Here is a 144,179-nt window from a genome sequence, read left to right as displayed (position 1 = left end):
TCACTTTGTGCAAACGTACCAAATGCTCTATAAATAAAACTGACTTACAAGGTATTTTTTTTAAAAAAAATAGAGTTTATATTTGATAACTGTCACTCTGTGTAAACATACCAAATGCTCTATAAATAAAACTGACTTACAAGGTATTACAAGTTCTGGTTTTGCGTGATTATGTAGGAGTGGCAAATTTGGATTTGCCTATATGACTCCAACCCAATAAGAAATGCGCGGGTTTGAATCATCTTAAATACGTTCTAATTATAAGTGAGTTGCATAATTAATTTGTTTATTTAATTGTGTCGTTATAAGATTAAAGAGTTCAACTAGTGTAATCCGTTTATACTCATGTAACTCAACGTATCATAATCGCGAATATAATTTGTGTAATCTGTTAGTACTTGTACCCAATAACTTTGAACAGTTTCAACTTAAATCTTGACTACATCTTATAATTTTTACTTAAACATTTGTATTCAAATTACTTAGCTACGGGGTAATTGGTATTTTTTTCTTTGAATATTTAGATTAATTGTGACTCATGTTTTTTCAAGTATTTATTATTTAATTAACTATTAAATGTTCGTTTTGATAAACTAATATTAAATATGTTAATATGTATAACTTATTTAATAATCATGTCAGATTAGTGTTAAGGTCCGACATGAATTTTTCGCTAAGCAAGAGAATCTTCATTATGCATGTTTAGTAAAATATCCTTAGTTCCATACAGTATGATTACGCCCACAGACACTAATTCCCACCCCTAAATGATAGTGATAGAACACCTCCGAGTACTCTACTCCTTATTCTAGAAATTCAATCAAATCACATACCATCTCATCTTTTGTAGTAAATTATGTTGCATTTTAAACGGAAAAAAGAAAAGAAAAAAGAAGTGCAATTAAAACCTGTTCCATTCTACGAGACGCATGTGATTACACACAAAAAGCATTGCAGAATAAGTTAAATTTGCCACGTCATTTCAAATAAGAAGTAGGGTATAAAAATTTTGTTTCTATTACCCATCTTCCTCAAATGTTGAAACTCAATTCATTGTACGCAACTTTCCATTAACTCAATTCATTGTACACAACTTTTAATTCAAGTTAATGTTGTCGAGGAAGTTCATTTCTGTTGCTTTAACCTCATGTGGGAACTCAATTTCTGTTTTTTTAAAAGTAAATTTGTTATTATATTTTCATATATTGATGAGATTGTCCTGTATTCACACTTTTCATTAAAGGCTTGCAATAATTGCAAATAATAGTCTCACACACACTCACACAAAAATCCTCAAAGCTAAAGTATCAAAAAAAATTCCTTATCAAGGAGGAATTTTTTTTTTTTTTTTGCTTATATAAAACCAAAACTTAACCATAGAAGCTTAATCATGATATTTAGAGAAACAATTTAAATCAAAAAAAGAAAAAGAAAAAAAGAATTGTCCTCTATTCACACTTTTGTGGCGTCCAATGCCGTGCAAGAATGAGCTGTATGTCCTTCACCATTTTGTGTCAAAAAGGCCACCACCAAAAATATATTCAGATTATCGTGAAACATATTTCCTACAAAGAACAATAATTGTAGATAAAGAGACAATTGACACACACTCGTACCAAAAATTTGAAGAAAAAACAATAAGACAAGGCCTGTTTGGTATGCTTTTTATTTCTGTTGTTTTTGTTTTTGGACTGCTACAGTGTCGATTTTGACAACAAAAACATATTTGGTACAGCCTTATTTTATTTTACAAAGTACTAAAATATTTCGTGAACAGGGGCCCAAAACCAAAACACCAAAATTTTTGTTTTGACAACTATTCAAGGCCCAAAACTATAAAGTAACTTAACATGGGCCAAAAACGAAACGCCTAAAATATCGGGCCCTAAGCATCTTGAACCTGTGTATATAATGGAGGCTAGAACCCCAATCATGTGCTATGGGACTCATGGCTTTCCATCCACTTTTTTTGCAGTGGCTTCCTCTACTTTTGTTGCTGCTTCCAATTCTCTGCCTCTTCCTTCTTAAGCAGAAAAACACACAGAAGAAAATACCTAATCTTCCTCCGAGACCTCCAACTCTTCCCATCATAGGCAATCTTCACCAAATTGGCGGTAAAGCACCTCATCACTCTCTGTGGAAACTGTCCCAAAAATATGGCCCTATCATGCTCTTAAAACTTGGCCAAGTCCCAACTCTTGTCATCTCTTCCTCTGAAATGGCCAAAGAGGTCTTAAAAACTCACGATCATCAATGTTGCTCTAGGCCTCCCACGGAAGGCTCGAGGAGACTTTCTTACAATTTCTTAGACGTTACCTTCTCTCCCTATAGTGATTACTGGAGTAAAATGCGTAAGATTTGTGTCAGTGAGCTCTTAAGCTCCGCGAGGGTGAGGTCTTATAGGTTGCTGAGGAAACAAGAAATGACTCGGTTCATAAACTTGGTCTCCGAGGCTTCACCAAATGCTATCAATCTCAGCGAAAATGTGTGTTCTTTGATAGGTACAATAGTACGTAGGATTGGTTGTGGCGGGACACAATTTGAATGTGGTAAGCCTGAAGATGCAATTAAAGAAGCCATGACAATGCTGGGGAGTTTCTCAGCCGCGGATTTCTTTCCATCTTTTGGTTGGATTGTGGATGTTCTGACGGGGTTTCATGCGAGGAGGGAGAAGTGCTTCCGTGATTTTGATCAGTTTTTCCAAAGGGTGCTTGACGAGCATCTTGATCCTTCCCGGCCCATTCCCGAGCATGAAGATATTATTGATGTCATGATTCAATTGTCGGAGGATCAAAGCATTGCTGGAGGTCTCACTAAAGACCATATCAAGGCTGTCCTCATGGTAAGGGGCTAATTTCTTCTTCATATATGCATATATATATATATATATCATTCATAAAGACAGTCTGCAGATGCCTCGATTTTGGAGGGCCAGACTTCGACTTCTGCATCTACTAATCTAACTAACCCTTCTTGCCTCGTAGATAGTTTGTCTAGTGGTTCATCGTATAGCATATTAACCTCACACTCTTTTAAGTATTATGTTTTGTGAAATAACTCATCCTTCTCGACATGTTTGTCCATATTTCAGAATGTATTTTTGGGCGGAATAAACACGAGTGCTATTACCATTGTGTGGGCGATGACAGAGCTATCCAGAAACCCGCCAGTGATGAAGAAACTACAAGCTGAAATAAGAACATGCGTCGGAAAGAAGGCAATGGTAGAAGAAAGCGACATTGAAAACCTTCACTACTTGAAATTGGTGGTCAAGGAGACACTGAGGCTACACCCTCCGGCTGTGCTGCTACTACCGCACGAAACAATGGTGCAGTGCAAGATTGGTGGCTACGATGTTCACCCGAAAACAAGGATCCATGTGAATGCGTGGGCAATCAATAGAGACCCCCGAAATTGGAAGGAGCCTGAAGAGTTCATCCCGGAGAGGTTTGAGAATGGTTGCATTGATTTTAAAGGTCAGCATTTCGAGTTTTTGACATTTGGAGCTGGTAGAAGGATCTGCCCAGGCTTGGTAATGGGAACCACAAATGTAGAGTTTGTGCTTGCAAATCTTCTCTACTGCTTTGATTGGGGACTGCCCAGTGGGATGAAGATTGAAGATATTAGCTTGGAAGAGGAAGGCACTTTTACTGTTTATAGAAAATTACCTCTCTACCTTGTGCCCATCAAGCTAGCTGGCTTGGAGGGGTAGCAAGCAGGGTGTTTAGAAAGTGTCATTGCAGTTATTAATTAATAATGGGTATCTGAGCAATCTATATAAATAAGAATTGACTAGATCTAAGCTCTGTTTGTTTGGATGATATATATATATATATATATATATTGGTGTTTGATTGTCATAAAATATTTACGAACAAAAAAATATTAAACTTTAACAAAAATAATTTATCCATCAATTTTCGGTAAGTTATTTTACATGTGTCCGAACTGAAAAAGTAAAAATAAAAGAATATTTTACCTAAAAAAAGAAAACATTTATCAAAAAAATATTTTACATCGAAACAAATAGAGCCCTAATGTGAAAGTTATTCTCTGTGAATTCTTTGCATTCATGGCAACCAAAGGTACCAAATTGATCTAATTATTGACATATCTCTTGAATTAAACCAAGATAATAATTATAACACCTCTTCCAAGACATACAATAACATGAATAGCACATATGATTGAGAAACACAGCAGGATAATCAGCAACAAACATTATACAGATTCAAATATTGAAGAATTCAATTAAAAGAAATACTTTACATAAAAGATGGAAACCCTAGAAAGCTAATTACATCAAAATAACAAGAAGAGTCCATTTCATAGGAATTCAACAAGTAACAACAATCTCTGGTCTATTCTTTGTTGCAACCATCTCTGATTCTCCATTTTGTGCCTTCTCTCCTAACAATTCCAGTACAAAATACAGCAGCAGAACTAGAATGGTTCTTCGAAGACTTCGACCAGTAAACGGCAAGCAGCTTCTGACAGAGACAATTTCTACATTTTCAGTCGGTAGATTCATGGCCTGGACTATCTGTATGCATGTCCATGGAAGAGTCATTGGAATTGAGGAGATTAACATCCCTGTTCTGGTGTTGAGGAAAGTTGGATTCATTGTTCCGGACTCCATTTGAACAGGGTTGAACACCATTATCGTAGTAGCTTCCCTGAGAAATATGATAGTTCTGCAGGCTCCGACGAACAGGGCTCGACAGGGCGTTTGAAAAAACATTATTCTTGGACTGTTGATCACCGTGCTCGGACCGAATCCCTTGCCCATAAGTCGGTGTGCCAGAGGATCCTGATGAGACCAGGAGGCCTGAGTTTAAATGTTGATTCTGGAGTTGCGCTCTGGGTGACGATGATTGCTCCCCTCCATGATAGTCCAGCTCAGCCTGAATAGAGATTAGTAACTTAAAAGAATTCACAAACAGGGAAAAACCGAAGGATTGAACCAACAACAGATGATGCAATGTATACAAAGGCCTTATCAACAAAGGACTTTTGATATTAGAAACCTGCTCCAAACCCTACCTAAATACATGAAATGTGACACTTAAAAATTGGAAATACAATCGGGGAAGAATTAAAGATTTATCATCAAAAAATATCTCAATTAAGAAACATGTTAATAAAATACGCATGATCAAAATTTAGATTTTGAGATGTATGTCTGGAATACAAAGAAATAAAAAAGTATAAATTATTATATTTGTGAAACGATTAAATTTTAGCCCTCATTGGGATAAAATGATTTAAGATCAAAACTGTACGAATAAAAAACAGTTATTCGGTCAATTTCAGATAATGCAAGAATAACAGGTGGAGTAAGATGAAATAGTAAAGAAACATATATGATAGCGTGAGCACGACTTAAATATGCCATTAGGTATAGATGATAAGGGTCAACCTAGGTTGGGACATGTCTTTATTAAGTAGATTATGAGTTACAAAGTTGTGTGATTCCAACAGGAAGCAGAATTAACATGAAAACCAAAAGAAACAAAGACAAAGCCCTCATAGGTGAGGAGAAATCAAGAAATTTTTCATTTGACCCACACCATGGAGGCGGTAAATTCTTTTCATAATGGTGAATGCCCATTCATCAGTACATCTCAACAAAGCCAAGTTCAAACATGCTAGAGTTAACACCACAAAACTTTAGTCAACAGCTCTATAAAAGGCCAGATCTAATAAATCACCGATTACAGGATTCATTTCCTAAGGGGTCTTTTGGTGAAAGGTTATACACTCGCGGTCAACCTTTCTATCTCCAGGCCTGGGTCCTGCTCTACAGGGAATGAGTGAATAGCCCAATTATATAATTTACATAACTTTCACATCTTCCGTGAAGCAAGATCTCCAGAATCAAGATTGTTGCAGATTATAAAGAGATCAAAAACCATAGAAGAGACTAGAGAAATAGGTCAAAAGTATTATGTACAAGTCAAAATCAATTTAAATCTCCAACCTGAGATAGGCCAGAGTTTTAAAATATAATCCCCAATCATTACAATGAAAATTTGGTTCCACAACAATTAGTCTATGGAGACCAAACTGAGTCCCCCCTTCCCAAATCAGCTGCAAAGGTAAAACAACATTTTCATTTGCCAACCTTGAAAGTGTCTCTCCAACCATAGATGTATCCTGATAGGATTACAAGATGGGTAATGTGTACAAGCTCCACTTGACATTTAAAACTTGCTAATTCTCTAATTATCTAAGGCGTATCTACACTCTACGTTTAGGTGAACTATTCAGTAATCTTTTGTAACTAGCAACTTCTTGTAAATAGTTATAAGACCTCTTTAACTAGTTTTCAGTGACGTAAACATAAATGAAACACCTTTATTTCTTTTCGGCAACATAATCCTGCTAGCGAATCCTATAAAGATTGACAGTAACTTGCAGGGCAAACTTAAGAAGAGCATATCTTAAAAGGCTGTCAAATGCATATTAGACTCTAACGCATATCATTCCCAAGGGGAGTCAAAAACATATTGTATTATATATCAAAGAGGACGAAAGTCATGGAGTAAAATGAGGCACAAATCACTATTAGTCGGCAGTAAGAATTACTTACCTAGTCCAAAATATCTACAAATCAGACATCGCCCAAGAAAGATTTGATGCTAAGATTTCAAATTAGCACTTACTGTGACTTAATCAAATCTTGGGTAAAATGCAATTAGTTCAAAAGTATATAAATCAAGACAAACTGGCAGCAAGCCATATCATCAGAAATATGTCAGAGGTGTCTGCTTAGGTACTCGCAGGTAAATAAAAAGAATTACATATCATAAAAAACAGGCTAAGCTATCACGGAGAAAACTGAAACCTGCAGGTAGTTGATCAAGTCAACTGTGGTCACTCTTGATCCTCCTTCTTGTTGTCTCAAAATCCACTGATAAAATTTGTCCTGCATGAGAAATAAACAAATTAATAAATGTAATGATACAGTCCAAACTCGGAGGTCTTAAATTAAATAAGATCATAATGAATAAAATCAAGGTCAAATTCCTGAATATGACAAACTCAAAAGCACCTTCACCTTCTTAGGAAAACCTTTTGGACCACATTAAAATATCTTAGGCCCATTCACACACACACACAAAAGACTCCATAAAACAATAGTATATTCAATATTTCAATGCAATCTGCAAGAGTCCGAACTAGTAGTTAAAACACTGTTAGACGGTAGTTTACATGCAGATTTACCATGCAGCAGTGGAAAAATACAATATGTAACCCCAGCATGCATGGCAAAGCATTCCTAAAATATTGCAGGACAGACACTCTTCCCCACCTGACAACTTGACACCCTCATCATGCCTTATGTTACTCGAAACATGTATCCAAGATCTTAATTATGTTAGCTATGTTGATGCCTTTGTGGACTTGAAGATGCTGAGCGAAATGCATCACCCTGCAATCTTATGTACTAGCGGAAACGGCACATAGCCTCCCATCATCATGATCTTTATGTAAGAACATCACATTGAAATCAAGCACCATCCATTGCCATCATGTCAATGTCTATAAGGTAGCCCTTGCATTTCCAAACTCTCATGAATCCAAGCCCTTACCAACCCATGAATGGTCTCTCATCTGAGTTGGCCTTGAGCCCATATCATCCTCGATTTTCTTGGGGCCCGAATGTCTCACCTCCTCAAAGCTGACAACATTGTAGGTAGCCCCCCACCAAGGCCTGCATAATCGTTCGTATCGTGAACTCTCCAATCTTCATGAACCTCCTTCTACTCATCTATTATCAGATCTTTACATTGAATTAGTATCTTTTAAGGTATTATACTCATTTAATTCATTGTGTAAATAAAAAAATGGTCCTTGCCCACTTGTATCTAAAATTCAAATATTAATATACAATCGCATCAAAATTTGCTACGTAGAGAATGAATTGTCTTCACTTTCTATGCATTAGCCATGCCTGCAATTCTTTTTGATATATATATATATATATATATATGGTCACTACTTATTGATTGACCCTAAACCTAAGGTGCTCGACGGAATGGACTACAATCATGCCCGATATTTTTTGTCTTATTGTAACCGCCCTTACTCTCAACCTCTCATTCTCACACTTTATAGTTCCAGCTTTTACAATTGTATCACGAAAACAACTCCCAATACTGAAACAATTCCTTTGAAATAAATTGTCTCTCTTCAGATTACTTCATTCCACTTTTTTCGTACCCTACTGCAAAGTGAAAATTTTAGAACTTCAAAAACTAATGCCACTTCTATCAACATTGTTAGGTTAAAATTTTCAAATATTCATTCACTCATTTCTTCAGAATGCAACAAAACATATTCAGTTTCAACACAAGTTTTATTCAAACATCTAGTATATGGTTCAAAACAAAGGGCAAAGGTTATATTGAAATTTCTAGTGAATTTGGAAGTAGTATAGGCATTTTACCAACTGAAAAATACGTTATGACAAGAGAAACACACTCCATGTTTCAAAGGATAAGATACCCCAGACCATTCCGACCTTAAGACACAATCCTCGCAATATCCATATAATGGGCAAAAGAATATGCTTGTCTGCATTCTAAGATAAACAATGTTTACGCTTATCCAAAACCTAAGCTCTCTACCACAAAACTGCAATCACTCTATTCTGAAGCACCCAATAAGAGATAGAACCCTTTGAAGTACTTGATACCAAACCTTCTTAGCATCCCAACACTTCCAACATGACATGCCCCAAAGTCTCTATGAGTAAAATGACCCCAAAAAAAAAAATTTGTTTGGTCCAATAAAACCCCAAAAATAAAATTATTATTTAACCAGCAAGTAATTCACTCTGTTTAGAATTTACCCTAACACTAAAAAGCAATAAATAAATAACAATGAACAATATAAATCAGATATCAAGAAATAATATGAATCCTGTAATAATAAATACATAAATAAACAATTAAATAAACAAATCCATTCAAAAGATACGCAATTGATGTCCTTCACTCAAACAAAATGATATATTTCATATCCAAGCGTTCGTGCGTTCGTGCGGGTGGGTGTATTTATATATATATATATATATTGGAAGAAAATAATACCAAACCATGTCGTTCACCGGCTTGAAAGGAGAGTTTTTGCTGGTTCATGGCCTGCGAGTAGAGCTGAGACAGCGAATTCGCGGCGCTGCAAAACGTGGAGTACATCGTTCGATCGACCTCGTCGAGGCTCGTCGCCGCAGATTTCCTCTTCTTCGCCATTCCAGAATTTCCTGCAATTCTCTCCCTCACTCCCCTTAAATCTCTGCCGGAAAGTTAACAACTCAAACTATTCCCCCGCAATTTGTGGGTGATATTTGGGCGAAAAACTGACGCCGACGGTTGACTTGGAATCGGAAGTTGTGATGAATCAGATTTTGCGATGAAGATATGTTGAGAAGAATCAATGAGGGTTTTATATAGTTTTGTAAAACCGAAACTCACTTGGATTTGATGAAATTGAAAGAAGAAGAAAGGAAAACTTGCGTTTGGTTTCAGAGAAAACAGTGGAAAGAAAGGAAACGATTAGGAGGGAAAGGCCGAGTTCGTTGACGTGTACACAACACGTAACGTAAAGTTCGCTCACAAAATTACACGTAAGGTTATTTTGCTATTTTTGTTTTTTTGACAAATTACACTAGCCGCCTCCGCGAAGGTTTGATCAAATTATACAACATTTATCCTTTATTATTTTGACTTCTTGAAATATCTTTCAATCTAATTTAATACGGAGTAATATAAGTCACATAATCCTTTTCAGGTGTTGCTCTCACATTCTACATTTTCGCTCTCATACTTTGCGGGCACTCTGGTTAAAATTATGACTTAATTCTACTGCTCTGACCCGTCCGCTCTCAAATTCGCTCTCACTTTCACTTTATGTGACTTAAAATAATAGTTTAATAAAAAAATTAATCCAAAAGACTCTATTATCCTTTTTTTTTTTTCCCATTTCGTAAACACTACATTACCCTCCCTATATATATATTTATATATATATATAATACACCTAATTAAATGTTATTAACAAAAAAAAATATTTGATTTAATAAAATTTAATAGTATAAAATTGATTTTAAAAAAAAAATTAATACTTTGCATTTTAATGGCATTTCATTTCAAAATATAAGGTCAAACGACAACTTAATTATTTTTTGAATTTTCACTAGCGACAGGGAATGTCATTTAGTACATGCGTTAATTCTCATGAGATTAATAAAGACTAAACGTTTTATTTATGTATAATTTGCCCAAACCTTAAAGAAAATCAGTGTAATTTATCTTCTCTTTTTTTATCTAACATATTATTATTATTATTTGGGATTTGGAATTAGAAAAGGAAAAAAAAAAATGAAAATTAGATTTGAAATAAAATTCCATTTTTGTTTGTGAAATAAGTTAAAATTTAATTACAAATAATTTTTTTATATGATTTTATTCTTTATTAATTATAATTGGAATGTAATGTTTCACTAACATTACATTCCAATTACAAAATCCCATCAAATTCCACTATTTTTTCATGGGATTTGAAAACACAATACTTTGGGATTTCAATTTTACGAGAATAAATTCTATTTTTTAATTCCTTTGATTTCGAACACTAAGAATTCTACTTTTTTCAGCCAAAACTCTTTTTAAAAAATTGTGCAAAATAGCCCTTGCTGTCGAACAGCGTTTAGGTATTCGTTAACTGATGAGGTAAAATTACTAAACTGTTTCTAGCTTGAAAAAATAAGATCCCGGTTCAACTAATAACAGTCAATATGATATTGTTTTGTTGGAAGTTGTTATTGATATTTTATATATTAAATTTATTTCATTCTCTTCAAGTCAATTACTAAAGACACCTTGGCAATTTCACATTGGCAGGAGTACTTTGCACCATTTTAAAAGATGAGGGAGTATTTTGGCTCAAAAAATTGTTTAGGGAGGCTTGTTGAAAAAAAATTAAGAGCTTGGCTGTGTTTGTTAACTTGTGATAAATTACACCGACTTCTCTTAAGGTTTTGACAAACCTCATATAAATAGAGCGTTTAAGATTTATTGTTTTAACCTAAGTTTAAGTGTATGCTCAACAACCCTCTCTCCATTACAATTTGTAAAAAAAAAAAAAAAAAAATTATAAAATGACTAAATTGCCCTTACACTTATTAATTAATTTATTTTTATTTACAAGTTTTTTTTAGTGGAGGGTAACAGTGTTAGAGATGACAGAGAAAGTAACAAAAGAGATGAGATAGAATGATTGATTTTTTTTAGATTTTATAATATTTTTTGTATTATAAAAATATATTACATATAAGAAATTAATTTTTTATAGTCTTAAAGGAGGTCAGAATTCTCGTATAATTTACCCCACCCCACGTCTATGTTGGCCACAGCGACAAAGATGAACAATCTTCAACTTTCAAACCTCAAGAAGATGAGAGATGCCATTAGGAGAGGGGGAGGCAGACACAATTCACCAGCTATATATATAAATATTAGATATATAGAGAGAGAACATCCCAAAGTCCTAACGAAGATCTGGCCGGCGGCAATTGGCTGTCGCGGAGGTGGTCTTGTCAACTTGAGGCTTGCTTTCCTTAATGTCACTTCCGCCAAGCAAGCAAATGTGACTGATGGAGACGGGAAAAAAAAAAAAAAAAATGAATAAAGTACATATTTGAATGCATGATATCTTATGATTGACTGGACTATGTTATACCGAGCAATTTTTTTTTTTTTTTGGTTTTGGGAGGTTGTGGCACAGCAACACAAAAGACTACATATATTATGAAGTATATAAAGAGTTGAAAGTTATTAGTTTTGAGAGATTTTAGCTAAGAGACATGCCGAGTTTAAAGAATATTATGAAAGATAAGAGAGTTTTGTAGATATTTAAGTTTGAGAATTCTATAGCATAACTTCGTAAACATTGATCATTCATGGTAATGCCTATAAATAAGTTAGTATGCAATTTTTACCTTCAAGGTGAGGGCGAGAAGTAATTAGTAGAGCACTCCCCCACCAAGCAATTTATGTTGGTGCATTGGGCTCTATAATTTATAACCGAGTGAAGGAAATAGAATGGTATAATTTATGTTGGTGCATTGGGCTCTATACTCTTCAACCAAATGACAGTCTTCAACCAATAATAGTCTAAGAGTTTATGGGGCAGATTGTAGAGTGTTCTTTCTAAGCATGTGTAACTTTCATTTATTTTTTTATTGGGCTACATAGAATTTTCTTTCACAACAATATGAAAACTGATCAGTAAAGTAGAGGAACACCTCCAAAAGGACACACAGATCTAAGCTACCCTATTTTTGGACAATGACATTCCGTATGAAATTTGCAAGCCCAACACAGCCTAAATCATGTGAAAAGTCTACTTTACCCTACACCGTTTAATTAACTTTAATTATAAAATATCAAAATAATTAAATAACTAAATTACACTTGCCTCCCTCTAAATTACCCTTGCCTCTCTCTTACCACTCTCTCTCTCTCTCTCTCTAAATATATATATATATACAACCACAATAGCCGCAACAACACCCACCACCACAACCGCCGCCACACAATACCCACTACAAACACCGCCGCACCCACAGACCTATATATATATATAGACCATCACCGAATCACCACCACTCTCTTTCAACACCATCCCACCTGAAAATTAACACCCAAAAGCCATACCCAGTTATCAAATTAATTGATTAATTGAAGAAATTCTGTATAGATGTGTGTGTGTGTGTATTTGTAGAGAGAGAGGTTCATAAGTTCCACAATTGTCACACAAGTACACCCTTTCTCTCTCTTATATTCTCGTGGAAATGATATTTGGTGGTGCTGGTGGTGGGCCGAAGAAAAGACAACGAGTCGAAAGAAACAACCGCCTCTCCTCCACCGTCAGCGTTATCAACTCCGCCCGTGCCGACGGAACCCTAATAGAGGCATCCAAAGACCAAAAACCGTCATCCTCCGCCTCTTACATCAACAAACCTTCCTCCTTCGAATTCAACAAGGCCGACTGGCCGAGTCTAGATCCACCTTCGATTCCGTCGACCAGTCCGACGTCCAGATCTACTTCCACTCGGATGTCCTCCAACGATCAAACTACTTCACCGCACTGTTATCGAATCGATGCAGAGAGACTCCGACGACATCGACTCCGAGAGTGGCTGATACTATTGTGAAAGAATGAAGTGATACTGCGGCGGCGACGGGGGTTCAAGGTTTAGTTTTCTGACAAATATTGCTATTGGTGAGGTGATGAATTTGAGTATGGGGGAGATCAGGTTTTCTAGGTTTGCTTTGATTTTTCGGCGAAGATTGCACCCACACACCTATATATATATATACACACACCACCACCACCACCAACCACCACTCTCTTTCAACACCATCCCACCCGAAAATTAACACCCAAAAGCCGTACCCAGTTTTCTTTCTCTATTGGTCTCTGCCAAGAAGAAATTTTTGTTTCTCTGTCGGTGTGTGGTTATGGCTGTGGTTGTGTGTGTAGAGAGAGAGAGAGGGAGGGGGGGGGGGGGGGGGGGGGGGGGGGGGGGAGGCAGAGTTTACTTTAGAGAGAGAGAGAGGCAAGGGTAATTTAGTCATTTAATTATTTTGATATTTTATAATTAAAATTAATTAAACAGGGTAAAGTAGACTTTTCACATGATTTTAGGTTATGTTTGGATTTCAAATCTCATAAGGGGGTCTTATTGTCCAAAAATAAAGTAACTTGTATCTGTGTATCCTTTTGACAAATCTAAAGTGGTATTGTTGTACTTTACCCTAAAGTATATCAGGCCAAAAAAAAAAAAAATCACTTATCATAAAAAATAATCACGAAAGAGAACATGATACTTCTTGGGGAAACTAAATCCTATGCAAAAGAACCTTTTCCCTTAAAAGGGATTTAACATCAAGAATATAAATAGAAGAATACAAATATAGGTGGGAAACTAAAAAGAAACCTGTAAAAAATCCCTGAAATTGCTACCTCATATGCTTAAGATAGTTCTTAGACCTTCTCATCAAGTTCGGAGGATTCTGATAGCTTTTGCTGCTTGCTGCTAGAAAATGAATGGCTCCGACGTTCCTTTCCACCAGGTTTAGAGGAAGCATTTCCATACCAGATCATTCCAACTATAGCTACGACCATGCCTAGGACCACTTGCAGATTAAGACCCTCTTTTCCAAAAAATAAGAACCCCAGAATCAAAACGAGAATTGTTTTCATATGGCCAAGCACTTGGAAGGAAACGGCAGTGAATCTGCCGATGCAAATGAACTGGCTGAGGTTGGTCCCTACTGCTATAGTGCATGAAAGTACTATTAACATCTGCATAGATCAGGAAGTAGACAGAATAGTGAGCAATTTTTTAAAAAAACTGTAGAGGGGGTCAAAAGATCCGCATTTATCCAATGTTAGAAATTAATAATTGCTAAATTTGTTGGTCACACAAGTTCTCAAAAATTATAAGAATGAGCATACATGATTGCTCTTATGGGTTTCTAATCAGGCAAAATTGCAAGATCGCACTAGGCTAATGTAATCTAAGTGAGCAAATTAAGCATAAATTTTATATCAACTCATAGTTTCCTTTGGGATAAGCAGATAACAGAGTGAAAACGGCCCCAAAATCTGGTCAAGCAATGATACTGATTTGTGTTGGTTAGCATCCAAAATAAACACTACTTTATAGGAACAGAACAGGCATATTCAGCATTTCTTGTAGACAATCTCTGAATCAGTTTCATTTACGCTGCTGACAACCTAAGATTTTCTAAATACTTGGCTGACATACCATATGGGTTTTCAACAGGCATATAATTTAGTAACTAAAAGTTGCCAACAAATGCGACAAACGTGTATATGTATGCTCGAGTCCAAAGAAAAATTCTAAACACACCCAGCAAAAGATGGGAGTAGACTGGATCTAAATAAAACTCTTGTGGAATGAATTCCCCCTCCCCCCTCTTCATTTGATGTAGTTAGCTCATACTTAAGAAAGGAAATATACCCCTTTCTTAGCGTCCATCCCAGGGTGAATAAAGCATAATACAACCATTTGCAATAAATTTAAGGTCATTTAAAATAACACATCTGAAGATGCTTGAGGTTTCAAAAGGTGATGTCTCAAAAGGCACTTTGTAGCCATCCATCTAATCATCATCTCAAAGGAGACAACTGGGTTTTAAGAATAAGAAAATCTACCTCCACAAAATTTTTATCAATTGTACATGATTTCCTTTCAAGGATCAAAAAAAAAAAAAAAAAAAAAAAAGAAGGTTCCATCTTCACCATTCTTCCCTTGAGCTTCATTTGTTTAAGTAAGAGGGAAAGAAAGGAGAGAACGATATTAGTTAAGAAGGAAAGGAATGATAGTTTTTACTTATTAAAAAAGAAAAATGATAGTTTGACAACTCTTTATATTTGGATAACTTAAGAAAGAAAATAAAAAGATAGTAATAACCTTTCTTGTGTTTGGAAAAAAGCTTGGAGAGAAAAGAAAAGAAATGCTTGTTTTATCTAGTGAATTATAAAGGGTAAAATGGGAATTCACCTGTTATAAAAAAATAGGGATAAAACGGGTAATTACTAACTCTCCTATCCTTTCATTTCACTTCCTATCCCTCCTCCTTCCAAATTCTTCCCTATCCCTCTACTTTTTAAAAACAAACAAGTTTAGATTTCCCTCCAAATCATTCCCTTTCTTCCTCCCGTTTCCATCAATCCAAACAGGCCCTTAGAGTAACGTACACAACTAAATGATGAAAAAAATAAATAGTTGGTGTTCATGCATAAAGAGCTATGTTTATACGGATGCTGAAATTTTAATTCTCCAGGGGTTTACATTAAGGTGGTAAGAGACTTGGACATGCTAAAAATAACTAATGTACAGAGTTCAATAAAAATATGAAATTAACAAATATTTCATGTGATCATAAAGTTTACTTCCCCAATGTGCAAGGCCCATAAGAGATGCCAGTTGAAACTTCATAGTGAGAAGGGTGGGTGTGTGTGTTGGGGGGGGGGGGGGGGGGGGGGGGGGGGGGGGGGGTACTCCGTTGTCATAATAAGTTCAAATTATTTTTTCCTGCATGGGATACAGAACCCTTAAAATGTCCAGTCACAGCTGATACAAAAATATCGCACATAAGAACAATGGGTAGTCCATACAATAAATTGTATTGTCTAAAGCATAAAAGCAGTGCACATTCTTCATAATCCAATGGCTCATTTTTCTTTCTTCTTTTCTTTTACTTTCAAACATAAAGAAGACGGGGAAATATACCATTCATAATATAAAATCTGAATATCATAAAATCAGACCACTGTAGAGGACACCGAACAATGCATGTTAGCAAATTGACTTAAATTCAATTCAAAGCTTGACTGCATTATCATAGGATGTAGACAAAACAACAACAAACAGTAAAAAAGGAACATGCTATATGAAGGGATGATGCATATGATGCATGCTTTTGAGCAGCGTGGATGTATAAATGTGAAGAAAAATTATAGTCATGTATAAAACAAGAAGCATAGGTCATAAGAGTGAAAAGAACCGTATGCAGAACTATGTAAAGATCCAGGTGGTCACATTTGCATGCTTGAAATACAAACGATTGGAGAAAGAGAATTCATGTGGCCAACCCAATTCATATTATGGGATTAAGGCAACGATGATGATGATGATGATGAGAATGAAGATGACGATGATGATGAGTAATTATGTGATCAGATTACTGTTTTATCCATCTCAACACATGACAGTTAAGGATAGGACAACACAACAATGGTAAAACAATGATGACTGTAGGTTCCAGCAATGCTCACCACAGATGCTATATGGTAGTCAAAGGTGTCAACTCTTTTATTCATCAGCCAATAATCCAGAAAGGGGCCTATCAACAGCAAGGACGCAGCCTGGGCTGGTGCAGTATGTCCCAAAAGATTGAAAGAACTAAGTGAGTACTTCCGTTGAAGGAAACTTACATACTGCACACACAAAAATAACAGCATTACAAGAGTAAGACCCTTCAGACTATTAAGATACAATTCGAGAGAATTATGTAAATTAAGAAATCCATAAAAGTTGAACAAATAAAGCATTATAGAGAAGAAAATATAGCAACTACCAATATAAGTTATAGAAAAACTTCTTTTGAGTTAAAAGTTTAACTAAGATATATGTAATGTGTCTGGTGTAGAGGAGCAATCCAGACAGTTCATACAAACTCGGGTAAGATGATAATAAAATAATAACCTACACTTGGGGGAAGGCATAACATATTGTAGATAGGAATAGACAACTTACATACTGCTGCATAGAAGTGCTCCAAACTGCAATAAAGGCGGCAATGAACCCTCTACCATTAACACTCACATCAGTAACAGTGCAAACTGCAACACCCAGAAGAACAACTGCTATGCTAAGCTTTGTGTCTCTGGAATACCGAATCTTGTCTAGAACAACTTCCAAAAAGCAGGATACAGGGATCATACTCAGCTTTGCAATCTGATAGTTAAGAAAATATTAACTTCTAATTATAATTTATAACAATGAATGAAATCTAAAACTCAAAGGACATATTTACCTGGTAGAATCCCACTGAGTTCCACATTAAACTAACATTCATCCCAACAATAGAGAAATTTGCAAAGAGGACAAATTTCAGAAGCTCTGGAAAGGGTAGATGAGAAGCTTGGATGTATCCCAGCCACTTAAGAACAAGTGTCATCAAGGTGGTTGTAGCAAAATGCAAGCCAGTTAAAGTAGTAGCTGCAAGAAATTGAATTAACATAACGTTAAAACAATATGATGATGAAAAGATACTCCAAAATGTATAATTAAATAGAACTCCTTGCAGGTAGCAAAAGAAGTTCATCTTCATCATCCAATCCATTTTCCAACTTTACTGCATCAACAACACAAATCCTATGATAGATATATTCCTAAATTATTTGTATTCCTCTTTGGAAAAAACATTGGCAGCAAAAGTCTTTAGTTGTGCTTCTTTACAAAAAAATAAAAAAATTAGATACCGTCATATAATATGCATAAAGCACTAACCACCAAAAAAAATGCATAATGCACAGTGCCTGTAGTCTATCAAGCTCCAATTCATTTGTAGTCTATCTTCATCTGTTATAAATTCTCAAGTCTTTCTTTCCCTTTTTTTAATAATAAAGCCAGTATAATCAGGGAAGAAAAACAATTGCTTTGGTTGTTAATTTGTAAAAAGATTTTAGATGCCATGCATCATATGCATAAAGGACACTGCCTGAACCTATCATGCTCTAACTCATGTGGAGATGCTCAGAATCTATCTTCATCTTTTACCATATGTCATCCATCATTGCTTTATCATCTTCAGATAATATAAAGCACAAAATCAATCTTCCATATGATTTGTAAATATTATAGAATTAGACGAGGACTTTAAGGAATAAATTGACTATAAACACATTCCTAACCCAAAGTTTTATTCTATTAACGTACCAGGCACCTTGCTGAGGAAAAAAAGATATAACAAACACGAGAAAATAGAATTTTAGGACATTCACCATAATAGAATCAAAACCTGATAAAATGCTATAATAGACATTTCCAATATTGTAGTTGGAAACTTTATGATAAAAGAAATAGATACCCGAAGGAAAAAGGATAATTTCATTTAAAGGACAAAACAGTCAATTTCTATTTGTTGAAGGAAAAACAAAAGTTGAAGAGAGAAATTAAAACATGAGGAACACAAAGATATTTGTGGTTCAGCCACTGGGGCTTACATCCACGGCACACAAAGCCCAAAGGGCTACATATCTTTATTATACACTCTTAAATTTGTTCACAATAACCACCTCTATTTATAGGTGAATTGGGGAAGACTAGGGCTCCATTTGTTTAGATGGAAATAAGCAAGAAAAGAAAAGAAATGAAAAATGAAAAAAAAAAAAAAAAAAAAGTGAAGTGGATGAAAAGAAAAATTATTATCTAGCATGGCATTTGGTTAGCATGAAAATTTATTCGGAAAATATTGGCTTGTTAATTTCGATAGCATGAAAGTGAAAAGAAAGTGATTGAACATACCAAAATTACCCTTATGATTTCAAATACTAAAAAACAAATGAATTTGTATTTTATAATGCCTATTTTTAGCAAAGAATTAGTAAAATGATGGATTATTAAATTTAATAATAAAATTGTTTATATTTTATTTATATTTAAAATCAGATCTTAGGTAGAAGTAGAACTAATTATTAGTTAAGAGAAACGAAACTTTAAAAAAAAGATAACAACAGAGATGAAGAAACTGATGGCAATACTAATTTTTGAGAGAGATTTGATTGTATGTTGTTGTTGCCAATTATATCTGAATTTTTGGAGAAACAAAGAAAGAGTTGTTTTGTAGAGAACTTGTCTCTTTGAAACCCAGTAAAAAAATAAAGTTTGCACGATTAAGTTAATGCGTAAATTAGGAATGTCAAAATTCTCATTTCACTGCTATAATTAAAAATTATCTCTTTACTTTCCTTTCCTTTCTAGTTGATTCCACCTAACCATACTAAGCCTAGTAGCTAGAGAGTAGGAATTTCTTGCTCTACAAGTATTTTATTTAAGGCCTTAAATCACTGCTATAATTATTCTCCAACACTATTAATATTTAGAATTTAATTCAATGTGAGAATGTTACAATCTAAGACACATGAGCATGGACACAATACAACATGGATATGCCGACACATCAAATTCAAAAAAAATAGGACGCACACACAACGTGAACACGGCTAATAATTATAAATTTTCATTTATATATCTATTGAATAAGACAATTATAGAACTTTAATTCATTTATAATTTTTATACTAAAGTTATCTAAGTTAGAAGATGAAACTATTTGAATAACAAAAAGAATATATATTATAATATATAAGATATTACTCTCCTATCTTGTCACTAACATGACAAATATATATGAATGAAGACTTGATCAAAATTGGTCCAACAATCATACTCATTAGGTTTACTCGGTACATACATGTTTTTAGGTCCAAGTGTAAATCACGCGCGGGGCCCCCGGGGGGGGGGGGGGGGGGGGGGGTGTTGGTCGTTGGCGGATATTTATATAATTTAAGCAAAGTAAAAGGCAGGGTGAGACTAATAATTTAAACTAGGGCGGTAGGGGCATTTTATATAAGCTAGAGGACCATGAAAATCCAACACTTGAACTCCTCCAGGATACCACTTGGCTAGAAGGCAATTCGAGTAAAGCCTTTTCTCAGGAGAAGAAAGAAGATCGAGATGCCATGGATAACAAAAGCGAAAGCAGACAACCAAAGAAGAGAAACAATAACACACTCTACTTTATTCCAGTTTAGTCACATTGTAACCACTCTCACTCTTGCACATTGTGTATACATTCTTTTCATTCAAATGATATTATCTTCATAAGAAACAATGAAAGAACTGCAATTATTTCCCTAGCCAATTCAAATACATATTACCATAATGAATTAATGTGATGTTTATTCCAAGCCTGAACTCTGGTCAGTCAACTACAATCATTCCAAAAGTTAAAGAATAGGCCTTTAAGAATGCAGACTCTCGCATAAAAGAATTAATTTATTTTCTATGTAAAAAGACGTACACCACAAGTAATCAAAGCAAATGAAGGAGATATTGATCAAGAATTTACCAAAACTGAAGCCATATGTGGCCATTAATGCTTTATTGACGATGATGACTCCAACGGAAGTTGTAACATTGAACATCCACGCGGCTGCATCTAATGCAGCCTTTTTATCAGCCTTGCTAGCTGGAGCCATTTTCATTTTTCTCTAATTGATCACGGGAGAATTTTATGATCCATAAAACTGTCCTTGCACTTCCACACGAAAATCCAACGGTTGTGCTTGCTCTAGTGACCAAATGCTCTAAAGGAGAGACATAATTGAAACAACTAAGAATTATTGCACAATTGTCATTCATTCGAAATTATAAAAGTCAAAATCCTGATGGTGTATGATTTCAGAAATTTTCATTATCCGTATCCATTGCACACAATCTTTAAAAAACATATATAAAAAATAGTTGTTCTTCAACAACTAGAAAACATTATTGAAGTTCAAATATAAAATCAAATTAATCTCAATCAGGAAAAAAAAAAATCAAATTAATCTCAATCAGGAAAAAAAAAAATCAAATTAATCTCAGATTAAAAATGAGAAGAATTTGGCGAATCAAATTAGCAGTGACAAAATCAAACCTGTGCTAGCTCAATTTGCAAACAGTTCAATTAAAAAATTAGTGAATTTAGTAATAAATGTACAATGCGTATAATTATAAATTATAAGTATCAAGGGACCTAATTATTTAACACACATAGCCCATCAAAAAGGAGCTGTAAACTAATGAAACAAATCACAGCTTTAAATTTGCAACTTCCCAAATTCCTGATCTCTTTATTTCTCATAAGAACCATAAAAGAAAGTTGGTTTCTAGGTTACAAAGCAAAAACAGATGGTGGTTTTGTAGTTAATCTCTACAAATTTTAGACTATTAAAACCACTGTTTTCTTGACCTAGTAATAACCTTTGGTCACTTTAAATTGGACACCAAATTCCAGAACCTATCGCCAACCAGGAAAAAAATGTTCTGCATTCAGTTTCCTCAACATTTTTGGGTAGAAAAAGTAGGCTTTAAAGATTAAACTCTACAGGAAAATTCTTACTGTTCAAATGAACATTTTATCGCAAAGATATCCCATTGAAGGGCCTATTAGATGGTGAGTCCAACTTAGTGGATTATTTAAGTCGTGTGTGCTGAGAAATGGATCAATATATAATCATGCAGGCACACTTTTGCAATGTAGAAGGTTTAAGCTCTTATGTCCAATGAGTTTAATAACCACTCATTTCTATCATCTGCATGGTACACTAAGTATTACAATAATATTTTATACTCAAGATGGCAAGCATTTGATTTCAATCATTTTCTTTACATCATGCAATACTATTGAGAATTGGATGGCATTAATGAATCTTTTACATGGTTGCTAAACCTGTGTTTAAATTTGGTACTTTACCCTCCAATTTTAATTTCCAATTTTTAGCCAAAACACTGGCTTGATGTGTTTCATTAGTTTATAACTTAATATGTAATACAGTTTCATAGTTTTTATTTAAATTTTCAATGATCAGCTCAAACATGCTTCCCTGTGATGTCTCTTGATTCTGTTTTACTATTTATTAATTTCTCCAAAAAACATAATATAAGCAGTTATTTGTTCACGTCTAGATTTTTGTATTTTATCAATTCAATCCATTTGATTTATTTCAAATTGCTTGAGTTTTCTAACTGCTTAGAATAGAAGATCATGTGGATGCATGATTTTACATTATTTTAAATTTTTGGGAGGTGGTGGAAAGGAGTTAGGGGAGGAGAGGGTTCTTATTTCAACAAGTTTGATATATACTCATACAATTTAAAGTACATAATAAAATTAAATTGCACAATATATATTATATTCGCTGTGATCACAAAACAGATCCAAAAAATTATATTCACCAATGTTGGCATATCAAATTCACAGTGATCACGAAACAGATCCAAAAAAATTAAGAACAAACACACAAAACACACTTCGACTCCCCAAAACCAATCACAATTGTACCATTCCATATCAGATCTATGGACCATGACCTCATTGCAACAATTCAAAAAAGCTATTAAATTGAAGCAAAATTGCGAAAAAAAAAAAATGAATCGATTAGTAGATTATTAACAGATCTATAATCGGAATCATTTCAACTTTATATAAATCCGTAATAGTAACAATCAGTTGATACACAGTTCTAAAATTTGGTTGATAATGGCATACCGTTGGAAGGTGACAAGAAGAATGACGACGATTTTGTGACTAATCGTCACACACTGAGCTCTCAAACTTGGATTTGATGAAATCAGAAGGAATTTTAGGGTTTGGAAGTTTCTTCTTCTCGGCACGTCTTGTTTTTCACTTATCTTATGCTTTGAGTTCGAGTTTCAGTTTCGCAAGGATTTTTAGAGAGGAGAGAGAGAGAGAGAGAGAAATTCTGTTGGGGAATGGAGCCCTCGTGGTGGTGGAAATGTTTTGCAGCCAGCGAATCACAAGGAGGATGGGTTGTATTACATGTGATAAGTACCCATCGAAAATTTGGTCCATGTGATAGAGTTATCACTTTGTCACTTATGATCAAATTACAAGCACGAATATTAAGGAACTTAAGATAGCTATTAATTCTTTTCAAGGGCATAGCATAGTTAGTAAAATACGACACGGGAAAAATATAAATACGATAATGTACGAATATAATTTGATATTTTTTTAAAAATATGTTTAAAAAATTCGGCAAAAAAATATAAAAACGTAAAAATACGAATAGGTACGTATATAATACATTATATACACTAGAAATTCGGAATAAAAAATTCGGCTATACACATCTTATTATTTTCTTATATATTATATATTTGTAAGAAAAATAAATAATATGTAACAAATAATAAAATAAATATATTACAATTAACACTATCACAATAATCATAAAAAATAAATAAATAAACTATCTAAATATAATGAAACAATAACCATATGTCCATAACATGATCAATTTCATCACAAAATTAATGAAAAAAATTCTAATTCAAATAATCAACTATGTTACCCAAAATAAAAATAAAAAATTGTTCTAAATTTAGATAACACCATCTAACCAAGAAAGATTTTCATTATTGGTGACTATATCATTAGAAATGTCATCTGTTGGCTCTAAAGAATAATCCTCCAATTCTTCATGATCAACATATTCAAGATTGTCAATAAGTTTGTCAAGATTAATTGGCTCCAAATCTTGTGCTTCGAGTGTCTTGAATTTTTCCATCATCATTGTGTTCATTCTTACGTATACAAGATTATTCAACATTGTAGGTGCCAACCTATTCCTTTTCTTTCTTTGCGCAGCTTCCCAAGCACTCCAATTTCTCTCACATGAAGAAGAACTGCAAGGCTGACTCAATATACAAATGGCATACTTTTGTAGCACAGGAAGACAATCCCCACAATAATCCCACCAAACTCCTACACATAATAAATAATAATAATAATAATAATAAAACTAAATATATAAAGCTTATTATAATTTTAACAAGATATTTTAAAAAATAAAAATAAAAACTTACGAGGATGAGATGTTTTCAACATTGTCTTTGCTGTATTTGTGAATAAAGTTGTGGTCTTCATACGGTAAAATTGCAGTTCTCGAATAAAATCTTCCTTTCCTTCTTCAATAATAAAATTTCCTAACATAAAATCTATACCGTCTTTCATTTCACGATTTTCTCTGAAGTCCTCGCTACACATGAAGGCAGGATTTAAAAATGCAGCAGCTGCATGTATTGGGTGGATTATATTTTCAATTCTCCGTTTTTCAAATAACACCTATATCTGCATGTAATTAGCTTGATTAATACAACAACGTTGTTTAATAGTTTCTTTTGCCTATTCCATCGCCTCATACAAATATCCTGCAGTTGAACCATCTCCATCAACTAAACGAAGAACTCTAACTAAAGGCTCCAGAGTTTGTATTACTTCTTTCCCTTTACTCCAAAACTCAACACTTTGAATAATACTAGTAACCTTTAGTCCCATCCCTCTTTTGTTGTAATCCAACCCCCTCCATTCAGAAGATGCCACAAGTAATCGCAATCCATCTTCAACTTCTAAAATTGATTGAACCATCAAAAAATTGGAGGCAAATCTAGTCGCACAAGGATGTTTGAGTTCTTTATGATTTGTGTGCTCTCTCATTAATGACGAAATAATAGTGTGCTTGTACAAATATATCACAATTAATTTTGCATCATCAATAATATCATGTATCCACAAAACTTCAGAACAAATATCTTTCAATAGTAGCTGAATCCCATGAGCAACACATCGTGTTTTATACATACGAGGGTACTTACCAATAAGCATGTCACCAGCTGACTCAAAATTTGATGCATTATCAGTAATGAACTGCACAACGTGATTAGGTCCAATATCTTCAATTACTGATGACATAATATCTTTTAGATAAACACCTGTTTTTTTATCCTTTGAAATTTCAAATGAATTCATAAATAGTGCCCCACCAGGTGAATATGCAATTATGTTGATAAAGGCACGTTGCTTCATATCACTCCATATATCTGACATTAGTGTGCAACCTGTAGCAACCCAAGTTTTCTTCACATTCCCAATGTATGCCTCTACTTCTGTCCTAGAATCTGGTATTAGCTTTGTGCGTAAAGTTGAGTAACTAGGTAATTTGTATGTTGACCCAAATTCAGCAACACTTTTCACGAAATCAATAAAAGATTGAGTCTGAACCACATTAAATGAAATATTATTCAAAATAATGTGCTTGGCAAGTTTTTTATCCACCTCACTCTTATCCATCTTTTTAATTCTTTCTGGCATGGTAGATTGTTGTAAGCCCTTTGAAGATGAAGAGGAAAAATTAATAGACACACCTTGCTCAACATCAATTGGAGTAACTGTAGTTTTAATTTTTTTGTTCGGACCACCAATTGCTAAAAATGCAGCTGCTTGAACCTCTTGAGGTACTTTTGAACAATTTCAATGTCTCTACCTTTTACCCCAGATAAGTGTGATTTGACTTTTGAAATACCTCCAGGATAGTTTAAGTTACAATACTTACACATGAAACGACCTTATAATTGTTCAACGTGATCCCAAAATGCATCCCTCTTTTTTCCCATCTTTCCTTAATAGCCTATATATTTATAATAAATTCATAAGTATATAATGTGATACTCTACTAAAACATCTAGGGAGTGTGGTGATTTACAAACTTCTAAAATAATAACAATAAAGATACAAACAAAATTTAAAAGATCTCACAACAAAATAAAAAATCTATAAATATCTACAAACATCAATAAAAACTTATAATTCTTCAAGATTATAGTATTCCACAAGTGTGTGTGTGTATATATATATATATATATATATATATATATATATATCTTTCATTTTTTTGATTAAAGATCATACAATGGAGTGACAACAATAAGAGATTAAAAAAAAAGAAAAAAGAAAAAGAAAGTGATACCTTGAATGTAGAACAACTGAGTGAGAGAATGGTCACAACCTTCCCCAAGATTGCACAACAAATAATATTATTTTGATAGCGCGAAAGATAATGGTTATAGAAGCAAAAAAGGGTAGTAATTTGTATTTCAGAAAAATAGGTTATTAGAAACGTGAAGTTTGTGAACGAAAAGAAAAGAAAATAATTAGGTTACGAATTAAACATAGCGACTAAAACGAATAAACGAATAAACGCGTTAGATACAGGGTAATGGAAAAAAACGCGTATTTTACCGAATCTTTCAACTCTAATCGGCAAACGGAAGTATTTTCCCAAAATTCGTACGTACGCGTTTAATTCGCGTATCATACGCGAATTAACTAACTAGGTAGCAGAGTTGATTCAAAAAATTTGGTCTTATTTTTTTTTATTGTATTATTGACTTGAATGGTGTGTTGTAAGGCCGTTGCTTTAAAAAAAAAAAAAAAAAAAAAAAAAACTATTAATTACAGCTTTAAGTACACTTTAATGAAAACTTTTTAAAAAATCCTAGTAATGAAAACTTAAACTAAATTTAATTACACAAACCTACATATTGGATAATAAATAAATAATGCACAAAATTATATCAAGTACCTATATTAAAGTGCTATCATTATAAATAAATTAGCTTAAAATAATATAAAATAAAATTGTACAATACTGCCAAAGATATGACAGCTTAATTTGGTTAAATGAAGTAAATAAATAAGGGAGGCAATATTGGCACTTCATTTATTTTTTCACTTGCATTCTATTTATTTTTTTCTTTAAGAAATTTTAAAAATAACAAAAAGGTCCTTAAAATCATTAATGCATTATCCTTATTTTATATGTCATAACTACCCTTTATACAACTTTAAATTTTTTTTTACCTTCTTTAGTTTATTTACTTCTTTTTTTTTGGCTGGAGGTCCTATCAAAAAAGATAATTTATTCTATACTATTAATTTTATTTTTGGTAGTCAAAAGAAATAATTTATTCAATAGTATTTTTTTTTTTTTTTGGATATAATCGAATAGGGGTGCACACGGTTCGGTTTAAACCGGTTTGAGAGTATTTAGGAACCAAACCAATTCTAACGGTTCCAGAAAATCTAGAATCAAATCAAACCATTTGACCAAAAGGAGCCAAACCAAACAAAAACCGATTTGGTTCGATTGGTTCCACGGTTCCTTTTTTTTTTTTTGCCCTCCTGCAGAAGTATTCATATTTCAAAATCGCAAATACATAACAATCAACCAAGTTAATCGGTACATTCAAAACTGGTAATATATTCCGAACTTTTAATTAATTATTCTCTATCATTTTTGGAACTAAAGTGAATACATTTAGAATTGCTAATAACCTAATACATTCAGAATTACTAATTCAACAACAAACATTAAGTCACAATTCAGAAAATTAACAAAATTTAGCCATTGTAAATCAATAAGATATACTCTGTAAGAACCATTTAATGAATTGATAAGACCAAAGGGAATTAAGAGTAGGCCGTATGATTAATAGTTGCTACAAACTTTTAAGTGATTTGGATTGTATGATTATATTATATTATATATATAATTTAACATATATATATATATATATATAACTAAACGGTTCGGTTAGGTCAAGTTTGGTCTTAAAGGACCTCAAACCATGACCAAACCGTATCTTTACGTTTTCACAAATTTAAAACAGTAACCGAACCAAATTGTCCAGTCCGATCTGGTCCGGTTTGTATTTTCGGTTTGACCAAATTTTGTGCACCACTACAATCGAAACAAATAATTTATTCAACAAAGTAAACTTTTTTTCATGTATATTTTTTTCAATCCTATCAAAAGAGTTAACTTTTTTTTGGGGGGGATATTTTTAATGGTCCAGTCAAAAGAAATAATTTATTTTTTAGGTTTTTTTTTTTTTTTTTTTTTCCTATTAAGAGAGAAAAAAATTTTAATGGTTATTATTAATTTTTTTTATGATCATGTCAAAAGAGGCAATTTACTCAACATAATTTTTTTTTTTTCAGATACTTTTTTTTTTTATGCTGTAAAAAAAATTATTCAACATTTTTTTTTAATTGTCAAAATATACCTGCAATATTAAAGAATATTAGAGATAAAAGATAAAATCTAAAAGGGCAATTGTGTCATTTAAAAAATAATCATCATTTACTTGTAGATTTAGGGTAGGAATTGCCATTTCATTTAAGGTTGGAGTGCAAATGTAAAAAAGTATAGTGCAAATATGACTTCCATAAATAAATAATATAAGAGTGTGACTGATTTGTATAATTTACTACTCGATAGTACAATAGTCTCTTTAAAACTGTTAGATGGCCGTCTTAATATTTATATGATCACGATAAAAAGAAAATCAAATAATGACAAATGTCACGAGGTTAACCTCATAGTAGCATTACTCATTTTGTTATTCAAATATCACTATAAAGAAGGGTTCTTAGATGCCACAACCTTCCATTTAATAGTATTTGTCATATAACTTGCATGAACTCATTTATGGAGACTTTATTCAATATTTTTCTAAAATCCATATACTTTTGCATTAGAATTTCTGATATAAAATTCTTAAAGTTTTCATTATTCTTTGTTAAACATGTTTAATTCCATGTCTTGAATTGAAATTATTTTGTGCCCATCAAAATATGGTTTGAAGTGCTTGTTAGTTCAGTGCACGAGACTATGACGGCCCGAATTTCAAAGAATCCGGTGCATCAACGAGTAACCCGAAAACTGATCCGATAACGAATCCCAAACGCGGAAGCAAGAAAAAGAGAAGGGGTCTCTAGAGATGGACACCACCTCTAAGACTCCAAAGTGACCTTTTAAGAAGTTACAAAACTAAAAAAGAAACCAATGCGGAAACTAAGGTTTAAAATGGACAAGGTATTGTACTCGGGGTAAAATGGTCATTTCAAATAGAAATTGATGCTACCATGTATACCACTGGATAGACAACGAAAAATTAATAAATTTAGACTCAAAAATCACTTGATTTGGGTTAGAATGAAGAATATATGAATTTATGAAGTTTTACAAAAAAACTGCCAAAGTGAGCTCAGGTGCGATTGATTGTAAATGGTTAGGATCGATCGTAAAATTTCGAATGATGAAGGCAAAAAAAATAGTTCTAGATGCGATCAATCGTAAATGGTTAGGATCGATCGAAATTGGCTAGGCTGCAAGTTGTGATTTTTCGAAAATGATTGAATTTCAATGCAAAAATAGGACTTTTTGGAAAAAAGTTCGTGAAGGAAACCCCCTAAAAATGAGTCCTCTGGTCAACCATAGTCCAAATCAAGAATAAAAAGCAACGTAAAATGACCTAAATGCCCCCAAGATTATGCTATGTCAGAGAGATAAAAACATGTTGTAAAATGACATACATTCCATACATAAAAAATGTTTGGCCCTTGGCCTCATTACATACAAGTTAAAGTAGCATCAAAATAGAATACTTAAGTACATATTACACATCCAAAATAAAGCAAGGCATGCTTCTAAATACATTACACATTGTTAACCTCAAAAGATAACTATATCATGCTAACACTTGCATGTCAAAATATACAAAAGATGTCCAATTGAAATACAAGCCAAGCTAGGGATGTTGTGCATCCAAAAAGAGTGTCTCCTTACCTGAAAAACAAATATCAACTAGGGTGAGTAATCAAGTTACTCCGTTGGATGATACGTATGTGTATAACCTAAAGTTTTAAACGTCTTGAAAGTGTAATATAAACGAATACACGTGGATCATGCTCTCTAACGTCTAAGTTCAAGGTGAAGCTAAGGGATCATCCTAAAGTTACCTTTGAAACATTTTAAACACAATCCACAATAAGCAAAGAACTTAAACAACACTGGAACCTCTAATGCCAACAACAAGTTATAACTATCTAGTATTGTTAACTTGAAATAAAATGTGAAATCAAACAATACGAATATACTTGCAAGAACAACTACCACGAAGCTAGGAAGATAACAAGGTTTACACCATTCCAAGAACTATAACTTAACCTACACATAAACTCCACTATTATGTAACTCATGCATGCGACTCTACGATGTAATGTGATGTTATGCCGGAAATCACATCTGATTAAAATGATTGGTGCACTCCCTCACCCCACTGGTCAAGTGTGACTAGGGATTTTTAGCCCTTGAACTCGATATCCACTTCTCAAGTTCTGATAGCTTCTATCTTTCAATCATGTCAGGTATGTCTTACACACACAACTTATAATACTATGAACCTCATGAACAAAATGATGACCACTATGCTCCTAAGGCCAAAGTGGCACACTCAAACCATGATTCCCTCACATTGAAAATATATCAATAATGTCATAATACTAAAACAATATAGACTACTCAATAGCCACACAATCAAGTCCTTAATTTGTACACACTTATACTAACATTATATTATTGACATAAAGAATTAAATCATACTAACAATGTAAGCCTTAAACATGGAACTACGCAATCCCTACTTTAAATCGTCAAAACTACAATGGCATTTACAATGACAAGTTCCCAATGTGAATGAAAATACACTAATACAATGTTATCAATTTAGGGAATTCATTCATGCTAATACAAAGTGAGTTTCAAGTCCTTAATTTCATAACCACATAGTGTCAATTTCACAACAAAATCATTGGCAAGAATTATATAAAAAGTGTATAGTTACACAAAAATAAATTACTAGATTTCAATTCTCCGCCAAATAAGGTAATATAAATACAAGAAGTAAATCACATTCAAGACTTTAACAATATGAAACCCTAGGTTAGTTACATACAATATTCATTTATATGCAACCCTAGAATTTAAATAACATGCATATAATGTATATTAACCTCAAAGAACACATTAAAACACCAGGAGTATAAACATAAAACATCCCCTACCTCACTAGAGAATTGTATCTCTAGAAACCTCAAAGAAATGGAAGCAAAATGGAAATCCAAGCTAAGGTGTGGTGGACAAGAGTGTAAGGAACCTTTTGTCTTCCAAGTGCAAGACCCAAAGGTGAAAGGAAGAGGATTGAAATCAAGGTATGGAGGCTAGGTTTCTAATGCTTCAATGGTGGTTTTAGGTGAGAGGTGAGAAAGACTAACACTTTCTCTAGATTTTCCAGTAAGGAAAATAAATGGTTAGTTACATAAACTAACCTAACATACAAGGTTAACCTAACACACCACACCCCTCCACTTATCATGATCTTAGGCCTTCCCACAAGGTTAAATCTATACCCTACACTTGTTAAAATCCTAAACTTCTAAGTGTTCTACCCAAAAGTCAACATATGGTCCAACGAAATTGTGACACTTGTCACACTTTTCAAAAATTACAAATTGGTCCCTCTTCTAAATATCTTACAAAATAATTGCAAAAAGATCTCTAAGACAAAATATCTCAAAAAGTTAATTACGCAAAGACCCCCCAAAAACGAAAATGTTTCCGAAGAAAAAATGCAATCATACCCCTAACTTTTCTACACAATTTAATTAGGCATTTACAATAAATTAAATTGAAGTGGATGCATGCGATGTCAGAAAACATTTTCGAACACAAAACTAAGGCAACGAGAAAAGAAATGAACAAATAAACAAATAAAATAATTAAATAGTTAAATAATTAAATAAAAAATTTATGTCGGAAAAAGGACAAAGATGACACGGTCATCACAGAGACCCCGTCAATGTTGGGTGTGAAGAGGGTTAGATGAACACAACGTTACCTCTGCATACCGAAAAATTGTGTGTGATTCAAACTCGTGACGTGCAGGTAGGGCCGGCCCTAGGACCAGGCGGTCACCTAATCCAATTTGGAAGGGCCTCAAATTTATGACACGGGCCTCGCATTTGGAAAAGGTTTATGTATAAAAGGTCTCGCATTTGAAAGTTTGCATAGAGCCTTTGAAAATTTTGAAAATCTCAAGGCCGACCCTGTCTGCAGGTGTCACAATGAAACAACCTTAATGTGGTACTAAGGCTCACCCTAAAAAATAGTTTGAAGTAGCTTGAATAAGCAAATGTCTTTGTAGCATAGCGGTTGCGTTGCTCTCCATTATTCTTGGGAGCCTAACTTCGAGCCTTCACTCCCCTTACTTGGTTGAATAATCATCTTTTTATGGTTATTTTTAAATTCTCGATAGTAATTGAGGTTTCAAATTGCAGTTTTTGGGACCTCTCGTTCAATCATCTTGTTAGCCTACTCAAAGGTCTCATTACATTCCAAATTTAATGCGGCTGATAAGATTCTCCTAGAGTTGCTTGATTATCAAATATGGATACGATTTTTACATTACTCAAGCCATTACCGAAAAGGGCTTTCCTAGTTTCCTTTATTGCCTTCCGGACAATGTTAGGAAGGTTTGAAACTCTGACGAATTTTTGTTACTTGTGTAATTTTTTAAACTATTCCCCCTTCAATAATTGGTTCATCTGGAAATTTATTCCAATATCTTGATTTTTCAGTAGATAATCGTAACATTTAATAATATTGTACATCCCACATTCCCACCTCAATGCATCTAATGGAACAGCACCTTCAGCCCCTCTATTCGGAGCCACATTTTCGAACAGAAAATGATTATTCTTTTACATAAACTAACTGCTCTCTAGACCTGCATTATCACACTTATTAATACCATTCTACCAAACAATGACCCTTACAAATATCACATCCTATACACAATAATATATTGTTTGCAAGTTTTTATCATGCCATACTCTGGATTTGGGAATTCTTGCCATTTGGGTATGAGACTGTTTTCTGCTTCCCATGTAATGAACTATTCAAGTAGGAAAATGAAAGCTTCTTATTATCCACATATAGATACAGATGAAGTTTATGCTTCTGGGCATGGTGAGATAACCCCCCAAACATTGGGTTCGCAACCCGTAAACTAATATAACTAGATCACAGAAATGGGATATTATATAGGTGACTGAGCTAAAATAAAAGATTAGGCCTCTTGCTATCAAAATAATCCTTTTTTGTCACAAGAATCCACATTATCGGGGTGATTTTCTGCCTCTAACAAACACGACTTACTTGAGCTGAACAAAAATTAACAGCACATAAAGTGTAATCATCCGTAGTTGAAGTTCTTTCTACCGCCTCACAGTACACCATCTTCAGTGGTTGAAAGATTTTAATGCATTTCTGTGGCTATGTACCTGGAAAATAACATAAATTGAGTTACTTCTCAGGCCGACTTGCATCCTTCTAGTGAATTTTATTCTTTTTTTCCTTTTCTTTTTTTCGTATTTGTAAATCCTTACTCGTAATGAATACAGGAGTGAACATAAAACAGCTGCCAAATGCTACGTTAATGTCAAATGGATATGGCACAGCCTAATTCCTTAGAGGCAGTATCAAGAAACTCAAGAGACATTCCACTTGAAAGTCGGCTATGAGCTTCCCATGTTAGGCACTTTACGATATCTGTTTGCCAGTCAATGACGCCTGCATTTAGGTGCTGATATGTGGGACTATGGATGGCTTTTGAATCCATTTGTTTATGACTGGATTTTATTGAACCAGTATGAAGAATATCACGAAGAACTGATGTGCTAAGAGCACGGACAAGAGCACTTGGATGAGAAAGGCATCGGGTCATAGCTGGTAGGCGACACTGTACACATTTGTCCAGGTAAATCATATCAGTATAGGTTTTTGCATGGACATTAAAGAAATTAAACTTTGGAATAGACCCTAATATTGGATCTTTTATGCCAACAATGGTTTTAACTCCTATCAGAGGACATCAGAGTAAATATTTCAAAAGAATCAGAGTAACATTTTCTCTTTTTCTTTTCCAATCTCATTGGAACATGTCCTCAGATGGGAGACTGACTTGTCATGTATACAGCATATTTTCTGATAACATGGAACAACTCCACTAAAGGTGTTTACTTACCTTCAACAAGTTTGAAAGGCCCTCTGCGACTGCCAACCCAGATTCTGCCCCCCACTCGAGCACTGGTTGGACTGCTCTAGCTGTTGCTTCCAGGAGCTGCTCATTTTTATGTTTGTGAAAATATTAATGTTGTGATGAATCACGACAAAGCACAAAAACAATAAAAAAAATATGCAATGAAATTAAATACTTATTAAAACCACACACCACACTGATTTAACGTGTTTCGGCTTATCGCCTACATCCACCGGTGAAGACAGCGAAACAATTTACTATGCAAAGAAGAAATGAGATGTACAAGTCTCTCAACAATTAATACAAATATGGGATAACATATATGGTACAAAGACTAGTTCTTTCAATATTATACCACAATTATTTCAAGGGAATAGAAAATTATAAACTCGATATACCACAGGTTGCTTAGGAACAGTAAGTTGGCAAAAAGACATGTTTATTAAAGTAAGAAATGAGGATACTGCATATTTACTAAAAGATCATAAATTTACCTCCAGCTGCGGTAGAGTGCATGCTTCTCCATCAACGAACATCCCATCTGTGGCACGCAAAAGAAGATCTGAAGCACTAGCCAAAATTATCAATGATTCCGGAGTATCATGATTTCTCAGCAGCTCCACAATCAGTTTCAAAATTCTCTGGTTGATTCTCCACATCTTCTGACCCCGATCGTCGTCTTTAGCAATCCAAGGCTGCAATTCCCTCTCAGACTGACAAGCATAGAAGGGTATGAAGGTGAGGAAACAAATGATTTGGTTATATAAAATAAATAAGAATATGGGGCTGCTATTGAACAACTGCTAGTGGCACCTCTGTCAAAATCAGGTAATGAAAAGAAATCGTTCATTTTAGCCATTTTGGAACGTATAAAATGTAATTTCAACTTTTCAATGCCTTTTTGTGTCCCTGTATTAGAACAGGTGGTGTGAAGGCAGTGACCGATAGAAAAAAAGAGCTGAATTTTATTTCAGTGAATAATTTAGAAAGGAAAAAATCTAGACCTGTAGAACAATAGCTGTAGCAGCTTTTCTTGGTGATGCTGATACGACATTGCATAGTGCATCAACCACCTGTTTACATATAGGTAACATGGTAAAAAAACCTTAGTTTTGAATAGAAGCAGAAATGGATTTAATGTCATATAACCTCACATCATTCCATGTACCAAATCTAAATATTTCTGAACTAAAATTGTGACTGTTCCGTTACATGTTCGCATTTCATATATATATATATATATATGCAATGACTTGTAAAGGAGAAGTGAAGATGATTATTAAATAAACAGAGTAGAATATGATCCTAAACCTGCATCATAACAGTGAAAACTTCAAGTCCACAATGTACACACAAATAAGTTAGTTGGGGTAAAATTTAATTAAGTGATCCCTCCACCAAATATAAAGAAGAATTCATAATCAGCATGGTTTCTTTTGGTTAACCTTACGAGCTAAAACTATGCTCCCTTGAACCACAAAATGTTTGATAACCTGCTTAATCTTTTTGGGTCCTACCAGATTAAATGCCACAAGGAACAACCCCCCCCCCCCCCCCCCCCCCCCCCCCCCCAAAAAAGTTATTAAAGAACCAAAAAGGAAAAGCCCTAATATATGTTCTTACTTTATAGGTGCACAATCATCCTAAAGAGGCTATTACCTACTGCTAGTCCCACCAATGCGAGGCACTAGGAAGGGTAGACTGCATACAAGCGCAACTCTGAAGTGCCAAATTTGTAAATGGTGGCCTAGAGATAAAACACAATTGAGTTTCTGTATTCATCTTTCCGTAAAGATATTTTTTAGAATTCATCAATGAAAAGAACATCATAAGCTATTAATTATTTTGTTTCTCATCGTCAATCATTTTTTATATGAATAAGAAACAAAAAGTTATTAATGTATGATAACAGAGATGTAAAAGATTACCATCCTCCATCCTTGCTGTGCAGAAGTGCTCTCTGCACTAGGTTGTGTTTCTGGGACTGCAATCAGCTTGTGCCAGAGCAGTGAAACAACTGAGAAACATAATTCTTGCTTCTCTGCCAGTACAGACCTTAGAAGAAATTGCGGACTGCAATTAAATCCTACTTGCCTGTCCATTGTGAGGAAGCTGGCCAAATCCAAAGCGTCTAATGGGAAACTTGTGATCTCTTTACCAGTTCTATTTCCTGTTCCTTCATTTGGATATGAAGCTTTCTCACGCTTAAGTGACGTTCTTAAATCAGCTGAATATTCATTCTTCAGTGCCAACAGTTGCACTGGTTCAAAGCAGCCAGTGCTTAAATATTTATCTTGTTTACTGCCATCAAGAGATACAGGGGTATCCTTCCAAACTGGTGCATGCATTAAGTGTGCTTCCAGTGGTTCTGCCTTGTTGACTATGGATGCAACAGTTTTGCTGTGAATATCAATAAGATCATAAAGTGAAGATGCCCTGGAGTGAATTTCATTATCCCATTTGCACCGCATGAAGACAGAAAGTGCATTCATGCAAGCCTTCGACTGTCTGAACAGTTCAGAAATATGAGCCGCAACCATAGCAGCAGCAACTATCTCATTTGAACTGTAACTCCACGAGGTTCCAACAGAGGATGGTTTCAGAGAAAAAAGTGCCTCCAGAATCGCCAATATCCTGTGAATATGATGAACTGCAGAACCAATACTATTTTGGAACTCACTGGAAGATCCATTTATTTTTGAAGTCTTGTTTGCATCCAGCACATTTTTGGGATCTACATGATTACCGCCTCTTGCAATCAATGGGAACAACTGAAGTTCACATGCAAGAGCACAAACAGCAGCTAGAACATAAGAATCAAATGCCGCTACAGGCCCCTGTTTTTTTGTTTTTCTACTTCCCATGTGTGTCTGTTTTCCGGACACTGCTTGCAAATCCTCACAGATTCCATCAGGAGGATGACAATTCTCATCTACTGGTCTCTTGCTACCGTTACCCTGAGCTTCATGGTTGACACACACAGTTAAAAAAATGAAAAGTAGGCGTGAAGCAAGCTCTACAGAGGCACATGATTCTAAAAATAGTGAATGAACCATTGAACGAAGCTCTGCCACAACAAGATTTTTGGAAGTAGACCCAACACCAGAAAGATTTCTTGTTTTTCTGCTTTCTTCTCCAGAGTACTCGGATCGAAATGTTCTCTGAAGTACTGCTTCAACAGTAGCAACAAATATTTTCATGAGACATGCTTCAGATGGACTTCCGCGAGGAAGATACTCCAGAACTTTAAGGAGGGGTATGTATAGGTTCCACGATAAAATGGGAGGTTGAAGTGGAGTTGCAACAATGATTTCAGGAAGGTCAACAGCTGACGAATTTAATGGAATAAGGCCATAAGCCGCTTCCCATATGGTGCATATTCTCCATTCAACCTCTGGTCCATGGACACAAAGCATTGATGCAATCCCTTGGGCGGTGGCCTCAATTGTTGATTCAGTTGCATGTGCTTCTATCTGGTCAACATACTTTACAGAAGGCAGTTGGATTCAGTACTAAACATCTTATATGAAAGAACTTCAAATTTAAATATATTGCTGAAGGACATGAGAAATCAATGCAAATAGTAACATCCAAACAATAGTTGCTGATGACTTGTACCTGCTTTCCGTAGGATGAAATATTGCCACCCCGAGGTTCATGTTGAACTTCAACTCCTTCAACTTGTCTCAGTGGAGGAAAAAGCAGTGCAGGCTGTGAAAGTATGCGAAAAAGAAGAGCAGCTGCAGCATCAGCAGCAATGCCTGCCCTCATGGACATTGCAATTCCAATTGGATGCAAGAAATGCAAATGCATCCAGTTCCTGGGAAGCTACACCATCAATGAAACAATCAAGACATGCATTTCGGGAAAGCTAAATCCATAAGTTGATTAATTCACTCCCATAACATTCCATCAGCTAAATCTCCTTTGATTGAATAATTGATCCAGCCTCTTGTTTGAAGAAACCCTCCAAGAAAGGTTGATCAATTTCAAAGGAAGTTTTCGTATCTAATTTCCGTTGATGAAAATTAACCTTAACCGAGACTCGAGCATTACATTTTATTGCAAACTTGAACCCCATACTCCCATAGTGCATATGCTGTGTACAATTTTGTTGTATAATTATATTAAATTGCTCAAATATAAATAGGATGCCCCTCAACCACCTTCCTCAAGAATAACTAGTTGAATATTATTAATGAATTGAAGTTTAGCTGCTCAGTTAATACTTTAAATTTATGATATTTTGGTGCTTTTCTGAAGAGCATGCATCAATGTACACTGAACAGTGTGTACTACCAGTTTAGGAACGACAATTTGATTTTAAGTAGATTAAAGCATGCATAATACATATGTATAACATCTTATGTTACAAATGATTTTGAGATGAAAAGTAGGATACTATCAGGTTAGTGACAAAAACAGAGAACATGGTTAGATAATGCCATCTCAGATGGTTTAGCAGCGGAACAAAGGCCAATAATCTCACCAGAAAATGGACGTAAATTGATGAAGTCGAAGATGCCGCAAGCACAGGAAGAAGGCTAGACTGTGATTTGAGGCTTCGATTCAATGAATTAATTGATTCTCTCTTACAAATTACCAATATCAATACAACAAAGGAACTTCCAATAATGTTCACATAGACCAAAGCCTGAGAATATTGCTTTCTATATCTCACTTCCACGTTTACCAATATCAATACAAACAACGTAATTTCCGATAATGTTCATATAGAGAAACACTTAACACTGTTGTTTTCTGTATATGGATCATTTGTTGAAGAAACCATAATTATATATTGCTAAATTCCTCATACTAAGTAGACTCTGTTTTTTGAAGTGTGAAACTTGATGCATCTCAAGCAACTATGTGGGAACTGACTAGCCATATTGCATCCCCAACCATGCTTGTAGGAACATACTAGAATACAAACTACTGTTAGGAATAATATCGCGGAAAACCCACTGCATCATGTGCTAGTGTAGAGAATGAGTCACAACCAACATACCCTCATGCCAGATGCATAATCCTCAGCTGCTCTAAGTAGTTCCACAAGTTGCACAGCAGCATCAAGTGCATCTGGAGCCCACGATGGCGGTGCTTCTAAAAGTCCAACCAGAAGTCTTTGGGTTGCACCTGGACTGGCAATTGCATAATACCTAAGAAGAATAAATGAAAAACTTAGAGTACCAGTTTTAGCTAGTTACACTACAATGAAGTGAGAGGTCCAGAAATTTACCGATGAAATAAACGAGCATAGGGCTCAAGAGCTGGTAGACCCGCAACAAGATGTTCGTCCATAGGTGTTGTTGGAGGAGGAAGTAGAAGTGCAGGAACAGCAGCTGCTGTTAAAGTAGCAGTCTCATAGCGAGCAACCTCCTCATCACAGACACTTAAGATAACACCAGCGCCATTAGCAACAGCCCACCTTGGAGTTGATGGCATGAGCTGGGGATGCTTTCCAGGTCCACGAGGAGCAGCTAACAGAAAATATATCCAAGTTAATTGAAGGTTTTCCTTGTCTCAATGTATATATCCTTGTCACTTTTGCATTAAGAACATAACAATAAGAGATTCCCTTTTAAGGCATAAATTCATGGTTTACATTCAAATTGAAATCAAGCTATACAAATAAAAAAGAATAAGTAGCAACATGACGAGATCCATGTTTAAACATAGAGAGCATTGAAATTTGACTAGTTTTGTTCTGGCAGATTAGAAAGAAATTGGTAAAATAAACAGCACCCGAAATATTCACAATAAAACTGGAAATGTTATTGTCTAACTGCCTGTGCTCATAACCTAGAAACACCAAGACAGCAAAGGAACCAACAGCCTTAGACTAAGCAAGTTTAAGTTGATTGTTCAGCGTAAATTCCATCAATAGAAAACAGAGAGTAGTTTAACTGGGTGCACATAGTACATAATACACTCCAGCTGAATTTTGATGATCTGAGAAGTGCTTAGGTATATGAATATCCAAACTGGCATTCTTGAGTCTCTTGTTTCGGTGTTCAAGATCATACTAAAGAGCTTAACAGATTTCTGGAAGCTCCTCTCTGATTGTAGCAAATGTCTACTTCTCAAGCATACAAGCAGCTAAAGCTGTTTCTATGAGGAATCTAATGGTGCTATGAAGATAAAGACAAGTGCTGTACACATAAAATTAAATAAGGATGTTCTTCTTTTATAACATATTTTTCCCTTCAGGCTGCATTTGGAGCTACAGGAAAATGGGCCTCATCAAAATCTTTTATAATACATACTTTAGTGACTATAAAATACCAACAGTGCCATAATATTAACAGAAAAGAGATAAAAAAAACATTCTCCGGTTTCTTTTTTTACATTAAATTTTTCATTTCAACAATTTAAGCCAGAAACTTCAGTTTTCTGCACTTCCACAATTAAGGGGTCTTTGCAACAGGAATGCTGAAATATGGGAGTAATGTTGTCAATGCTATCAACTTCAGCAGTCGTAGATAACCCACTAAGGGGGTACCAGAGATACCCAATCCACAAAGGAAATAAACCATAGCATCAAAGATAAAGATATCCTTCGATAATAATCTTTTTGGGGAGATAAAAGATGGATGCATAACTTATCGAGAAGATGACAATTTCCACTGAAAATAACCCACTTGCTAAGGTGAATAATACTGTTAGAGAGAAATATCTGTTGCAAGGATCTCGCTGAAGATGATAATCCTCAAGCCAGTTAAATAATTTATCACCGATAAATCATTAGACATATCAAAAGCGATAACAATAATAAAACTAATGGTGTGTGGGTAAGAAGGTCCAATTTGGTTCCTTCTTTTCACAATACCACCTCGAGCATAACTGTTAATAAGTTCAACTCTCCTCTGTGGAAGGTGTCACATGTCAACAAGCATGATGCAACAAACGTGAAGACGTATATCATGACATGTTGGGGTCACGTGTAGTGAGAGAATCATGTACCAACACCTTCCATAACCAAAGCACTCTTTTAAGGCTCTTATAGTGTAGAAGTCCAAAGGATGTCAAGAATGGTTCTGCAACACAGTTCCCACTGATAATGCTTTTCTGCAATGATTCTAGCATTCCTTTCAGTCCAATTCACACAAATCATAGCCAAAAACGCATCCCGATGAAGGATTCTAGAACTTTGCCTTGTCACATACCACAAGTCTGCATCAGACCTATAGCAGAACGTCTCACAAGAACACTAACTGATTCTGGCACTACTCCCAAGTCCCAACCAAATCATAGTCTAAACCATTTCAACTCTCCTCAAATGTGTTCAACCCTCGAAAAACCTCCACAAAAAAAAAAAAAAAAATCACTCATTGCTTGAAACAAAGCCGAAAACTACAGAAAGGGTAAACCCATGATTGCAACTCTCTGCAACTACAAAGTGCAGAGCATGCTAATAAGATGGTAATTATGGAGATGTGTCCAATATCACATCTTGGACAGTGTGTCATTCAATTAATGCATAAGGAATTCTGCAGACCTAAGTTTAGTTAGAAGACAAGTATTCAATCAAAACACTTGCTGATTAACTACATGGAATTTCAGCTCAAGCATTCTCATTCAACATTTTTGTCAACAGAGACTACACAACTATGGTAAATAATAAATAAATAAATAAAATAAAAATAAAATAACTCAATCTTAAACTGTGATACGCAATTCAAAGAACTAAAAAAACATACATAAAACAACAAAATTCACAAATTACGTTAATATACTCCAGAACAGAAACTCCACTTACCAATTGAAGGTGGCTTGAGTTCTCCTGCTGCATATTTTCCTAAAACACCACCACACCTGTTAATGCAGGATAAGTTCATGAGCTTCAGTAAGAAGGCCTCGTAGCACCAACTAGAAACATTAAAATATTCTGATTCCTCTTCAGCTTTGTTTTAGCAACAAAACATTAAATTACAATTTTAATCAAAACCACTCAAGTTTTTTTTTGTTAAAAAAAATCCCATTCCAAATCTCTTCTACCAGATCATGCTCATCTAAAATATTCAGTCAATAAACCCTAATCCAGATCCTAAAAAACTGATGACCCTCAAAGACCCAAGATCAATTCAGTATCAGAACAAATGGGAGAGTGCTTTACTCTCATTTTATACAACCACCATTCAAAATAGACCTTACAAATCTTCCTCATCTACATAAACTAATTAGAAGTCTACGCATAAAATATTAGCCATGTTTTTGAGGTTAATATGTTACCACTATCCTTCAATAATTCAGGTATCAAAAAAAAAAAAAAAAAAAAAAGGAAGAAAGCAAGCTTAGGTCATCATATTTGCAAATCGAGGCCTATACTCAAATTTTAGATGTAAAGAGAACATCTATAATAATCAGTTTTAAATTTTTTGATATGTATGACAGACATCCACATCCTAACCGGTGTTTGAACCCTCCAACTCCCACTATGGGGCGGTAGGGATCCCGCGCAAGCGAAGAGCTGAATAATTGTCTATTATCATCAATAAAACACAACATAATCCTCTGGACCTTTCTCTTAAATAAAAAATTGCATTTTATTTCCAAATTACTATCCTATCATACTGATGGTCATAGTCCTATTGCTCTCATCCAAGGTTTGTTACTAGACATGAAATGACATATGAGTCCACCAATGACAAGCACAACTGCTCATAGTTAGTAAGATAAGCGGTGCTAAGCTTTCAACAAGTGGCAAGCATGAATATAAGATGGAAGGTAACATCTATCAGGTTTGCAGTATCTATTATAACAAAACATTCTATCCCTTTCACTTTGAATCATGAACCCATTCAATTTTTCAGAGCTATCTTACGATACCAGCATGACTATTCAAGCTGGTCCAGTGTCCTATATATAAATAAAGTTTTAACCTGTGTAAATACAAAAAACATGTGATTCAACATATAACAAATAGTCAAAAAAAAAATTAAAAAATTTGCCTATCCGCAAGGATTACCAATGAAATAGTGTAACCTTTCTTACTAGCAAAACACCAAGCAATAAAAGAATACACTCACCAACGGAAGTAATCACTTCTAATACCCAAAGGTGAAGCAAGCAATATATCAGTAATCCAGGGAGACAATGGCCTTAACAGTTTCCTCTCGTGTAGTACAGGAGGTGAATGATAGGATTCCTTATCTACAGATTTGCTTGTGGTGGTCTGGCTCCCACTGCAGCTTCTATCTGCTTTACTGCACTGATGCTCAAACTTATAAATTGGGCGATTGTAAAGAGTTAAGATTCTTAAGATCTCTCCACATGCCATAGCCCACTGCTCAGAATACTCATTCTGTAGATCAAAAACATATTGTCAATATTAACTGTCCAATATTATTCATGGAGCAGATCACATGCTCCATTAAAAAATGGGAAATGTAAGAGAGATGTCAACCGTGGAAAAATAAGCATGGAATCCAAAAAAGTTAAATGTCAAATGCAGTTAAAGGAAAGTAAATGATGGAAATACAGTTCAGGTGTTTCCGTACCTCTCCACTTGGACGGACTAAGGAGATGAAAGAAGCAAATGGAGGAATACTCGGATCGTACTCCAGTGTACCGTCAATGATACAGGAAATAATAGGAAGAATGACAGCATGCCCATGCTCTGGATGGTGAAGAACAAACATTGCTGTAATTTAAAGATACATACAGAAGTCATTGTGCTGCTCCAACCAAGAAAAGAAGTATAATCTTTGAAATTAGGATTTAGAAGGGTGATTGAATTAATCAAAAAGGTGTGAAACACCATTACCCAAAACATCATCAAAAAGGCGTGTTTCCCTGGATGGATAATGGTTCCGGATCAGCTGTCAAAAAATATATATATCAATTAGCAGCATTTATTACAAGCATTTAAGTAGCCTCAACAAAATTAATACATAATTATTGTTGAAAGTGAGATTAGTTCAGCATCTATTCTGAATTCTACACAAAAAGAAAAACCAATTTAGATATAAACGCAAAATAAAATACCTCATCTAAATATTCTGGAAATTGTTCTGATGTGAACTGACCAAAATACTCAACATAGGCAGTAATTTGAGCCTAAAATGAGAGAAAAAGAAAGAAACTTCTGCATCATTAATAGCATGAATTTGGAAAGAGGTAGAAAGCTAAAAACAGGAAGAAAAAAAAAATATCAACTGAAAGAATAAGAAGATTCAAAACATCATGAGAGCTAACTACTTTGCCTCAAGGCAGAAACTATTGAATGTCATTGCCTTCATGCTATTAAGTATCATCTTAATAGAATGATTGAATGCCTGAAAGTGGGATTGGTTACTAAAGACTATATATACTTGAACACTTAAAGTGGACTACTTCTACACCTTTTTCCTGTATAACTCAACTCAATTCAATCCTTGAACTGCTCACCATGGCAGTTTTGGGAGGTTTTCTCTTTACCAACTTGATATCAAAAATACTTTAGAACACTGATCTTTGAGAAAAGGTATATACAAAACCAACTCTTGGCTATGTTGCTCAGGAGAGTTATACATGTAATTAGGTATTTAAACTGAATATATATATATATATATATGGACTTAAACACTCTCCTAAAGATTTATTTGAAATATATATGATGATCACATATATATATATATATATATATATGATGACATTGGTGACTGGAAATGTGTGGCAGGTATCAATTATCATAAAGTTCGCTTGAGCCAACGATTTTTATATGAAATTGTTAATGATACATCAACGAAGATTATTCTGATAATCAAAATGCTATAAATGTAGCATTTAGTCTCTCATAACAGAACCAAGCTGGCATATAGGGGTAGATTGCCATCTTTTTCCAGTTATGAGGAAATAAAATTATTTCAAACTATGATAAGTCCAATGGCCATTTAGATGACTCGTTTATTGAAATCTTTAGGAAAAGCAACTTCTATAAGTTATGTAACTACGCGAGCATGCTCGATATTTATGCTCCAACTTTGAGGGGTGCTGAGAGTTATACTTATAGTAGGGGCGAAATTTTAATTTCCTATTTATAAGTAAAGAGATTTAATAGAAGTTCCACATACAAACATTCAGACAACAGTTTGCAGAAACATGCATGTGTTGACATATATTACAGAAAGTTACACTAAAAACAGTTTCAGAGGCCATTACAGGTGTGATGGGTACCTCATACATTTTGAAGAACTTTTTTGAAAAAAAAAAAAAAATGTCAAGAAATTACCAGACCTTTCGTTGCTTTGCATCTTGCGGTGGGGGCCAGAATACAGAGGAGAATTGAAGACGGTCAATCCACCTTTCACATGAACTAGCCATATAAAAATCTTTGGGGCAAACCCTTTAGTTAAGCATGATGGCACCGGCAAGAAAAGGCATGAGCTTCCACTTTGACGGCTACCAATCAAGGATAAGAAGATTGTAATTCAACATCTTAAGTCCAAACAGAGCACTAGCCGAGCTTTCTCAACAAGGCACTTAACAAAAATGCATTGTTGTTATGACTCAGAAATAGACTTTTGCACCTCTCAGTCGCAAACTTTCCGAACTCAATAATTTTCCAGATAACATTTACTCTCCGTCGCACTGTGAAGTCACTGAAATAATCAATTTTATTAAAATTATGAATTCATTAAAAAAATGAATTCATAAAATGATAAATTAAATTACACTACTTTAATATTTTTTTTAAAGATTCCTAATTGGCTATAGTCCAAATTTGAATTCTATCAATTTGTAACTCCATTTTTTTGTCACAGAAATATAGGAAGTGAAGTTTCTAAGCAAACCATATGAAAACGTTCAAATAAAAGAAAGAAAAGTGCTTTAAAGCAAAATATTATCAAAATAGTACTGCTTTGTTGCCTATAAAACAAAAGGGGGAAAAAAAATCCAATTCTTGATTCTTAAAAAATATAAAAATTCACGAGAGACTAGCCCACTTCAAACAATTCACTGGAAAATCCAAAATTGGCTTGGAATCAATACAAATTACAAAACCAATGCTTGTCTGTTTAATTAAAGATGTTTATCAAAAAGTTTGAAACTACTTCAAAATGATAAAAAAATGGAATCACTAAAACTTCTGTTTGGTTCTTGAGAATATATACAAGAAGATAAACAACCAAGTTGCACTTATAATACCAACAAAAGGCAGAAAAAATAAATTAAAGTTGATGGTCTCAGTTGAATGTTATTGTATGCCTTCTTAGCTCTCACCAATGAGAATTCAAATGATTCATTTTCTTTTCTATATGAAAATTCACCATGAATCATCGACTCAGACGAAAAAAAAAAACACACACACACACACACACACACACCATAGATATATTGTAAAAAATATCTTAAAAAGAAAAAGTACCTGTTGGTTTATATGCCTCTGAAGCTATTAGAGATGGAACTTTTTCTGTGAAATTGCAAGATTGTGATAATAGGTTCGGTACTGTGATTGGAGAAGAGAATATTTTTCCGTTTGTAAAGATTATGAGTAGTAGTATGTATGATTTTGGGTGGAGAGAGGTTAGAGAGAGAGAGAGAGAGTCGAGAGGAAGAAAGTGAGAGAGAGAGAGAGATGTTTAGCTGCTCACGTGGCGATGATATTTTTCTGGTGAATGTCAAATTTATGTCAGATCTGTGATCATCATGCCATGTGCTATATATATATATATAGTATGTCCATCATATATTCATTCATATGCATCAAATAGTGAAGCATGGGAGGCAAGTACACTGTTAAAGTAGGTAAATTACCAAAATGGGCCTCAACACGTTGGATTAAAATATCTACCTTTTCCACCCTTGGCATTACTTAGATATTTTTGCAATACTAGGCGATTTGGTTCAGTTTGATTCGATCAAGTAAAACAAATTAATCATACTCAACAAGTGTAATATGGATGCGCCTTTTTCCCATACTCAATAAGTGGGAGGGAATGGAGCTATTTTTTGAGATTCTTCGGATATAAATTTTCAAGTTGTGATTTTTTGTCCGTTCCCAATTTTTAGTGTGACTATAGTTGAGGCTTTCTATTTTCGTAAAATAGTTTTGTGGGCGTTATCTGTCCCTTTTGCTCATGTTTGATTTGAATCAGACTTCTTAGTTGTGGTTAAGGCTGTTTTGGATATTGATCCAGGGCATGTAGACATTCATGTCATTTCCTTTGATATTTAGATGGCTCTTCGTTGGTTTGCCTCGACTCATCTTAGCCATATTCATAGGCATGGTAATGAGGTGACCAATGCTCTTGTAGCGCTTTCACGAAGTCATTTGCATCAGGATGTTGCTCTTGAATGCATTCCTCATGATATTCTTCTTTTAGCAGTTATGGATTGTATTTCTTAGGTTGTGCTGCTTGTTTTTGTTGTTTTGACGATGTTTGCCACGATAAAAAAAAAAATTAAATTAAATAAATAAAATAAATAAATTAATCATAATGAAGCAAGTTGATTTGTCGAAATCACTTAAGTCAAACTAATCACAATTGTATAAGATCAATTTGGATTGATTCAATTTCACAAATATTGAGTTTTATTATCCAACTAGTAGTTTTAATAATAGTTAGGTTTACTAAATTCAAGCTTAAGTTAAGGCCAATTTTGATGACCTTCATAAATTTTTGGCTCTAGTTCCTACTCAACAGTGCATTTCTAGTTTCTAAAATCAATATATATATATATATATATATATATATATATATATATATAACTTTTGTTGAATGTCTAATAAAAAGTTACTAAAAAAACAAATAGAGCTTTTTGACCACGACTAGATAAACTATATGAATCATATTCTTTTATTTTGTTATATCTAAAGTCATAGTCTCAGTCACATATTATCACATCATTTCTTGCTAACTCTACTCTGATTAATTTAAGAAAAGTTTTCATCTAATTAATTAAAAATAAATATATTTATTATGGTTCAATTTGGATTGATGTGTTTTTGTTTCATTCTCTCTGTTTTTTACCGCTAAATCGTGACTTAAATCGATCTTAACTGTTACACTACTTCTTAAATCAATATTGTGTTGTTGATCCACTTAACCAATGGGTTTAGTTTTACGTAAACCATAACTATGTGATGATTCGAAACTTTTAGGTATAAAACGACAATTATTTATTGACAAATAAGTAAGAGCAAATATTTCGACCAATGGCACCATGTGAATATTGTATATTTTGCACTCTCTTTTCGAAGTTCACGATTTTTTTCAAAATGTGTCTACAAAGTTAAGATACTCGTCCATACATATAAATGTCAGAAACTTCTCCCCCAGGTGATATAAAACGGGCAATGTAGGATGTGGGATCCAGTGTCCTCGCTACCCTAATCCACATGGCTTGTGCACGTTCCCCCATTTCTAGATGAGGATCGTTTTGAATACCATCTGTTAGGACCCTCCTCGCATAATGTACATATTGTTCGCTTTGCACATTCTCCTCTTGGTACTCATGATTTTTTTCAAAATGTATCTACAGAGCTTAAGTTAATGAGTCCCCATATATAAATGTCACGAGCTTCTTCTCCGGAGAACGTGGAAAGTCACAGCAAATATAACATCAAGCTCCTTTAATTGTCTCTCGCCCCTGTAGTAATTACATCAATATTTGTCATGATGTCTCTTAATCCATCCAATACAAAGAAACTTAACTTTTAGAGTGGTTAAGAATTTTTTTCTTTTAGGCTCCGTCTAATTGGATATAAAATATTTTTTAAAAAATATTTTTTTATTTTTTATTTTTTGGTGTTTGGTTGTCATAAAATATTTACAAAGAAAAAAAATATTAAAATTTAACGAAAATAATTTATCTAACAATTTTCGAGAAGTTATTTTACATGCCCCTCAACCTCAACCTCGATATAGACCTTTTTCAAACACCGACAAAGTAAAAATAAAAGAATATTTTACCTGAAAAAAAAAAAAAAAAAAATTCAAAAAGAATATTTTACGTTGAAAAAAATGGAGCCTAGCCCAACCCAATTTTGTTACCAGCTTTTAACTCGTTTTAAAGATTAAGGTTAGGCAAGGATTGAAAATTCCCAATATGAACATAATTGGAGTTGGGTTTCATCAATTGAAGTGTAAGACCCAAAAACAGGAATGTATTTCAAATATTTATCGATATATTTATAATTTTACACATTATATACATTTATAATCTTGACCATTTTCTTTTTTCCTTTTCTTTTAATATTGATTTCTTGTATCATAAATTTTTGGGAAAAAAATTCTTGTTAGTTTGTTATAATTTTTCACACACACACACACACATATATATTATTAAAGAGGAGTAAACCATCCAAGGACGGATTTTTTATTTTTATTTCTACATTAATATACCTTATTATTTTATTCATTTTGATATATATATATATAATTACACTATTACCCCCTCACACACAATTTTCTGAGTCAATCCCTGAAACCATCACAATGTTAATTAGAGATCAAGTCAATTTCTTCCCAACTATAACCCAATCTCAACCCATGTTACAAACATTTGAATATGGATTGAACTCTAGTCGATGAGTTTGTGTTATAAAATTGGGTAAATCACACTGACCTCCCTTGAAGTTTGAACAAATTACACAAGGATATAATGTTAGGCCTTTATTACTTGACCTCCTCTAAAAGTAGGGGTGAAAAATTATGACATGACACGACAACACGACATGAATATGGCACGAGTTAAAAAAGTTTGGGTTTGGCATAAACAGGTTTGGGTCATAAAAAGGTTGACACGATTAACCCGTTTACTTAATCGTGTCAGGTTAGGGTTGAGGGGTACAACCCGTTTATGACTCATTTAACTCAACAAATTATAATCGTGAATATGACCTATGTAATATATTACATATTTAAACCTAATATATTACATGATAGTTAAGTCATTTCAACATAAATCTTGTCTATACCTTATACTTTTTCTTTTTCTTTTGAATATTTGGGTTAATTATGACAATATTTTTCTATTATTTAGTATTTGATTAAATATTAAATGTCTCGTTTTGATAAATAGATCATTAAACGGGTTAACACATTTACATATTTAATAAACGGGTTAGGTTAGTGCCCAAGATTCTTGACACGATTAATAAATGAGTTGGGTTTGAGTTTATCTATTTAGTATAATACCCTTACATTGACATGACACGAGCACGACCCACGAATACGAATTGCTACCCTTATCTAAAAGTGTGAAATGTCTTTCACATGCTTATCTAATTTAATAATAGTTTCATAAATATATATAGGGCAAATTTCATGAAACCCCTAATACTATCAGGTTTTTTATCAAATACCCCCAACCTACTTTAGAAAACCCCCAGCACTATGAAAATTGATCATATTGCACCATGTTTGTGATAAAAGGACGAAACTACCCTTCTGATATACCAAATCAATTTCAAAAGTCAGAATATGTATTTAGCCAATTACTAAAATACCCTTGGCAACATTTAAGTCACCACAGCACAAAACAATGGTGTTTTTGCCATCATCCTCCTTCTAACACTCCTCCCTTCGTCTGTTGCCCTCAATTTCCTCTTCAATTCCTTCAATGCCACCGCCGACCTCAACCTCTACCTCACCGACGATGCTTGGCTCGAGTCCTCCACCATCAAACTCACCAACGACTCCAACCAGTTCTCAATCGGTCGAGTTTTCCACCGATCTCAAATCCCAATGAAACCCACTTCCAATTCCACCACCATCTCTTCCTTCTCCACCTTCTTCGTCTTCTCCATCTTACCGGAGATCAATTCCAGTCTCAGCTTCGGCCTTACCTTCGTCCTCTCCAACTCCACCTCACCCCCCGGTACCATCTCCGGCCAATACTTCGGCCTCTTCTCCAAAGCCACCGTCCTCACCGTCGCCCCCCTCCTCGTCGTAGAATTCGACATCGGCCAAAACCCGAAATTCAACGACCCATATGACAATCACAATCGGAATTGACCTGAACAAAATCGAATCGGAGGTCACAATTAGAGCTGGGTACTATAACTCCACCAATAGTAGTGATCCCATCCCTGTAGATATGCGAAATGGGCAGAACATACATACCCGGATTGAATTCGATGGATCAAATTTTGAAATCAACATCACAATCGCTCCAACTGGGATGGCTCGGCCTTCCCGGCCATTGCTTACCTATAGAGATCCAATTATAGCAAACTATGTCTACTTACCTACAGAGATCCAATTATAGCAAACTATGTCTTTGCAGATATGTTTGTTGAGTTCTCTGCTTCGAAAACCACTTTGATTGAAGCATAGAGGCTCCTAGCTTGGAGTCTCAGCGACACTGGTCTTGCCACAAACATCAACACTACCAATTTGTCCATTTTTGAGCTTCAATCATCATCCTCTTCGCTCTCTCCCAGAGCTATATTATATACACATATACATATAATATATACACACAAAATGCGGTCGTTTTGTGCTTTGATGACTTAAATGTCACCAAAAGTATTTTAGTAATTGGTAAAATACCTATTCCGACTTTTTTAATTGATTTAGTATATCAGAAGGGTAGTTTCATCCTTTTATCACAGACATGGTGCAATGTAATCAATTTTCATAGTGTTGGGGATTTTGTAAAGTAGGTTGAGGGTATTTGATAAAAAAAAAACCTGATAGTATTGGGGGTTTTATGAAATTTGCCCACACACACACACACACACACGAGTATATGTTAAACCAAAAGACTCTTTTACTTTTCTTTTTTTTTTTCCATCTTGTAAAGACATCTTTTTAGGGTTTGATTAGGGTTAAATAATCTTATATTTGTAAATGACAAATATATATATTACTTTGTGAAATTTAATAATATAAAATTGGTATGAAAAATGATTTTTTGCACTTCAATGGCATTTTGTGGTATATTTGTCATTTGGTGACAAAATATAAGATTATTGAGGTCTTTTAACACAAGAAATGACAACTTAGTAATTTTTTGAATTTTCATTGCCGACATGGGGTAAATCCGAGAGAATGTCAAAATAATAAAAGTCAAATTATTTATAATGCATAATTTGCCAAACTTTAAGAGAGGAAGATCAATGAAATTTATTCTAAAAATTTTGATCCCTGCTAATGCAACTCCAACCTTTACTACTCTCTCTCTCTCTCTCTCTCTCTCACTACGTGGAATGACACCACTGATCATCAAATTACAAAAAATAAACGGCCCTCCCTCTCTCTCTCTCTCTCTCTCTACGTGGAATGACACCACTGATCATCAAATTACAAAAAATCAAACGGCCCTACACATGTGATGAACAGAATTACCTGCTTTAAGAAATGGGAATGTTATATTCGATCACTGTATATATATATATATATATATATATAATTGTGTGTATATGAAACTTTAATTAATGGAAGAGGGACCCACACACATGGTTATAAGGTTAGTTGATCTAATCTGATTGGCTCATGAATATAAGCCTCCAAAGAGTCTAGTTGGGAACCCTTAAAACCCTAATCAATAGAGTATTGGAACTGAAAAAAAAAAAAAAGAGAGAGAAAGAAACCGGTGAGAAAAAAGAACTAGAGGGTAAATTTGTCTAATTATAAAAAAAAGATGTTTATTATAAGACTGATACATTTGTAACTAATCATTAAATGGTCACTATATAACATTTAAGTATTAGATTTGGTTTATCGTTTTTAGATTTTGAGAACACTAAAGAGTAATTTTGTTTGACTTTGATAGTTAAAAACTAATTTTCTCAAAAAAATAAAATAAAATAAAATAAAAAACTAATTTCGTAGTTCCATTTTCACAAATCTCACATTTATTTTGCTCAAAGTTGACAATCATAATTGATACAATTAGTACTTAGTACATTTAAGGAAACACAAACTATATTACTGTCATATCAGCTGAAAAGAAAAATATAAGCGCATCCCCCTTATTGAATGTAGATATATAATGTACTGTAGTTTATATATAGATAGATGTCTGTGAAAGTTATTATGAAGATGCCAACTCAATGAGAATGTTTCAATGAATATGGCAGTTGCTATATTCAATGAACACAGACTAGTGGGTATGTCCAAATGTCTGGGGTCCACAAGTTGATTATGTGTGTGTGTGTGTGTGTGTGTGAGAGAGAGAGAGAGAGTGATATTTCCTTGGGCACGAAGGTATATAAGCAAAAAAAAATTCCCATACATTTGTAACACTAATACTTGAAGGATCACCTATTTTTTTTTTTTTTTTTTTGGGTAATTTCGTTTTAGTGAGTGAATTTTGCTATTACAGCTAATAAAATGTTAAGGCTCTGTTTATTTGGGCGTAAAATAATTTTAAAAAAATATTTTTTTATTTTATGATATTTGGTTGTAATAAAATATTTATGAAAAAAAAAATATATTAAAATTTAACAAAAATAATTTATGCATCAATTTTCGGCAAGTTATTTTACATGCCCCACCCGATGGACTCAACTTCAATCTCGACGTAGACATTTGCCAAACACCGACAAAGTAAAAATAAAAAAAAATATTTTTCAAAAAAAATATTTTACGTCAAAACAAACGGAGCCTAAGTTTCGCTACCATCTTCTCACCGGTGGAATTACACTAAAATTCACCATTAATGGTAATGAAATTCACTCACTAGAGTGAACAATGAAAAAAAACCGTAACTTAGAAAAGATTTTCTTGCAAAAGCTAATATTTTGGAATGGTGCTAATACTCATTATTTTGAATGTGCGGGGCAATTATTTTGAGTTGACGGCACCGATAACCAAACCTAGTTTAACACAACTTGAGAGTCGAGACTTAAGGCGGATTTTTTAGTACTCCTATGGTCTGTTTGGCAACTACTTTTGCTTCGTGTTTTTTATTTTTACTAATGTACTGTAGCGAAGTAAAAACACAAAGCATATTTGGTAACGTTTGATATAATTTGAATCGAAACACTTTTGAAAAAAATTTTAAAATCGAAAGCACAAAAATTATACTTTTGGTTGCTTCCACACCGTAGTAAAACACTGTTCAAAAAAAAAAAAAAAAAAATGTTACAACAAATTTACATTATTTAACAAGTTTCGAAATAGTATTGAACACATTCTAAAGCAAAAATACTACTTCTACTTTAAGTCAAAGCAAAAGCTATTACCAAATAGGCAATTTCAAAAAGAGCAATACTATGCATCACGAATTATAATTCAAGATTTAATCTTGAATCTGATATAACGATTACTAAAAAAACATTTATGTCTTATATTTTAATGTATTTTACATTTTATTCTTTTATGCATTTGTGTTTTATATTTTAGCAAAATAAACAAATTAAGGAAAAGAAAAGAACTAACAATTACATTAGCTAGGTTTCTTTCTCTATCTCTAATTTGTTTTTCTCTACTAATATTTTTTTATTATATATACAATTGTATTCTTTTATGCACCTTCTATATTTTTCAATTACTCTATATGTGTTGGGTATCTCTTTTAAATTTAATCTTAATTGAAAAATGCTAAATCAAAATACAATCATAAAAAACTTTAAGTGAATTATGTAAATTATAGTTTTTATTCACGAGAAATAGATCATTCATTCGTGGTAAAAAATTATAACTTCTAGTTTAAATTATTTGATGATCTAATAGAAGGGAGTTTTTCTTATTCACGAGAAAGAGATCACTCAGTCATGGTAAAAAAAATTGTAAATTTTAGTTTTAATTATTTAAAAATTTAATAAAAAAAGGTCTCCCGAACGAAGATATATATTGGGATAATTGAATTAAAGTTATTAAGTTATATGAGTGTTTGGATTCTATAATTGTAAGGTCTTTTTTTTTTTTTTTTCCCTATATTAAGATATTTTGTATATTAAAAATTTTACTTTTAAAATATGCAAAGTAGCCAAATAAAACTGACAAATAAGCAACCACATAATTAAAGATAAAATCACAAATCAAAATTGATGAAGTATAACAAGTTTGTTTGGTTTGTAATTATGAAAACAATTTTATATTCTCATAAAACAGAGCAAAAATTTGTGTTTGGTTCAGTTTTCATAAAATTGTTTTCTGAAAATTCAGTTATAAAAATGTATATGTTTTCAGAGAACTATAAAAGATTATTCTTTGAATTTTTGAGAACTATTTTCAGATTTACAAACCAAGCAAACATACATTTTTCTTTCAAAAATCACCCTCTAAATTCTTATAAAATTTTTAGTCAAACAATCATAGACTTTAAAATCCAACGATAGGTGTTAGGGCTTATTTGATTTTGTAACTCTGAAAATAATTCTCAAGAATTCAAAAAATATAAAACAGTTTTTAAAGAATAATAAATGACAACATTCACTAAAAAAAACTTATTGTGACTTCAAAGAAAACTCAAATAAGTTTAACTAAAAATTCTCATTTTCTTTCAAAGATTCAATCTTGATATATTAAAAAGTTCTAGTAATATAATAGGTACCTTGATTGAGGTATTTTTATTTAAATATTTAATTTTTATTCATTAAAACACTCTTAGTGACATCAAAGGGAATTCGAATAAATTGAACTCAAAACTCTCATTTTCTTTCAAAGATTCAATCTTTATACATTAAAAAGGTCTAGTGATATGATAGGTACCTTGATTGAGGTATTTTCTTTCAAAGATTCAATCTTTAATCACTAAATAACTCACTTCAAAGAAAACTCGAATAAGTTTAATTAAAAACTCTCATATTCCTTCAAAGATTCAATCTTTTTACATTAAAAAGGTTTAGTAAATTAAAAGGTACTTTGATTGAGGTATTTTCATTCAAATATTCAATCTTTACTCATTAAAACACTTTTCGTGACATTAAAGGAAACTCTAATAAGTTTAACTCAAAATCCTCATTTTCTTAAAAAAAATTCAAACTTTATATATTAAAAAGGGTTAGTGACTTAAAAGGTACCTTGATTGTGGCATTTTAATGCAAATATTCAATCTTTACTCATTAAAACATTTTTCGTGACTTTATAGGGAATTCGAATAAGTTTAACTCAAAACTCTCATTTTCTTTCAAAGATTTAATCTTTATACATTAAAAAGGTTTAATGACCTAATAGGTACCTTGACTGAGGTATTTTAATTCAAAGATTCAATCTTTATTCATTAAAACACTCTTTGTGGCGTCAAAGAGAACTATAATAAGTTTAACTCAGAACTCTCATTTTCTTTCAAAGATTCAGTCTATATACATTAAAAAGGTCTAGTGACATAATAGGTACCTTGATTGAGATATTTTCATTCAAAGATTCAATATATACTTATTAAAACACTTTTCGTGACGATAAAGGAAACTCGAATAAGTTTAATTCAAAACTCTCATTTTCTTTCAAATATTTAATCGTTATACATTAAAAAGGTCTAGTGACATAATAGGTACCTTGATTGAGGTATATTCATTCGAAAATTAAATCTTTACTCATTAAAACACTCTTCGCGATTTTATAGGGAATTCGAATAAGTTTAACTCAAAATTCTCATTTTCTTTCAAAGATTCAATCTTTATACATTAAAAAGGTCTAGTGATATAATAGGTATCTGGATTGAGGTATTTCTATTCAAAGATTCAATCTTTACTCATTAAAACACCCTTCATGACTTCATAAGGAATTCGAATAAGTTTAATTTAAAACTCTCATATTCTTTCAAAAACTCAATATTTATACATTAAAAAGGTCTAGTGACATAATAGGCACCTTGATTGAGGTTATTTCATTCAAAGATTCAATCTTTACTTATTAAAACATTCTTCGCAACTTTATAAGGGAATTCGAATAAGTTTAACTCAAAATTCTCATTTTCTATTTTAATGAGTAAAGATTGAATCTTTGAATGAAAGTCAGTAAACCTTTTTAATGTATAAAGATTGAATCTTCGAAAGAAAATGAGAATTTTGAGTTAAATTTATTCGAATTTTTTTGACATCATGAATAATATTTTAATAAATAAAAATTAAATCTTTAAATAAAAATATCTCAATTAGAATATTATTACGTCACTGGACATTTTTAATATAAAAAGATTCAAAATATGAATCTCTCTCCAATGCAAAACGCGACTCGTGCCGAGTGGGTTTTGCAGACACAAACAATTGCGAGGCCCGCAAGCTCGTGTCATGGTCGGCAAATCGTACTCGGCACAACTAGCCTTATTTAAATTTTATTAAAAAAATAAAAAAATAAATAACAAATAGTAAATAAATAGGGCTACTGTTTGCACTAAAACAATGATTCCATTAAGCACTCGACACGTTAATTGATTAAGTGGCTGAGAATGAAGCAGAGGGTAAAAGGGCAGGACAAAAATATCTGGTGGACACTGTTAGATGTCTTAATATCTAAAGACGCCAGTGGGGACCACCCACTAGTATCATATATTATTATATGGAGTTGGACCCAAATCAACCAATAGCAAAAAAGCTATAGATATTCATTCATATTTTTAGTCACAATCCCGATTCGCAAATCTCCACCTAAGTTGCTAGATACACATACTTGGTGCTGAATCAGTCTATATCTTTTCCTTGCGTTTCTGATCTGATCACTCGACCATGACCCATGTGGGTTCTTCTCAATGGGTTGTACAAATCATATATCTATCTATATATGTATATGTGTGTATATATGCATGCATGTGTGAAGAATCATTTGGTTATGGGCATACATGCATGTTATGTGGTTGTTATGAATGTATACTCCAACTGGATAAGGAGCAATCATTTTTACTTCTTTTGTGGACTGTAATTTACTCTCTATTTTAAACTCCTTTGGGTAGCATTGTCCTTGAATGTTGCAGGAACATGACAATAATACCCTTTGGAATTGGTTTTTGATTCTCCTAAGAATTAGTAGGCTTTTCCTTTTTTTTTTTTTTTCTTTTTCTTTTTAAGCATCTGTTGACGGAACACACCAAGTTAATTTGGTTGTTCATATTATAAAATTTTAGAACAGATGATTCTTATCTAGCCTTTTTTTCATATGATTAGTTTTAAACTTCTTAGGGATTGAATATCTCTACCAAACATTTTTTTTTTTCAAGGTACACATTTTAATGGTTTTATTGTAACATTATCTGATAACAAAACGCACGAAAAGGGGTTGAAATTGTTTTTGTGAATTGAAAAAATATTTTATATATTAAAATTTTCACCAAATTTCATAAAATGGGGTTGCTTTACCAATGGACTTGATACCACTCAGTCTAATTTATATATTTAATGAAATTTTATCCTAATAAGTCTCCTTTTAGTTCTTTTTTCAATGTTTTATCATAGGGAAGAACGAAATGAGTGGATCTTTCGCCAAAAAAAAAGTGAAAGTTGTTTTTGTTAGAATTTGCTCCGCAATCATCTCAATCTTCAGGTTGGGATTCTTCAAAGATTACTCAATTTCAAGACAAATTTTAAGTAATTGGAATCTGTCTCCGTCTTGTTGCCGTCCACCATCTGAGCTCAGCCGCTGTTATCGCCGTCACCGTGCCGCCGGGATTCATCCCTGGAAAGTTGCACAAATAACCACCATTAACTGTTAATCATATCGTTAATTGCGATTATTGGTTTTGTCAATTGTAATAGGCTTGTCTCTTGTTTGTCCTTGTTGAGCTTCTTTGTTCCAGTAAAGGGTTGTCTGGCCAAAGGGCCTACACTGTAATTACTATTTATTTATGTTAATTCAGCATTATTGGAAGGATGTATCATTTTTCATACAGTATTACAATTCATCTAGATTTGAATATTTATCAATGACATGTATAATACTCGAACGATCCTAATTTCACTTGAGATATTTTTGAAAAAAATAAAATAAAATTTCACTGAAGATATTTATTTTTATCGATTGTATAAAAACCTAAATGGAAGAATCTAGACTTATGGAACAATGAAAGTCCCACAATGAGGTGATTGTCGGCTACGCACTCTCACATTATTTAAAAACTAGAAACAACTAGGCCACTTTCGGTGCCAACCGAGTTACCAATTATTTTTCTTATGACCTTTAATATCAACTTCATATAAAGCTCCAAATTTAGGAAAACTAAATTATGATCAAAATGAGTGGAAAGTCTTCAGAAACATCTGACCGTACACGTGCCTTTTATGGGCCAATTTTCAAATTAGTGGGCCCTTAGATCATAGTCTGTTTCTGAGGGCCAATCATACACCCAATTCACAAGCATTGGACGGTCTAGTGATAGCTACGTTCAAGCATTAACTAATACTTCTATCATTCATTCTATCAACGTCTCGAGTTACAGCCTAACTTCTACTAATTTTTTTTTAAACGGATGTCGTTTTCATGTTAAAATCATGTTCTCAACCATATGTTCTGTATGTATTCTCATTCTAACCCTACACTGTGTGACTTAGATTTGGTAGTTTTACTTTCTCCGATTTTATGTGACTTAGGCCAAGAGACTAGGAGAGTTGGATAACAAGTTGACGGGCTTGTAAGCCCAGAAAGAATAATCTTGGGCTGATGTGTTGCATATTTCTCACATTAAGGCCCAAGATTTTTGGTCAAAAGCAGATGGGGTTACTGACCCATAACGATATTCATCATGGGCTGACTTGTTGCATATTTCACCCATCCAGGACCATGTTATATGTTCTCTTCTCTTTCTCCCTTCTAGTATTTTGCACCCATGTAGGAAATAAATTTGGATCCTCTTCCGTAGTTTTTCTCAAATAGCTAGGACTACAAATAAACCGAGTCAAGTTAAGCTTCAGCTTGTCCAGGCTCGAGCTCAATTGTTTGTGGTTTAGCTCAGGATCATGACGAGCGTGAAAAGTTTAGTTAAGGATAGAAAACTCGAGCTCAGTTGGCTCGTTTAATAGAAAAAAGAAGAAGTGAAAAGATAACCTCGATATCATATATGTCTGTTCAAGATGACTCTGACTCGTTCATAAATTTATACGAGCCTACAAAAGCTTATGTTTATGGATGTGTTTCTGAGCTTATGCTCATGAACGCATACATGAGCTTGTACAAGTCAAGCCTAACATTGGAATTGGCTTGTTTATCAAAGGAGGTTAAAAAATGAAATTAAATTTGGTTCTTTTGCTTAATGAACGAGTCTGAATTGAAAATTAAAAACAAACATAAACAATTCGTTTCATTTGCAGCTTTAGAATTCGTGAAGAGGCTTCAATTATCAGAAGAAAATGTGCATCACATGCTGTCATACTCGGTTAAATGCTGACTCACAAATTCAAAATAAATAAATAAAAATAAAAAAGTGAACAGATTTTTGCAGAAACTTGCAACATTATGCTTGTACAATAAATTTACAGGTGAGGATAATTAGATATGGTTCTTGAGAGTTCAATGTAACATGAACTCTTCTTATGATATCGATAATCATTACACTGGCTAAAATATGACTACATAATCTTAGTTATAATCAACAGACGATTGATTATAACAACCTTCACATAGTTTCAATTCCATCATCTTCTTCAGAGACTAGTTTGTTTATCCAATGCAGCAGTAACTCAAAGTCGTCGTTGCTCTTGAGGAGGCTGAGACGTGCATACCGATTTTCTGCAGTAAACATGCCACCTTCGAAGCTAATTATGTTAGCTGCTCGGAGAACTGCAGTGCAATCTTTATCTTCTTCACCCTCACATTTCAACCATACATAGGCTGCAACGAAAATGAATAATGTTAGCATTGAAATGTTGGCCTATTAATAGTATCTTACTTTTTAATAGCTTCTTTGTCACTATATTTTGGAACTTACTGCTCTATTTGGATTTTAGAAAATGAAACATAACAATAAAATTTCATAGTTAGAAGTGAATGAGCATTAAAATGAGAATCACCCGGAGAAGGTTTTCGGACTTTTTGGAAAAAGTTGCAGTATTGAGGTTCAAGATCTTGGATGGAAAAATGTTTCAACATTGATAAGGTCTGGTTCAATCTTAACGGTCCCTCATTGTTTTGTATGCAAAATCAAATATTTCCCGTCCATCTCCTTCTGAAATTACTTTCAGAAGTTTCAGAGCTCTTAACTGAGTATCGCGTGAGATGCCCAATTCCGACATCATTATATAAGTTACCATTCTTTGGTATACAGCCTCATCCTTTACCAATGCCCACCTGGAGAAGGAACAACAATGTGATGACTTGAAAAATATACTAGAATTATTATTATTATTTTTTTTTAAAAAATTTGAACACATTGAAGAACATCAATAACTAAACATAGCACCAACTGTGTGTTTTGATAATCAAATATTGCATAAGCATGTGATGAAAAATTTCTTACCCGAATCTACTGCCAGCATGACCGGTAAGCTTAGAAATTGTAAAAATCATCAGATCTTCATCTGCCGGAGCCGGGATTGGTGTAAAATGTGGCCAGTAATAAGCATGATCATGAATTGCCTTAACAGAAGGGCCTTGAAGAACCGCCTTCTTCAAATGACCATCAGGATTGTTCGGTGAAGTTATGAATTCAATTACATTTGTGGGGTTATGTGAAGTGTTCTTCCACAATGATGTATCTCCAAAAAACTCAAAATCGACTGATCTGAAGAAGTCTGTTTGCATTTTGTAAACCTGTGAAAAATTTAGTTTCAAACTTGTACATTTATATCTGATTATAAATTTGAAGAAAAAAAACAAAAATTAGATACTAGGACTAGCTGGATAATACGGGATTGATGTAACAACTCTTGCAGGTGACGATGAATTTTCCAGGGAAAGGGCATGAACTGCAGCATTAAGGAGATGGGTTGAGCCAGCACCAAAAACAATGTATCTTCCAGCAGTAACTGCATTTTTGGCTATGGCGTGTACTTTGCGTATATGCTTCTCGAGCTCTTGTGAGATGAGAGATTTGTCACTAAATCTGTAGCTCATTCGATGCCACCCTGCAACTACGAGTGCACTACTAGCTGCATGTTGCATCCAGAAGGGCTCCAAGAATAATGGATCTCCGCTGCATTTGATAAACAATATATGAATAACACTTGGTAGTGACAATGAAGCAAATTGTGATAATTAATTAAATTGACATTACTGATGATCTGATGATAATTAAATTAAACATACTACTCCGACTTTGAAAAAACTGTTTTCATCTCTTGATTAGTCCCAATTGTTCATCCCAATTCCAAGAACACTTGTATGCCCGATACAATTATGGTTGCATATCAATGGGAGAAAAGTAATTGAGTGCCAAAAGGGAGTAGTTGTTTACTCAAACTTGCAGAGGGGATGACATCTTGTACCATGTAGAAATAGATTAAAACAAGTGTCTAACTTTAGGTTGTTTGAGATCAAGGTTATTCGGAAAAACATTAAAAATTAGGCAAAGACAATTTTTAATAGTCGAAAAAATATATACAAAAAAATGACCATTGAACTTCGACAGTTCAAAACATCACTGTTTTTATTTATTTATTTTTAATTTGTCGAACAATGTGATTTGGTAGAAACATGATGCCCGAGTTCAAACTTGAAAAGTTTAATATTCATGATCTCCATACTAATAATTATGTTTTGGAAAGTAGTCTTGAGATAAACATGCTTTTATGTTTCCTTCACCTACTATTTTCCAGGTCTACAAATGACACCTCGGAGAATTCAAGTTCTAATATTTTTTAGTGAACCCCAAATTTTTATTTTTATTTTTCCCTCTCTCGTGTGTTGAACTGGACAAATTAATTATAATTTCATACTATCTTGTGTTTTGAACAGATTAATTAATAATAAGCGCACCATCTCCCATGTTGTGGACCGACTAATTAATTATAATTTCGCAAGTTGGTGCTGGTCCTACACATAGAAGTGGATGTCACATAAATAATTAACAATTGAAAACCTATACTCAATCAACAATTCAAGATCTAGTTAGTGCATTAGGTTTAGCAGTTGTGTGAACTTATGCATCCATTCAATATGGTTCAAATTGCTTGCTTACATCTATTGTTATGCATACTTATCAATAACAATTGTTTAAATACAGGTGTTTTTGCGTCACTTGAGAGTCAGAACAAAAAAGTCCGAGTTTAGTGTTTGTTTTAAAAAATTGATCAAACAACTATACAAATATTAGTGGCATTTCGGAACTATATATACTAAATTCGAAGTATCTAGTAATACCCTTGAGATCTTGCTTGCTGACCTCTAAATTGGACCCACTTTCACAATCTTTACCTACCAAATGAAAAAAAAAAAATAAAAAAACCTCTAAACTTTATGCAAATTACCAATACTTGAGTTTCACAAATTGGGATTCACTTCAGCAATGCAATTTTGCCGTATTTTTGGGATCAAATGAAATGAAAGTTCTTAAATGGAATCCCCAGTCTTGGGTTGTCTGTGTGTGTGTGTGTGAGAGAGAGAGGGGCAAACCTATCTGCATCAGCAGGACATCCATGTGAGAATTGAGAGCAGTCAGGACCACCATAGCAGGTGTTGCACTCACAAACTGGTGTTCCATCAAGAACCAAACCATCCAAGTAGGCTCTTCCATGACCTAAGCATGACACTGATGCCACTGCCTCAGCTTCTGCTGCAGCTCCTTGGCTCCAACTCAGTCGCTGCTTCCACTTGCCACCCACAAACAGATTTATGATGAACAACACATTCAGAATCACAGAAAACACCAGAAACACCCAATTTTTGGAGCTTTGGGTTTTAACCATTTTAGACTCTCTCTCTCTCATCTCTATTACTCGAAATTATAACCTCCCTTTTAAGTACACAAGGTATATAAAAACAAAACATATCATAAAGCTTAAGGTATCAGGAGATGTTTACGAGCAATGCTTGGATCCTGCCCTATCAGGACAAGCTTTGTCCTTCATATGATGTGATCCTATAAAAACTTGACACCTGTTTAAATATTGTATAATATTAAAAAATGAAAGTATTTGGATCAACCCGTTACAAACGGGTTTTTTTGCTAAAGCTTTGGCTTATCCTCACTAACCAACACGCAAAGTCCTCTCCATGTACCATCCTTCTCCTCTGCCACAAGTGGTGCCGCCTCTCCACCCTCCACCCCAAAATCACAAATTTGTCACCGCCGTCAAAGTATTTCCTTCATCGCGCTTCACCACCGGAAAATCGCTGTCAACCGTGCTCTCCGTTCGTTGTAGCCGGCAAATTCAGTGCACTGACAACCTTGCTTCCGCCGGTGTTTTACTGAGTTTGACTCTATTTAGCTTCAACGAAACATTTTAGGAACCTGGGTCTATGTTTTTGGGTTCAAAGCCTTTATTATGATTATGATGAAGAAGAAGAGTAATTACAGACCTGCACAGTGCATATCACATGGATTTCGGCTCAATTTACAAATTGGCAAAGAAGTAATGACAAATTCCTCTAGTTCTTCCATTTGTGGAAGAGAAAAAAAACAAATTGCTAAAAAAAAAAAAAGACCCAGTTGTAGCTCTGCGTTGGGGGATATATATATATATTGTATACGTATATGTATACGTATCTGTACTTTCATGGGTTCTGTAATTGTTGTATAAAAATCGAGAATGAATTTGTCACGACCTAGCTGATGCCAAAATTTAAAAAAAAAATTCGGCATAACCTCCCTTAAAACTGGTCCTTCAACAACCTGTCCTAATACACAAAACACATAGTATAATCCAGCATCCCATTCATCCGTTCATTATACCTCAACATAGTTCCTTTCATGGTGGAACATCCACACACCAATTAATCTAACTTATCATAATTACAGTCCCAAAATACATGGTTAAGATCTAAAGTCCCTGTCTTAAAACGTTACATGATACAATTGCATGAAAATATATACCACAATTCCATTAGTTTCATTTACATCAAACAAAAGATAAATTCGTTCTTAAGTTACAAGGCCATGAATACTAACTTAGTTACATTTCCACAACTATGACTATACATAGGATGGTCAAAATACAAAATAGCAAACAACCTTCTAACAACTTTCAAGCTTGAGGTGGATTGTCGTCCACCGGTTCATTTCCAAGACCTGAAAAAAATAATATAAATAGTAGGGTGAGCAAATATGCTCAGTAGGTAATGCCTAAGACGCACCTCTTGAAGCCCCGTGAATCCAAACAAAGCATAGACCAATGGGGATAGGGATCATACAACGTAGGGGAAGGATACAACATGGTTACCAATCTCAACACAAATGACATGTGCAATGGAGATGCAAATGCATGCCGATGTTGCTCCCCATTTTCAAATTCAAGATCATCACTTTCAAACTGTTAATACAGCCCGCCCTTTGGTGACCCCACAGCGACACGAGAGGAGGATTGGCTAGTGTCCCTGACCCTTGGTAACCCCGCAGCGTCATTATGGGGTCCAGCTAGCTCAACCACATTAGGGCTACTCCCTAGTCCCCTCTAGGCTATATTAACCTTCGGCCCGTTGGTAACCTCGCAGTGACCAGGTTTGCATAAAACCATTTCATAAAAAACACATCCCCAAAATTCCCCGTTTCCATTTCAAAACATTTTTCCATCATGCAACCCCATGATTCACATGTATAGCTCATGCCTTTAATGTTAAATCAATGAGGGATTATCATAAAACACACTAGAAGATGCTTTCCTACATCATTTATAGCATAAGAACAATACAATACACAAAAACTCATGGTACAACATGTTTCTCATATAACAACATTAAAACAAGCTTCCACATATTCACATAGGTACTAATCATGGCATTCAAAACAACAACTAACACAATTAAGCATGCTATATCACATATAAAGTAGAAAACTCACAAGGGTGCAAGAAAAATGTGAATTAGGAAGCCCCTACCTCAAGATTGCACAAAACCCTTGAAATGGGTTTTGAATTTCGAAATCCAAAGGGTGCATAAAAACTGAAATTGATGGTATGGATGCGTAGAGCTTGTCGTGGGCTTCGTTTTACCTCAAACAGCACCTTAATCCGATAAGAGATGAGGGATTAATCAAGACTTGAATTTATAAACTAAAAAAAAAACAAAAAGTCGAGAGAGATACAGACAGAGACGGGAGAAGAGAGAATGAGATTACAGAGCTTTCAAAAACGTGGTCTTATGACCACTTAAACATTAGTGGGTCCCACCTATTTTTTTCTTTTCTTTTCTCTCTTTTTTTTTTTGGTGGGATTTGTGGGTATGTTTGGATTGATGGAATCGTGAGGTTTGAAGTTGGGTTCACTGCAATTATTGTTTACATATTAGTACTTTTGCTGCAGTTGGAGCTTTTGTGTAATACCCCTAATTTCAAAATGATAGTCCTGGTATTTAATTTATGTTTTAATTGACTTTTTAATTATTTGACTTACTTGACTTATTTGTATTATTTGAATTGTATTTAATTTATATTTTAATTGACTTTTTAATTATTTGACTTACTTGACTTATTTGTATTATTTGAATTAATTATTTGGTTTATTTACATTAATTGTGATTATTTGTGTTAATTGTTTTAATTATTTATTTGGCTTTAATTTTCTTTAAATTGTATTATTTGATTTAATTACCTGATAGAATTGTTATTAATTAATTGTTTTGATTTTTTTGAATTTACTTGCTTATCGTAAGTTAGGTTTATAAGTTAGGTTTAAATTTACATGGGTAGCCGACGTTGATTATAACCTAGGTTTATCTATGGGCCGAGTTATATCTTTATGGACTTCGGGTTTCTGTAGTGTCTATATATATGTTGTTATACGTTGGTTTAGAGTTACAAATAAAACCCTATTCACCATATTCACTTATACAGTGAGATAGGGGGAATACAGAGAGAAAGATTTAAGGGAAACACAGAGTGAACTTGGGTGATTAGCAAAGCAACTCAAGGAGGAAGGAGCGTGGTAGTGGGGAACTACAGTGTAGGACACAAACATATCACACAGAGACGGTGAATTAGAATTTCAAATCTGAAATTCAAAGGCAAGTCTCTGTTCCACTCTATCTCTTTAATCTGTGTTCTGTACATGCTTAGAAAGACTCCAGGGATTAAACCAACATTAAAACGGATTAAATAAATGTTAAAATATATTTTGAATGCATGTTTAAACTATAATAAATCTCGTGAACCAAACTGGTGCAAGTTCTTAAAGTTTCTGTGTTTTGTTGCATGCCGTTCTTAAGTTTAAGCTTGGTTTAATTGGGATTATTGTTGCATGTTGGGGGGCTTTCAAATAAATCTGGGACATTAAATGAACACCAGAATAGGAGTTTAAAATACTATAGAGACTCTGGACTTCGTCGGAGGCGAAGAAGACGAACAGGTTAGGGGATGCGGCTCTCAAAAGAGGAGAGCCGGCTCACCAAAAAGGGTAGAGCCGGCTCTAGGACTTGTAGAGCCGGCTCTACATGGGGTAGAGCCGGCTCCACATGAAGTGGAGGCGGCTCCACTAAGGGGGGAGCCGCCTCCAACTTTCTGGAGACGGCTCCAACCCCTTTTCTTGAGGTTTTGCGTGGTTCTGGGTCCGATTTGGCCTGTAGGAAGGTTTCTGGGTTGGTTCAGGGAATGTGGATGATCTGTATAATTATTTCAGAGATGTATAAACTGTTGGGAAACATGTTAATGTTATTATGTTGAAGCATGCACAAAGATAAGGTTCAACACTAAACCTGTTTGGGAAACAGTGGATGAAAGGATTGAAATTAGTATATTGTTCTTACTATTTTCTGAAACAATTGGGGTTCTTTGTCTAAATTAAAGACATTAAACATGTCTTAACTGTGTACAAGTATATAGTTATTTATCCGGAAACATAAATCTATTTAGCTGGAATTAATTGATGATTACCTTTTCCGTTGATTGCATTAATTATGGTTCTGTTTGGAGGAATTAAATGTGCAGTTTTATTTCATGTATTTAAATGACTGGAATTGGGATTCTAAAGTTGTTATTGGATGCATAATTTAGTTATACACATGTTAAACTGTAATTATGCAAATTTTGGAGTATGGTTGATTAGTATCTGATACTGTTTTCATCAACTGTGTTATCTGGAGGAGCTAAATGTACAGTCTTTTCATTTATATCAAGAACTGTAATGGGATATCTAAATGTTATATTGGATGCATATATTGGTTGTGTACATGCTAAACTATATTTATGTTTATTCTGGGATGTTGGTTAATAAGTAATTATACTGTGTTATTAACTACGGAAATTGGAGGATGGTATGCGCCGGTATGGGACGGTGTCATACTAGGTACGGATTAGTTCAGACACTAAGCCCTACCTAAATTTGAATTAAGGTATGGATTAATCATAAAGATTAAGTCCATCACCAACATATGTCATATCAATTGTGAATTGAATGATCCACTATGGTTTTAGGATGGATTTGTTATACATATATCAGACCACTACACAGATGGATGGTATTATGTATTAGGAGGAGTACGGACTTTATATATATATTATATGGTGCCGAGGTATGAGCTTGAGTCTCATGACCATGGTTAGGGCGCGTATATCGCCTAGGATGGATAACTGGACATAGGTGTTGTTCCCTGGTAGGTCTAGGTACTCATGCCCACCCTAGGGTGCGTATTCGCATGTTGCCTTCTATTCAGGCTGAGACAAACTTACTGGACTAGCGAGCGTCCTATAGTGTGTACTATATACATATATAGACTACTCTAGATATTGTTGAGTCTTCCTAAGATGTATCTGTTTATCGGATTACTGTTTGGATTGCAGTAGATCAGGATTTGCATGTGGGCCGGATCCACTTCTTTATGTTTCAGGTGCTCGTTAGTTCCAGGGTTAGAGTTTGGATGTGCAGAGCGGATACAGCTAATCACTCCTCCGATTATGTAGGAATTTTCTCTATGATAACTTTGGATTTTATTTTTATTTTTCAGTATCGTTTGGAGAATTTAAATAAGGGGTCCAATGGATGGATTCCCGAGTTGTAAACTTATAGAGTGTTGGATTATCAGGTTTTAAGTATTTAATTATAAAGGATTGTATTTCTAGATTCTTTCAGCTTATTATTATTTTTATTTCGTATTTCATCTTGTATTCTGTGTTCGGTTACATATTAATTGTTTGACATCCCTCGGGTTTGGGCCTGGGCCTGATCAATCCGTGTCTTGGATCCGAGGGGTATCACATTTTGGCACCTGCAATTTAAGGTTTGGTGTTGGATGCTGAACAACAGCGAGCATGGATGACTGCGATTTTCCGGTAGTGATGAGCGATGAAGGAAATACTTTGACGGCAGTGACATGATGTTGTGTTTGGTTTCAATGTTTCTCTTTTTGGCCTTAGAAGTAAGTAGCGAAGAAGAGAGAGGAAGAACTGAAGGAGAGAGAAAATGGGTTTGTCTGATGGATTTCTACCCGGTAACAAATTTGATCCAATATTGAAGAAGAGACAGGTGTCAAGTTTTTATAGGGCCACATCAAGATGGAGGACAAAACTTGTCCTGATAGGGCAGGATCCAAGCATTGCTCCATGTTTATTATGGTGTGATTCCACTAATATAATAATTTATAATTATTGTTTCCACCTTGGGATGTCACCACTCAGGCACTCACCAGTGACATCAACAATGCTATTGCAGGATGGTTGTCAAGGCCTTAATCCACCTATTAAAGGGGTCCTAAACATAAATTAGTAAATGGCCCACCTTGAATTATTTATTAATTTTATCTATAAATTAAAAATCCAAGTACAATAGTTTAGTTAAGGGCTTTTTATTTTATTTTATTTTTATTTTCCTTTCCTATCAAATAAATAAATTGTATTGATTCAAGAAATTTATCAGCAGCAGCCATGACAGAAATAAGTGCATACTCTTGTCTTTATATTATATAATCAAATGGAGAGAATGCAACTCTCAATAAATTGCTGAGATCACAATAAATAAAATGAGATTATTTGGTCTATTCTCTTCCTTCAAATATACCACAGTATGGTTTTTCTCAATTTTATGACCTATGCTAATATATATATATATATATATATATATATATATATATATATATATATATATATTACACAAATTTGCAGAAACTTCCAGCAGTATGCTGTCTAAGCTGTTTACAGCTGAGGATAATTAAGCATGGGACCTTATAGGTACAAGTAATGAATCCAGTGACAGTTCTTTACTACTTGAGAGGTTAATATATATTAACCCTTCTTAGGATGTTTACAATTATTACATTGGTTAAAGAATGTCTTCATGCCCATCTTAGTAATGATCAGCAGATGATTGATTATAATCTTCACGTAGTTTCAATTCCAGTATCTTCTTCAGAGACTAACTTGTTTATCCAATGCAGCAATAAGTCGAAGTCGTCATTGCTCTTGAGAAGGCTGAGACGTGCATAGCGATTTTCTGCTGTAAACATGCTACCTTCGCGGCTAATTATGTTAGCTGCTCGGAGAACTGCAGTGCAATCTTTGTCTTCTTCACGCTCACATTTCAACCATACATAGGCTGCAATGAAAATGAATAATGTTAGCATATAAATTTTGGCCTATGAATAGAATCTTACTTTTTAATAGCTTCTTGTCACTATATTTTGGAACTTCCTAGTCTGTTTGAATTTTAGAAATAGAAACATAACAAGAATTAAAAGTTTGAAATTTTACAATTTTTTCCTACTCCAGATAGTTATTAAAAATGGAGAAATTAAGCATTTTAGTCATTTAGCATCGACGTAGATAGCTATTTTTTTCTTGAATTAATCATTAATAACAAAACTTAATGTTTCTTCTTAACATTGCCAGTGCTAATTAGAGACCCCACAATAGCTTCTTGTCAATTAAACTAGTAGTTTTAGTAGCTCCACACTTCCTACCAACTTATAATTTTGTGATGTAGACTCATAATACTATTTAAGGTAAAGAATCTAGTACTCTGAAATGACTATAACTTTGTTGTTTGAAATAGTGACCATATTGTCCATTTAGGTGTTATCAGTTGTACAAATAAAACCATTTGAATATCTGGTATGAGGACGGAAAATTAACGAATTAAGAGTAAGAACGTGAATTTAAGAGGACAAATCATGCCTTCTTCAAGTGATAAAATTGAAGGAACAACATATGACCTACGCATTAAGGTTTTGTGAAAGTATGTGTTTTTTTTAGTAATCTACAGAAATATATATAATACTGAGAAATTAATCTGGTGCACCAGAAGAGATGTGATGGAAGGAGTCCTTTGATTCAAGGAATGGAGACATGAAGAAGCTACTAATGGACGTTTAGTTATATGCCAGAGAGGGAGGGACCAAAACACCGAACCATAAATGGAATTTGAGTAAAGGGGATTTTATCATTCCCAAAGGGGTTCAAAACAAATTAGACACATTACTGAATAGAGGCAGCATCTATGGACAGTCGCGATTATCCAAAGCATTCCTCATGGGAATAATTAATCAACAATGATGACGATGATGGTGAAAATTGTCAGTACTAATCAACAAATGATGGTTCTTTATACTTCTTATGTATCTATAATTTCAACTATAATGCAAATTTTGTTTTCAATAGTATCATTCAGCTACTATACTTGATTGACTATTAATACCATAATCAAATCATGAAAAGAAGCATAAATTTCATATTTAGAAATGAATGAGCATTAAAAATGAGGATCACCTGGAGAAGGTTTTCTGACTTTTTCGAAAAAGTTGCAGTATTGAGGTGCAAGATCTTGGATGGAAAAACGTTTCGACATTGATAAGGTCTGGCCCAATCTTTCCCAATGGTCCCTCATTGTTTCATATGCAAAATCAAATATTTCCCTTCCATCTCCTGATGAAATTACTTTCAGAAGTTTCAGAGCTCTTAACTGAGTATCACGTGAGATGCCCATTTCTGAGAAGATCATATAAGTTATCATTCTTTGGTATACAGCCTCATCCTTTACCAATGCCCACCTGGAGAAGGAACAACAATGTGATGACTTGAAAAAAATACTTAAATTTTATTTTATTTATTATTAATTTTTAAAATTTGAACACATTGAAGAACATCAATCACTATACATAGCACCAAGTTAAATTCTTGAAAAATATACTAGAAAATCTATGTTTTGATAGTTAAAGATGGCATAAGCATGTGATGAATAGTTAAATATGGCATAAGCATGTGATGAATTTTTTCTTACCCGAATCTACTGCCAGCATGACCGGTAAGCTTAGAAATTGTAAAAATCATCAGATCTTCATCTGCTGGAGCTGGGATTGGTGTAAAATGTGGCCAGTAATAAGCATGATCATGAATTGCCTTAACAGAAGGGCCTTGAAGAACTGCCTTCTTCAATTGACCATCAGGATTGTTCGGTGAAGTTACGAATTCAATTACATTTGTGTGGTTATCTGAGGTGTTCTTCCACAATGATGTATCTCCAATAAACTCAAAATCGACTGATCTGAAGAAGTCTGTTTGCATTTTATAAACCTGTCAAAAATTTAGTATCAAACTTCTACCTCTAGATACAGATAAATTTGAACAAAAACCAAAAACTAGGTACTAGGACTAACTGGGTAATAAGGGATTGAAGCAACAACTCTTGCAGGTGAGGATGAATTTTCCGAAGAAAGGGCATGAACTGCAGCATTAAGGAGTTGGGTTGAGCCAGCACCAAAAACAATGTATTTTCCAGCAGTAACTGCATTTTTGGTTATGGCGTGTACTTTGCGTATATGCTTCTCGAGCTCTTGTGAGATGAAAGATTTGTCACCAAATATATAGCTCATTCGATGCCACCCTGCTACTACGATTGCACTACTAGCTGCATGTTGCATCCAGAAGGGCTCCAAGAATAATGGATCCCCACTGCATGTGATAAACAATATATAACACTTGGTAGTGTTAATGAAGCAAATTGTGATAATTAAATTGACATTATTGATGATCTGATGATGGAGTACGGATTGAGGAGAGTTATGTGTTTATACTTCAGATTGATTTTAGTTACAAGTGTCACGTCCCACCTATTTGCAGAGAGGCTACGCCACGCAGGCGAGCGCTCAGAAGGACTGCATATATGGCATGAGTAGTGTGAAATTCTAAAGTCTTCCAGATTGATGTGGAGATTGTGGAGTATGGCATAGAGTTATAAGATTCTAGAATGTTGGAAAGGTTTTAGATCTGTGTAGAGAGTGGAGATATTTTTAGAAGATTAGTAGGTTTTATAGAATTGTTGATAGAGAGTTTGAGAGTGTAGATATGATGCCTATAAATAAAGTGAGGGTGTCATTTGCATCCAACAAGGTACTAGAGTGAGAAGCAAGTTGTGTAATCTCTAACTCATTTGTGAAGTGTTATTTTCTTACCAAGCAAGTGGCTAAGTGTGTGTGAGTGTGCAGACTGAGTGAGAGAGGGACACTACAACCCTAGCAGACTACTCGAATATTGAAATTACTGCTTTTCTATCTAGATAGTCGCCAATTATTTCAATACAGTTATGGTGAAGGAATAGATGATTTGTAACTGTTATTCGAGTAACATTTTATAAAGCTAATTAACAAGTGCTCGTTGTTTACCTTTGATTTGAAATTAGGTTTTGAATTGAAAATTTGGCAAATAAAATTTTAAAATCATGAAAGAAATAATGAATATTTATATTTAATTCAAAATATAACTGTTAAGTGGTGAAATATATATAATTTTCGAATTTGTCAAACAATGTGTTTTGGAAGGAACATTATGTTCAAGTTCAAAGTTGAAAATCTTGATATTTATGATTTATTCTAATGATTTTGTTGAGATAACATAGTTTTACTTTTCCAGGTCTACAAACAACTTACAAATCATGAAAGAAATATATTTTTTTTTAAAGAAACAAAAAAAATGACTATTAAACTTTGACAATTCAAGACATCTTCATCTTTAATTCAAAACATCAAGTGCAGTTAAATGTTAATTGGTGAAATATATGTAAGTTTTTTGTTTTTTCCTTCAATAATTCAAATATATGTAAGCTTTAAATTTGTCAAACAATCTGATTTAGTAGTAGCATGATGTCAAATTTCAAACTTCACAACTTTATATTCAAGATCTCTATACTAATAATTTTGTCTTGAAAAATTAGTCTTGAAATAACTTTCTTTAACTTTTCCTTCACCCACTCCTTTCCAAAGACCACAATTTTTTTTCCTATCTCGTTGTTTTGAAAAGTAGTTTTGGAGATAACTTACTTGTTTTTTTTCTTCACCCACTCTTTTCCAAGTCTACAAATAACACTGTTCTGGGAAATTAAGTTCCAATACCTTTCAGTTAACTCTAATTTTTTTTTTTTTCCTTCCTATCTTGTGTTTTGAACTGACTAGTAGTTACTTATGGTTTCACAAGTTGGTGCTGGTCCTACAAGGAAAAGTCGATGGTATATATCCTGGATTTTTCTCTGATAGTGATTCTCAAGAATGGGATGTAAGATTATACTAAAAACAAGGTGCCCAACTGAAAGAAAATATCTTTGGCAGCTCCATATTTGGAAATATTATAAATGTTTGGCTAGGAACTTTTGTGGGTACTTGATAGATATTCAAAACTATTATCTATTATCGATCAAGATTTAGTTTGTACATTAAATTTATCAATTGTGTGGACAGTGACGGACCCAAAAAATTTCGTAAGGGGACGACATTTTAATTTGTGGGGGCAAACTTATATAGTGCGGTCTTTTGTAATTTTAGTGGGTCATCTTCATAAATTCTCAAAATTTTGAAGTATAAAGTGCAAAACAAATAAAATCCAATGGGGGCGAACTGTAATTTTAGTGGGGGCAAACTTATATAGTGGGTCTATTTTTGTAATTTTAGTGGGTCATCTTTTTAAATTCTCAAAATTTTAAAGTATAAAGTGTAAAACAAATAAAATCCAGTGAGAGCAAATTGTAATTTTAGTGGGGGCATCTTCATAAATTTTTTGTGTGAAACTTACGCACCCATTCAATATGATGCAAATTGATGGTCTACAACTACATCTCATGTGATGAGCATTCATCAACGATGCACTTTTATAAAATATTCTTGAAGACGGTCGAGGTTAAGTCATCTTTGTAACAATAAAATGAGTGTGTGAGTTTCTTTCCAAGTAAAAAATAAATAGAATATTATCATAACAATAATAAAAACAACTTTCCCTAATAGCACACCAATCGGCATCTCTCATACCAAAGGGGAGGTTGAATGTTGGAGCCCTACTAAGACAATATTGAAGGTGTGTGTTTGCTTGAAATTTTGACAAAAAAATAAAAATAAAAATAAAACTTTCCCCAATAGCACAGACAACTCATAGTGATTATACAGTTATATAAAAATCAATGGCATTTGGGAACTATATATACTAAATTTAAAGTATCTAGTAATGCCTTTGTCATCATCATGCTTGGTGACCTCTAAATTGGACCCACTCTCACAATCTTTACCTACCAATGAAAAAAAAGAAAAAAAAAAAAGAAAAAAAAACAGAAAGAAGCAGCTCTAAACTTTATGCAAATTGCCAATTCCAGAGTTTCACAAATGGGATTGACTTCAGCAGTGCAATTTTTCTTAAATGGAATCCCTAGTCTGGGATTGTGTGTGTGTGTGTGAGAGAGAGAGAGAGGGGGGCAAACCTGTCTGCATCAGCAGGACATCCATGTGAGAATTCAGAGCAGTCAGGACCACCATAGCAGGTGTTGCACTCACAAACTGGTTTTCCATCAACAACCAAGCCATCCAAGTAGGCTCTTCCATGGCCTGAGCATGACACTGATGCCACTGCCTCAGCTTCTGCTGCAGCTCCTTGGCTCCAACTCAGCTGCTGCTTCCACTTGCCACCCACATACAGATTTGTGATGAACAACACATTCAGAATCACAGAAAACACTAGAAACACAGAATTTTTGGAGCTTTGGGTTTTATCCATTTTAGATTCTCTCTATTACCTACCAGAAACAGCCTTTGTTTTTAGTACTTGAAGATACATAAAACAGAGCATAGGCTAATGGGTATGAGGAGATGTATTTTATGTTGGCTGCCACTGACACGTGTCATTTGATGATTTGCCAGCCAGAATTGCACCCTTTTTATTTTATTTTATTTTATTTTATTATTTATTTTTTTCTAGCTTGTGGATGTTTGCTTTGTTTTGTTAATTTGTCAGCAGTTACATCAATGACTGGTTGTTTGGTCAATCAGTGCTGTGGTAGGATAGTTGTAAAGGTCTTAATCCACATATTAAAGGGCTATGGATTCAGTATTAAACAATGTTTAGTTGAGAGCCCACCTTGAATTAATGGTCACTTTTATCTATGTTAATAAAGTCCATGTCCTTCTTTTTTTTTTTTTGGTGGAGTTGAACAAGTCTAGTTGATAGCCCACCTTGAAGAAGTTCAATGGCTCATTCATGACACATAATAGAAGAAAATGTTACATAAAACAAGAAAAACTAGAGATTTCTTTACAAGGAAAATAAATAAAATGATTAAAAATAAAGAAAGATGATTCTCCAAAGACATAAAGTAATGACAAGAAAAATACAGAAAATGATTGAAAATAGGTTCCTCCTGTCCTCCATATGAGTATCTCAAAATAATTTCCATATCCACACCATCTTTTTTTTTTTTTTGTTACATGAGGAGATTTGAAAGTTGTTATATTGAATTTTGAGGATGGATAACATGAAATATGGAGAGAAGAATCTTAAATTTCATGGAGATCATGTGATTTCATATAATATCATGGAATTACATTTTTTATTATATTACACTTTTTTTTTTCCTTCTCTTTTAAAGTAAAACACACTCAACTCACAGAGTGTGTATATATGTATATATTTTACATCGACAAGAAATACACCCATTTGCTCCTGTGTAGACTTGAACCCTCAACGTTGTACATTAAAAAAGCAAACTTTTGATACACCACGAGTTAAATAATCAACCTTTTCGTGTGTCCATTGTGTGCTCTGTACATGCTCGCTTGAGAGTATTTTCTTATGATTAGTCAATAATTGCACTTAGTAGCAATCTAAACATGTGTGTAATATCTCAATTTATTAATATCCACATGCCTTTATGGAAAGGTTTTGCTTTCTTCTGCACGTCACAACATTTTGCTAACTGAAACAACATACAAGTTTAGATAATTAGACATGAGATGAGACCTTGTAGCTACAATAAACCAGGTTAACAAACAACTTATTACATCAATTAAATCATAATTGTATGATCAACATATAATCAACATATGTTGATTATCATCATATTACATGATCTTCACACAATTTTAATATTGTCACCTTCCTGTCTATAACAAATATAATCAACACAATGTTGATTATATGATCTTCACATAATTTTAGTACCTCCTTCCTGCATTACTAGTTCTTTGATCCGCTGCAACAGTAAGCCGAAGTCATCTTGTCTCTTGATGAGGCTGAGGCGCACATACCGACTCTCAGCACCATATTGCTTACCATTGCGGCCAATTATACCGGCTGCTCTGAGGACTGAAGCACAATCTTCATCCTCTGGCCTCTCACATTTCAACCATGCATAAGCTGCAATGAGTATAAAGTTGTTAAAATCGAAATTTTGGCATATATATAAATAAATAAATAACTAGATAGAAAATATTCAACATTTTATGTTATTTTTATATATAAACTAAAATAATTTGATTCCAAATGAAAAAAGGAAATAACAACTCCAAATGTAAGTGAGATTACAAGTTACTTCCTCTCCTTCATTTTTGGATAGAGAATGAAAAGTAAGAGATTATAAAACTTCAATTTATGATTTTTTATTTTTTGAGTTTTAATATGTTACTGAAATTAATGTTACTTGATCATTCTAATACTAATTTAATTTTGAATTTTGTCACTGTGAAATCCAATGCCAATCCTCTGTTTTAGTCCTGTCTGCCTTTCACCATAAACTATAAAGTTGTTCAAATTGGAAGTTTGGCATATAAAAGACTAGCTTGCTTATTATATATAGCATGGTTCTTTCAAGTAGTAAGTATTCAATTTCTCTAACACACACACACATATATATACACACACACACATACATATATCAACTAAATCTTATTTGGTTTCAAAAGAAAGAAAGAACCAGAAGAGAAAAAGGAATGCAAATTTCAAAGCCACCCCAACTCCAAATGGTAGCAAGATTACAAATTCATTCCTTTGTTCTCTTGACTACAAAAATGAATTGACTTGCTACACCCACGGATTCGTAACGAATTCAAAAAAATCAAATTCGTAACTCACGAATTGAGCGATTAAAAATCATCCGATTCAATCCGTGAAATATATATGTATATATATATATTCAAAGAATATATTAGTTAATTTATTTAGTTAATGATAATTTAATAAACTCTCAAGATGTATTAGTTAATAATTATTTAAATATATGAATTAATATTAATAAATTAAAATTTTATTTATTGAGTTGTGGTTAAAAGATAAATAAATAATAAATAATATTAACAATAATGGATAATTTAGATAAAACTCAATCTGCGGATCCTATCCGATTAGTAGCGGATTAAGATTCGTCTAATCCGTTAGGAGCTAATCGAATTAAGATTGATACCTAATTTGATTCGATCTGTGACCACCCCTAATATCTCAATTTATTAACATCCACATGCCTTTATGGCAAGGTTTTGCTTTCTTTTGCACATGTCACAACACAACAATTTGCCAACTGAAACAATATACAAGTGTAGATAATTAGACACGAGATGAGACCTTGTAGCTACAATAAACCAGGTTAACAGACAACTTATTACGTCAATTAAATCATAATTGTATGATCAACATATAATCAACATATGTTGATTATCATCATATTACATGATCTTCACATAATTTTAATGTTGTCACCTTCCTGTATATGACTAATATAATCAACACAATGTTGATTATATGATCTTCACATAATTTTAGTACCCCCTTCCTGCATTACTAGTTCTTTGATCCGCTGCAACAGCAAGTCGAAGTCATCTTGTCTCTTGATGAGGCTGAGGCGCACATACCGACTCTCAGCACCATATTGCTTACCATTGCGGCCAATTATACCGGCTGCTCGGAGGACTGAAACACAATCTTCATCCTCTGGCCTCTCACATTTCAACCATGCATAAGCTGCAATGAGTATAAAGTTGTTAAAATCGAAATTTTGGCATATATATAACTATATATATATATAGATAGATAGAAAATATTCAACATTTTATCTTATGTTTATATATAAACTAAAATAATTTGATTCCAAATGAAAAAAAGGAAATAGTAACTCCAAATGTAAGTGAGATTACAAGTTACTTCCTCTCCATTTTTGGATAGATAATGAAAAGTAAGAGATTATAAAACTTCAATTTATGATTTATTTTTTTATTTTTTTATTTTGAGTTTTAATATGTTACTGGAATTGAATGTTACTTGGATCATTCTAATACTAATTTCATTTTGAATTTGTCACTATGAAACCCAATGCCAATCCTCTGTTTAGTCCTGTCTGCCTTTCACTATAAAGTTGTTCAAATTGGAAGTTTGGCATATAAAAGACTAGTTTGCTTATAAATAGCATGCTTCTTTCAAGTAGTAAGTATTCAATTTCTCATATATATATATATATATACATGTATCGACTGAATCTTATTTGGTTGCAAAAGAAAGAAAGAACCAGAAAAGAAAAAGGAATGCAAATTTCACAGCCATCCCAAATCCAAATAGTAGCAAAGATAACAAATTCATTCCTTTATTCTCTTGACCACGAAACTGAGGAGTTACTGTAATACTCCTAATTTTTAAAAGATAGTCTCGGTATTTTAATTATTGTTTTCTTGTATTTTGTGTGCCTGTTTGTTTATTTGATTAAGTGTTTAATTGTTTTACTTTTTTGAATTGAGTTAATTGTGATTTAATTGTTTAATTGTGGAAGTTAAATTGCATTAATTGTTTCTTGTGTTCTTTAATTGAATTGTTTTGTTTTATTTAAAATGTCTTTGGTATTTTCTTTAATTGGATTAAGTTATTTATTATTAATTTTAATGTAACTAAGTTAATTGAGTTTTAGGTTAGGTTAATAAATTATTTAGGATTTCTGTTAGAAGTCCAGTAGGTGGAAGCAGACAAGGGTTATAATGTGGGTTTTATCCTATGGGCCGATTAGGGTTTAACTTGGATTAGGATTTCTGTCTTGGATTACTATTAGAATTAGGTTATATTTGTGCCTATATATACACGGTTATAGTTTGTAGGAAGGGTTGGAAAAACCCTATTCACGTATTAAAGCTACAGAGAGATACAGAGTGAGGTTTTGAGAGAACAGAGCACGTTTGGTGAGGGATTCGACTGAGGCTTCAAGGTCGGACCTAGGAGGAGGGAAGAGCACAAGTAAGAGGAGGCTATACAGTAGCTCAGTGTTGCCGGAACAGTGGACACGACGCCGAGATTTCATAACTGAAATCACAGGCAAGTTCTTTTCTTTCTCCTTCCCGTTGGCCTGTGTTCTGTGCACCTAGATAGTCTCTAGGGTTTAATTAATCATTAACTGAGTGTTACATGTATATTAGATGCTATATTGATGATCTGTATGTGTTAAAATTTGTTCAATTATAGTTCGTGCATGTCTGATTTCAGTTATGTTTTTAAAGCATGATTAGTCTGTAGAACTTATAGTCTCTGTATTTCATTTCAACTACTGTAAACACGCCATGGGGATTATACTGGACACAGTTAGGACTCTTAGGAACAGTTTAAAACCAAATAAACAGGTTGGGAGCGACCGGAGACGATGCAGAAGGTCGCAGAAGTTGCAGAGGTTGAAGACGGCTTTCAGAGAAGGTGAGAGCCGGTTCCATAGAAGTGGGAGCCGGCTCCCACACATGTAGAGCCAGCTCCAAGGTCCTTGGAGCTGGCTCCAGGCTTAATAGAGCCTACTCCCAAAGTCATGGAGCAGGCTCTCTCTCAAATTTGATTTCTGATGGTTTTTTTGACGCACTGTTTTGAACTGCACGAGGCTTAAACTGTTCTGATGGTTTTGGGACTTCACAGAGGACTTAAGAAGATAGTTTTAGGTATCATTAAGACCTTAAATTGATTAAAATTCAGTTCTAAGTACATGGGACAAACAGTATCTGATTTGTGTAATTGTGTTAAACTGTTACCAGAAGAAAGGGATTAATTGCTTAAACTAAATTTTAGCAATTTAATGGGAAACAAAATGATTATAAAACTTGTTCTAAATGCATTATAGGGTCAGTGATGTATTGAATTTGATCTATGCATGCTTTGGAGGCTAATTGTTGAAATATTAAATCTTTTTCTGCAATTACATGGATTAGTGTTTGGATTTAAATTACTAAAATATTATATATCTTTTTGCAATTAGTTGGATAATGGTTTGGACTGTAAGTTGCTAAAATTTTATTTAATTGTTGTAATTTACATGGATATGGAGGTTTGTATGCACCGGTATGAGACGGTGGCATACTAGAGACGATTTAGCTTCAAAATGCTAAGACCTAACCTATCGGATTAACGGAATGGATTGTAAACTATTGAATCCTAAATTGTGTTTAAGTCAGATCAACTAACTAAGTTGAGTGACTTCCTGGATTTGTTGGTTGTAGTTAAGTCATATTAGCTGAATAAGTTGAGTGACTATCTGGACTGCGTTTTGTATGTCTTTTTAATGAAAAATTGAATGACATACTGTGGATTTGGACGGACTTTAGATATATGGTTATGGTACCTCAAGATGAGCTTGAGTCTCAGGCTCATTGGTTAGGGTGCGTATATTGTAATACCCCCTAATTTTAAAAGGACAGTCCTGGAATTTAATTTAATTTAATTATTTATGTGCGTTTTTAATAAATTAGTTGTTTAATTGCTTGTATTACTGGACTTAATTGATTATGTGGTTGTTTGTCTTTTTATTTGAATTACTTGTTGATTTATTTTATTTAATTGTGTTTTTATTTTCTTTAATTAAATTAATTGTTTTAATTTGCTTAATGGTGTAATTGTATTATTTATTTTGTTTATATGCATTATTTGGTTAAATTAGTTTTATTAATGGTTTTAACTGTATAAAGAATTATTAGGTTTTTATGTTTTAACACGTTGTGGGATTTAGCCGACTTATAGTTGGTTTAGGTTTTGGTTTTGGTTTTCAAGTAAAGCCTATAAATACGTTATTATACGTCTGTATAAGGGTTACAAACAAACCTTATTCACGTATTGAGGCAGAGAGAAACAGAGAGTAAATTAGAGAGAAACAGAGAGTGAACCTTGAGAGATTTACAGAGAGGTTCAAGGAGAAAGCAACATGTTTGCTTCTGGGTTGAACCAAGAGCACCGGAGGGGTGGAATGGCAGTCTAGGACGTTGACGGAAAACTCAGAGACGGTGGTTTAGAGTTTCAAAATTTGAAACTAAAGGCAAGTCTCTGTTCTACTCTTTCCCTTAAATCTGTGTTCTGTGCATGCATAGCTAGACTCCAGGGGTTTAATGAATGCTAAAATTGAGTAATTATGCATGCTTAGTTAGACTAAAATAGAGGGTGTGTGATTTTGTTTTCATATTCCTGTTTTAAAGTGATTCTGGAAATTCTTGATGCACAATTGATGTTTAAGTTTAATTTTTGCATGTTAAAACATCTAAAATAGTTTAGTATGGACGTATAGGACTTAGGTTGAGGCTTAGAGGCCTTAACTATGGAGTTTTAGGGTTTACAAAGGCTGAACAGACGAAGAAGACGACTTCAGCACCAACTCAGCCGACTAAGTTGGGAACTCAGCCGACTAAGTTGACAACTCAGCCGACTAAGTTGGCAACTCAGCCTGCTCAGTTGGACCGCGACTTGGATTTTGGTTTTAATTGCCCAGAATTATTTCTAAACATATTTTAATTATTCTAAATGGGTTTAATGGACTTAGGAAGATCCCAGAATGCATCTTATATCTATATATGCTAAGAAGGTGGTTGGTTTGGAAATTAAATAACTTATATGTTGTTTAGATCGGATGGAAGGGTAAATTTAATTGCTCTGACAATTAAAATTTATGTTTAAACGGATTAAACAATGTTTATGAAACGTTATATTTGTTTATCTGAGATGTATGTTAGTGACTTGGAGGGTAAGTTAGCTGCATGCTATTTAAACCGTGGTATTGTTTAAATAAATGCAATACTTATCTGTATGATGTGTATCATATTATCTGTGGATTAAATTGATGTATTATTTTTATATTGCATCATTTATTGGACTGGATGGTTTAATTTTATATCGTAATATTTCTGGTTTAATTGATGTGTTATTATTTTGTTACATCATTTGTTGGACTGGATGGATTAATGCACCGGACGGTGGCATTCTAGGGACGGATTAACCAAAGAAGTTAAATCCTACCAAATCTGGATTGAGGTATGGATTAACCATAAAGGTTAAATCCATCTCCTACTTGTGTCATGTCAATAAAATAATTGAATGACCTACTTTGGTTTCTGGATTGATTGTTATACATATATCAGACCATTATACTAGATGGATGATATTTTGTATTAGGAGTATACGGACTTTATATATTTATGATATGGTGCCATGGTATGAGTTTGAGTCTTAGAACCATGGTTAGGGTGCGTATATCGCCTAGGATGGATAACTGGACATAGGTGTTGTTCCCTGGTAGGTCTACGTACTCATGCCCACCTTTGGGTGCGTTTTCGCATGTTGCCTTCTATTCAGGTTGAGACAGACCTATTGGACTAGCGAGTATCCTATAGTGTGTAATAAATACTTATATAGACTGCTCTACATATTATTGAGCTATCTAGGATGTATCTGCGTATCGGATTTCTGTATGGATTGTAGTAGGATATGACTTACATGTGGGCCTGACCTACTCTCTTATTTTTCAGGTGTTCGTCAGTTCCAGGGTTAGAACTTGGACGTGCAGAGTAGATATAGACACTCATTCCTCCGATTACGTAGGATTGTTTTCTAGGTTTAGTTTTAAATTTTACTTCAATTGTTTTAGTTTTAGTTTGGAATTTTAATAAGGAGTCCACTGGATGGATTCCCGAGTTGTTTGGATTGGAGGTTCTGGAAAGTTTGGTTTTAATGATTAACGATTGAGGATTTTATTATTTAGTATTCGTTCAGCGTTATTATTTATTTCTTCTTAATTCATTTTATAATCTGTGTTCGTTTTAAATATTAATTGTTTGATATTCCCTCGGGTTTGGGCCTGGGCCTAATCAACCCGTGTCTAGGATCCGAGGGGTATCACAGTTGGTATCAGAGTACTCCAGGTTCAAGTGTCTTTAGGATGTTTCGTATTAAGACTTCCGCGTAGCATTTTCTCTTGATTAGAGTTTAAGTTTAGGATTCGTTGTATTCCTTTACGGTTCGCTTAAAATGTACTGATGTCAAGTTTATTCTGTAATTTCAGAATGTTTGGTATTAGGAAAAGGACCCAAGGAAGAAGAAAGTTACTCCGACGATTCCCCTGCGAAGGCCGATCAGGAAGGCTGAATTGGAGACCAAGGAATTGGTTCCAATAGGTGTTGCTTCGGAGTACAAGTCAAGGAAAATTTTTGGTGTGCGAGATTGGCTACCATACTATAGACTTAACACAACTTCGGTGGTGCTCGAAGCTGAGCCAGGCGGAAAGGAAGACCCCGAAGAAGATTAGGATGGAGGAGATACCGGAGCATCCAAGATGGAGGGCACCGGAGGTCAAGGATGACTGCTCTTTTAAGAGTACTTGTAATTACTAATAGTAAAGGAGGTATTAGTAAAAGGGTAGTATGGACTTAATCCCGTACACTAGGATTATGTCAAAAAATATATATATATATATATATTTTTTCGTTTGACAGTTTATGATTTGGAAAAGTTCTTAATAAAGTGAACTAGTGGTTTTGGCTGTCTTTATTATGTTTTGTGAAAGCATTTTTGTGACATATAAACATATGGTTTTATTAGACTATATTGGGATGTGCATATTGCGATAATTGATATATATCACAGTGAAGTGATTGATTTTGGACAGGCAAACAAATATTTGCTTGTGGTATATTGCATTGAGATAGGACGATTACCAAGGAGTTTATAAACGAACTTGTATAAGTCGATATGGTAGGTTTGGTTTAGAAGGAGGAATTCCCAGAATAGAACGATAATCTAAGAATGGGAAGATTGTGGAGCATTTTTGTTTTACCTTATGGGTTTTGCTCTACGGAGTATTAAAAAACATAGGATTTTTATGGATTGGTTGGTGACAGACATATGCAATAGACTTCATGGTATTTCTACACCGTTAGGCAATACAGCCATTCTTCATGAGAGTGATGGGCCTATGACACTAGATATTAGTAGACTCAGATTTCTAGCCAATCTTTTGGTCCTGGACATGCACACTTATGATGTGATACTTGGGATGGATTGGTTATCACATTATCATACCCAAGTTGATTGTTATGATAGGTTAGTTGTATTCACCATACCTGGTCAAGACATGTACGTCGTCGCTATGCCACGTTCTAGCGGGGTCACTAGTACATATTTGTTTCATATGGAGGAAGAAACGAAGGAGGGGACTATTGTATCATTGGATAACATACCAATAGTACAGGATTTCCCGAATGTATTTCAGGAGATTTCAGGGTTGCCACCTAGTTGAGAGATTGACTTAGCTCCAGGCACTATGCCTATTGCTAGGGCATTATATAGGATGGTACCGGTGGAGATGCGAGAGTTGAGGGATTAGATTCAGCAGTTACTCAGTCAGGGTTTTATTCGCAGGAGTACTTCACCCTGGGGAGCACTGGTTTTATTTGTGAAGAAGAAGGATGGTACAATTCGGCTGTGTATAGATTATAGGGAGTTGAACAAGGTTACTACCCAGGATTGATGATCTTTTTGATCAGCTGAAGGGAGCTACGTACTTTTCTAAGATTGATCTGCGGTCTGGATATCATCAACTTCGGGTTAGGGAGCAGGATGTTTCGAGGACAGCGTTTCTCACTAGATATAGATCTTATGAGTTTCGTGTGATGCTGTTTGGGTTGACTAATGCACCAGCGGTCTTCATGGATTTGATGAATAGGGTCTTTAGGGCTTACTTGGATCAATTTGTCATTGTCTTTATAAATGACATTTTGATTTACTCGAGGTCAGAGGACGATCATGCTAGACATCTTCGGATAGTCTTGCAGACGCTTCATGAGCACCAATTGTATGCTAAGTTCGAGAAATGTGAATTTTGGCAGCAGGAGGTGAAATTTCTGGGTCACGTGGTGTCAGAAAGGAAAATAGCGGTGGATTCGGCCAAGGTTTCAGCGGTGGTTGAGTGGGGACAACCTACTTCACCTTCTGAGATTCAGAGTTTCCTCGGTTTGGCAGGGTATTACAGGAGGTTTATCCAGGGGTTTTCCAAGATAGTGGGGCTACTCATTCATTTGACTAAGAAGGGTGTACGTTTCGTGTGGGTTAAACACTGTCAAAAAGCTTTTGATAAACTGAAGACTAAGTTGATTTCTGCACCAGTTTTGTCTACCCCACAGAGCAGGATCGAGTATCTTGTTTACACAGATGCTTCTTTGCAGGGTCTTGGATGTGTTTTGATGCAGGAGGAGTGACTGATTTCATATGGATCTCGGAAGCTCAAGCCGCATGAGCTTAATTATGTAACACATGATTTGGAGTTGGCAGCTGTGGTTTTTGCCTTGCGTATTTGGAGGCATTATCTGTTGGGTAAGTCCTTCAGATTATTTAGCGACACAAGAGTCTGCAGTATTTGTTCACTCAGTGGGAGCTGAATATGAGACAGCGTAGGTGGTTGGAGTTGTAAAAGACTATCACTTTTCTATACAGTATCATCCAGGGAAAGCGAATGTGGTGGCAGATACACTCAGTCGCCGACCTATTAGTAGTTTTTCTACTGTCTTCACTACTGAGTGGAATGCTTTGAGGACAGTGGATGAATTATCGGATGCTTTCATGGCTTGCATGGTAGTTACACCTTCTATCATTTACTAGGTTTTGCAGGCACAACTCACGGATCAGAAGAGAAGAAGCTCAACAGTTTCGTTAAGGGACTAATGTGGTCTATTAAGAGAGCTATTACAGGCAGTCCAACTTATACTACATATACTCAGGTGGTAGACACCGTTCTACAGCAGTATCAGTTGACCGTGGACTTTAGACATGCCAAGGGTGAGAAGTAGGGTGACAGAGACTCTGCTAATCAGTCAGCTGAGAAAGGGAATGGGAACGGACACCGACAGAATGACAAGGGCAAGTTCCAGGGATAGCAGCCTTGGAAGAAGCACAAGGGTGGTTCAGATACTCCCAGGGATGTGACACCTGTTCAGCAACAGCAAAATGGGGGACCACAGGCAGGACAGGGTCAGCCATAGGCTAACCGACAGAGGAGGCCATTTGGTACTTTCCAGGGTAGTTGCTACACTTGTGGAGAGTATGGTCATACTTTCAGGTAGTGTCCTAAAGCAAGACAGGGACAGGGATAGCATGTGCAGTGGGGCAGAGGGCGCCAGTGCCTTTACCAGCTCCACAGGTTCTACGGATTCAGGGACAGGCGTATCCAGCTTTACAGGCACCGCTACAGCCTCAGGGACAGGCACCGCAGCAGTTACATTATGGCAGGGTGTATAACCCCATGCCATATGATATGCAGGCACCTCAGGCGGTTGAGGGTAAGTTTCTTATTCATGGTTTACATGGACGTGTTTTATTTGATACGGGTGCTACACACTCATTTATAGCTAAATCTTTTGTTGCTTTGGCTGGGATGATAACTCGGGTATGCAGTAAACCACAGGGTATTTCTACACCGTTAGACAATAAAGCTATTCTTCATGTGAGTGATGGGCCTATGACACTAGATATTGGTAGACTCAGATTTCTAGCCAATCTTTTGGTCCTGGACATGCACACTTATGATGTGATACTTGGGATGGATTGGTTATCGCATTACCATGCCCAAGTTGATTGTTATGATAGGTTTGTTGTTTTCACCATACCTGGTCAGGATATGTACGTCGTCGCTATGCCGTGTTCTAGCCGGGTCACTAACACCTATTTGTTCCATATGGAGGAGGAGACTACTGTACCATTAGATAACATACTAATTGTACAGGATTTCCCGGATGTAATTCAGGAGATTTCAGGGTTGCCACCTAGTTGCGAGATCGACTTTATGATAGACTTAGCTCCAGGCACTACACCTATTGCTAGGGCACCGTATAGGATGGCACAAGTGGAGATGCGAGAGCTGAGGGATCAGATTCAGCAGCTACTGAGCTAGGGTTTTATACGCAGGAGTACTTCACCCTGGGGAGCACCGGTTTTATTTGTAAAGAAGAAAGACGGTTCACTTCTGCTGTGTATAGATTACAGGGAGTTGAACAAGGTTACTATTCGTAACAAGTATCCGTTACCCAGGGTTGATGATCTTTTTGATCAGTTGAAGGGAGTTACCTATTTCTCTAAGATTGATCTGCTGTCTGTATATCATTAACTTCGGGTTCGGGAGCAGGATGTTTCGAGGACGGCATTTCTCACAAGATACGGATCTTATGAGTTTTGAGTGATGCCGTTTGGGTTGACTAATGCACCAGCGGTCTTCATGGATTTAATGAACAGGGTCTTCAGGGCCTATTTGGATCAGTTTGTCATTGTTTTCATTGATGATATCCTAATCTATTCTAGGTCAGAGGATGTAATACCCCTAATTTCAAAAGGGATAAAAATGGAATTTAAATTTTATTTGTGTGCATTTTAAATTGATTTTGTATCTATATGCTTATGTGTCCAATTGTTTGTTTATTTTAATTCATTGTGTTATTTTTTTTAATTGTTTGTTTATTTTAATTAAGGGTGTAATTTTTTATTTGTTGGTTTATTTTAATTAATTGTTTTATTTATTTTATGTGTTTTAAGTGATTCGTTGCTTGCTTATTTGATTTAATTAATGGATTTTATTAAATTAATTATTTATTAAGTATTTAATTTTTGAACAGGGTAATTATGTAATTCCCATTAACTAGGGTTTTAGATACGTTTTAGTTAGGGTTTTTGGAGCCGTCTCATAAGCATCTGATATGTAACTAAACTGGGTTACTTTGTGGGCCGACGAAGTTAGGGCTCTGCGGATTAGGGTTTTAATCTTGCAATTATAAATACCTCAGTATATGTTAAACCTAGGGTTACATATTGTCGTAACTTTTACACGGAAAAGTCTGCCAAATAGAGAGAGTTACAGAGGGAGTTTTGGTGAGAACAGAGCAGTTTGTGAGAATTTCGACTGGGGTTCCAAGGTTTAACCAAGGAGAAGGAAGGAGCAGAGGTTCTAGGAGGTTAGACAAGTTTCAGTGGATGTCGGAAAAACTGAGACCAACGGCAACAAGGGTTTGTTTGCAAACCTATTCAGGCAAGTTCTATCTTCCTCTTTCCCTTTGAGCCGTGTTCTGTGCACCTAGATATGCTCTAAGGTTTTAAGGAAATTAACAACTAAATCATTCATGTATGTTATACATCAAATTAATCATATGTATGCTTTGAATTATTTCTGTGATGATTTTTGCAATATCTGTTACAGTGTATGCAAGTTGGTTTAGTTTTATGTCCTTTAAGCATGAGGGTTCTGGTCGTGGTTTTGTCTCTGTTTTTATTGCAACTACTGTAAACTACGTATGGAAAGACTACGGGAGTTATGTAAATCTCATAGGAGGGTTGCTATTAATATTTTAGATCTCTGTTGCTTTTAGCTTCGTTGTAATCTATGCATGAGGTTTCAGTTTTTGCACAAGTTTACTTCTATTAATTGATTTAAATTGCTATAATCAAACCTTGGGAATGCTATCAGGAAGGTGTTAGATCCTTTAGATCAGTTTAAGAAACAAGCAGAGGGGTAGGAATTGATCGGAGAAGGAGCAGATTGACGGAAACGGAGCAGAGACTGAACTGGAGGCTCTCAAGAGGGAGAGAGCCGGCTCTAGAAAGTCAAGAGCCGGCTCCCCTTTAGCAAGAGCCGGCTCCTAGGGGATTGGAGCCGGCTCCAATAGGGGAAGAGCCGGCTCTTCCATTCCAAGAGCCGGCTCCAATTTGTTTTTACGTCCAGAAAGTGGTTTTAGGGCTGTGTTTGGTGTTTTGAGCACTGTTTGAGCTTCTGAGTGATGCTAATGAACTGTAGGGACTTAACAGAGGATCTAAGTAGTTAATTTTAAGTGTTATTAAAATTAATGTTGCATGGTTTAAGTCTTTAAGACAAAGGATGAAGCAGTGTAAAAATATACAATGGTGTATGCTACTAACAGAGAAAGGAACTAAATGGCTTGATTAAATTTTAGAAATTTAATAAGACTTCACGGGGGATTATATAGTTAATTTTTGGGTGTTATTAAGACCCTAAATTAATTTAAGGTTAATTCTAAATTAACGGATCAAACTGTATAACATTTATGTACAATTGTATACGGCTGGTGGAGGGATGAAGTTTTAAATGCTTAAGCTTATTTTTAGGCATTCCAGTGGGATGTAATATATTTATAAAATGGTCTTAAATATATTATAGGGTCGGTGATGTGTTAGATGTAATCTATGCAGGCTCTGGATGTTAGTTGTTGATTTATTAAATCATCCCTTGCAACTATATGGTTAATTGTTTGGATTTAAATTGCTGAAACATTTAAAAATCTTCTGTAATTAATTGGCTATTGGTTTTGGATTTTAAATTGCTGTACTATCATTTGTAGTCTGTAATTTACATGGTTTTGGTTTTAAGTTGTTGAAATACTAAATACTGTTCTCCAACGATGTGGATGGTTGGTTTTGGACTATAAATTACGTGCTTATTATTTATGCCTTGTAATTTACCTGGAATTATGTATTGGAACATAATTGCTGAATTCTTATACTTAATTCGGTCAATTATTTGGAATCATATATTGGATTATAATTGCTGAATTCTTATATTAATTTTGACCAATTATTTGGAATTATGTATTGGATTTTAATTGCTGAATTCTCACATTAAAATTCTGTCAATTATCTGGGTTTGGTTTTGCATTGTAAATTACTTGCTTATCATTTGAATGTTGTAATTTACATGGATATGGAGGATGGTATGCACCGGTATGGGACGGTGGCATACTAGGTATGGTTTAGCTCAAAATGCTAATTCCTACCTTATGGATTTTAATTGGTGAACAGTATGACTGGTTCTATCAATTATATGGACTTTGTGGATTGTATGCACCGGTATGGGACGGTGGCATACTAGGGATAGACTGATTTAAAATACTCAGTCCTACCTATTTTGGAATAAGGGAACGGGTTGTTAAATAAATCCTCCTTATATATATATAAGTCGGTACGGTTGAATACGCCGAATGACTTATTGGATTTCTTGTGAATGGTTAGGAACGGAGTTTAGATATATATGTTTATGATACCACGAGTTGAGCTTGAGTCTCAAACTTGTTGGTTAGGGTGCGTATATGCAGTGGACGTGTAGCTGGTTATAGTAGGTTGGGTGTACCCTGTTAGGTCTAGGTACTCATGCCCACCTTTGGGTGTGTATTCGCATGTTGCCTTCTATTCAGGTTGAGATCCCTACTGTAGTTCAGTGAATGTCCCATAGTGTGGATATATATATGTATGGACTAGATAGATATTGTGAGGTATCTATGGTGTATCTGCGTATCGGGTCACTGTATGGATTGCAGTTAGATTAGAACTTGCTCGTGGGCCTGACCCACCCTTTTATTATTTTTTTCAGGTGTTCGTCAGTTCTGGGTTGTAGAGCTTGATCGTGCTGAGCAGATACAGTTATTCACTCTACTGATGGCGTAGGATTTTATTTCAGGTTAAGACTTGGGTTTTGTTCCAGTCTTTTGAGTACCATTAGATATTTTAGGGGTCCACTAGATGGATTCCCGAGTTGTATAAATTGGAGAACGATTTCCATTCGTGGTGGATCAGTTGTATCAAAATAGTTTTAATTATCAATGAAATTATTTATTCTGAGGTTTTCAATTATTGGATTATCGTTCTAGGTTCTTTTCAGCAAAATTTTATTCATTCTTGTTTTCTATATTGTATTCTGTGTTCATTAAATTGCTAATTGTTTTGATATCCTCGGGTAATCGGGCGTGGGCCTGGCCAACCCGCATCCAGAAATCCGGGGGTATCACAGAAAATGATCATGCTAGACATCTACGGATTGTGTTACAGACGTAGCGTGAACACCAGTTATATGCCAAGTTTGAGAAATGTGAATTTTGGAAGCGGGAGGTGAAGTTTCTGGGTCACGTGGTGTCAGAAAGAGGAATAGCGGTGGATTCAGCCAAAGTGTCAGCAGTGGTAGAGTAGGGATAGCCTACTTCACCTACCGAGATTCAGAGTTTTCTCAGATTGGCAGGATGTTACAGGAGGTTCATCCAGGGGTTCTCAAAGATAGCCGAACCACTCACTCATCTGACTAAAAAGGGTGTACAGTTCGTGTGAGATGAACATTGTCAAAAAGCTTTTGATGAGCTGAAGACTAAGTTGACTTCTGCACCAGTTTTGTCTACCCTACAGAGCGGGATAGAGTATCTTGTCTACACGGATGCTTCTTTGCAGGGTCTTGGATGTGTTTTGATGCAGGAGGAGCGACCGATTTTGTATGGATCTCGGAAGCTTAAGCCTCATGAGCTTAATTACCCAACACATGATTTGGAGTTGGCAGTTATGGTCTTTGCTTTACGTATCTGGAGGCATTATCTGTTGGGTGAGTCCTTTAGGTTATTTAGTGATCACAAGAGCCTACAATATTTGTTCACTCAGCGGGAGCTGAACATGAGACAACGCAGATGGTTAGAGTTTATGAAAGACTATCACTTTTCTATACAGTACCATCCAGGGAAAGCGAATGTGGTGGCGGATGCACTAAGTTGCCAACCTGTTGGTAGTCTTTCCACTCTATTCACTACTGAGTGGAATGCATTGAAGAAGGTGGATGAATTGTCGAATGCTTTCTTGGCTTGCATGATGGTTACACCTTCTATCATTCACAAGGTTTTGAAGGCACAACTCATAGATCAGCAGTGCATTGACAAAGTTGCAGAGATAGCTTCCGGGGAGGTTCCATTCTACTATGTTGGGCCTGATTAAGGTTTGCGATACAAGGGACGGTTAGTGGTACCTTCTGCTGATGAGTTGAAGAAGGATGTGATGACTGAGACTTACCACTCTGAGTTTTCTGTTCATCCAGGAGGAGACAAGATATATCAGTATATGAAGCGGCAGTTTTGGTGGACAGGTATGAAGAAAGACATTGCTATTTTTGTCTCTTGGTATAGTACTTGTCAGATGGTCCAGATTGATTATCAGAGGCCGCCAGGAGCTCTACAGCCACTGCCGATATCGGAGTGGAAATGGGAGAGCATTTCTATGGATTTTGTGGAAGGGTTGCCAAATTCCTTCAAGGATCATAATTCCATTTGGGTCATCGTGGATAGATTGACGAAATCAACTCATTTCTTGCTTATTCGCATTGACTTCACTTCGGAGCAGATGGCGATACTTTATATTTCCGAGATTGTAAAGCTGCATAGAATTCCATTGTCTACTCTATCGGACAGGGATTCGAGTTTTGTGTCCGGATTTTGGAAGAGTTTTCAGCAGGCTTTGGGTACTGAATTACACCTTAGTACTGCTTATCATCTTCAGACTGATGGACAGACTGAGAGGGTTAATCAGATTATGGAGGATATGTTTCGGTCGTGTGTTCTTGATTTCAAGGGCCATTGGGTGGATTACTTACCGATTGTGGAGTTTGCTTATAATAATAGTTTCTAGAAGACTATTGGGATGGCACCATTTGAGGCGTTATACGGTCGACCATGTCGATCGCCTGTTTGTTGGATGGAGGTTGGTGAGAGTAGATTCTTGGGTCTTGAGTTCATCAAGGATATTTCTGAGAAGATAACTGTTATTAGGGATCACATGCGCACTGTCCAGAGTAGGAAGAAGAGTTATGCAGATCGTCACATACGTGTTTTGGAGTTTCAGGTTGGGGATCAGGTTCTACTCAAAGTGTCGCCTATGAAGGGAGTAATGCGCTTTGGAAAGAAAGGGAAGTTGTCACCGCGGTTTGTCGGTTCGTTCATGATTACGGATCGAGTTGGAGCTGTCGCTTATCGGTTGGCACTTCCGGATAATTTGGATCGCGTCCACAACGTGTTCCATGTTTCCATGTTGCAAAAATTTCTGCGAGATGAGGATCAGTATCAGCATATCGATGTTAGGGAGATTAACTTTGACTAGTTCATAAATTTATACGAGCCTACACAAGCTTATGTTTATGGATGTGTTTCTGAGCTTATGCTCATGAACGCAGACATGAGCTTATACAAGTCAAGCCTAACATTGGAATTGGCTTGTTTACCAAAGGAGGTTAAAAAATGAGCTTAAATTTGGTTCATTTACTTAATGAACGAGTCTGAATTGAAAATTAAAAACAAACATAAACAATTCGTTTCATTTGCAGCGTTAGAATTCGTGAAGAGGCTTCAATTATCAGAAGAAAATGTGCATCACATGTTGTCATACTCAGTTAAATGTTGACTCACAAATTCAAAATAAAAAAAATAAAAAATAAAAAGTGAACAGATTTTTGCAGGAACTTGCAACATTATGCTTGTATAATAAATTTACAGGTGAGGATAATTAGATATGGTTCTTGAGAGTTCAATGTAACATGAACTCTTCTTATGATGTCGATAATCATTACACTGGCTAAAATATGACTACATAGTCTTATATACTGGCCAATCTTAGTTATAATCAATGGATGATTGATTATAACAACCTTCACAAAGTTTTAATTCTATCATCTTCTTCAGAGACTAATTTGTTTATCCAATGTAGCAGTAAGTCGAAGTCGTCGTTGCTCTTGTGGAGGCTGAGTCGTGCATACCGATTTTCTGTAGTAAACATGCTACCGTCTTTCATAGGCTGCAATGAAAATGAATAATGTTAGCATTGAAATGTTGGCCTATTAATAGTATCTTACTTTTTAATAGCTTCTTTGTCACTATAGTTAGAGGTGAATGAGCAATAAAATGAGAATCACCTGGAGAAGGTTTTCGGACTTTTTGGAAAAATTTGCAGTATTGAGGTTCAAAATCCTGGATGGAAAAATGTTTCGACAATGATAAGGTCTGGCTCAATCTTTCCCAACTGTCCCACATTGTTCTGTATGCAAAAGCAAATATTTCCCGTCCATCTCCTCCTAAAATTACTTTCAGAAGTTTCAAAGCTCTTAACTGAGTATCGCATGAGATGCCCAATTCCGACATCATTATATAAGTTACCATTCTTTGGTATACAGCCTCATCCTTTACCAATGCCCACCTGGAGAAGGAACAACAATGTGATGACTTGAAAAATATACTAGAATTATTATTATTATTATTATTGACGACGGCCGTTCCAATACGCCAAACTAAATGTAGTGAATGTGTGGTTCAAGAAAAGCCTTTTATGTCAAATTTAAATTTATAAAAACCACTACCAACACCACTACTAACGTAGCAAGAGTGAGTAGGGATCGTCCCAAGGGATTATACGTGTTGGAATTTCAACTTCGACTCTAGCGTACCAAATGATTGCAAAAGAGAGTTGGGTTGGTTGATTACTTCTAGAAAAGAATTAATTAAAATGCAATAAAAATAAAACTAAGTAGAGATAGGGATTTAAGAGATGAGAAGAGAGGACTTAGGGTGTTGGAATCACCACTAAGCTCATGTAATTAACCACTTGCTTTCCATTAATGGGGAATACATTGTTGTGAACAAAATTGGTTCGACTAGCAAAGGTGACTCAACAAGTGTATAATGTCTAAACAACATGTGAAAGGCTACAATATATCTATTGGAAGAGGAATATATTGTCTAGACAATATGTGAAGAGAACAAAATATCAAATCAAGTCATTAAACCTTTCATTAAGCTCATAGTCCAAATAATTCACAAGGATGACTTAGTTAAACATGTATACTCTAAACATCATGTGAGAGGCCACAATATATCTATTGGGAGAGGAATATATTGTCTAAACACATGTGAAAGATACAATATATCATAACAAGTCATTAATCCTTCATTAAGCTCAAAATTCCATTACACCACAATATTAGAGCATATGCTTCTTGCATTCAAAAACATGGAACATCAAAGAACAAGCATGAATTGTCTCCCCCATCTAACACTACACTACAACTACACTACTAGCATGAAAATAAACTAAGGGAGAGGTACAATCCATCAAGGAATAAGTATGAACCATCAAAAGACATAACAAGAGCATTCCATTAAGCACTAATGTCTAGCCATCACTAGATTCTCAATCAACAACACATAGACATGCAATTAATATAGAAAAACTAGTGTAGAGATCAATTCCCCAAATAATCACACATAAGACAACATGTAATTAAAATAGAGAATCAATGAAAGAATTAACCCATATGAATCATGTGAGACATAATTCTTAATTTAATCACACATAGACATGTAAATAAACTAGAGAATTAATAGGAAGAATTAGACCATGGAAATCATAGAAATATACCAAGATTCATGAAATTCACAAGGTTAGAACACTAATCACTACAATATATATATATATAAATCCCCAAAAATATAAATACAAGGGTTTAGATTACACAAGACTTAGGGCTCATCCAAGCCCTAAGTGTAGATCTAGTCAATCATGGAGGAGGTGGATGTAGTCATGGAATCAAGCTCCAAACATGGCTCCGTCTTCTTCTTCCTCTTCTTCTTCTTCTTCTTTGAAACTCTAGAGATGGAGAGATAGTGGATTTAGAGATGTGTTCTTGAGATGTGCCTCCACTTCTCTCTTTTCTTCTAACCCTAATCTCTAACTTTTCTAGAGAAATAAAAATTACAATGTAGAAAATAAAAATGATAAAAAGCCTAAAGAATCCTCTTTTTCAAATGGGTTGCTTCCCTTTATATAGAAGGTCCTTTTATTAGTCACTAAGTCTAGAATATATGCCCAAAAATATCTAATCCCGCAACTTTTTGGTAGGTGAACTTTTGGGCGCGCACGGAAAAAGTGACAGCTTGCTGCCAGCATGTCCAGTTCGATCGATCCAACTTATTTTCGATCGATCCAACTTTTTCGCTCGATCCAACTTATTTTCGATCGATCCAACTTTTTCGATCGATCCAACTTATTTTTCGATCGATCCAACTTTTCTGATCGATCCAACTAAAAGTTCGATCGATCCAACTTTTTCTGCGATCCATCCAACTTTTCAGCTTTTCAGTATCAGCTTCTTTTTGCTCCAAATCAGCCTCTTTTTGCTCCGGATCATCACTAAGACTTAGTTTGACTCCAAAAAGGCCTTAAGAACTCATTTTTAGCCCATTTTAACATTATTGACCTGAAATAGACAAAAACACAAATAAGTACTAAAACGGGTAAATAATATAGATAAAGGTCCTAGAATACTCAAGCTTAAGGGGTTTAAATGTGTACTTTTCAGCTCTCATCACACCCCCAAACTTAAATATTGCTAGTCCCTAGCAATGAACTATAAAGTAAAGAAAAGAAATGAACAACTAAACAACTATGAACTAGAAAACAATAAAATGATAGCGCCACTTTCGTAGGGAACACGATTGCATTTAGCATATGCAACAAGCCTTTTAAACCCCTAGGTTACCCCTAGTGGACGAGTGAAGTCTCGTGAGGGTTTCCAGAAATGGTACCCACAAACATTAAGCTCATTCTTTCAAAAGAGGCACCAATATTGCAAACAAGCATTGGGAGAAAACTACCTTAAGTATGCAATTTTTCAACCATTTCCAAGCAATCTCCTAAAATCTCAACATCAAACAAGCAAGTATGGTCCTCCACACATCAAGAAAATGATCATGAAAATCGAAACAAGTCTAGAATCCATGTGAGAGGTCCAGCATCAAGTGTGTTGCTATCTTAGCCAACTAGAGAAGTAATCACATCTTTACCCTCAAACTAGCACACAAATCTAATCCCAATCATCAAGAGAAAAAGTGGACCTTTTATTAAAGCTTTATTGTTCTAGGTGCGCTTATTCTTTTCACTCTATTTTTTTTTTCTTTTTTCTTCTTCTTTTTTATTTTTTATTTTTTATTTTTTTTATTTTTTATTGAGGATCAAAGATGGAAATATTGTGCAATGTGTTGATCTCTTAAGCTTTCTAGAAGATTCATGTAGCGAGCTTTAGGTCAATGACTCCCAAACCAGATGGCTTTAGGGCATTAGGTGTTAAGACACCCCTACGGACTTACAAACTCAAATCAACTAGGCTACAAATCAAGACAACAACCATCTAATCATTTCCTACTTCTCACCTTTTGGGAGAAGTCCTCACTTTTATTACTTTTTGCAACTTTTTTTTTTTTTTTTTTCAATTATTAACCTAGAGTTTGGGCCCTCCACCTTTTGGCGCGAGAAGTTCACTGCTTAATGAGGCAAGAATCCCGGCTACTCAATGAAAAGGGATTGTTATCCACCTTTATCAAGAATGAAAGTTTTCAATGCACTACTAGCCCAATTGGGATATAACCAATTCAATAATCAACAAAGCATGTACCCCACAAATGAATGCTAGTGTGCACCGGTGCTAGTGTAGAATCCTAGAATGAATCTAAAAACAATCACAAATTCAGGATGATGTGGACCACAAATGCAAGCAAGATATCAATCTTTTGAAAAATTTACTCCTAAATGGCATCCTCAAGGCATACAAGGAGTATTTGACTCTCAAGTCAAGCAATTTTTAAATTTTAAGCAATATAGTCCTCAAAAGATCAAAATCATAGCTAACATCAATCTCAAATCTCAATCATGCATTTAAAGCTCAAATCTTAAGTAGAATGCAACAAGACACCTTACCCCCAAACTTAAACCGCACATGGTCCTCAATGTGCAATGAGAACAATGGAAAAAAAAAATGGAAAGAGTATACCGTGGTGGTGTAGACATGAAGCCCGGTCATGATCCAATTCGAAAGACGTCTCCCCCAAACTTGGAATCAACAACCTACTTGAATAACCACGCTAGCAAACTCACATCAAATATCAAATGGGATAAGAATAATCAAATCAAGCATTCTAAGGCAATGTAACACATGATGCAAGAGAGATATAAGATCAAGCCCTAACTAAAGCATAAAGTATGCATGACTACACATAAGGGCACAATGATGAATCTTTTTATATTTTTCATTTAATGAAAGCAAGTATATACAAAATGTAAGAAAAATAAAGAATAAAATACATGAACAAAATACAAAAAGAAAAATAAATAAGGCAAAATGCAATGAAAGAATATGTACAATGTAAGAAATGAAAAATGAATATGCACAATGTAAAACAAACGGAAAGAATATGTACAATGCAAGTATATACAAAATTTTCTTACTTTTTGTTTTTCATATATATATATATATATATATATATATATATTTTAATATATATGTGAAAACATGCAAAGAAAAATGAAAAATGTAAAAAATATGCAAAATGGGTGCTAAGTTTAACGTCTCTAGAAAGAAGGAATGCTTCTTTGAAAAATCGTCTCATTTTTTTATTTTTTTATTTTTTTTAGACAAAACAAATATGTATACAAACAAAAATAAAATGACAAGTGAATAAAAATAAAAATAAAAATGCAAGAAGTAAAAATGTAAGGAAATAAAGAATGCAATTTTTTTTTTTTTTGATAAGTTAGAAGAATTAAAAATTAAAGTTAAACAAAATATTTTTGGATTTTTGGAAATAAGATAAAAGGAAATAAAATAAAAGAAAAGAAAAATGTTTTTGGGATTTGATTTTTTTTTTTTAATTTTAAATATTTGATATAAAAATAAAAATAAAGCTTGGAAATAAAAGTAAAAATGAAAATAAAATAAAAATCTTTTTGGAATTTTTGAAAATAAAATAAAATTAACAAAAATATTTTTGTGTTTTTAACAAATTTCCAAAAACTTCTTTTTTTTTTTTTTTTTTTTTTTTCAGTCAAGAGAGAGAGGTAACTAAATGAAATAAAATAAAATAAAAAAAATAAAAAAAAATAAAAATAGAAATAGAAATAGGAAAAAGTCAAAAAGTGAAAGGGTCAAAGGGGCAAAGTTGTGATCGATCGAAGATGAAGTTCGATCGATCGAACATAGTTGTGGTCGATCCGAGATGAAATTCGATCGATCGAACATGTAAAATTTTGGAGATCCCGTGAGCATGCATTTTTGAAAAATTGATGAGACCTGAAAATTTTTCTAAGTGTTGGGACTCATGATCGATCGAACCACATGTTGGATCGATCGAAAGGTAGTTTGATCGATCGAAATAGTTTACGATTAATCGAACTTTTGAAAATTTGGAGATCCCGAGAGCATGCATTTTGGAATTTGGATGCAGGTCCAAAATTTTTCTAAGTGTTGGGTGCAAAATGAGAGCTGGATCGATCGAGTCCATAGTTGGATCGATCGAACCAATGTTCGATCGATCGAAGGTGCTCTTGTGATCGATCGAACTGGCACCAAATGCCTAATTTTGAACTGAAAGTGCAGAAAATCCTATGCTAAGCCCCAACGATGGTAACAAGAATGAAAATTTGAAAAATAGATGGAAGAATGTACACAAGAATGAAAAATAAAAAGAAATGAGGGAGGAATAGAGTTGTGAAACTCTACGAATACTAGTGTTTAACGTCTCTAGCAAGACGTTAGGTCAACTCACTAATCAAATGAATCAAAAACTGGATATGAAACATCCTTATTGACCCTCTTTTCACTTTTCTCATTTAATGTCCCACTTATGACAATGAAATCATCCTCCAAAAGAACGACTTGAGAAGAAATAAAAGAGATGATATTGTTCCTTTCATCCACGGTCTTGAAAACAAAATCAATCATGGTTAGGCTTACCTCTTTATTGTGTTCTTGAAACACATTCAAATGATCATCCGTATTGATAATTGGTGAGGCATTGTCTTTCAAAGACTCATTTGGATTAATAAGAAACACCCTCTCTTCATCCCTCTTCTCCTCCTCATAAATTACCATTTCCGTATTCATAAATTACCCTCTCTTCATCCGTATTGATATTGTTCCTTTCATCCAAATTCCATTAGAGAGTTTATTTCATTTTTAGAGCTTTTAAAGTCAAAACCACAATTTTTATACATTTCCAAAAGACATTCCTCAAGAGGGTCATTAGAGATATTAGAAGGAAGACCCTCTTCAACAAGTTCCTCCTCCTTCTCTCCTACCTCAAGTGTGGTCAACATTTCCTCACTCTCTAGAGTGGCCATGTCCGAGATAAAATCATAATCAAAACAAGGAAAGTCCTCATTAATCATGTTATGTTCTATTGGATTAGCCACTAACTCACTTGCCACTTCCTCCTCTATACAAGATAGAGCGCTAGGCATTAGCTCACTTGTTTCATTCTCCTCACTCTCATCATCCTCATCTATATACATTGAAGTTCTTGCCATTTTTTCATTTGCCTCTTTCTCCTCCTCTTGATGAAAAAGAGTACTTGCAATTTGCTCAACTTGAGCTTCTAAGTTGGCTAAAGTTTGAGAATGAGAATTAATAAGTGAAGGGTGTGAAATATGCACATCAAGTAAAGCTAACACTTTTTCTTCAAATCCGGGTGAGTACTTAGAAGGTGGTGGAATTGATTCATCATAAAATGGTGGTGGAGGGCAATAGTCATAAGAAGGATTAAATGAGTGATCAAGTCCATAATAAGATAATGCATGAAATGAATTGGACTCAATCTCATAAGGATTAAAATGTGATGGAGAAGCATAAGGTGAAGGGATGTAATTCCCCCCCAAACTTGGATCAAACAATTCCTCCATTCACAATTAAAACCCAAATGCAAGAAAAAAATTGGCATCAACAAGGGCCTATGCTTGGATAAAAATTTAGCAATAAAATGAGCGTCAATAAGGGCTATCACAAGCATACAAAGAAGTGAAACAATTAAAATACAAGAGTGCCAAGAATTGCTCACAATGGTCCTCTAGCACTTCAACTCCAAATTTAGTTTTTAAGCTCCAATGATTGCTTTAAGTTCCAAAGTTTGCCTTCCTTGTAGTCAAGTACCTAATTGAACAAATAATAATGAGAATCAAGAGAAAAGAATATAAAATGAAAAATAAAATAAAAATAGAAGCAATCTAATGAACACTATTGTCTAGTTTAATTCCAACAAAACCGTTAATCCCCGGCAACGGCGCCAAAATCTGACGACGGCCGTTCCAATACGCCAAACTAAATGTAGTGAATGTGTGGTTCAAGAAAAGCCTTTTATGTCAAATTTAAATTTATAAAAACCACTACCAACACCACTACTAACGTAGTAAGAGTGAGTAGGGATCGTCCCAAGGGATTATACGTGTTGGAATTTCAACTTCGACTCTAGCGTACCAAATGATTGCAAAAGAGAGTTGGGTTGGTTGATTACTTCTAGAAAAGAATTAATTAAAATGCAATAAAAATAAAACTAAGTAGAGATAGGGATTTAAGAGATGAAAAGAGAGGACTTAGGGTGTTGGAATCACTACTAAGCTCATGTAATTAACCACTTGCTTTTCATTAATGGGGAATACATTGTTGTGAACAAAATTGGTTCGACTAGCAAAGGTGACTCAACAAGTGTATAATGTCTAAACAACATGTGAAAGGCTACAATATATCTATTGGAAGAGGAATATATTGTCTAGACAACATGTGAAGAGAACAAAATATCAAATCAAGTCATTAAACCTTTCATTAAGCTCATAGTCCAAATAATTCACAAGGATGACTTAGTTAAACATGTATTGTCTAAACATCATGTGAGAGGCCACAATATATCTATTGGGAGAGGAATATATTGTCTAAACACATGTGAAAGATACAATATATCATAACAAGTCATTAATCCTTCATTAAGTTCAAAATTCCATTACACCACAATATTAGAGCATATGCTTCTTGCATTCAAAAACATGGAACATCAAAGAACAAGCATGAATTGTCTCCCCCATCTAACACTACACTACAACTACACTACTAGCATGAAAATAAACTAAGGGAGAGGTACAATCCATCAAGGAATAAGTATGAACCATCAAAAGACATAACAAGAGCATTCCATTAAGCACTAATGTCTAGCCATCACTAGATTCTCAATCAACCACACATAGACATGCAATTAATATAGAAAAACTAGTGTAGAGATCAATTCCCCAAATAATCACACATAAGACAACATGTAATTAAAATAGAGAATCAATGAAAGAATTAACCCATATGAATCATGTGAGACATAATTCATAATTTAATCACACATAGACATGTAAATAAACTAGAGAATTAATAGGAAGAATTAGACCATGGAAATCATAAAAATATACCAAGATTCATGAAATTCACAAGGCTAGAACACTAATCACAACAATATATATATAAATCCCCAAAAATATAAATACAAGGGTTTAGATTACACAAGACTTAGGGCTCATCCAAGCCCTAAGTGTAGATCTAGTCAATCATAGAGGAGGTGGATGTAGTCATGGAATCAAGCTCCAAACATGGCTCCATCTTCTTCTTCCTCTTCTTCTTCTTTTTCTTTGAAACTCTAGAGATGGAGAGATAGTGGATTTAGAGATGTGTTCTTGAGATGTGCCTCCACTTCTCTCTTTTCTTCTAACCCTAATCTCTAACTTTTCTAGAGAAATAAAAATTACAATGTAGAAAATAAAAATGATAAAAAGCCTAAAGAATCCTCTTTTACAAATGGGTTGCTTCCCTTTATATAGAAGGTCCTTTTATTAGTCACTAAGTCTAGAATATATGCCCAAAAATATCTAATCCCGCAACTTTTTGGTAGGTGAACTTTTGGGCGCGCACGGAAAAAGTGACAGCTTGCTGCCAGCATGTCCAATTCGATCGATCCAACTTATTTTCGATCGATCCAACTTTTTCGATCGATCCAACTTATTTTCGATCAATCCAACTTTTTCGATCGATCCAACTTATTTTTCGATCGATCCAACTTTTCTGATCGATCCAACTAAAAGTTCGATCGATCCAACTTTTTCTGCGATCCATCCAACTTTTCAGCTTTTCAGTATCAGCTTCTTTTTGCTCCAAATCAGCCTCTTTTTGCTCCGGATCATCACTAAGACTTAGTTTGACTCCAAAAAGGCCTTAAGAACTCATTTTTAGCCCATTTTAACATTATTGACCTGAAATAGACAAAAACACAAATAAGTACTAAAACGGGTAAATAAGATAGATAAAGGTCCTAGAATACTCAAGCTTAAGGGGTTTAAATGTGTACTTTTCAGTTCCCATCAATTATTATTATTACTTTAAATTTGAACACATTGAAGAATGATGAGAGCTGAAAAGTACACATTTAAACCCCTTAAGCTTGAGTATTCTAGGACCTTTATCTATCTTATTTACCCGTTTTAGTACTTATTTGTATTTTTGTCTATTTCAGGTCAATAATGTTAAAATGGGCTAAAAATGAGTTCTTAAGGCCTTTTTGGAGTCAAACTAAGCCTTAGCGATGATCCGGAGCAAAAAGAGGCTGATTTGGAGCAAAAAGAAGCTGATACTGAAAAGGTGAAAAGTTGGATGGATCGCAGAAAAAGTTGGATCGATCGAAAATAAGTTGGATCGATCAAACTGGACATGTTGGCAGCAAGCTGTCACTTTTTCCGTGCGCGCCCAAAAGTTCACCTACCAAAAAGTTGCGGGATTAGATATTTTTGGGCATATATTCTAGACTTAGTGACTAAGAAAAGGACCTTCTATATAAAGGGAAGCAACCCATTTGTAAGAGGGGATTCTTTAGGCTTTTTATCATTTTATTTTCTACATTGTAATTTTTATTTCTCTCTCTAGAAAAGTTAGAGATTAGGGTTAGAATAAGAGAGAGAAGTGGAGGCACATCTCAAGAACACATTTTTAAATCCACTATTTCTCCATCTCTAGAGCTTCAAAGAAGAAGAAGAAGAAGAGGAAGAAAAAGATGGAGCCATGTTTGGAGCTTGATTCCATGACTACATCCACCTCCTCCATGATTGACTAGATCTACACTTAGGGCTTGGATGAGCCCTAAGTCTTGTGTAATCTAAACCCTTGTATTTATATTTTTGGGGATTTATATATATATTGTTGTGATTAGTGTTCTAGCCTTGTGAATGTCATGAATCTTGGTATATTTCTATGATTTCCATGGTATAATTCTTCCTATTAATTCTCTAGTTTATTTACATGTCTATGTGTGATTAAATTAGGAATTATGTCTCACATGATTCATATGGGTTAATTCTTCCATTGATTCTCTATTTTAATTACATGTTGTCTTATGTGTGATTATTTGGGGAATTGATCTCTACACTAGTTTTTCTATATTAATTGCATGTCTTTGTGTGGTTAATTGAGAATCTAGTGATGGCTAGACATTAGTGCTTAATGGAATGCTCTTGTTATGTCTCTTGATGGTTCATACTTATTCCTTGATGGATTGTACCTCTCCCTTAATTTATTTTCATGCTAGTAGTGTAGTTGTAGTGTAGTGTTAGATGGGGGAGACAATTCATGCTTGTTCTTTGATGTTCCATGTTTTTGAATGCAAGAAGCATATGCTCTAATATTGTGGTGTAATGGAATTTTGAGCTTAATGAAGGATTAATGACTAGTTATGATATGTTGTATCTTTCACATGTGTTTAGACAATTTATTCCTCTCCCAATAGATAAATTGTGGCCTCTCACATGATGTTTAGACAATACATGTTTAACTAAGTCATCCTTGTGAATTATTTGGACTATGAGCTTAATGAAAGGTTTAATGACTTGATTTGATATTTTGTTCTCTTCACATGTTGTCTAGACAATATATTCCTCTTCCAATAGATATATTGTAGCCTTTCACATGTTGTTTAGACATTATACACTTGTTGAGTCACCTTTGCTAGTCGAACCAATTTTGTTCACAACAATGTATTCCCTATTAATGGAAAGCAAGTGGTTAATTACATGAGCTTAGTGGTTCCAACACCCTAAGTCCTCTCTTCTCATCTCTTAAATCCCTATCTCTACTTAGTTTTATTTTTATTGCATTTTAATTAATTCTTTTCTAGAAGTAATCAACCAACCCAACTCTCTTTTGTAATCATTTGGTACGCTAGAGTCGAAGTTGAAATTCCAACACGTATAATCCCTTGGGACGATCCCTACTCACTCTTGCTACGTTAGTAGTGGTGTTGGTAGTGGTTTTTATAAATTTAAATTTGACATAAAATGCTTTTCTTGAACCACACATTCACTACATTCAGTTTGGCGTATTGGAACGGCCGTCGCAAGATTTTGGCGCCGTTGCCGGGGATTAACGGTTTTGTTGGAATTAAACTAGACAATAGTGTTCATTAGATTGCTTCTATTTTTATTTTATTTTCCATTGTATATTCTTTTCTCTTGATTCTCATTATTATTTGTTCAATTAGGTACTTGACTACAAGGAAAGCGAACTTTGGAACTTAAAGCAATCATTGGAGCTTAAAAGCTAAATTTGGAGTTGAAGTGCTAAAGGACCATTGTGAGCAATTCTTGGCACTCTTGTATTTTAATTGTTTCACTTCTTTGTATGCTTGTGATAGCCCTTGTTGAGGCTCATTTTATTGCTAAATTTTCGTCCAAGCATAGGCCCTTGTTGAGGCCAATTTTTTCTTGCATTTGTGTTTTAATTGTGAATGGAGGAATTGTTTGAGGCCAATTTTTTCTTGCATTTGGGTTTTAATTGTGAATGGAGGAATTGTTTGATCCAAGTTTGGGGGGGAATTACATCCCTTCACCTTATGCTCCTCCATCACATTTTAATCCTTATGAGATTGAGTCCAATTCATTTCATGCATCATCTTATTATGGACTTGATCACTCATTTAATCCTTCTTATGACTATTGCCCTCCACTACCATTTTATGATGAATCAATTCCACCACCTTCTAAGTACTCACCCGGATTTGAAGAAAAAGTGTTAGCTTTACTTGATGTGCATATTTCACACACTTCACTTATTAATTCTCATTCTCAAGCTTTAGCCAACTTAGAAGCTCAAGTTGAGCAAATTGCAAGTACTCTTTCTCATCAAGAGGAAGAGGAAGAGGCAAATGAAAAAATGGCAAGAACTTCAATGTATATAGATGAGGATGATGAGAGTGAGGAGAATGAAACAAGTGAGCTAATGCCTAGCACTCTATCTTGTATAGAGGAGGAAGTGGCAAGTGAGTTAGTGGCTAATCCAATAGAACATAACATGATTAATGAGGACTTTCCTTGTTTTGATTATGATTTTATCTCGGACATGGCTACTCTAAAGAGTGAGGAGATGTTGACCACACTTGAGGTAGGAGAGAAGGAGGAGGAACTTGTTGAAGAGGGCCTTCTTTCTATTATCTCTAATGACCCTCTTGAGGAATGTCTTTTGGAAATGTATAAAAATTGTGGTTTTGACTTTAAAAGCTCTAAAAATGAAATAAACTCTCTAATGGACTCCTTAGCTTACTTAGAAGGTGAGGAAATGGTAATTTATGAGGAGGAGAAGAGGGATGAAGAGAGGGTGTTTCTTATTAATCCAAATGAGTCTTTGAAAGACAATGCCTCACCGATTATCAATGTGGATGATTATTTGAATGTGTTTCAAGAACACAACAAAGAGGCAAGCCTAACCATGATTGATTTTGTTTTCAAGACCGTGGATGAAAAGAACAATATCATCTATTTTATTTCTTTTCAAGTCTTTCTTTTGGAGGATGATTTTATTGTCATAAGTGGGACATTAAATGAGAAAAGTGAAAAGAGGGTCAATAAGGATGTTTCATATCCAGTTTTTGATTCATTTGATTAGTGAGTTGACCTAACATCTTGCTAGAGACGTTAAACACTAGAATTCGTAGAGTTTCACAACTCTATTCCTCCCTCATTTCTTTTTATTTTTCATTCTTGTGTACATTCTTCCATCTATTTTTCAAATTTTCATTCTTGTTACCATCATTGGGGCTTAGCATAGGATTTTCTGCACTTTCAGTTCAAAATTAGGCATTTGGTGCCAGTTCGATCGATCACAAGAGCACCTTCGATCGATCGAACATTGGTTCGATCGATCCAACTATGGACTCGATCGATCCAGCTCTCATTTTGCACCCAACACTTAGAAAAATTTTGGACCTGCATCCAAATTCCAAAATGCATGCTCTCAGGATCTCCAAATTTTCAAAAGTTCGATCGATCGTAAACCATTTCGATCGATCGAACTACCTTTCGATCGATCCAACATGTGGTTCGATCGATCATGAGTCCCAACACTTAGAAAAATTTTCAGGCCTCATCCATTTTTCAAAAATGCATGCTCTCGGAATCTCCAAAATTTTACATGTTCGATCGATCGAATTTCATCTCGGATCGATCACAGCTATGTTCGATCGATCGAACTTCATCTTCGACCGATCACAACTTTGCCCCTTTGACCCTTTCACTTTTTGACTTTTTCCTATTTCTATTTTTATTTTATTTTATTTTATTTTATTTCATTTAGTTAGCTCTCTCTCTTGACTAAAAAAAAAAAAAAGAAGTTTTTGGAAATTTGTTAAAAACACAAAAATATTTTTGTTAATTTTATTTTATTTTCAAAAATTCCAAAAAGATTTTTATTTTATTTTCATTTTTACTTTTATTTCCAAGCTTTATTTTTATTTTTATTTCAAATATTATAAATTAAAAAATAAAAAAAAATTAAATCCCAAAAACATTTTTCTTTTATTTTATTTTATTTCCTTTTATCTTATTTCCAAAAATCCAAAAATATTTTGTTTAACTTTAATTTTTAATTCTTCTAACTTATCAAAAAAAAAAAAAAAAAAAAAAAAAAAAAAATCTTTGCATTCCTTATTTTCTTACATTTTTATTTTTATTTGTGTACATATTTGTTTTGTCTAAAAAAAAAATAATAAAAAAGACGGTTTTTTAAAGAAGCATTCCATCTTGCTAGAGACGTTAAACTTAGCACCCATTTTGCATATTTCTTACATTTTTTATTTTTCTTTGCATGTTTTCACATATATATTAAAAAAAAAAATGAATGAAAAATAAAAAGTAAGAAAATTTTGTATATACTTGCATTGTACATATTCTCCATTTTTTTTGCATTGTACATGTTCCTTTTCATTTCTTGCATTACACATATTGTTTTTCATTTCTTACATTGAACATATTCTTTCATTACATTTTGCCTTATTTAATTTTCTTTTTATATTTTGTTCATGCATTTTATTCTTTGTTTTTCTTGCATTTTGTATATACTTGCTTTCATTAAATGAAAAATATAAAAAGATTCATCATTGTGCCCTTATGTGTAGTCATGCATACTTTATGCTTTAGTTAGGGCTTGATCTTATATCTCTCTTGCATCATGTGTTACATTGCCTTAGAATGCTTGATTTGATTATTCTTATCCCATTTGATATTTGATGTGAGTTTGCTATCGTGGTTATTCAAGTAGGTTGTTAATTCCAAGTTTGGGGGAGACGTCTTTCGAATTGGATCATGACCGGGCTTCATGTCTACACCACCACGGTATACTCTTTCCATTTTTTTTCCATTGATCTCATTGCACATTGAGGACAATGTGCGGTTTAAGTTTGGGGGTAAGGTGTCATGTTGCATTCTACTTAAGATTTGAGCTTTAAATGCATGATTGAGATTTGAGATTGATGTTAGCTATGATTTTGATCTTTTGAGGACTATATTGCTTAAAATTTAAAAATTGCTTGACTTGAGAGTCTAATACTCCTTGTATGCCTTGAGGATGCTATTTAGGAGTAAATTTTTCAAAAGATTGATATCTTGCTTGCATTTGTGGTCCACATCATCTTGATTCTGTGTCTGTTTTGAGATTCATTCTAGGATTCTACACTAGCACCGGCGCACGCTAGCATTCAATTGTGGGGTACATGCTTTGTTGATTATTGAATTGGTTATATCCCAATTGGGCTAATAGTGCATTGAAAGCTTTCATTCTTGATAAAGGTGGATAACAACCCCTTTTCATTGAGTAGCCGGGATTTTTGCCTCATTAAGCAGTGAACTTCTCGCGTCGAAAGGTGGAGGGTCCAAACTCTAGGTTAATAATTGATTAAAAAAAAAAAAAAAAAAGTTGGAAAAGCAATAAAAGTGAGGACTTCTCCCAAAAGGCGAGAAGTGGGAAATGATTAGATGGTTGTTGTCTTGATTTGTAGCCTATTTGATTTGAGTTTGTAAGTCCGTTGGGGTGTCTTAACACCTAATGCCCTAAAGCCATCTGGTTTGGGAGTCATTGACCTAAAGCTCGCTACATGAATCTTCTAGAAAGCTTAAGAGATCAACACATTGCATAATATTTCCATCTTTGATTCTCAATAAAAAAAAAAGAAAAAAAAAAGAAGAAAATGAGTGAAAAGAATAAGCGCACCTAGAACAATAAAGCTTTAATAAAAGGTCCACTCTCTTATCTTGATGATCGGTACTAGATTTGTGTGCTAGTTTGAGGGTAAGGATGTGATTACTTCTCTAGTTGGCTAAGATAGCAACACACTTGATGCCGAACCTCTCACATGGATTCTAGATTTGTTTCGATTTTCATGATCATTTTCTTGATATGTGGAGGACCATACTTGCTTGCTTGATATTGAGATTTTGGGAGATTGCTTAGAAACGGTTGAAAAATTGCATACTTGAGGTAGTTTTCTCCCAATGCTTGTTTGCAATATTGGTGCCTCTTTTGAAATAATGAGCTTAATGTTTGTGGGTACCATTTAAGGAAACCCTCACGGGACTTTACTCTTCCACTAGGGGTAACCTAGGGGTTTAAAAGGCTTGTTGCATATGCTAAATGCAATCGTGTTCCCTACGAAAGTGGCACTATCATTTTATTGCTTTCTAGTTCATAGTTGTTTAGTTGTTCATTTCTTTTCTTTACTTTGTAGTTCATTGCAAGGGACTAGCAATATTTAAGTTTGGGGGTGTGATGAGAGCTGAAAAGTACACATTTAAACCCCTTAAGCTTGAGTATTCTAGGACCTTTATCTATCTTATTTACCCGTTTTAGTACTTATTTGTGTTTTTGTCTATTTCAGGTCAATAATGTTAAAATGGGCTAAAAATGAGTTCTTAAGGCCTTTTTGGAGTCAAACTAAGTTTTAGCGATGATCCAGAGCAAAAAGAGGCTGATTTGGAGCAAAAAGAAGCTGATACTGAAAAGGTGAAAACTTGGATGGATCGCAGAAAAAGTTGGATCGATCGAAAATAAGTTGGATCGATCGAATTGGACATGCTGGCAGCAAGCTGTTACTTTTTCGGTGCACGCCCAAAAGTTCACCTACCAAAAAGTTGCGGGATTAGATATTTTTGGGCATATATTCTAGACTTAGTGACTAAGAAAAGGACCTTCTATATAAAGGGAAGCAACCCATTTGTAAGAGGGGATTCTTTAGGCTTTTTATCATTTTATTTTCTACATTGTAATTTTTATTTCTCTCTCTAGAAAAGTTAGAGATTAGGGTTAGAAGAAGAGAGAGAAGTGGAGGCACATCTCAAGAACACATCTCTAAATCCATTATCTCTCCATCTCTAGAGCTTCAAAGAAGAAGAAGAAGAAGAGGAAGAAAAAGATGGAGCCATGTTTGGAGCTTGATTCCATGACTACATCCACCTCCTCCATGATTGACTAGATCTACACTTAGGGCTTGGATGAGCCCTAAGTCTTGTGTAATCTAAACCCTTGTATTTATATTTTTGGGGATTTATATATATATTGTTGTGATTAGTGTTCTAGCCTTGTGAATTTCATGAATCTTGGTATATTTCTATGATTTCCATGGTCTAATTCTTCCTATTAATTCTCTAGTTTATTTACATGTCTATGTGTGATTAAATTAGGAATTATGTCTCACATGATTCATATGGGTTAATTCTTCCATTGATTCTCTATTTTAATTACATGTTGTCTTATGTGTGATTATTTGGGGAATTGATCTCTACACTAGTTTTTCTATATTAATTGCATGTCTTTGTGTGGTTAATTGAGAATCTAGTGATGGCTAGACATTAGTGCTTAATGGAATGCTCTTGTTATGTCTCTTGATGGTTCATACTTATTCCTTGATGGATTGTACCTCTCCCTTAATTTATTTTCATGCTAGTAGTGTAGTTGTAGTGTAGTGTTAGATGGGGGAGACAATTCATGCTTGTTCTTTGATGTTCCATGTTTTTGAATGCAAGAAGCATATGCTCTAATATTGTGGTGTAATGGAATTTTGAGCTTAATGAAGGATTAATGACTAGTTATGATATGTTGTATCTTTCACATGTGTTTAGACAATTTATTCCTCTCCCAATAGATAAATTGTGGCCTCTCACATGATGTTTAGACAATACATGTTTAACTAAGTCATCCTTATGAATTATTTGGACTATGAGCTTAATGAAAGGTTTAATGACTTGATTTGATATTTTGTTCTCTTCACATGTTGTCTAGACAATATATTCCTCTTCCAATAGATATATTGTAGCCTTTCACATGTTGTTTAGACATTATACACTTGTTGAGTCACCTTTGCTAGTCGAACCAATTTTGTTCACAACAATGTATTCCGCATTAATGGAAAGCAAGTGGTTAATTACATGAGCTTAGTGGTGATTCCAACACCCTAAGTCCTCTCTTCTCATCTCTTAAATCCCTATCTCTACTTAGTTTTATTTTTATTGCATTTTAATTAATTCTTTTCTAGAAGTAATCAACCAACCCAACTCTCTTTTGGAATCATTTAGTACGCTAGAGTCGAAGTTGAAATTCCAACACGTATAATCCCTTGGGACGATCCCTACTCACTCTTGCTACGTTAGTAGTGGTGTTGGTAGTGGTTTTTATAAATTTAAATTTGACATAAAAGGCTTTTCTTGAATCACACATTCACTACATTCAGTTTGGCGTATTGGAACGGCCGTCGTCAAAGAACATCGATAACTAAACATAGCACCAATTGTGTGTTTTGATAATCAAATATTGCATAAGCATGTGATGAAAAATTTCTTACTTGAATCTACTGCCAGCATGACCAGTAAGCTTAGAAATTGTAAAAATCATCAGATCTTCATCTGCCGGAGCCGGGATTGGTGTAAAATGTGGCCAGTAATAAGCATGAGCATGAATTGCCTTAACAGAAGTGCCTTGAAGAACCGCCTTCTTCAAATGACCATCAGGATTGTTCGGTGAAGTTATGAATTCAATTACATTTGTGGGGTTATGTGAAGTGTTCTTCCACAATGATGTATCTCCAAAAAAACTCAAAATCGACTGATCTGAAGAAGTCTGTTTGCATTATGTAAACCTGTGAAAAATTTAGTTTCAAACTTGTACATTTATATCTGTTTATAAATTTGAAGAAAAAAAAAAACAAAAATTAGATACTAGGACTAACTGGATAATACAGGATTGATGCAACAACTCTTGTAGGTGAAAATGAATTTTTCGGGGAAAGGGCATGAACTACAGCATTAAGGAGATGGGTTGAGCCAGCACCAAAAACAATGTATCTTCCAGCAGTAACTTCATTTTTGGCTATGGCGTGTACTTTGCGTATATGCTTCTCGAGCTCTTGTGAGATTAAAGATTTGTCACTAAATCTATAGCTCATTCGATGCCACCCTGCAACTACAAGTGCACTACTAGCTGCATGTTGCATCCAGAAGGGCTCCAAGAATAATGGATCTCCGCTGCATTTGATAAACAATATATGAATAACACTTGGTAGTGACAATGAAACAAATTGTGATAATTAATTAAATTAACATTACTAATGATCTGATGATAATTAAATTAAACATACTACTCCGACTTTCAAAAAACTGTTTTCATCTCTTGATTAGTCCCAATTATTCATCCCAATTCCAAGAACACTTGTATGCCCAATACAATTATGGTTGCATACCAATGGGAGAAAAGTAATTGAGTGCCAAAAGGGAGTAGTTGTTCACTCAAACTTGCAGAGGGGATGACATCTTGTACTATAAAGAAATAGACTAAAACAAGTGTCTAACTTTAGGTTGTTTGAGATCAAGGTTATTCGGAAAAACATTAAAAATTCGGCAAAAACAATTTTTAATAGTCGAAAAAATATATACAAAAAATGACCATTGAACTTCGACAGTTCAAAACATCACTGTTTCTATTTATTTATTTTTAATTTGTCGAACAATGTGATTTGGTAGAAACATGATTCCCGGGTTCAAACTTGAAAAGTTTAATATTCATGATCTCCATACTAATAATTATGTTTTGGAAAGTAGTCTTGAGATAAACATGCTTTTACGTTTCCTTCACCTACTATTTTCCAGGTGTACAAATGACACCTAGGGGAATTCAAGGTCTAATATTTTTTAGTGAACCCCAAATTTTTATTTTTATTTTTATTTTTCCCTCTCTCGTATGTTGAATTGGACAAATTAATTATAATTTCATCCTATCTTGGGTTTTGAACTGATTAATTAATTATAATCGCACCATCTCCCATGTTTTGGACCGACTAATTAATTATAATTTCGCAAGTTGGTGCTGGTCCTACACATAGAAGTGGATGTCACATAAATAATTAACAATTGAAAACCTATACTCAATCAACAATTCAAGATCTAGTTAGTGCATTAGGTTTAGCAGTTGTGTGAACTTATGCATCCATTCAATATGGTTCAAATTGCTTGCTTACATTTATTGTTATGCATACTTATCAATAACAATTGCACGTAAATCACACATATCATTTAAATATAGGTGTTTTTGCGTCAATTAAGAGTCAGAACAAAAAAGTCCGAGTTTAGTGTTTGTTTTAAAAATTTAATCAAACAACCATACAAATATTAGTGGCATTTCGGAACTATATATACTAAATTCGAAGTATCTAGTAATGCCCTTGAGATCTTGCTTGCTGACCTCTAAATTGGACCCACTTTCACAATCTTTACCTACCAAATGAAAAAAAAAAAAAAAAAAAGAAAAAAAAACTTTAAACTTTATGCAAATTACCAATACTTGAGTTTCACAAATTGGGATTCACTTCAGCAATGCAATTTTGCCGTATTTTTGGGATCAAATGAAATGAAAGTTCTTAAATGGAATCCCCAGTCTTGGGTTGTCTGTGTGTGTGTGTGTGTGTGTGTGAGGGAGAGAGGGGCAAACCTGTCTGCATCAGCAGGACATCCATGTGAGAATTGAGAGCAGTCAGGACCACCATAGCAGGTGTTGTACTCACAAACTGGCATTCCATCAAGAACCAAACCATCCAAGTAGGCTCTTCCATGACCTGAGCATGACACTGATGCCACTGCCTCAGCTTCTGCTGCAGCTCCTTGGCTCCAACTCAGCCGCTGCTTCCACTTGCCACCCACAAATAGATTTATGATGAACAACACATTCAGAATCACAAAAAACACCAGAAACACACAATTTTTGGAGCTTTGGGTTTTAACCATTTTAGACTCTCTCTCTCTCTCATCCCTATTACTAGAAATTATAACCTCTCTTTTAAGTACACAAGGTATATAAAAACAAAACATATCATAAAGCTTAAGGTATAAGGAGATGTTTATGAGCAATGCTTGGATTCTGCCCTATCAGAACAAGCTTTGTCCTCCATCTGATGTGGCCCTATGAAAACTTGACAACTGTTTAAATATTGTATAATATTAAAAAATGAAAGTATTTGGATCAACCCGTTACAAACGGGTTTTTTTGCTAAAGCTTTGGCTTATCCTCACTAACCAACACGCAGAGTCCTCTCCATGTACCATCCCTCTCCTCCGCCATAAGTGGTGCTGCCTCTTTACCCTCAAACCCAAAATCGCAAATTTGTCACCGCCGTCAAAGTATTTCCTTTATCGCGCTTCGCTACTGGAAAATCGCTGTCAACCGTGCTCGCCGTTCGTTGTAGCTGGAAAATTCAGTGCATTGACAACCTGGCTTCCGCCGGTGTTTTTCTGGGTTTGACTCTATTCAGCTTCAACGAAACATTTTAGGAACCCGGGTCTATGTTTTTGGGTTCAAAGCCTTTATTATGATTATGATGAAGAAGAAGAGTAATTACAAATCTGCACAGTGAATATCACATGGATTTCGGCTCAATTTACAAATTGGCAAAGAAGTAATGACAAATTCCTCTAGTTCTTCCATTTGTGGAAGAGAAAAAAAACAAATTACTAAAAAAAAAAAAAAAGACCCAGTTGTAGCTCTGCGTTGGGGGATATATATATATATATATATATATATATATATATATTGTATACGTATATGTATATGTATCTGTACTTTCATGGGTTCTGTAATTGTTGTATAAAAATTGAGAATGAATTTGTCACAACCCTAGCTGATGCCAAAATTTTTTAAAAAAATTCATCATAACCTCCCCTAAAACTGGTCCTTCAACAACCTGTCCCAATACACAAAACACACAGTGTAATCCAGCATCCCATTGATCGGTTGGTCAATTAAACATCAACCTTCGCAATAGCACGAATCATTGTAGAATAGGGCTTTTGGTCGGGTAAGTCGAACCACTGGGACTGCGCTAGTCTATGGCAACCTAAGTGTCTAGAATTGTTCTTAGAATGATAAGGGGTAATAAGGGTTTGTTTGATGGTCACTAAACTAGAAATGTAAAGATGCATAAACTAGTAGATTGCAAGGAATGTAAAGAGGTGAAATGCAAGTAGAGAAGACTAGAGAGATGAATCCACTACATACTCTATTAACATGCTAGTATGTGGTTAACTTAGGAAACAAATTAGATATATGGCAATGATATGTAGTAATACAAAATTACTACACTATCTCCAAGAATTTCATAGAATCAAGATTTAAGCATAATCCCTCAAAGTTATACATGCTTGACTACCTAAATGAAATTGTAACTTCACATATTCACTAAGTTAGGGACTATCAAACCCCTCAATAACTATGGTGATAGCACATGGAGCTAAGAATCAAGAATAAATCCATCAAAGGGGGACCCTAAGCTATGGACTAACAAAATTCTCAAATACATGCCAATAAAAACACTTTCACAATCTTGTTTCCATTGTCACTATGGAAATGAAAGTAATACAACCATGAGAACATACACTCTAAGAGAAGATAATATATTCAACATGATCATTTATAAGAGTTTATGTTCATTACATCAAATACAAGCTCTAGACCATGAAAGTGCCATATATATACATATTTCCCAAGATTAAACTAAAACTAAGACATGCTTACAAAGTAGGGCTTCATCACCTCCCTAGATAGGGAGTTAGTTACCCATTGCCAAGCTAGAAGAAGGAAGAAGCTCCATCTTCATGGCCATTTTCGTGCAACCTCCTTGGAGCTTCAAGAACACCTTTCTTGCTTTCTTCTCTCTCCTCTAATCTTGTAGAAAATGAAGGATAATGAAAATGTGTGGCTCTCCCCTCTTTATCTAGATAAGAAATCTACCCAAAAAGCTATCTCTCTCCTCCAAAAAAAACATCCCCAACCAACTCATAAAGGAAAGCTTCCAAAGTAGGTAAAATCTAAGCACAAGTGGCTGATCTTGTGAAGCAATCTGCCCTATTTTTGAGCACTCAAAATAAGGCCTCGAGCACTCGAAAATTGGGCAGAATGCCCTATGCTTGGTTTGCTCTGCCCGGACTTACTTTGGTAAAACGGCCATAACTTTGCGATCCAAACTCCGAATGATGAACTGTTTGAAGATTTAGAAATCTAATTCAGAGCTCTAAAAACTTTATTTTCGGTAGAGATCCAATTCTTAAGTTTGGTTGGTCGAAAATGAAGATCAAGGCAGAATTTCATTGCTGCCAGGCAGTTCTACGCACCTCTGGTAACAAGGCCATAACTCTCTGTTCCGAGCTCCGAATGACAAACCGTTTGAAGATTTAGAAAGCTAATTCAGAGCTCTAAATATGCCATTTTATAATAGAAGTCCAGATCTCGAGCTTTCTGGGTCAAAAGTGGAAATCAAAATTGAGTTCCACTGCTGCCTGAAATTCAGCTTTTGAGCACATTGTTGATAAAAAAATCCACAACACCTTATTTTTGCTCCTTTTGGGCCAAGGAACCTGAAAATGCATAAAAACATAGAAATGAAGATAATCTACATAAATTAACATACAACGGACTTTACTAATGCAATTTAGGGCGCTTGAATATACAATATTCGGCGCTTATCACCCATTCATCCGTTCATTATACCTCAACATAGTTCCTCTCATGGTGGAACTTCCACACACCAATTAATCTAACTTATCATAATTACAGTCCCAAAATACATGGTGAAGATCTAAAGTCCCTGTCTTACAACGTTACATGATACAATTGCATGGAAATATATACCACAATTCCATTAGTTTCATTTACATCAAACAAAAGATAAATTCGTTCTTAAGTTACAAGGCCATGAATACTAACTTAGTTACATTTCCACAACTATGAGTATACATAGAATGGTCAAAATACAAAATAGCAAACAACCTTCTAACAACTTCAAGCTTGAGGTGGATTGTCGTCCACCGGTTCATTTCCAAGACCTGAAAAAAATAATATAAATAGTAGGGTGAGCAAATATGCTCAGTAGGTGACACCTAAGACGCACCTCTTGAAGCCCCGTGAATCCAAACAAAGAATAGACCAATGGGGATAGGGATCATACAACGTAGGGGAAGGATACAACATAGTTACCAATCTCAACACAAATGACAAGATGCAATGGAGATGCAAATGCATGCCGATGTCGCTCCCCATTTTCAAATTCAAGATCATCACTTTCAAACTGTTAATACAACCCGCCCTTTGGTGACCCCACAGTGACACGAGAGGAGGATTGGCTAGTGTCCCTGACCCTTGGTAACCTCACGGCATCATTATGGGGCCCAGCTAGCTCAACCACACTAGGGTAACTCCCTAGTCCCCTCCAAGCTATATTAACCTCCTGGCCGTTGGTAACCCCGCAGCGACCGGGTTTGCATAAAACCATTTCATCAAAAACACATCCCCAAAATTCCCCATTTCCATTTCAAAACATCTTTCCATCATGCAACCCCACGATTCACATGTATAGCTCATGCCTTTAATGTTAAATCAATGAGGGATTATCATAAAACACACTAAAGCATGCTTTCCGACATCATTTATAACATAAGAACAATACAATATGCATAAACTCATGGTACAACATGTTTATCATATAACAACATTAAAACAAGCTTCCACATATTCACATTGGTACTAATCATGGCATTCAAAACAACAACTAACACAATTAAGCATGCTATATCACATATAAAGTAGAAAACTCACAAGGGTGCAAGAAAAATGTGAATTAGGAAGCCCCTACCTCAAGATTGCACAAAACCCTTGAAATGGGTCTGGAATTTTGAAATCTAAAGGGTGCACAAAAACTAAAATTGATGGTATGTGTGATATCCCCACATTTTCCACGCATAAGTTGATCAGACTTATACACGAAAAATGAGAGATATCAAAAACAATTGGTAATATACAAGCATATAATACAAAATGATAATAATAGAAAATTTTGGACAGGAAAGGAAAATTAAATAATAAAACGTCCATCCATCATTTATTTAATACAATACTCCTTTATACATATTTGGAAATCCTATATCAAGAATTCCTCAATACAAACCCGAAAGTTCAACATCTGAAGTAAATAAAACTGAAATCAAAATAGTACATAAAACTTCTACCCTGAACAAGACCGTAAGAGTAGATGAGTTCGGATGGTGGTCCCACACTACTAAGCCTCAACCTTGAAACGGGTACTGACCGTGTCCTGAAATATCAACAATGATGGGTTAACCCCACGAGCAAGTCCTCTTTACTATGACCCAAATCAGATAATCAAATAAATTAATCATTAATATTCGGAAGTATACTATACATGTATACACCCTAATAAAACTACACCATGTATAATATGACTTCAACCAGAATAAACGGTGATCACTTAGACTCACACGAGGTGGTTAAGTGTCTCATTTCCCTATCTGGGAAATCAGCTATTAATACAGGGTGCACGGTACTGACAACACAGACTATAAGTCCTACACAGTGGTAACACATCTCAAGGTACTAATGAAGATACTGAGCATATCACTTAGGCAACACATGCCAATAATATTAAACCACATACCCCGACAGCTACACATCTGTCTATGGCAACGAATGCATAAGGTATAAATGAGTCTCAACTTATTAGTCAGCTCACATGGTTTTATATGGCAACACATCCATATAATATAAATGCGACATAATTTATTTAACAGTCCATTTACCTCCTGAAATGCACACAGCATAATAATAATGATTTGTATATCATTAACAACATAAATAATCCTGTAATGTATAACGGACAATTTATATGAATCAAATCATGTAATCATTTCATTTAACATTAAATAATAAAACAATTAATATTCAAATATGTCATTACATTAATTACAACTATACCATAGCGATCCAAACTGTAAACGATATACTTAACGTTTAGAAATATTAATCAGACATAATAATAATTAACGGGTAATAAAATAATAATTTAATGTCCCGTTAATCCCGAAAATATCAACCCGAGGCCCAAAAATGCAAGTTGAAGGTTCTAGAAATTACAAATCAGTCCCTAGGGGTATTCTGGACTTTTTCAGCTGCTGCAGAGACCCTACACTCGCCCTCACGCGCCTCCCAGAGCTTCCCACACGCGCTTACACGCGCCCCTACGCGCGTCTGGCAACTGCCACGCACGCGCACGCGCTGCCACGCGCGCACTAATGGTTTCTGCTGACGTGGCACATGCTGGTTGGTTGGTTGTACCGCGTCTCTGTGGGCGCGCTATACTGGATTGATCCAATGATCATCCTTTAATCCAACGGTTACTGATCCGGATGTATTACAGTAACATGGACTACGATGCACCGGATCAATCTGATTCTCCCAATGGCCAGGATGCATGCGCACACTAACCTACAGTGCGCCGCATCACACCGGATCACTCCGGTCATCTTCCTCACTGCCGGCGGCCGGAAACCTCACCGGAGTTTCGCCGGAAATTACAGAAAAATCCCTGAAAATTCTAAAAAATTCTAAAAAAATCCCTAAGGCCTTAAATAATTATTTTTAGCTATAATTAATTACATAGGCTAATAAAATAATATCTAACCCCTTAAATAATTAATATTTCACTAATTTAATAAACTAAAAATAATAATTTATTAAAATCCTAGCATGTTCTCTATGCTCCAAAATAATCTAAATAAATTAAATAATTAATTTATGGATTCAAAGGGGAAAAGTTGATAATAACTTGCCTTATGGATTTGAAACAAATCCGCCAGTTGCGCGTAGTCGGGTAAAATCACTTATACCGGTCCAAGCTGTTTTTTCTCTCTTTTCCTTTCATTCTTCTAAAATAGCTCACTATTATTTTTTTCTTCTTCTACTTACGTGAGTTGCCCTCAATTGGAAAGCTAACATGCTAATATAAATACTAACTTATATAATATAAATATTACAAATATATAATTTATATTAACTATCCAAACATTCCCACCTATATGGCTTTAAGGCAATGCAATCTAAGTCCACCCATATGACATAAATGAAATCCTATCATAATATCTAAGTTACATCATGACATTTGAAACATTATTATTATTATTATTATTATTATATAATACATTACATTACAAATGTACTACTTTAATTAAGTAATATTAATTAATATAAAACATAATCAATAAAATATATAAACTAACATTATAGTATATAGAGCATACAATCAATGTTTCATGCACAAATAAATAAAATTAATTTAATAATTTAGCATACATAATTAAAAGGTGAATAAATCTACACATTAAATATACAGAATTAATTTAAATAAACTCTTTAAAAATACGGGGTATTACATTCTCCCCCCCTAATAAAGGAATTTTGTCCCCGAAATTCACTACGTACCTGCATGAAAAAGCTCTGGATACTTGGCACGGATAATATCTTTCCGTTCCCAAGTAGACTATGTCTCACTATGATGACTCCATTGTACACATACTAATGGAATAGTCTTCGTGAGCAGTATCTGATTCCTACGATCGAGACTACAGTAAGGTTGTTCTAAATAAGTTGCATCGGGTTGTAACTCAATCTCACCCACATCCATGTGTTGATATCTGTCTTTTTCCCGTAGAAATTTTCGTAGTATAGATACATGAAAAACATTATGTACCTTGTGAAGATTATCTGGTAGATTCAGACGATAAGCTACTGCCCCAATTCGATCTGTATTCATAAAAGGACCCACAAAATGAGGCGATAACTTACCTTTTGACCCAAACCGCATTACGCCCTTCATGGGAGAAACCTTAAGTAAAACCTGATCACCAACCTTAAACTCAAAAACACGAGTTCGACGGTCAACATAACTTTTCTGTCTGTTTTGAGCTATACGCATCTGATCCCTAATGATAGCGATCTTTTCTAACGTGTCCTTCATAAATTCAGGACCCAAAAAGCTCTTCTCGCCAACTCTAAGCCAACAAACAGGAGACCTACATGGTTTACCGTACAAAGCCTCAAATGGTGCCATACCAATAGTTTTTTGATAACTATTGTTATAAGCAAACTCTGAAAGCGGCAAATATTTCTCCCAATTGCCCTTAAAATCAAGAACACATGCCCGCAACATGTCTTAGAAAATCTGATTAACTCACTCTGTCTGTCCATCTGTCTGATGATGATAGGCAGTGCTAAGATAAAGTTCTATACCCAAAGCCTGCTGAAAGCTCCTCCAAAATCCTGATATAAAATTTGGATCTCTATCTGATACGATGGACAATGGTATGCCATGAAGTTTCACCATTTCTGCAATATAAAGCTTAGCATACTGTTCTGACGTAAAGTTTGAACGAACAGGCAGAAAATGAGCGGACTTGGTCAATCTATCAACAATGACCCAAATAGAATTGTGATTATGATGTGAAGTAGGTAATCCCTCTATGAAGTCTATAGAAATACTCTCCCATTTCCACTCTGGTATGGGAAGTGGCTGTAAAGATCCTGGCGATCTCTGATGATCAATCTTAACCATCTGACAAGTTCAGTATTTAGAGACAAAGATAGCTATATCTCTCTTCATACTGGCCCACCAAAACTGGCGTTTCATGTCCTGATACATCTTGTCTCCTCCTGGATGTACAGAGAACTGAGAAGTGTGTGTCTCTCTCATCACAACATTTCTCAAGTTGTGTAATACCCCTAGATTTAAAAGGATATTCCTAGTATTTAATGTATTGTTTAAATTGCATTTTTACTTGTTTATTTGTTAATTTTGTTTATTTAATTGATTATTTGTTTTATTTATTTATTTATTAACTGATGATTTTTGAATTAATTATTTTAAGTGTTTTAAATTATTTGATTAATTGTGTTTTTATATTAATTGAGTAATTGTAGTATTAAATGATCCGTTACTTAACTAGGGTTCCTTAAGAAGTTACGTGAGTATCTTAACATAGACTGCTATATGGGCCGATCGACTGGAGTTATACGATAGGGCTGTAATTAAACAAGGATTAGGGTTTAGTGTTTACACTATAAATACAGTGATCACGTTGGTTTAGGGTTTGGGGGAAAAACAAAGTGTTAGTTCTGCAAAACACAGAGAGATACAGAGTAAGGTTTTGAGAGAGCAGAGCAAGTTTGTGAGGTTTCTGACTGAGGCTTCAGGGTCGGACCTAGGAGAAGGAAGGAGAAAGGAGGTGTGGTGGTGGGTTTATTAGAACCAGAGGAGGCTTTACAGTGGTTCGTATTGCCGGAACAGTAGACACGACACCGGGATTTCATAACTGAAATCAAAGGCAAGTTCTTTTCTTCCTCCTTCCCGTTGGCCTGTGTTCTGTGCACCTAGATATACTCTAGGGTTTAATGGATCAATAATTGAATCAAGCATTTTTTATATGTCAAATTAATCTTATCTTTATTTTGAATTAGTTAGGTGATGGATTTCTGAAGTTTCATTACAGTACTTGTGTTACCTAAGCATGCTTTGTCTGTGGAACTTGTAGTTCTGTAGTTGATTTTAACTACTGTAAACCCATCTTGGGGACTATACTAAACATAATTAGGACTCCTAAGAAAAGTTTAAACCCAATTAGACAGGTTGCAACTGGCCGGAGATGAGGCAGAAGGTTGCAGAAACTTCAGACGGGGGAAAGGGCTCTCACAGAGGGAGAGAGCCGGCTCCATGGAGAAGGAGCCGGCTCCCTCCTATAATGGAGCCGGCTCTAGGTTACATAGAGCCGGCTCTAACCCAATGGAGCCGGCTCCATGGTTTAAAGGAGCCGACTCAACTCCATTTTGGAGCCTGCTCAATGTTTTAAAAGAGCAGGCTCTTTCCAGTTGATGCGTTCAGTGGGTTTTCAGCTACTGTTTGGGCACTTGGGGTTCAGGAAAAGTTTTGAAACTTTAATGGGGGTTTTAAACAAATACTTTAACATGATATCAAAGTCTTGGATTGCATAAAATACCCTCTTTTTATTAATGGAATTAACAATGCGCAAATTAACCACTTTGCGTGCGGTTAACGGCTGGAAGGTAATTCATTGTCTAGTTCTAATTTGCTAATTTATGGTGCTAAAATTGGATTCTAAATTAAATTTTAGATACACGGAGAAGTCTTTTAATTGATGAATTAGACTTATGGATAGGCTAGGGCTCTGTGCTAAAGATAAAACAGAGTACAAGTATACAACTCAGTACGCTGTTACAGGATGGAAGGAAATAAATTGCTTAAATTAATTTTAACAATTTACTGGACTATAATATGATTATAGAATTGATTTTAAATACGTGATAGAGTCAATGATATATTAGATTTGATCTATGCATATCTGGATGTTAATTGTTGAGTTATGAAATCACAATCTGCAACTATATGGTTTAATGCTTGGATTTAATTGTTGGAACTTTAACTGTTTTCCTACAATTACTTGGATATTGGTTTTGGATTATATATATGTGGAATTTTAATTGCTGAATTAATATATTCTGTCAATTATATGGTTATGGAGGATTGTATGCACTGGTACGGGACGGTGGCATACTAGGGACGGTTTAGCTCAAAATGCTAATACCTAACCTATCGGATGAAAGGGATGGATTGTAAAATATTGAATCCTAAACCTTGTTTAGTCAGATCGACTGATTAAGTTGAAAGACTATCTGGATTAATTGTGTTTGTGTGTAGTCGGATCGGCTGATTAAGTTGAATGACTACCTGGATTAAATGTTGGTTGTGTTTAAGTCAGATCGACTGATTAAGTTGAATGACTAAACTGGATTAAAATTCTTATGTCAATTCAATAAACAATAAAATAGCATACATTGGGTTAGACGGACTTTATATATATGTTATGGCACCACGATATGGGCATCAGTCTCAGAGTCGTTGGTTAGGGAGCGTATATGCATTGGGATGCATAGCTGGATATGATGGTTGAGGTGTACCCTGTTAGGTCTAGGTATTCTTGCCCACCTTTGGGTACGTTTTTGCATGTTGCCTTCTACTCAGGTTGAGACCCCATTATAGTCCAGTGAAGGTCCTCTAGTGTGGATATATTTATGTATGGACTAGATAGATATTGTGAGGTATTTAGATGTATCTGCGTATCGGGTCACTGTATGGATTGCAGTTAGATTAGAACTTGTTCGTGGGCCTGACCCACTCTTATTTTTCAGGTATCGGACGGTTCCAGTCTTAGGCTTAATCGTGCTGTGCAGGGATTATCATTCATTCCACCGACGACGTAGGATGTCCTTCCATATTTTAGTATTTGGTTTTATGTCAGTTGTTTACGTTTCAGTTGAGATTTTTATTTAAGGGTCCACTAGATGGATTACCGAGTTGTAATTCATGGAAGTTTTGGAAGTTGGATTTTATTAAGTTTTATCAGGCTATTGAGGATTTTATATTAGTATTCTGTTCAGCTTTTAATAGTTATTCTTATTTTATTTTTTCATCTGTGTTCGTTTTAAAATACTTTAATTGTTTGATTTCCCTCGGGTTTGGGCCTGGGCCTGATCAACCCATGTCTCGGATCCGAGCGGTATCACAGTTGGTATCAGAGCACTCTAGGTTCAAGTGTCTCTAGGATGTTTCGTAGTAAGGCTTCCGCGTAACGTTTTCTTTTGGTTAGAGCTTACGTTTAGGAGTCATTGTATTCCTTTACGGTTCGTTTAAACTTGTACTGATGTCTGTTTTTTTGTGTTAACAGCATGGTTAACGCTAGACAGAACATGACCAGTCGACAGAGGAGAGCGGCACGTAGGCAGCAAGAGCGCCTGCAGCATCGACAAATGGAGGAAGAGTGGCAAATGCCTGAGTTTCAGGAAGTTAGGGGTCAGGAGGAGCAGGAGAGCATTCAGCAAATTCCGGGTCAGGTTAGAGATCCAGAGATTCCTCCTCATCTCAATGACCTTGTAGCTCGGGCTATAGAAGTAGGAGTTACAGCTGCACTTCGGAATCAACCACCGGTTCAGCAGGCACCTGTTCCCGCACCGGTTGTTCAGACTAATACTTGGGAGACGGCTAAGAGTTCTTTCACAAAGGGGAGTCCACCTGTATTCTCAGGCTCCACCGATGCGAAAGCAGCTCACCAATGGAAACAGGATATTGAGCGACATCTTCGACTAGTTCAGTGCACGGACGTTCAAAAGTAGATGCTCGCTAATTTCAAGCTGGTTGGGGATGCACTACAATGGTAGGAGTCAGTTACCACCGTAGAGGAGAGGATGACTTTGACTTATGATTAGTTCAGTACTCGCTTTGATGAGAAATATTTTCCCTATGCAGTTAGGGCAGCTATGAAGACTGAATTTCTTAATCTGCAGCAAGGGAACATGACAGTGGCAGAGTATGAGCAGCAGTTCACGCGTTTGTCTCTTTTTGCTCCAGAGGAGGTGGATACCGAGGGAAAGAAGCGTAATAGTTTTCTCAAAGGACTGATGTGGTCCATCAAGCGAGCTATTACAAGGAGTCCAGCTTACACTACCTATGCTCAGGTGGTGGACGGCGCTTTGCAGCAGTATCAGTTGACCATGGACATCAGACAGGCCAAGGGTGAGAAGCGGGGTGATAAAGACTCTGTGAATCAGTCAGCTGAGAAGGGAAATGGAAATGGTCATCGACATAATGACAAGGGCAAGTTCCAGGGACAGCAGCCTTGGAAGAAACACAAGGGTGGTTCAGATGATAACAGGGATGTGTCACCTATTCAGGGGCAGCAGAATGGGGGACCACAGACAGGACAAGGTCAGCCACAGGCTAACAGATAGAAAAGGCCATTTGGTACTTTCCAAGGTAGTTGCTACACTTGTGGAGAGTATGGTCATACCTCCAGGCACTGTCCTAAAGCAGAACAGGGACAGGGGCAGCATATGCAGCAGGGGCAGAGGGTGCCAATACCTTTACCCGCTCCACAGGTTCCACGGATTCAGGGACAGACTTATCCAGCTTTACCAGCACAGCTGCAGCCTCAGGGACAGGCACCGCAGCAGTTACATTATGGTAGGGTGTACAACCCCATGCCACAGGATATGCAGGCACCTCAGGCTGTTGAGGGTAAGTTTCCTATTCATGTTTACTAGGACGTGTTTTGTTTGTTACGAGTGCCCCACACTCGTTTATATCCAGGTCTTTTATTTTTTTCTGGGATGAGGACGAGGGAATGCACTAGACCTCGGGGTATTTCTACACCTTTAGGCAATGTTGCCATTTTATTTGGGAATGATTTGTCTGTGACACTAGATATTGGTAGACTCAGATTTCTAGCTAATCTAATGGTCCTGGACATGCACATATTTGACGGGATACTTATCGCATCACCATGCTCAAGTTTTTGTTACTAAGAGGTCTATTGTGTTCACCATACCTGGTCAGGATATGTAGGTAGTCGCTGTGCCACTTTCTAATGGGGCACCAGCACTTGTTTGTTCTATAGAGAGGAGGAAACGGAAGGATGACATTCGCTGGCAGTTTCCAGAAATTTTGGAAGAAGGTCAGAGCGAATTCCGAAAACGGAATTCCTTTTATTAGGGGGGAAGAATGTAATACCCCTAGATTTAAAAGGATATTCCTGGTATTTAATGTATTATTTAAATTGCAATTTTACTTGTTTATTTATTAATTTTGTTTATTTAATTGATTATTTGTTTTATTTATTTATTTATTAAATGATGATTTTTGAATTAATTATTTTAACTGTTTTAAATTATTTGATTAATTGTGTTTTTATATTAATTGAGTAATTGTAGTATTAAATGATCCGTTACTTAACTAGGGTTCCCTAAGAAGTTACGTGAGTATCTTAACATAGACTGCTATATGGGCCGATCGACTGGAGTTATACGATAGGGCTGTAATTAAACAAGGATTAGGGTTTAGTGTTTACGCCTATAAATACAGTGATCATGTTGGGTTAGGGTTTGGGGGAAAAACAAAGTGTTAGTTCTGCAAAACACAGAGAGATACAGAGTAAGGTTTTGAGAGAGCAGAGCAAGTTTGTGAAGTTTCTGGTTGAGGCTTCAGGGTCGGACCTAGGAGAAGGAAGGACAAAGGAGGTGTGGTGGTGGGTTTACTAGAACCAGAGGAGGCTTTACAGTGGTTCGTATTGCCGGAACAGTAGACACGACGCCGGGATTTCATAACTGAAATCAAAGGCAAGTTCTTTTCTTCCTCCTTCCCGGTGGCCTGTGTTCTGTGCACCTAGATATACTCTAGGGTTTAATGGATCAATAATTGAATCAAGCATGTTTTATATGTCAAATTAATCTTATCTTTATTTTGAATTAGTTAGGTGACGGATTTCTGAAGTTTCATTACAGTACTTGTGTTACCTAAGCATGCTTTGTCTGTGGAACTTGTAGTTCTGTAGTTGATTTTAACTACTGTAAACCCATCTTGGGGACTATACTGAACATAATTAGGACTCCTAAGAAAAGTTTAAACCCAATTAGACAGGTTGCAACTGGCCGGAGACGAGGCAGAAGGTTGCAGAAACTTCAGACGGGGGAAAGGGCTCTCATAGAGGGAGAGAGCCGGCTCTATGGAAAAGGAGCCGGCTCCCTCCTACAATGGAGCCGGCTCTAGGTTACATAGAGCCGGCTCTAACCCAATGGAGCCGGCTCCATGGTTTAAAGGAGCCGACTCAACTCCATTTTGGAGCCTGCTCAATGTTTTAAAAGAGCAGGCTCTTTCTAGTTGATACGTTTAGTGGGTTTTCAGCTACTGTTTGGGCACTTGGGGTTCAAGAAAAGTTTTGAAACTTTAATGGGGGTTTTAAACAAATACTTTAACATGAAATCAAAGTCTTGGATTGCATAAAATACCATCTTTTTATTAATGGAATTAACAGTGCGCAAATTAACCACTTTGCGTGCGGTTAACGGCTGGAAGGTAATTCATTGTCTAGTTCTAATTTGCTAATTTATGGTGCTAAAATTGGATTCTAAATTAAATTTTAGATACATAGAGAAGTCTTTTAATTGATGAATTAGACTTATGGATAGGTTAGGGCTCTGTGCTAAAGATAAAATAGAGTACAAGTATACAACTCAGTACGCTGTTACCGGATGGAAGGAAATAAATTGCTTAAATTAATTTTAACAATTTACTGGACTATAATATGATTATAGAATTGATTTTAAATATGTGATAGAGTCAATGATATATTAGATTTGATCTATGCATATCTGGATGTTAATTGTTGAGTTATGAAATCACAATCTGCAACTATATGGTTTAATGCTTGGATTTAATTGCTGGAACTTTAACTGTTTTCCTACAATTACTTGGATATTGGTTTTGGATTATATATATGTAGAATTTTAATTGCTGAATTAATATATTCTGTCAATTATATGGTTATGGAGGATTGTATGCACTGGTACGGGACGGTGGCATACTAGGGACGGTTTAGCTCAAAATGCTAATACCTAACCTATCGGATGAAAGGGATGGATTGTAAAATATTGAATCCTAAACCTTGTTTAGTTAGATCGACTGATTAAGTTGAAAGACTATCTGGATTAATTATGTTTGTGTGTAGTCGGATCGACTGATTAAGTTGAATGACTACCTGGATTAAATGTTGGTTGTGTTTAAGTCAGATCAACTGATTAAGTTGAATGACTAAACTGGATTAAAATTCTTATGTCAATTCAATAAACAATAAAATGGCATACCTTGGGTTAGACGGACTTTATATATATGTTATGGCACCACGATATGGGCATCAGTCTCAGAGTCGTTGGTTAGGGAGCGTATATGCATTGGGATGCATAGCTGGATATGATGGTTGAGGTGTACCCTGTTAGGTCTAGGTATTCATGCCCACCTTTGGGTACGTTTTTGCATGTTGCCTTCTACTCAGGTTGAGACCCCATTATAGTCCAGTGAAGGTCCTCTAGTGTGGATATATTTATGTATGGACTAGATAGATATTGTGAGGTATTTAGGTATATCTGCGTATCGGGTCACTGTATGGATTGCAGTTAGATTAGAACTTGTTCGTGGGCCTGACCCACTCTTATTTTTCAGGTATCGGACGGTTCCAGTCTTAGGCTTGATCGTGCTGTGCAGGGATTATCATTCATTCCACCGACGACGTAGGATGTCCTTCCATATTTTAGTATTTGGTTTTATGTCAGTTGTTTACGTTTCAGTTGAGATTTTTATTTAGGGGTCCACTAGATGGATTCCCGAGTTGTAATTTATGGAAGTTTTGGAAGTTGGATTTTATTAAGTTTTATCAGGCTATTGAGGATTTTATATTAGTATTCTGTTCAATTTTTAATAGTTATTCTTATTTCATTTTTTCATCTGTGTTCGTTTTAAAATACTTTAATTGTTTAATTTCCCTCGGGTTTGGGCCTTGGCCTGATCAACCCATGTCTCAGATCCGAGGGGTATCACAAGTTGTTAGCTGAAGGAACAATTAAATGTTCCTTGTACCTCAATCCTCCATCCGTACCCATGGAATAAAAAGAAACATCTTTTGAAGCTAACTCCAAAACACGATCAATACACTGTTGATCTGTGAGTTGAGCTTTAATGACCTGGTGAATGATAGAAGGAGTTACTACCACACATGCCATAAAAGCTTCTGTTAACTCATCAGCAGCCTTCAAAGCATCCCACTCTATTGTAAACAAAGCTGAAAGGCTGACATAGGGTCGGCGGCTAAGTGCATTGGCTACTACATTCGCTTTTCCTGGATGATATTGAATAGAGAAGTGATAATCTTTCACGAACTCTAACCATCTGCACTGTCTCATATTCAGTTCCCTCTGTGTGAGCAAATACTATAAACTCTTATGATCACTAAACAATCGAAAAGTCTCCCCTAAAAGATAATGCCTCCATGTACGCAAGGCAAAAACCACTACTGCTAACTCCAAATCGTGAGTTGGGTAATTAAGCTCATAAGGCTTAAGCTTCCAGGATCCATAAGAAATTGGTCGCTCTTCTTGCATCAACACACAACCCAAACCCTTCAGAGAAGCGTCGGTATATACTAAATCCTCGATTCCGCTCTGAGGTGTGACTAAGACAGGTGCAGAAGTTAACTTACTCTTCAATTCAGTAAAAGCAGACTGACAAGAATTATCCCACACAAATGGTACATTCTTCTTGGTCAAATGAGTAAGTGGACCCGCAATTTTGGAAAATCCCTGGATGAACCTGCGGTAATACCCCGCCAATCCCAGAAAACTGCGAATCTCTGTCGCTGAAGTAGGCTGTCCCCATTCCATAACTGCCGCAACCTTGGCTGGATCTACTGTTAATCCTTCTTCTGATACTACATGGCCTAGAAATTTGACCTCTTTCTGCCAAAATTCACACTTCTCAAACTTTGCAAACAACTGATGTTTGCGAAGTGTCTGCAAGACGGTGCGTAAATGTTTGGCATGGTCCTTCTCCGACTTAGAGTAAACCAGAATATCATCGATGAACACAATGACAAACTGATCAAAGTACTCTCTGAATACTCTGTTCATCAGGTCCATAAAGACAGCTGGGGCATTAGTTAAGCCGAAAGGCATAACACAAAACTCATAAGATCCGTACCTTGTGAGAAATGCTGTCTTTGGAACATCTTATTCTCTGACTCGTAGCTGATGATAACCAGATCTCAAATCGATCTTCGAGAAGTAAGTAGCTCCCTTCAACTGATCAAACAGGTCATCAATTCTGGGCAACGAGTACTTGTTGCGAATAGTGACCTTGTTCAGTTCTCTGTAATCAATATAAAGACGAAGAGATCCATCCTTCTTTTTAACAAACAATACTGGTGCTCCCCATGGTGAAGTACTTCTGCGAATAAATCCCTGGCTGAGCAACTACTGAATTTGATCTTTCAACTCTCGCATCTCCACTGGTGCCATTCTATATGGCGCCTTAGCAATAGGCATAGTGCCTGGAGCTAAATCAATGACGAAGTCTATCTCCCGACTCGGTGGCAAGTCTGGAATTTCCTGGAATACATCCTAAAATTCCTGCACTACCGGAATACTATAAAGAGATACCGCAGTCTCTTCCTTTGAGTCTTCCTCAATAAAGAATAAATAAGTGCTAGGCTCTCTATCAGATTGTGGTACAACAATAAGATACATCTCCTGTCCTGGTATAGCAAATACAATAGACTTTTCGTAACAGTTAACCTGAGCATGGTACTGAGATAACCAGTCCATCCCAAGTATAACATCACAAAAATGCATATCCAACAATAACAAATTTGCAAGAAATCAAAGGTGGCCCATATCTATGAGGATATCACCGCTACACTCTCGTAAAATTGCACCAACTCCCAATGGTGTATAAATATTGAGAGGTTGGTCACAAAACTGAGTCGCCATACCAGATAAGATAACAAAAGATCTAGACACAAAAGAATGTGATGCACCAGTGTCAAACAGTATACGAGCAGATCTACCATGTATAGAAAACATACCCTCAATAGCCTGAGGAGACTGCATATTATATGGCATGACGTTATATACCCTGCCATGCTGCAACTGTTGTGGAGGTTGTCCCTGAGGAAGTGGTGGTGTTGGAAGTGTCGGAAAATTCTGAACTTGGCCACGTGGTATTTGTGGGGCTGGTAAAGGAAATGGCTGATTAGGTCTCGGCTGCCCATACTGTCCCTACTTAGCTTTGGGACACATCTTGGCTGGATGCCCAATCTCGCGACAGTGATAACAACGTCCCTGAAAAGGACCTGTCTGCCTCCTCTATTGATTTCCCGAAAACTGTTCCTGTCCCGTCTAAGGTACCCCAACTTGCCTACCCTGATTAGGAACCCCATCTCTCTGCACCTCTGTGTTTCCTTTGTTTCTCTTCCAAGGTTGATGTCCTTGAACTCTGCCCCGGTCATTAAACTTGGTACCACTACTGCTTCCCTTCTCCACTATCTGGTGAGTGAAGTCTCGATCAGCCCGCTTTTCTCCCTTGGATTTCCGGTAATCACTCCTTATCTGGCAGTGCTGTAAAGCGGCATTAACCACCTGTATGTAAGTAGTATATGCAGGATTACCTACGATTACCATTTTAATTGGCCATATTAACCCCTTAACAAAATGGTCTCTCTTCTTTTCTTCAATATTCACCTCCTCTGGTGCGAATAAAGACAAATTGATGAACTTTTGTTCATATTCGGCCACGGTCATATCCCCCTGCTGTAGATCCAGAAATTTGGTCTTCATTGCTAATTTTACTGACAAGGGAAAATACTTGCTATCAAAACGAGTCTGAAATTCAGCATATGTCAATCTGGTCCTCTCTTTAATGGTGGTGATAGACTCCCACCACTGCAACACATTGCCTATCAACATAAAAGTAGCTAGCATCTGTTTCTGTACTTTGGTACAGACTACCATCCGAAGATGACGTTCGCTTTCCTGTTTCCACTGATATACTAACATGACATCTGTGGACCCTGCAAATGATGGTGGATTCCCTCTGATGAACGAGTGACGAGTTTTGTCCCATGACATTGGCTGTACTACCGGTTCAGGAGCAGGTGCCATCTGAGGAGGTTGCTGGTTTCGTAGAGCAGATGTTACTCCTACTGCTACAGCTCATGCAATGATATCAGCAACTTGAGGAGAAAATTCCCGATTCTCATCTTGATTTGGGGAAATACTGCGATTTCTGTTCGCATTCCTTGTCCCACGTCTAACCATTTTTTTGTCGGACTAGAAAAATCTAACGTCAGTACATTATAATGGACCGACTAAAAGAGTACAAAAAACCCTAATACTTAGGCTCTAATTATCAGAATACACAACGCGGAAGTATAGTAACCACAGATCCCTAAAACACTCGAATCTGGAATGCTCTGATACCAACTGTGATACCCCCACATTTTCTACGCATAACTTGAACAGGCTTATACACAAAAAATGAGAGATATCAAAAACAATTGGTAATATACAAGCATATAATACAAAATGATAATAATAGAAAATTTTGGACAGGAAAGGAAAACTAAATAATGAAATGTCCATCCATCATTTATTTAATACAATACTCCTTTATACATACTTGGAAATCCTATATCAAGGATTCCTCAATACAAACCCGAAAGATCAACATCTGAAGTAAATAAAACTGAAATCAAAATAGTACATAAAACTTCTACCCTGAACAAGACCGTAAGAGTAGATGAGTTCGGATGGTGGTCCCACACTGCTAAGCCTCAACCTTGAAACGGGTACCGACCGTGTCCTGAAATATTAACAATGATGGGTTAACCCCACGAGCAAGTCCTCTCTACTATGACCCAAATCAGATAATCAAATAAATTAATCATTAGGGTGTATACATGTATACACCCTAATGAAACTACACCATGTATAATATGACCTCAACCAGAATAGACGGTGATCACTTAGACTCACACGAGGTGGTTAAGTGTCTCCTTTCCCTATCTGGGAAATCAGCTATTAATACAGGGTGCACGGTACTGACAACATAGACTATAAGTCCTACACAGTGGTAACACATCTCAAGGTACTAATGAAGATACTGAGCATATCACTTAGGTAGCACATGCCAATAATATTAAACCACATACCCCGACAGCCACACATCTGTCTATGGCAACGAATGCATAAGGTATAAATGAGTCTCAACTTATTAGTCAGCTCACATGGTTCTATATGGCAACACATCCATATAATATAAATGCGACATAATTTATTTTGCAGTCCATTTACCTCTTGAAATGCACACAGCATAATAATAATGATTTGTATATCATTAACAACATAAATAATCCTGTAATGTATAACGGACAATTTATATGAATCAAATCATGTAATCATTTCATTTAACATTAAATAATAACACAATTAATATTCAAATATGTCATTACATTAATTACAACTATACCATAGCGATCCAAACTGTAAATGATATACTTAATGTTTAGAAATATTAATCAGACATAATAATAATTAACGGGTAATAAAATAATAATTTAATGTCCCGTTAATCCCGAAAATATCAACGCGAGGCCCAAAAATGCAAGTTGAAGGTTCTAGAAATTACAAATCAGTCCCTAGGGGTATTCTGGACTTTTCCAGCTACTGCAGAGACCCTACACTCGCCCTCACGTGCCTCCCAGAGCTTCTCACACGCGTCGCTACCTTCTTCACACGCGCACGCGCTTACACGCACCCCTACGCGCGTCTGGCAACTGCCACGCACATGCACGCGCTGCCACGCGTGCACTAATGGTTCCTGCTGACGTGGCGCGTTCTGGTTGGTTGGTTGTACCACATCTCTGCGGGCGCGTTACACTGGATTGATCCAATGATCATCCTTTAATCCAACGGTTACTGATACGGATGTATTGCAGTAACATGGACTACGATGCACCGGATCAATCTGATTCTCCCAATGGCCAGGATGCGCGCGCACACTAACCTACAGTGCGCCGCATCACACCGGATCACTCCGGTCATCTTCCTCGCTGCCGGCGGCCGAAAACCTCACCGGAGTTTCGCCGAAAATTACAGAAAAATCCCAGAAAATTCTAGAAAATTCTAAAAAAATCCCTAAAGCCTTAAATAATTATTTTTAGCTATAATTAATTACATAGGCTAATAAAATAATATCTAACCCCTTAATAATTAATATTTCACTAATTTAATAAACTAAAAATAATAATTTATTAAAATCCTAGCATGTTCTCTATGCTCCAAAATAATCTAAATAAATTAAATAATTAATTTATGGATTCAAAGGGGAAAAGTTGATAATAACTTGCCTTATGAATTTGAAACAAATCCGCCGGTTGCGCGTAATCGGGTAAAATCACTTATACCGGTCCAAGCTGTTTTTTCTCTCTTTTTCTTTCACTCTTTTAAAATAGCTCACTATTATTTTTTTCTTCTTCTACTTACGTGAGTTGCCCTCAATTGGAAAGCTAACATGCTAATATAAATACTAACTTATATATAAATATTACAAATATATAATTTATATTAACTATCCAAACATTCCCACCTATATGGCTTTAAGGCAATGCAATCTAAGTCCACCCATATGACATAAATGAAATCCTATCATAATATCTAATTTACATCATGACATTTGAAACATTATTATTATTATTATTATTATTATTATATAATACATTACATTACAAATGTACTATTTTAATTAAGTAATATTAATTTGTGACGTTTCCGATTTTCACCATTTTTAATTTTTTCAGAATTTTGTCGCTGCAAGGGCATTTTCGTCTTTTCACGTTATGTGTACGGGATTGTGGTTGGGTCCATTTGCATTGTGTACATTTTAAATTATGTGGATTGAGTAGTTTTTGCATGTGGTGCATTCGTGTGTGTATGTGGTATAAAATTGAAGCAAAAAGAAAAAGGAAAAAGAAAAGAAATAGTGGTGGGACCCACCACCATCCCAAATTTGAGTTAGAGACCATATTTTTGGTCTCTTACTTCTCTCTTTCCCGTGCGTCTCTCTCTCTCCCTCTTGATCCTTGTTTTTCTTTTTCATTTTGGTTTCCAATCTTAGAAATAAGATAACTCACTCAATACTTGGAGAAATTGAGAGCCGTTTGAGGCAAAACGAAGAGCACGACGAGCTCTACACATTCATACCAGCAATTTTAGATTTGGTGCCCTCCTTGATTTTTGAATTCCTTGACCCATTTCAAGGGTTTTGTGTCAATTTGAGGTAGGGGCTCTTAATCCACGAAGTTCTTGCGCTTTAGTGAATTAATCTACTTGAATTGTGCCTTAGCATGCTTAATTGCTTTGATTTAGTTTAACATTACTTAATTGAGAATATGTGAATTTGAATGAATATGTGTTAACTTGATTGTATATAGAAGCATGCTATATGTTGAGTTATGTGTTCATTGTGTTGCTAATATACTATAAATGATGTATGAAGGACATGCCTAAGTGTTGAATTTATAATTCCATTATGCTGTTTCTATTGTGTAAAAGCATGTTATGGCTTCCTTAAAAGTTCTTATGAATCGTGTTAGCTAATTAAATTTGAGCTAATTGTGAGATGATGAACATTGGTATGACATAAATGCATCTATGCATTTACATTGGGCATGAAATGGGAAGAATTGATTTTGAAATGAAAATGGGAAATTTTGGGAAAGAATGAATTGATGAAAGTGTTTTGATAAAACCCGATCGCTGCGGAGTCACCAACGGGCCGGTAGGTTAATGTAACCTAGAGGGAACTAGGGAGATTACCCTAGCGTGGTTGAGCTATCTGGGCCCCATAATGACGTTGCGGAGTCACCAAAGGTCAGGGACAGTAGCCAATCCTTCTCTCGGCGCTGCGGAGTCACCAAAGGGGTTTACATTAACAGTTTGGAAGTGATGGTTTGAAAATGGGGAGCGACATCGGCATGCATTGCATCCCATAGCATTCTATTGTTTATAATGAGACTTGTTGTTACGTTGTGTTATTCCGACAATGTATGATCCCCATCCCTATTGTCCTATTCTTTGGTTGGATTCACAGGGACACAAAAGACGTGTCTTAAGTGTCACCTACTGAGCAATTTGCTCACCCCACATAATTAATATTTTTCAGGTCACGGCAAGGATTTGGCGGATGATAATCCACCACAGGGCTAAGGGAATGTGAAAGCATTTTTGAATGTATTTTGTAGAACTTGAAACTACCTTGTAAAGTGCATGACACGAAGTGTGTTGTATTTTTTTTTGGCAACATGTAAAATATATGGACTAATCATGTAAATGGATATTGGATAATGTGATTAAGTTTTACTCACTCAAAATCAGTTTGTGTATTCTAAGTAACGTGTTGTAAATTACGTTATTAACGTGGTGGTTATTATTATTCAAATTAAGTGGGACAAGAGTAGGATTTAATGACCTACGACCATGCATGTACAAACAAAACAAAAACAAACAATAAGCAAAAGTATATCTTAATTTATATACGTGAGTGTATTGGCGTGGGTGGTTGAGTATCAAATGTTTGGTTTTTCTTTGGACAGTGGCAACCAAGTCTGGATAACCCAAACCAGTCGACGTGTGGCACCCATACGTCGACCGGTATCCTGACAGTATGCATTTTGAATGTGACCTAGTCGACTTATGGCTCGGTATCTTACAGTGCGGTAATCTTGTACACGTCCCAAACCAGTCGACGTATGGCTTCCCATACGTCGACCAGTATCACGTTCCAAACCAGTCGACGTATGGCTCCCCATACGTCGACCGGTATCTTGGCAGTGGGTTTTCCACTGTTCATAGCCCAAACCAGTCGACGTGTAGTGTATATACGTCGACCGGTTCTATCTTTTGTATGTAATCACTATTTTAAATTCTCAAATTACACTTTGGCATCCATTTGAAATTGCACATAATTATATTTTAACCCCCGAAAGGACTATATTGCCCCGAACCTTATTTTATTTACTATGTGACACAAGTTAATGACCGTTGTACCCTTGAGTCTCAATTTATTGAATTGTGGTAAACCATTTTGCCCTTTTCGGGCTTTGATATTTAAATTTAATGTGAAAGGACCGTTTTACCCTCGGATGATTTTGGGTCGGGTAAGGACCCGTTTAATGATCCGGATCCATGAGGATTTGGGTCGTTACAAAATTAATATAAAACATAATCAATAAAATATATAAACTAACATTATAGTATATAGAGCATACAATCAATGTTACATGCACAAATAAATAAAATTAATTTAATAATTTAGCATACATAATTAAAAGGTGAATAAATCTACACATTAAATATACAGAATTAATTTAAATAAACTCTTTAAAAATACGGGGTATTACAGTATGGATGCGTAGAGCTCGTCGTGGGCTTCGTTTTGCCTCAAACGGCACCTTAATCCGATAAGAGATGAGGGATTAATCAAGACTTGAATTTGTAAACTAAAAAAAAAACAAAAAGCCGAGATAGATACAGACAGAGACGGGAGAAGAGAGAATGAGATTACAGAGCTTTCAAAAACGTGGTCTTATGACCACTTAAACATTAGTGGGTCCCACCTATTTTTTTTTCTTTTCTCTTTTTCTTTTTCTTTTTCTTTTAAATTACAGACATTACAGAATTTTGGTGGGATTTGTGGGTATGTTTGGATTGATGGAATCGTGAGGTTTGAAGTTGGGGTCACTGCAATTATTGTTTACATATTAGTACTTTTGCTGCAGTTGGAGCTTTTGGCACCTGCAATTTAATGTTTGGTGTTGGACGCTGAACAACAGTGAGCATGGATGACTGCGATTTTCCGGTAGCGATGCGCGATGAAGGAAATACTTTGACGGCGGTGACATGATGTTGTGTTTGGTTTCAATGTTTCTCTTTTTGGCCTTAGAAGTAAGTAGCGAAGAAGAGAGAGGAAGAACTGAAGGAGAGAGAAAATGGGTTTGTCTGATGGATTTCTACCCGGTAACCAATTTGATCCAATATTGAAGAAGAGATAGGTGTCAAGTTTTTATAGGGCCACATCAAGACGGAGGACAAAACTTGTCCTGATAGGGCAGGATCCAAGCATTGCTCCATGTTTATTATGGTGTGATTCCACTAATATAATAATTTATAATTATTGTTTCCACCTTGGGATGTCACCACTCAGCCACTCACCAGTGACATCAACAATGCTATGGCAGGATGGTTGTCAAGGCCTTAATCCACCTATTAAAGGGGTCCTAAACATAGTTTAGTAAATGGCCCACCTTGAATTATTTATTAATTTTATCTATAAATTAAAAATCCAAGTACAATAGTTTAGTTAAGGGCTTTTTATTTTATTTTATTTTTATTTTCCTTTCCTATCAAATAAATAAATTGTATTGATTCAAGAAATTTATCAGCAGCAGCCATGACAGAAATAAGTGCATACTCTTGTCTTTATATTATATAATCAAATGGAGAGAATGCAACTCTCAATAAATTGCTGAGATCACAATAAATAAAATGAGATTATTTGGTCTATTCTCTTCCTTCAAATATACCACAGTATGGTTTTTCTCAATTTTATGACCTATGTTAATATATATATATATATTACACAAATTTGCAGAAACTTCCAGCAGTATGCTGCCTAAGCTGTTTACAGCTGAGGATAATTAAGCATGGGACCTTATAGGTACAAGTAATGAATCCAGTGACAGTTCTTTACTACTTGAGCGGTTAATATATATTAACCCTTCTTAGGATGTTTACAATTATTACATTGGATAAAGAATGTCTTCATGCCCATCTTAGTAATGATCAGCAGATGATTGATTATAATCTTCACATAGTTTCAATTCCAGTATCTTCTTCAGAGACTAACTTGTTTATCCAATGCAGCAATAAGTCGAAGTCGTCATTGCTCTTGAGAAGGCTGAGACGTGCATAGCGATTTTCTGCTGTAAACATGCTACCTTCGCGGCTAATTATGTTAGCTGCTCGGAGAACTGCAGTGCAATCTTTGTCTTCTTCACGCTCACATTTCAACCATACATAGGCTGCAATGAAAATGAATAATGTTAGCATATAAATTTTGGCCTATGAATAGAATCTTACTTTTTAATAGCTTCTTTGTCACTATATTTTGGAACTTACTAGTCTGTTCGAATTTTAGAAATAGAAACATAACAAGAATTAAAAGTTTGAAATTTCACAATTTTTTCCTACTCCAGATAGTTATTAAAAATGGAGAAATTAAGCATTTTAGTCATTTAGCATCGACGTAGATAGCTATTTTTTTCTTGAATTAATCATTAATAACAAAACTTAATGTTTCTTCTTAACATTGCCAGTGCTAATTAGAGACCCCACAATAGCTTCTTGTCAATTAAACTAGTAGTTTTAGCACCTCCACACTTCCTACCAACTTATAATTTTGTGATGTAGACTCATAATACTATTTAAGGTAAAGAATCTAGTAATCTGAAATAACTATAACTTTGTTGTTTGAAATAGTGACCATATTGTCCATTTAGGTGTTACCAGTTGTACAAATAAAACCATTTGAATATCTGGTATGAGGACGGAAAATTAACGAATTAAGAGTAAGAAGGTGAATTTAAGAGGACAAATCATGCCTTCTTCAAGTGATAAAATTGAAGGAACAACATATGACCTACGCATTAAGGTTTTGTGAAAGTACGTGTTTTTTTTAGTAATCTACAGAAATATATATAATACTGAGAAATTAATCTGGTGCACCAGAAGAGATGTGATGGAAGGAGTCCTTTGATTCAAGGAATGGAGACATGAAGAAACTACTAATGGACGTTTAGTTATATGCCAGAGAGGGAGGGCAAGAATAATTTTTAATCTTGAAATATTTGAAATCTAAAGTTCGAAGAGGAGAAAAGATATCATACAAATTCCAAGAACTTTGAAGCAATTTGAGGTTGCAAGAGAATTGATTTGATGGTTTGGAGAAAGAAATGGGACCAAAACACCGAACTATAAATGGAATTTGAGTAAAGGGATTTTATCATTCCCAAAGGGGTTCAAAACAAATTAGACACATTACTGAATAGAGGCAGCATCTATGGACAGTCGCGATTATCCAAAGCATTCCTCAGGGGAATAATTAATCAACAATGATGACGATGATGGTGAAAATTGTCAATACTAATCAACAAATGATGGTACTTTATACATCTTATGTATCTATAATTTCAACTATAATGCAAATTTTCTTTTCAATACTATCATTCAGCTACCATACTTGATTGACTATTAATACCATAATCAAATCCTGAAAAGAAGCATAAATTTCATATTTAGAAATGAATGAGCATTAAAAATGAGGATCACCTGGAGAAAGTTTTCTGACTTTTTGGAAAAAGTTGCAGTATTGAGGTGCAAGATCCTGGATGGAAAAACGTTTCGACTTTGATAAGGTCTGGATCAACCTTTCCCAACGGTCCCTCATTGTTTCATATGCAAAATCAAATATTTCCCTTCCATCTCCTGATGAAATTACTTTCAGAAGTTTCAGAGCTCTTAACTGAGTATCACGTGAGACGCCCATTTCTGAAAAGGTCATATAAGTTACCATTCTTTGGTATACAGCCTCATCCTTTACCAATGCCCACCTGGAGAAGGAACAACAATGTGGTGACTTGAAAAATATACTTAAATTTTATTTTATTTATTATTATTTTTTAAAATTTGAACACATTGAAAACATCAATCACTATACATAGCACCAAGTTGAATTCTTGAAAAATATACTAGAAAATCTATGTTTTGATAGTTAAATATGGCATAAGCATGTGATGAATTTTTTCTTACCCGAATCTACTGCCAGCATGACCGGTAAGCTTAGAAATTGTAAAAATCATCAGATCTTCATCTGCTGGAGCTGGGATTGGTGTAAAATGTGGCCAGTAATAAGCATGATCATGAATTGCCTTAACAGAAGGGCCTTGAAGAACTGCCTTCTTCAATTGACCATCAGGATTGTTTGGTGAAGTTATGAATTCAATTACATTTGTGGCGTTATCTGAGGTGTTCTTCCACAATGATGTATCTCCAATAAACTCAAAATCGACTGATCTGAAGAAGTCTGTTTGCATTTTATACACCTGTCAAAAATTTAGTATCAAACTTCTACCTCTAGATACATATATAAATTTGAACAAAAACCAAAAACTAGGTACCAGGACTAACCGGGTAATAAGGGATTGAAGCAACAACTCTTGCAGGTGAGGATGAATTTTCCGGGGAAAGGGCATGAACTGCAGCATTAAGGAGTTGGGTTGAGCCAGCACCAAAAACAATGTATTTTCCAGCAGTAACTGCATTTTTGGTTATGGCGTGTACTTTGCGTATATGCTTCTCGAGCTCTTGTGAGATGAAAGATTTGTCACCAAATATATAGCTCATTCGATGCCACCCTGCTACTACGATTGCACTACTAGCTGCATGTTGCATCCAGAAGGGCTCCAAGAATAATGGATCCCCACTGCATGTGATAAGCAATATATGAAGAACACTTGGTAGGAATAATGAAGCAAATTTTTATAATTAAATTGACATTATTGATGATCTGATGATGGAGTATGGATTGAGGAGAGTTATGTGTTTATACTTCAGATTGATTTTAGTTATAAGTGTCACGTCCCACCTATTTGCAGAGAGGCTACGCCACGCAGGCGAGTGCTCAGAAGGCGCTTAGAAGGACTATGCATGGCATGAGTAGTGTGGAATTCTAAAGTCTTCCAAATTGATGTGGAATTCTAAAGTCTTCCAAATTGATGTGGAGATTGTGGAGTATGG

The 144,179-nt window shown here is 35.1% G+C and overlaps 6 protein-coding genes and 3 pseudogenes across 13 annotated transcripts; 1 reads left to right on the top strand and 8 right to left on the bottom strand.

Annotated features, from left to right (window-relative positions):
* Window positions 1-1,939: 1,939 nt before the first annotated feature.
* LOC132272803 (cytochrome P450 71B10-like) lies at window positions 1,940-3,810 on the top strand. The gene is made up of 2 exons (XM_059773892.1): window positions 1,940-2,842; window positions 3,092-3,810. The coding sequence occupies exons 1-2, from the start codon at window positions 1,940-1,942 to the stop codon at window positions 3,710-3,712; spliced, it is 1,524 nt and encodes a 507-aa protein (XP_059629875.1). The 3' UTR covers window positions 3,713-3,810.
* A 395-nt stretch (window positions 3,811-4,205) lies between these two features.
* Window positions 4,206-9,588, bottom strand: LOC132274298 (uncharacterized). Its single transcript, XM_059775553.1, has 3 exons — window positions 9,099-9,588; window positions 6,848-6,928; window positions 4,206-4,904 (listed from the first exon to the last, which is right to left on the bottom strand). The coding sequence occupies exons 1-3, from the start codon at window positions 9,255-9,257 to the stop codon at window positions 4,515-4,517; spliced, it is 630 nt and encodes a 209-aa protein (XP_059631536.1). The 5' UTR covers window positions 9,258-9,588; the 3' UTR covers window positions 4,206-4,514.
* A 1,682-nt stretch (window positions 9,589-11,270) lies between these two features.
* Window positions 11,271-23,190, bottom strand: LOC132274297 (UDP-rhamnose/UDP-galactose transporter 6-like). 3 transcript variants are annotated; one of them, XM_059775551.1, is made up of 7 exons: window positions 22,923-23,190; window positions 20,739-20,976; window positions 17,640-17,824; window positions 17,360-17,560; window positions 16,879-17,040; window positions 14,009-14,376; window positions 11,271-11,656 (listed from the first exon to the last, which is right to left on the bottom strand). In XM_059775551.1, the coding sequence occupies exons 2-6, from the start codon at window positions 20,872-20,874 to the stop codon at window positions 14,056-14,058; spliced, it is 1,005 nt and encodes a 334-aa protein (XP_059631534.1). In that variant the 5' UTR covers window positions 20,875-20,976; window positions 22,923-23,190; the 3' UTR covers window positions 11,271-11,656; window positions 14,009-14,055. The 3 variants fall into 3 exon arrangements, with proteins under 3 accessions (XP_059631534.1, XP_059631533.1, XP_059631535.1); XM_059775550.1 differs by lacking the exon at window positions 11,271-11,656 and having other exon boundaries at window positions 13,835-14,376; XM_059775552.1 differs by lacking the exons at window positions 11,271-11,656; window positions 20,739-20,976 and having other exon boundaries at window positions 13,835-14,376.
* A 1,391-nt stretch (window positions 23,191-24,581) lies between these two features.
* On the bottom strand, window positions 24,582-25,526 carry LOC132272802 (uncharacterized). The gene has a single exon (XM_059773891.1). It carries the CDS (start codon window positions 25,524-25,526, stop codon window positions 24,582-24,584), a length of 945 nt encoding a protein of 314 aa, XP_059629874.1.
* Window positions 25,527-33,040: 7,514 nt separating this feature from the next.
* On the bottom strand, window positions 33,041-46,783 carry LOC132274295 (protein GIGANTEA-like). Of its 6 annotated transcripts, none has more exons than XM_059775547.1 (16): window positions 46,530-46,782; window positions 45,398-45,762; window positions 44,168-44,239; window positions 43,947-44,001; window positions 43,681-43,823; window positions 43,210-43,484; window positions 41,940-41,995; window positions 39,420-39,660; window positions 39,189-39,339; window positions 37,796-38,005; window positions 36,106-37,650; window positions 35,182-35,250; window positions 34,672-34,890; window positions 34,163-34,258; window positions 33,525-33,877; window positions 33,041-33,419 (listed from the first exon to the last, which is right to left on the bottom strand). In XM_059775547.1, exons 2-15 carry the CDS (start codon window positions 45,482-45,484, stop codon window positions 33,578-33,580), a joined length of 3,519 nt encoding a protein of 1,172 aa, XP_059631530.1. In that variant the 5' UTR covers window positions 45,485-45,762; window positions 46,530-46,782; the 3' UTR covers window positions 33,041-33,419; window positions 33,525-33,577. The 6 variants fall into 6 exon arrangements, with proteins under 6 accessions (XP_059631530.1, XP_059631531.1, XP_059631527.1 ...); XM_059775548.1 differs by having other exon boundaries at window positions 36,106-37,662; window positions 45,393-45,762; window positions 46,530-46,781; XM_059775544.1 differs by having other exon boundaries at window positions 36,106-37,662; window positions 46,530-46,781.
* A 13,586-nt stretch (window positions 46,784-60,369) lies between these two features.
* Window positions 60,370-63,890, bottom strand: LOC132274294 (tryptophan aminotransferase-related protein 3-like; annotated as a pseudogene).
* A 6,037-nt stretch (window positions 63,891-69,927) lies between these two features.
* LOC132274293 (tryptophan aminotransferase-related protein 4-like) lies at window positions 69,928-76,077 on the bottom strand. Its single transcript, XM_059775543.1, has 5 exons — window positions 75,732-76,077; window positions 72,652-72,946; window positions 72,276-72,568; window positions 71,765-72,045; window positions 69,928-70,595 (listed from the first exon to the last, which is right to left on the bottom strand). Exons 1-5 carry the CDS (start codon window positions 76,022-76,024, stop codon window positions 70,381-70,383), a joined length of 1,377 nt encoding a protein of 458 aa, XP_059631526.1. The 5' UTR covers window positions 76,025-76,077; the 3' UTR covers window positions 69,928-70,380.
* Window positions 76,078-79,043: 2,966 nt separating this feature from the next.
* Window positions 79,044-115,771, bottom strand: LOC132273340 (tryptophan aminotransferase-related protein 3-like; annotated as a pseudogene).
* A 24,999-nt stretch (window positions 115,772-140,770) lies between these two features.
* LOC132274292 (tryptophan aminotransferase-related protein 3-like) overlaps window positions 140,771-144,179 on the bottom strand; it is a 6,263-nt pseudogene continuing 2,854 nt past the window's right edge.

Source organism: Cornus florida, unplaced genomic scaffold (assembly GCF_030987335.1).
Source record: "Cornus florida cultivar Cherokee Brave unplaced genomic scaffold, ASM3098733v1 CherokeeBrave_3.0.0_Hap2_Chr09, whole genome shotgun sequence".
In the NCBI taxonomy this organism is placed as follows: Eukaryota; Viridiplantae; Streptophyta; class Magnoliopsida; order Cornales; family Cornaceae; genus Cornus; species Cornus florida.
The sequence above is the reverse complement of the archived record's forward strand: the minus strand, read 5'-3'. Positions and strand labels throughout refer to the sequence as shown.

What these genes read in the sequence shown, in the direction of transcription:
- LOC132272803 (XM_059773892.1), top strand. Translation starts at nt 1,940, where the DNA reads ATGGGACTCATGGCTTTCCATCCACTTTTTTTGCAGTGGCTTCCTCTA. An exon ending in ATATCAAGGCTGTCCTCATG is followed by an intron (nt 2,843 to 3,091) that starts GTAAGGGGCTAA and finishes TCCATATTTCAG; the next exon opens with AATGTATTTTTGGGCGGAAT.
- LOC132274298 (XM_059775553.1), bottom strand. Translation starts at nt 9,257, where the DNA reads ATGGCGAAGAAGAGGAAATCTGCGGCGACGAGCCTCGACGAGGTCGAT. An exon ending in CCGGTGAACGACATGGTTTG is followed by an intron (nt 6,929 to 9,098) that starts GTATTATTTTCT and finishes TTTCTCATGCAG; the next exon opens with GACAAATTTTATCAGTGGAT. An exon ending in ACTTGATCAACTACCTGCAG is followed by an intron (nt 4,905 to 6,847) that starts GTTTCAGTTTTC and finishes ATCTCTATTCAG; the next exon opens with GCTGAGCTGGACTATCATGG.
- LOC132274297 (XM_059775551.1), bottom strand. Translation starts at nt 20,874, where the DNA reads ATGAAAATGGCTCCAGCTAGCAAGGCTGATAAAAAGGCTGCATTAGAT. An exon ending in CACATATGGCTTCAGTTTTG is followed by an intron (nt 17,825 to 20,738) that starts GTAAATTCTTGA and finishes AATTTCTTGCAG; the next exon opens with CTACTACTTTAACTGGCTTG. An exon ending in ACTACCATATAGCATCTGTG is followed by an intron (nt 14,377 to 16,878) that starts GTGAGCATTGCT and finishes TGATCTATGCAG; the next exon opens with ATGTTAATAGTACTTTCATG.
- LOC132272802 (XM_059773891.1), bottom strand. Translation starts at nt 25,526, where the DNA reads ATGGATAAGAGTGAGGTGGATAAAAAACTTGCCAAGCACATTATTTTG.
- LOC132274295 (XM_059775544.1), bottom strand. Translation starts at nt 45,484, where the DNA reads ATGGCTAGTTCATGTGAAAGGTGGATTGACCGTCTTCAATTCTCCTCT. An exon ending in TAGTCCGTCCAAGTGGAGAG is followed by an intron (nt 43,485 to 43,680) that starts GTACGGAAACAC and finishes TTTGATCTACAG; the next exon opens with AATGAGTATTCTGAGCAGTG. An exon ending in TTTCATCCTACGGAAAGCAG is followed by an intron (nt 37,663 to 37,795) that starts GTACAAGTCATC and finishes CCTTCTGTAAAG; the next exon opens with TATGTTGACCAGATAGAAGC.
- LOC132274293 (XM_059775543.1), bottom strand. Translation starts at nt 76,024, where the DNA reads ATGGATAAAACCCAAAGCTCCAAAAATTCTGTGTTTCTAGTGTTTTCT. An exon ending in TGTCCTGCTGATGCAGACAG is followed by an intron (nt 72,947 to 75,731) that starts GTTTGCCCCCCT and finishes TATCACATGCAG; the next exon opens with TGGGGATCCATTATTCTTGG. An exon ending in AGTCAGAAAACCTTCTCCAG is followed by an intron (nt 70,596 to 71,764) that starts GTGATCCTCATT and finishes TTTTCATTGCAG; the next exon opens with CCTATGTATGGTTGAAATGT.